Source organism: Pantherophis guttatus, chromosome 1, assembly GCF_059756535.1.
Source record: "Pantherophis guttatus breed Tessera chromosome 1, ASM5975653v1, whole genome shotgun sequence".
NCBI classification, from domain to species: Eukaryota; Metazoa; Chordata; class Lepidosauria; order Squamata; family Colubridae; genus Pantherophis; species Pantherophis guttatus.
Window position 1 is genome coordinate 411,264 of NC_142063.1, and position 127,409 is coordinate 538,672.

Below are 127,409 nucleotides of genomic sequence, written 5' to 3' on the forward strand. Positions count from 1 at the left end.
CTTTGAAGGCATTCAATAGGACGGTGCAGTTGCCCCGCAGCGAGCTGTCCGGGGCGAGTTGGGCGCCGCCAGTTGTCCGATGGGCGCCTTGGGAGGCCGGCCCCTCCCGCCCCTCCCCCGGCGCCTCCCTCCGGGCCGGCGGCCGAGCGCTTCTTAAGGCGCCGCCGAGCCCCGGACGGCCGCAGCCTCCGATCCGGCGCCCCGCTCTCCTCCGCTCGGGCAGCCAACTCTCGCCTTCTGCCCTCGGGAGGCTCCGGAGCCGGGAAGGGGAGAGGAGCGGAGCTTCCCCGGCTCGCCCCTCGCCCTGAAGGGCCGGCCGCGCTTCCTTAGTTCAGGTGATCCACTTGGAGAGCTTTTCTTTAACGGATTCCAGCAAAAGGGAGCCCGCGCCCTGGGCAGATCCACGGGGCACCTCCTGGGAAGCTTCCCCGGGTGCTTCAACTGTTTTATTCTCGTCCGGATCAGCCACCGGGGCTTCCTCGCTATTTGTCTCTCATCTTTATTAACTACCTATGATCGATCGATCTATCTATCTATCTATCTATCTATCTATCTATCTATCTATCTATCTATCTATCTATCTATCTATCTATCTATCTATCTATCTATCTATCTATCTATCATCTTCAGTACAGTATCTATTCTCTCCCGCCCCTCCCCTTCCCCCCTCTCTCTGAATGTCCCCTTCGTTCTGCTAACTCGTCCATTGGTTTTCCTTGTCCTGGCCCAATTCTGGAATGCCTCCCCTCTACGGAGGCTCCCTCCTCCCTGCCCCCAAATCAGCTCCTTTTAGAAGTTTTTACCATTCGGAAGGGAAACCCCCCCCCGCCCCGTTTCTCCCTCTGCCTTAAGAGAGGAGGAGAAGGACCGTCTGGCTGCTCAGAGCTGGGCTGAATTCTGACATCCCCCCCCTCCTTCTGCTGCTTTCTCCCTCCAGGCGAGGCTGCCTTCTCCAGGCAGGTGCAGGATGGATGCCGCCGCAGGTGAGCTGGCCGCCTTCCAGAAGGAGCCGCGGGCCTTCAGCCTCTGGGACTACGGCGTCTTTGGGCTGATGCTGCTGATCTCCACGGGCATCGGGCTCTTCTACGGCCTGTCCAGGGGCGGCCAGAAGACCCCCGAGGACTTCTTCACGGGCAGCCGGGCCATGTCGGCCCTGCCGGTGGGCCTGTCGCTCTCAGCCAGCTTCATGTCGGCCATCCAGGTGCTGGGCGTCCCGGCCGAGGCCTACCGCTACGGCATGAAGTTCCTCTGGATGTGCCTGGGCCAGCTGCTCAACTCACTACTCACCGCCAGCCTCTTCCTGCCCGTCTTCTACCGCCTGGGGCTCACCAGCACCTACGAGGTATGCCCCCCCTCCAGACCCCCTCCCTTGGGGACCTCTTGCCCTGGGGAAAAGCTCTGCCTGGTTTCCTTCAAAGAGCAGGGAATGGTTGGGGGGGGGGGAGAGGGCTTATGTTTCAAATGAGTCCCATCTCTGAATATCTATTTATTTTCCACCTCTGTTGCCATCACACGACTCTGGGGTGCTTACAATCTGATAAAACGATATTGCAAAAAAGATGAAAACAGTAAAATATTAAAATTAACAAATAAGTAGCTAAGATAATGTGTGTCTGTGTGGGGATATACAATAGTGTGAAGGTGGGATCTTTGGTTTTACTAACCTTCTCCAGAATGACAGCCCCGTCTCCAGTTCGGACCCCCGGCCAGTTTCTCTTAGTCTTGTGGAGGGAGATCTTTCTGAAGTCAGCTGGATGCTGACCCCCATATCCTCCCCCTTCCCTTTGGACTTAAGCCTCCCTTTCTTTGGGGTGACCCCTTCCTTCTGGGTCCTGGTACTCCAGACACCCCTTTCTCTTCTCCTTCTCAGTCTGCTTCCCTTCCCCCTCCTCTCCTCCTGGGCAGAGGGACCCAGCCAGGCTGCCTCTGGGTGGGGTCCCCTTCAGCCCTTCCTTAGGGCCCCTCCCTCGGTCCCCAGGCTGTCCAAGTCCCTTCCAAGGGAACCTAAACTGAGAGAAGCTTCTAGCATCACCGATTTATTCAGCTGATGCTTAATCTTCTCGTCTTTCTAGAGAGCCTACAGTAAAGATGACAAGGTGCCAATCCACAGACACACTCGCTCACCAAAGCCTCAGAGCCAGGAAATCCTCTGAATAAAGAGGGCAGCTCTGGCTGCCATCAAGGCCGGCTGGCATCTGACCCCAGAAGAAGGGGCTGGTGCTGCAGGGAATGCTGGGGTGCCCCTCCCCAGGGTCTCCACCCAGAGCATCTTGGGGGGAGGGTGATTGGGGGAACTTTTGTGGAAGGGGGAAGGTCTTTTGGCCCTGGCTCACCTGGGAGGAAGAAAATCACCATCAGAACCTGATTCGATTTGGGGCTGGTTTGTCAGGAAAGCAACCCACGGAGGGCCTCCTCAGGAACTGGGCCAGTCCGCTGGACTCCATAGAGAGCAGCTGCCGAGGGCACCAGGCTTCCTGGAGAAAGGGAGGATGGTGGGCTAGGAGGTGCTGGGGGTGGGTGGGGTGGAATCAAGGCCCTGGAATGGCCTCCCTGCCCAGCCAGGCGGCTCCCTCCCTCCCTCCCTGCTGGGGTTCAGGAAAATGCTGAATGGGGTTATTTCTCCCGGCTTCTTCCTTCTCCCCTTTCTTATGGTGTTGCTCCTGCTTGTTGGCTTTGCTGTTTTCCTCAGGTTGTGTGTGTGATGTTATTGTTTATTGCCAATCACACAGTGGATTTTTTGTATTGTTTGTCAGACGGTTTAAGAAATAAATTAATAGCAAGGCACGAAATCCATCCAGCCAACCCTTTTATCCCAGGAAAGCTCTGGCAAGTCAGAGGCCTCAGCAGAAGAGCTCTGGGACCAGGGAGGGGGCCTCGGAGGAGGGAAGGTCCTCTGCTGGGAGGGGGAATCTGCTCCAGAGGAGGGGGGGGTTCCTGCCATCTTCAGCCACGGGGCTCTGAGAGCGACTGCCCAGAGTAACAGCAGCTCTCTCAGTTGGGCCTGTTAGCAGAGCAGAACAGAACCCCCAAGCCCCCCATAGATGCAGGGGGGGGGCTTCCCCTACCAGGAGCTGTGCACGGTGCCAGCTGTGCAGTTACCTGCAAAGGATCAAATGCAGCCTTTGTGGGAAGGCAACGGGGTCCCCCCTTGGACCCCATCTCTCCTACAGCCTACAGCCAAGGCCCTAATTTCCCCCTCGTGGCCAGGGGACCTCCAGGCCGTGGGGAGGGGAGGGGCGGAGGGGCAGGAGAAATGGGGGAGGCGGGAGGGGCAGCTGTTCTTCGCAGGTGTTTGCTGGGCTTGTGCTGATCTCTGCAGCAAAGGTGCCACTTGGAGGTTAACCGCTCTGACGAATTGTCCCATTGGGCCAGATCTCCTTCCCGACTTTCCCAGGAAGATCCCAAGGGCCCCCAGGGGGTTTTCTGAAGAAACAGCGTCAGAGGAAATTGCACTGATCCCAAATGGGCAAATATGGGTGAAGCCAAAGTCACACATTCCTAAACGCAGCTTCTATTCAGAGGGCCATATTTCATACCCAAGTGTACACAAGTGTCATTCACAATCACAACTCTCGAAGCGGGGGAACAGAGGAAGGGCAGGGAGGTGGAGCTGGCTTATTTATCTTTATTTTCTTTCTTTCTTTCTTTCTATCCCGCCTTTATTATTTTGACCAAATAACTCAAGTCAGTAAATACATCCAACCCGCCTTCCTCCTCCTGTTTTCCTCACAGTAACAGCCCTGAGAGAGCAGGCCTGGCCCAAGCCCCCCCCCCGGCTTTCACACCTACGGCAGGACTAGAACTCCCCGTCTCCTGGTGATTGGCCCAAGTCACCCAGCCAAGATGGGACTAGAACTCACAATTTTCTGATGATTGGCCCACCCAGCTGGCTTTTGTGCCCAAGATGGGGCTAGAACTCCCCGTCTCCTGGTTTCTAGCCTGACGCCGTAACCAGTAGATCCAACTGGCTGGACTGTGTCCCGTTTTCAGCTGGGGCAGGAGGTGACCTCTGGGGTTCTCTGCCTCTGACAAGGGCATCCCTAGCTGAGCAGGCTTAACTCAGGGTGGCACCAAAAGCCCCGCCCACCTTGCAGGATCTCTGCACCAGGGGGCCTCTCCCCATGGGGGCCCTCGGAGGCATCGCCTTTGCTGGTGCTGCCAGCTGAATACCGGGTGATGGAGAGTCACGGCTGGCATATTGGGGGCTGCAGGAAGCTCCCCTCAGGGTGGGTGGCCCAGGATGGAGGGGAGGAAGGGCTGGAGTAGATCCAAGCTTTTTTAAAACTTTTATTTATTTGTAAACTTTACTCGCTGCCATCTTACTTCATGGTAACCCTGGGCTGCCTACGCTACTCTCTTCTCCCTCAAAGTTGCATATTTTGTCTTTGTGCTGACAAAGCAAGAAGTGGAAATTGTTTTCGGAAACTTGAAAGATCAACACTAGAATAAATATTGAGCTGGGGAGCAGGAAATGCCTCCCCTCCCTAGAAGCCTGGTGGGATCCAGGGAGAACCGGGGCTCTTGGCAGGGCCGGCCTGCGTCAGGAGGGATTGTGTGTAGCGGCTGGGCTGGTAAACAGCCCCCCCTTCTTAAGTCCTGGGGGTCAGAGTTCATCATGGGGGAGCTCGGAGGACCCTGGCCTGGGGAGGGGGCTCCTGCCCACCCCCCAACGACTGCCTGCCTTTCACCCACTGGGGCTTCCCCTCCGGGGCTGAGCCGCTGAGAGATAACCCTGGAAGAGCCGAGATGTTTTCCCAGCTTATCTTCCCTCGGAGAGCAAATGGACTCTTGGCATTGAAGGCAGCGTCAGGCCGGCTGCAGACAGACAGCTGCCCTGGCTGGAGCCTTTGTGGGCCTGCGACTGCAGGTCTGGAGCAAGGCAACACGACGCAAAGCACACGACCTGCTTTTCTTTGTCCGGGAAGCTGGGTGGCCTGGCAGCTTTCCTGTAGGAGGCCTGGGCATCTCCCGCCTGCTCAGCATTTGTGGCCCCTGGCATCGGCCCTTCAGCCAAGGCCCAGCTGGGCTGGAAGCCAGAGAGGGTGGGGAGAGGGCTTCTTCTGGCCCCACTCCCCTAACCATCCCTAACCCCACAACCCTTCATCGGCTCGTTTGCCTTTGCTGCTTCCTCTCTCAGCCCCAGGGTGCGGAGGCTGTTTGAGCCAAACACCAGAAAAAGGTTTGGTGCCTTCACTCCACCCCCCACCTCCGGGGTCATCCAGCCCCTTTGTGGCGCTGCTACTTCCCCCAGTGCTTGGGCAGCTCCCCAGAGGTTGGGAGACTCCCTCCTAATTCCAGCCCCAAAGATTTCGGACCAGGAGCTGCGGAGACCGCCAGGAGGCGGCCTGTGGGCCCAGCTGCCCAGGCGTCCTGGGGGCGAGAGGTGGACAAAGGGCTGTGCTCTGCCCCAGCTACGGACCCCAAAGAACGCAGCACACACAAAGTCCGCACAAACCTTAGTTTACTAATTAAGGACTACTAATGAGTTTTTTTAGTAGTTGTTCGAACACAAGCACAGTTTAAATCAGTCTTTTCTGAACAAATAATAACTCAATTCTGAAGCATAATATTTCCGATAACCGCAATCTTACTGTGGTTGGCAGAATGCCCAGAAGCAATTTGCGGGAAAACTGACAAGAAAGGAGCAAGAGCCGATCAGACGTTTCTAGAGTCAAGATGCAAAGGAATATGAACGAAGTTGTTTCCTGCAAATTGCCTCAGTCGTCATCCTTCCTTAAATAGGCTAGGGGAGTGGCCAATTAGCCCCAAGCCTTACTCTTGAGGAGACCTCCTCCTGAGGGGCCACTCCTGCCTTTTGGCAGCTCCTCCTCTTCGTCCTCTTCACTTATGGGAGCTTCTGGAGGTTCTGAAGGCCCTGGCTGAATCCCCGCCTCTGGCACCACATCTTCTCCAGCCTCCTCATTGTCTGACTCGAGTGCCAGCTGCACAGGCTGCTGGCGCATCACCACACCAGCCTCCTCGCTGTCGGAATCAGCTACTAGCTGCACAGGCCGCTGACGGACCAGAACAGGCTGGGTGGGGAGGGGGCGGGAAACTGATCTGAAGAAGGCCTTGGAGTGCTCCCCAAGACAGCAACTGAGAAAGGGTTCCGTCTTGCACCCCCTGAGCAGCAAAGCCTCTCTCCCTCCGGCTGTGGCTGGCCTCCAACTCCCATGGTGCACAAACAGATGGAACGAGGATGATGGGAGCGGAGACCCAGCTCGGGTACTGGGGGTGGGGGGAATATTTGCCATTCGGTTTAACAGGTTTTCCTCCTCCTGCCTGCATTTTTCCTCTTCCATTCAGAAGTGCTCCAGACACCTAAATGAAGGCAGGAAGGATTTTGGCTGCTGTAGTCCCCCATTTCTTCAGGCTGCAGAGCGGGGTGGGGGGGGGTGGGGGGCTTGAGCCAGGAAGACTTGGCCTTGTCTGGGGTCACTTCTTTCCCAAAAGTGACTGGAGGCGGGGAAGACGCTTCCTCAAGGTGGTGGCAGGGATACAAAAGTCCCCCAGAGCTCTCCCATCTCCTCCCCAGGTGGGGCAAGGTGCCCAGAGGGCTCTCAGCTGGGTGCTGGGCCCTGTCTCCAGCAACTTCTCTGCCCACTGGAGCAGCACTGAGGGGCTTTCCAGGGACAGAGGCTGGGGGGGGAGCTGCAAGGGGGGGGAGAGAGAGAGCAACCCTGGAGACAGACCAGCCTGCCAGTCCCCCCCCCCCCATCAGAGCCTCTGAAGATTTCTGCCCAAATGGTTGTTGCTTGCCAGCAGTCTCCCCCCACCCCCAAGCCCATGGGCTTCTCCCTGGCTGGGGTCTGGCTGCCCTTTGGAGGCATGGCAGAGAGAGCACCCCCAAAGCCACCTGGAGAGGGGGGCATCTCTAAAAGAGGAAAGCCCCCCCCTCTAATTGCAGATTCGAGCAGGTCCCGGTTTCCTGGCTCCTCTCCTGGGCTTTAAACATGAGCCCTCCCCCTTGGATGGGATGAAGCAGAACCGCAGGCCCCTTGTGGGGTGGGGTGGGGAGACCCGGTTGAGGAAACAGCTGAAGCCGTTTGTCTTCAGTGACTGAGGCTGGGGGTTGAGGCTGGGGGAGGGGGCTCGTCTGCAACCACCTTTGAGCCTCTGGGGTCAGCAGGGCAGGAGGTCTGCAGGGTCTGATTGAGGCTTATCAAGGAACAAACACCCAGAGGCAGAGATTATGGGGAGGGTGATTCGGGGGGGGGCAACAGGTAGCCTGTCAGGGGTGTGCAACCACCTGCCTGCTTTGCTTTGGTAGCTCCCCCCACCCCCACTGCAGGGTCCCGCTTGTCCGGGAAAGGGCCGCATTGGAGGAGGGGGGCTCGGCCGTGTCCGGTGGCCCCAGCAGTTCCCCGGAGGGCAGCGGGTCGGGGCGTCCCTGCGGCAGGTGGGCTTTTGGAAGCGCAAAGCCCCCGGGGAGCCCGCGCGGGAGGCAGCGTGGCGCTGGGCGGGACGGCGCCGGTGCTGGGAGCGAGCCCGCCGGGGAGGCCTTGGGAAGTGCCGGACGCGGCGTTTTTTGTTTTTTTTTAATTTGATTTATATGCCGCCCTTCTCCGGAGACTCAGGGCGGCTTACAGTGCATTCAGCAATAGCCTTCATACTTTTGTATATTTATACAAAGTCAGCTTATTGCCCCCACAAACTGGGTCCTCATTTCACCTACCTTAGAAAGGATGGAAGGCTGAGTCAACCTTGAGCCTTGGAGAGATTCGAACCAGCAGTAAATTGCAGGCAGCTGTGTTAATAACAGGGTGCTTTAAACCACTGTAGTACCAAGGCTCTTTGGGGGGGGGGGTCCAGCTGTGCAGTTGGGGCGGCCCGTCCTTCTCCGCAGCGCCGGAGCCACGCGCGCCCTGCCAGCTCTGCGCCCCAGGCGGAGCAGGTGGGCGGCGGGAGGCGTGGGACGAGGCGGGCTGTTCCGCCCTCAGCGACTCGGCTCGGGAGGGGAATTTCCCCCAAATACGGCGGGGGGGGCGAGCGGAAGGGTTCGGCCCCCGCTTTGCCCCCATCCGGGTCACGGTTGTCCCAAAGGGGCTTTTTCAAGAGGCAGCTGAACGGAAGAAGCTTCTTAGATGAGAAGCGAAACGTCTTCAAGGGAACACCAAGAAGGTCCAGTTGCCTCTTGAAAAAGCCCCTTTGGGTGAGTCGGGCGTCCCGTCACTGGCAAAGGGAGAAGGAGGCACGGGGATTCCAGCGCCTGTCTGCCCTGGGGTGGGGTGGGGTGGGGTGGGGGGGTTCCGACTTTCCAGAAGGCCAGGCCCCTTTTTTGCATGGGCAGGTATTCTGGGGGTGGAGGCGAGGCTGGTGGCGGTCTTAACTTTTATCCCAGCTACTTGGGATCCAGAAACTCCTGGCTACATGGGCAGCCCAAATTCTTTGAGTAACGTTTGACCAGGATGCACACGCCTGCCTGTGCCTGCATGCACTCACTCTCTCTCTCTCACATACACACACACACACACACCCCTTCCTAGAAGGTTTGGCCTTTGTGGAGACTTCAGCTGCAGCTCTTCCTTCTCCCTCTTGCCTTGGCAGTACCTGGAGCTGCGGTTCTCCAAGAAGGTTCGGCTGTGTGGCACAGTCCAGTACATCATTGCCACGGTAAGTGCTGAGGATTGTGGCAGGCTTGCGGTGGGCATTCTCCTCTCCCACTCCCCAAAAAATCCCTCCCTGCCCTTGAGAGGGTGGTCCTACCTTAAAGAGGCGAGGATCAGGTTGGCTGAAATTGGAAGAGAAGAAAGTGCCTCTCACCCACAAGGACCATCGGTGGCTCCCCTTGGGGCTCCCCCCCCCAATAAAGTAAGTTTCGGGACCTCGAGGTCCTTAGGAACAGAAGAACGGCAGGCCAAGAGCCTTGCCTAGCTTGGACTCACAACTCTGCTGCCCTTGTAGACAAGCCACAAAGTGCGTTTATGCATTTGTTGTGGGGGTGTGGGTGGACCACCTCCCCCCCCATCCGTTCCTTCTGCAGCTTTGCAGGTTTTAAAAGCCTCTTCGCTCCCTGCAGGTGCTGTACACGGGAATCGTCATCTACGCCCCTGCCTTGATCCTCAACCAAGGTACGTCCCACCTGCCCTCCTGCTCCCCCCTCAGGACCAGGGTTGGATTCCCATAGGGCCCCCTCCCCCATCCCTCAGCTGAAGACCCAGGGACCGGCCTGGGCCAGGGACAGGCTCCCCACGTGCTGAGGGGTGTGACACGCGTGTGCGTGCTGGTGCAAGGCCCTGGTTCTCCTGCTTCCCCCTGCAATTAAGCAGCTGTGCGAAGGCAGTTCCTGAGTCCTGGAGGGGCATCGAGGGACCCTCAACTCCATTGGATCCGATCCGCTTTGGATTTCCAGACCAAACCCTGGGACTCAGCCGAAATGATTCGGAAAATGGCTTTGATCCAGGGAAAGGCCTCCGATCGATCGTCTTCAGTGACTTGATCCAGAGATTGAAATGGATCAGGTTTCCGTGTCAGATGCCTTGGTGGCGACCTCATGCTCAGCCCTCAGCAAGACGGCCGACAGTGCCAGCCGTGCCCCCTGCCCTTGTAGGGGAAGCTGTGCCCACCCACACCTCTCCTTTCTCTGCCCCTCTGCTCCAGACGAAGCCAGCGGGCTCCCTGGGAAAAAGGGAAAATCTCTGAATAAGGATTTTATTTCTCTTTCTCTTTTTTCTCAGTGACGGGTCTGGATATTTGGGCCTCACTTCTCTCCACTGGCACCATTTGCACTTTTTACACCACCATAGTGAGTCAAAGGGCCTTGCACACCCCCTCCCCCGATCCCCCCCAAGAGGCTTCGGGGTGTGTGTGTTTCTGGGCCGCTGCGCTCCCTCCCTCACCTTCCCCTCTCCCCCAAAGCCCAGAGGGCTCTCCAGGGAAGCTGGTTGAGCTGGGCCCCCCCTCTTTTCCAGGGGGGCATGAAAGCGGTCATCTGGACGGACGTCTTCCAGGTCTTCGTCATGCTGTCCGGCTTTGTGGCCATCTTGGTCCAGGGGACGCTGCTGGTCGGGGGGCCGGGCCGGGTCCTCTCCATTGCCTACAACCACTCCAGGATCAACTTCGGAGAGTAGGTGGAGCTGCCGCACTTGGGAATTGGGGCGGATGTCTGCCTGCAGCCGGCTCCCCTGGCCCCCCTTTCTGTTCCTCCGCCTGGGAGGGAGGGGGCTTGGGAGTGGGGGACGCCTCTGCCATAATGGCAGCTGGGCAAGTGGGGTCAGCTCGGTTGGAAATGAGGGAAAAGCGGACCCCAAATGCTGAATGGGGCCATTTTCACTGGAGTCACTTAGGTGAGGTGGAGAAATGAATGAAATGATGAATGAATAAATGAGTAAACGACTCAGTGTGAATGAATGAATGAATGCAAGATTATTGTCTTGTTTCTGCCTGAATCTCCCAACGTTAAGGAGATCGGAGGGTTACATTTTAAGGTGGATCCATTAGATTTGCTTTTTCAACTGGGGTGGGGGTGGGGGAGGGAGGGAACCATTCCTATTTCCAAAACGGAAGTCAGACAAATAAGTTTGAGTTCCTTTTTAAGAAATGTCAGGCTGCAGCCCCTTCCCCCAGGAGCCCCCATTTCCCTTTGTATGTGTGTGTCTGTGTGTCCAGAACTTCATGAGGTCTAGCCACATGTTGCTTGGTAGAAACCCCTGGAGATGCACCTTCCTCCTGACACCCCCCCCCTCTCTCTCTGGGCCCCCTCCAGCTTCAACCTGGACCCCCGCAGCCGGTACACGTTCTGGACCTTCCTCTTCGGAGGGACGCTGGTCTGGCTCTCTATGTACGGGGTCAACCAGGCCCAAGTCCAACGTTACGTGGCCTGCAAGACGGAGAAAGAGGCCAAACTGTGAGTTGCCTCAAGGAGCTTCCCTTTTGCCCCACGTCCCGGGAATCCCTTGGGTCAAAGGCCGGGGAAACTGGGGGGGGGGCTGAGGGGCCCAGGGGATCTTTTGAGGGTCTCCACCCACCTGGGGCTGCTCCGGAAGCAGTGTGGACAATGGCAAAGCCAAGCATGGTGCCCCTCCCCCCCGCCTTGCTTTGGCCCACTGGAATGGGGCCAGAGGCTGTGCCAGGGCCAGGGTGGCTTGGCTGGAGGCCACGTCTGCCCAGGGAGGGTGTGACTGCGGCCCTCCTTATCTCCTCCCGCTGCCAATCTTTTCTTCTACTGCTGCGGGTATCAGCAGAGGGTGGCTGGCCCCACCCAGGGCCCCCCTCCCTCCTCCGCCTGAGTGTACAAACACAGGCAGGTGGCCGTGCCCTCCTTGCAAGACCCCTCAGCCACCCCGTCAGTCACAGGGCTATCGGCCTCTGCCCACAAAGCCATGTTTTCCTTCCAGGCCAGGCTCTCTGGGCCGTGGGTCACCAGGCAGGAGGGAGGGGAAGGGCCCTTCAAAGGGCCTCTCTCCCCAGCTGCCCTCCCCGCCCCAGCCTGACCGGACCCTCTGGCCGTGTTCTGGACAACTGCAGAATTTTATTTTTATTTATTTTATTCATTTATGCTGCCCGTCTTGTATCTGACGACCCTTGTAATTGTAGACCTCCTGGCTCTGAAGCAGCTGGCCAGAGGGGTGGGATCCAGGCAGGCTCTCGTGGGTCCTGTTTGGGCAGGTGGGCAGGCGCTGCTGCTGGGGAGGGGGCAGCCCAGAACCTGCCACACCTGGGCTGATGGGAGCAGCATCTGTAGGATTGAGGCAGGGGGCACATCCTATGGCTGGGTCACGGTGGGCAGGGGGCGTGTGATGCCCCCCCGTCTTCTGGTTTCCTGGGACTGGGCGAGGACTGTGCCCAGCGGGCCCTTCCCATGCCAGGGCAGACACTCTGGCCCCTGCTCTCCCCCCCCCCGGTGTTACCGAAGGCGCTTGGAAAGCACTGTGTCAGGTTTCGATGCTATCTCCCTCCCTCCCTCCCTCCCTCCCTCCCTCTGGCCAACTCTGCCCACTGAACGAGGGCAGCGTCTCTCCCGCTTGGGCCTAATCTCTCTTCTTGCCCCCCTCCCCCCAGGGCCCTCCTGGTCAATCAAGTGGGGCTCTTCGTCATTGTCTCCTGCGCAGTGGGCTGTGGCATTGTGATGTTTGCGCTCTACAAGGACTGCGACCCCCTCTTGGCCGGATACATCTCGGCGCCTGACCAGGTACGGCCCCTTCGCTGGGGTGGGGGTGGGGGTGGGGGCAGCAGAGCATGGCAGAGAAGCGTGGTAGGGTCGTGTTGAGCAGGCTGAGGAAAGGCGAGGAGAGTTACGTGAGCCCCCAAAGGGCAGAGCAGGGCTGCCAAGCACATGGGGGGCATCTGGGCAGGTTTCTTTCTTCTGGGGGCGAGGGGGAGGCCTTGAGGGAGGAGCTTGGGGGCCTCCAGAGCAAGCGGATGCCGAGGCCGCTCATTTCCCTATGTGGGGGGACTTGGCTTCCTCCCCAAACGAAACAAAGGCAGACCCAGTTGGGACTTAGACACGAGACCACAAGTGATGCCAGCGCTGAAGGCCAGGCAGGGAGGGCGACCTCTTCCCCCGGCTGCCAACCCCTGCATCCCCCGGCCATTCACAGACCCCACCAGATGCCCCTTCCTCCTCCTCCTCCTGCTGCTCCTGTGCAGAGACCCCTTCCCGAGACCTCCTCCCTGTCTCCTCTGCCCCAGAATTGCACCCCGAAGCCAGGATGAATCCAGGGCAGGGCAGGGCAGCCAGGAATTCAGCTGGTCTCTCATTCGGCTGGCACTTCCTCCCTTCTGTGCCCTGCGGCCGAGGGGGGCTTTGCCCTTCTCCCATTCACGGCTGCTTCTCCTCCTCTTCCATCCCAGTACATGCCCTACCTGGTCCTGGACATCTTCGAGAGCTGCCCGGGGGTGCCCGGCCTCTTCCTGGCCTGTGCTTACAGTGGCACTTTGAGGTCAGTCTCTGGTGTGGAGGGAAGAGGCTTTGCCAGGCCACAGGCTGCCCACCGCCACTGATGCCCTCTTGCCCTCCTCTCCCGCAGCACGGCCTCCACCAGCATCAACGCCATGGCAGCCGTCACCGTGGAGGACCTGATCAAGCCCAACATGCCCGCCCTGTCGCCACGGAAACTCGCCCTGGTCTCCAAGGGGCTCTGTGAGTGGCAGTGGGGCCCCATGGAAAGGGGGAGCCCCACCCTTTCCTTTCTCTGGGAGGAAACCCAGGGGAGGGAGGGGTGCAAGCGTCAAGGCCCAGGGAATTGAAAGACACCCTCTCCAGATTCTGGGGAGGGAGCCGGGGAGCTCATCTGGAAGCACCCTAATTTGGGGATGGAGCCAAGCACAGAATAATAGAGTTGGAAGGGTCCTTAGAGGTCTTCTAGTCCAACCTCTTGCTCAAACAGGAGAACCTATACCATTCTATTCGAGTGGCTGTCCAGTCTCTTCTTAAAAGCTTCCAGTGTTGGAGCATCCATGACTTCTGGTGGCAAGCTGTTCCACTGGTTAATTATTCTCACTGTTAGGAAATTTCTCCTTAATTCTAGGTTGCTTCTCTCCTTGATAAGCTTCCATCTGTTGTTTCTTGTTCTGCCTTCTGGTGCTTTGGAGAATAACTCAATCCCCTCCTCTCTATGGCAGCCCCTCAGATACGGGAAGATGCTCTCATGTCTCCCCTAGTCCTTCTTTTCAGTAGACGAAAAGGTAAAGGCAAAGGCTCCCCTCGCACATATGTGCTAGCCGTTCCCGACTCTAGGGGGCGGTGCTCCTCTCCATTTCAAAGCCGAAGAGCCAGCGCTGTCCGAAGACGTCTCTGTGGTCATGTGGCCGGCATGACTAAATGCCAAAGGCTCACGGAACGCTGTTCCCTTCCCACCAAAGGTGGTCCCTGTTTTTCTACTTGCATTTTTTACCTGCTTTCGAACTGCCAGGTTGGCAGAAGCTGGAACAAGCAATGGGAGCTCACCCCATTATGCCTCACTAGGGATTCAAACCGCTGAACTGCCAACCTTTCGATCAACAAGCTCAGCGTCTTAGCCACTGAGCCACCATGTCCCTTTTTCATTAGACTAGTCATACCCTATTCCTGCAACCATTCATCCTATGTTTTAGCCTTCAGTCCCCCAATAATCTTTGTTGCTCTTCTCTGCACTCTTTCCAGAGACTCAACATCTTTTTTGTATCGTGGGGACCCAAACGGGATGCAGACTTCCAAGTGGGCTCTCACCAAGGCCTTCCAGAGAGGCATTGGCACCTCGTGTCGTATCTTGATTCTCTCCCGTGCCAGGGAAGGAGAGCGGGTGGCACCTTTTGCCTGCAGACAAGAGGTTGTCAGAGGGGAGATAAGATAACAGCCTCCGTGTATGAAGGCAGGACCAGGGCAGTGGGTCAAAAGCAGAGGTTCCCGGGCGTGGGAGCTGGCAGCCAGGGGAGCCGCCTGCCACATGAAGTAGAGAGTTCTCCTTCCCTGGAGGTCTTTAAACAGAAGCAGGGGTGGGGTCAGAGATGCTCTCCTGGGTCCCGCATTAAACAGAGGGGTGACTAGATGACATCTAAGGTGCCTCCCCACTCTGAGATTTGAAAATCTCCAGTGTTTCTGGCTCTTGGGAAGCTCAGAGACCCACAAACTACCAAGAGCCTTGGTAGTACAGTGGTCTAAGGCACCCTGTTATTAAGCTGGTTATTAAGACCAGCTGCCTGCAATTACTGCAGGTTCGAATCTCACCAAGGCTCAAGGTCGACTCAGCCTTCCATCCTTTCTGAGGTAGGTAAATTGAGGACCCAGTTTGTGGGGGCAATAAGCTGACTTTGTATAAATATACAAAAGTATGAAGGCTATTGCTGAGCACATTGTAAGCCGCCCTGAGTCTCCAGAGAAGGGTGGCATATAAATCAAATTAAAAAAAAAAAAAAAAACGGCCTGGGAGTGGACTTGTTCCGAAACAGGCCATCATACACACAACCCCCCCCCACGCACACTCAGTTTTCCTTTGCTTTCAGTTAAAGTGTGTGTGTGTCTGTGTGTCTGCTGTTTCCTTCTAGCGTTAATTTACGGCACTGCCTGCATCACCGTGGCGGCTCTTTCGTCCTTGCTTGGAGGTGGTGTGCTGCAGGTACGCAACTCCAGAAAGTCAGTCTCCCCGCCTCTCCCCGGTGCCCATGATGGGCCTCTCACTGCCTCCCTCCTCCCCTCCCCATTTGCCCCATCCCATCCCCCAACGGTTCCCTCTTCAGCAGAAACCAACTGCCCACCCCCAGAAATGCCCCTTCTCTTCTGTGGGGGAGGGCAGGGGGTGTCAGAGGGAGGGGTTCCATTCTCTGAACAGTGTCCTGGATCTGGGGGCAAATTATGAACACGTGAATGCAAGGATGGGAGCATTGCTAAAGCTTCCTGCCCCTGGCTCTCAGGACCAGACCCCTCCCCATGATGGCTGTTCCTTTTGGAGACCCCCCCTAACTTTTGGCGAATGGACTGGACAAGTGGCTGGAGGCGCTGCAGCCCCTCTCTTTCCTCCCCCCCAAACCTCCTCCTCCCTATCACTGTCCCAGTCCCCAGCCCCTGTGCCCTGGGGAGGTTGCCCAGCTCTCGCATGGACAGAGAGGTTGCTGCTAATTCAGCCCCCCCTCACCCCCCCTTTGCTTCTCCGGCAGGGCTCCTTCACGGTCATGGGGGTCATCAGTGGGCCCCTCCTGGGAGCCTTCATCCTGGGTATGTTCTGTCCAACCTGCAACACCTTGGTGAGTCTCACCCGGGCGGGGGGTGGGGGCAGCTTCTGGCCAGCACCAATGGGGGGAGGGGCAAAGACAGGATCCAGACCTGAGGGGGGCAGTGCTCCGGAGAGTGGGGGGGGCTTTCCATCTGCTCTTTCAGGTGTGGCTCTTGCGCTTGGAGGGGGGAGCCAAGGGAGGGTCCGTTTTGGCCCCTGGGGGCTGCGGGGGGAGGAGGAGCAAGGGGTGGGGGAGGCCAACCTGGCAACCTGCCTCACTTTTCCTGGGCTTGGATGAAGCAGCTTCTGTGAGCCTATTTCTGCCCTTGCTGCAGAAACAGTTGTGGGAATACCTGGGTGTCCCCCTCCTGCCCCCCCCCCGAGTAAGCCAGGACTTGGCCGGGGTTGACCATGGCCGCCTCTTCTCTTCCAGGGTGTTTTCTCCGGCCTGGGCATTGGCTTCCTCCTCTCCTTTTGGGTCGCTGTGGGGGGCACCTTCTATCCACCCAGTGCTGGCACCATGGGCGTCCTGCCCTCCCACGCAGCCCTCTGCCCCCTCTACAACGTCTCCCAGGGGCCCAACAGCACCCTGCTCTACGGGCCGCTGCCCCCCCGGACCTCCTTGGAGCAGCCAGAGAGGTGAGCAGAAAGGCTGAGCTGGCTTCCTTCCGGGGGGGGGGGGGGGAGGGGGGCGCTTCAGACTCCGCCCCCTTGCCCCCCCCAGGATCTCCTTTTGGCTTCCTCCTCACACTCCCTTCCTCTTTCGAAGTCCGACTGGCGCACTCTGAGGGCCACCTCCTCCTCTGCCCCTCCCTTCCAGTTCCTCCACCGTGGGGATTGCAATCCCCAGTATCCCCAGCCTGGGGGGGTAGAGGATCCTGGCTTCCATGGGCTATTATAAGGAGTAAAAATAAGGAGTTTTCAGCACCAGAGCAAAGCAGAATAACAGAACATCAGAGTTGGGAGAGACCTTGGAGGTCTTCTAGTCCAACCCCCTAACTCAGGCAGGAGACCCTCTACCATTTCAGACAAGTGGCTGTCCGGTCTCTTTTTAAAAGCCTCCAGTGATGAAGCACCCACAATTTCTGGTGGCAAGCTGTTCCACTGGTTAATTGTCCTTGCTGTTAGGAAGTTTCTCCTTAATTCTAGGTTGCTTCTCTCCTTGATTAGTTTCCATCTGTTGCTTCTTGTCCTGCCTTCTGGAGTTTTGGAAAACAGGCTGACCCCCCTCTTCTTTGTGGCAGCCCCTCAAATACTGGAAGACTGCTATCATGTCCCCCCCAGGCCTTCTTTTCATTAAACGAGCCATTACCCAGTTCCTGCAACTGTTATGTTGTAGCCTCCAAACCCCTAATCATCTTTGTTGCACTCTAGAAATCTAGTCTACATCTTTTTTTAAATAAATAACTAGATAGATGACTGATAGATAGATCTATTCTTGTAAGCCACCTTGAGTCGCCATGTGAGAATAGGCGGCAATATAAATTTCCTAAAATAAATAAATAAAGAGAGATGGGGGGGGGGGGAGAGACAGGTGGGCAGAGTGCTGCCTGCAGAGGGCCCAGGGGAAGGACGTGTTTGCCGGGAAGAGCCCGGCTGGGCGGGTGGTGGCAGTGCGGAGGTTGACGGTTGGTGGCGTCCGGTCGCTCCCGAGGCAGCTGACCAAGTGGCGTCCCTTGCAGGCCAGCCATCGCAGACGACTTCTATGCCATCTCCTACCTCTACTATGGTGCCCTGGGGACCCTCAGCACGGTGGCTGCCGGGCTCTTGGCCAGCTGCCTGAAAGGTAAGCAGGCGGGCAGGGCGGTGGGCGAGGGCCCCTCTGGGACAGGCCACCCTTTCAGAGGCGGGCTCGGGTGCGACATCTCACCCGCCTTGAGGCCGAATAGAGCCCCCGGGGGGGCCTGCCTCTCTCTGGGGCACCCGAGGCCTCCCCATTTCGTGGCCAAGGACCCTCCGGGGGGAGCAGAAGAGCCGGAGAGAGGCTGCTGCAGCCGTGTTTCCAGGCAGGGGGTGGGGTCTAGATGCTCTCTCAGGCCCTTTCCAGCTCTTACGTTCTATGATAAAGAAGTGGGCATCCTTAGCCCGCAAGAGGTTCGTAGGTCCAGCTCCCCTCAGCTTGAGTGAAAAGGGGTCTCTGGAGGATATTTTTCCATGCTCAGCCGCACGAGGGGACCCAGGCCCTCTCTGCCACCCCTAGAAAGTCCCTGGGAGCAGCCCCTGCCTGCTGGGAGGACCCTGGGCCAGGAGGGACTTTCCCATGTCCTGGAAGCAGCCGGGCGGGCGGCCAGGCCTGGCTTGTGCTGACGATGGGCAAGTCTTTGGTGGGTCAGGGCTGAGCTTGGAGGCCGTGCTGAGGCTGAATCGCTTCCTGACTTCTCTGGGGTTTATTTCAGGGTCTGCTGGCGAGGACAGCAAGCGGCCAGCGGTGCTGTGGTGGGATGTCATGAAGAGGCCATTGGACACGGTAGGGAGGAGGGCCAGAGTGCCCGGGGGCTCAGCAACAGGGGAGGGGGCTCTGGGAGTGGTTGGATCCATAATTCCTCCAAGAAGGTCCCTGAGAACGCAGAAGCAGCCTTCCTGGGGCTCTTTGGGGATCTCCCAATAAGATTCGATTTTGTGGCTTTGACAACGGCCCAGGCAGAGTTTGCTTCTCGTGGAGGTGGGCAAGAACGGGGCTGCCCCATCGTTTCAGGGATCGCCCTTCTGTATTTAGGGGGGGAGGAGGGGGGGCTGGGAAATCAATGAAGGAGAATATCTATAGCTCAGGGTTGGATTAGGGGGTCCTTGGTGCTCTCTGAACTTGGTAGTTTTCTTGCAGACATTTCACGGCCCAACTAGGCAACATCATCAGTCTTAGGAGGGAGGGTTTGCTCTCAGTTGTGCTTAGTGTCTCTCCCTGACCCTGTTGGTGGGGAGGGGAGGTCTTGACGGTTCTTTGGTTGGGCTGTTTACAGATGGGGTTTTTTTGGCAGTCCCCGGACTGGGCTATTGTTTACTTCTTGATTTTTGCTCTGAAGTTAATCCTGGAGTTGATCTATGCTCATCTGGGTCTTGATTATTGGTGGGGAAGCGTTTTGATCTTTTTGTTCCTTTTTTGGCTTGCTGAGTGTCTCTTTTGCACAGGATGTAGGTCTCGTTTATGTGTCCCATTGATGGCCAATTTATCAGGGTGCCGGGCTTCCGGAAATCCCCTGGCGTTTTTGGACTTGGCTTGGTCTACGATGGCCACAGTTTCCCAGTTGAAACTATGGCTGCGTCTGTCCATGTGAAGTCGAAGAGTTTTCACCGTGTCTTCTGGGGAAGGTCCAGTGTCTCAGCCCAGAGACAGAAGCTGCTTTCCTTTGCTCTCCCAAAGATGCTCTTGGCTTCCGGGCAAGCAGAAGGACGGCCTGCCTACTCAGGTGGGGGAAGCCCCAGGGCTGACTCCTGCTCTTCTCCTGTCCCCACACAGACCCCCGAGGACGCTGCTGATCCCCAGAAGAAGGCGCTGGACTCGGCCTCCCTGGCTCTTGGCTTCGAGGGGGAGGAGAAGAACCTGCTGGCCGAGGGGGAGGTGGCCCTGGCCAGGAGCTCTGCCGAGTCCATCTGTACCTGCCACGCTCTCGACCACGGCTGCTTCCACCTCCTCCGAGAGACCTGCGTCTAGGGTCGGAGGATGGTGGGAGAGCAGGAGGACATTGAACTGGCTGCCTCTCCATGGGATGAACGCAAAGACCCCTCCCCAAGCGGGCGGACACATTCCTCACCTGGGGGCCGTTTCTCTCCCGGATCTGCCTTACGCCAGCAGCTCCTGAGGGCCCCTTTCCAAGCAGACGTGGGCGTGGGTGTGTCGTTGTGCAAAACACACACGCAGCAAAGAGGAGAGCCCCTCCTCAACCCAGACAATATTTTTCTCTGCTAGAAAATGGGAAGCCCCTCCGACACTGTCCAAGTCCATAGTTCACCCTTTTCTTAAAAGTAGCAAGTGGTGAAGAAATGCGGAGACCTCCTTTGTGGTCAATTTCTGGAAGTCCACGGGCTTTCCCAAGGAAGGCTGGGAACTGTAGTTTGGAGGCATGTTGGGCTTCCGGAGAGAATTTTGCCCATGTGGTAGTTGGTCCTTGGAGGTTGTCCCAGATGCCTCCTGCCAATCTTCGACCCAGCTCAGCTTCAGGAAGGAAGAGAGAAGGTGCAGAAAAGGTTGAGCCCAAGCATGTCAGGGGCTGCCGTTCTTTCCCCAGGAGGACGCTGGAGACCCTCTTCAAATGCAAGCAGAGGTCAGGCCAAAGGGGACCCTCCCTCAGAGGCTGCAGAGATAAGAGGTGGGATGTCTCTCCCTGAAGTATTGTCCCAGCCATCAATGTGGGGGGCTTTAAAAGAAGGTGTCCCAATGGAGGGAGGGGATTCTTCACAATGACCACAGGGTCTCCAGCCCACTTGATAGAGTTGAAAGCTGCCCCCTGCCCACAGAAGAAGACACTAAGCGAGCCCTGCTGAATCAGGCCAACTTCTGTCTGACACTTGGCTCTCCCAGGAGAGGCCCCTGGGGGCTCACAAACAGCAGTCTGGGGGACCCACCCCCTTCCCTCCTCCTTCCCCTTCAAGGCTCTTTGGGGTCCTACTGCCCTGAGACTCATCAGCCCCTATTTTTTTCAGAGCCATGCAAGTTAGTGGAAGCTTGGCTGCCTGGGGTGGAGATCTCCAGCACATTGGAATGGGATGGCTGGGGGAGTTTTATGCAAGCTGAGAGAGACCCCCTTGGGTGGAAGCACAGGAGCAGCTAGATCCAAGGCAGGGTCTCACTTCAAAAGGGGGGCAGCCCCAGTGCGGGGCCTGTAGTGCTTTGGCCGCCTGCTTTGTGTCAGCTGCTTGGTGGCGGAAGGGTCTTCTCAGGACCCCTGACCACCTTTCAAGGGGATGCTTCAATCATCCTGATTTATCTTGGATCCTGGTCTGGAATCCGGGAACTTTCCTGCTTTCCCATTCAGAGTTTTGGCTGGGTAACACCCCCCCAACCCCCCCCCCGGCTGCCCCAGCCCCAAACTGCAGCGGACGAATGTAGGCCAGTTAGAAACACCCCCCCTCCCCCGAAAGCACAGGGGTGAAGTGGGGTGCTACAAGGAAACTCACCAAAAGTACTTTTAGTGGAAACCACCTACTTCGCGGAAGAGGAATTTATGATATTTAAAATAATGTTTGGAAAATGGCTTGAAACGATGGCTATAAAGTTAGAACTTGGCAAGCCCCATCAGCCAGGTTTCCTCCTGCCAATCTCTCTCTCTCTCTCTCTCTCTCTCTCTCCCTCCCTCCCTCCACACACACACACACACAAACAGCCTCCTCTTTACCAACCCTCAAGGCTCCTTCCTGGTCTTGAGTTTGGTGGGAAGAGCCAGTAGGAAGTGCAATAAATTATAAGCATCTTTAAAAACTAAATTTGATCGTTCTGTGCTTTTTCTGCAGCCTCTGTGCCGTTGCACAGGGGTGTCCTCGGGCAGTTGTTTCTTGCAAATGGGCTCACTTGGTCCTTGGGGGTCTTGAATATTCGGTGCCCCTCCAGATCGGGTGGGGCAGTTCTGCATCCTGTTTCTCACAGCTCTTTGGGCCAGGTAGAATATCCACAGATGAATTCTTGGGGGCATTGGAACCACTAAAAGCTGAGCCCTCCAGTTGGCTTGTCTCTTTCTGGAGATCTGATGGGGACAGATGAGCAGGAGAATGGGAGGTCTTGATTTTTCCGCTCCAACCTGCAAAAGCAGGAAAACGGTAAATGTTGGCCCATTGGATCTCCTGGTGGTCTCCCATCCCGGTCAAGACCGGCCCCTTTATTAAGGCAGCTTGGATTCCGCACGTCTTGCGGGCGTCGAAGCCAAAGACGCCATCTTTGTACAGGTTGTTGCCCTTAACAACTGTTCGGTGGAGCTGTCCAGGGGGCAACCAAGCCGTTACCATGACAACGGGTCCTCGTAAAATATAGAGGATCGGCAGCCATACGTCATCCACTTGGGTTCGCCCACGGATGGGGACAAGACTTCGCAGCGAGAGATGCGCAAGCGCAGAGAAATCCAGTAGAGGAACGCGCCGGCGGCCATCTTGGCTATGGGCAACCCCTTTGTTCCTGATCCATCTTTACAGGGGCAACGCTCAAAAGCCTCCCCAGGCGGGGGCGCGGCCGTCTTGTTTCCTCCCCCCCTTCTTTCCGCGCGGAGAGTCAGGAAAGTGCGAAACAAACGGGACCGGTGGCCAGGTGGGGGAGAGGGGAACGCTGGCCTGAACTCAGATAGGAACCGCCCTCGACAAACATGGCGGCGGAGGGGCGGAATCCGGCCGCCGTTTCCGCCCTCAGGTGCGGGGCGCGGCGTGACGTCCAAAGGCTGCGACTCCCCCCGGCGGCGGCGCGGCGGCGGCAGGTAGGGGCTGCGGCGGGTCGAGCCTGTCCCCGGCCGAGAGGAGCTCGGCCTCCGCTCCGCCGGTGAAGCGGGGCCCGGGAACGAGGGCCTAGGCGCGGCCGGAGGGGCTTCCGGGGGCCCCGCCGACCCTCTTTCCTCCCGGATAAGGAGCCCCGATAAGGGTGGGGGCCTCTCGGGGGCCTCTGCGGCTTTGAGGGCGGGGGGACTACAACTCCCAGCACTCCCAGCCAGCCTAGCCGGGGGATCCTGGGAGCTGTAGTCCCCCCCCCCGCCCTCAAAGCCGCAGAGGCGGAGAAAGACTCGCCCCGAAGATCGGGAGGCGCAGGGGGAAAAGGGGGAAACCACTTCGGATCCCTATTCGGGGCCTGAAGCCAGGAGCCGCTTTGAAGGGGGTGGGGGGGTGGGGTGGAGATGTGTTTCGAACTCAGAACAGGCCACTCCCACTTGGGACGGGGTTGGCTTTGGGGGGGAGGAGGATGGTGTGTGTGGGGGGGAATTAAATAGGGCTGGAGGTGACCCCACAAATGACCCCACCCCACCTTCTGCATCCTACAGGAAAGGTAATTTTGCATCACCACCCCACCCCTCCCCCCCACCCGGCCCCTTCTGGACCCCCCCCAGGGACTCCCCCCTCCCCCCCGGCCTCTTTGAGGGGACTGGCCCACTCTCCTGTGGATCCTGCCTGTACAGGGAGTCCTCGCCTTACGACCACAGCAGAGCCCCAGATTCCCCTTGCTAAGGGAGACATTAGTTAAATTGAGTTTTGCCCCCCATTTTACGACCTTTCTTGCCACAGTTGTCGAGTGAATCGCTGCAGTTAAGTTAGTAACACGGTTCTTAAGTGAATCTGGCTTCCCTGTGGACTTTGCGAAAGGTCAGAAGGTCTCAGAAGCTGATCGCGTGACCCCCCAGGACACGGCAACTGTCGTAAGTATCAGCCAGTTGCTAAGTGCCTGAATTTTGATCACATCACTAGGGGGGGCGGGGGGAAATGCTGGAACGGTCCTCAGTGTGAAAAACGGTCATAAGTCCGTCACTTTTTTTTCAGTGCCGTTGTAACTTTAAATGGTCACTAAGCGAATGATTGTTAAGTCGAGGTTTACCCGTAAGGAGATGTTTCCGTGGGATTGAGGGAGGCGTAAGTAGCTGCAACATGAAGCTATTATTTCTGGCCTCTGTTCCCCTGGAGAAGAGCGGCTGACCCCTGGATGGGCCTGAGCCCAACTGCCCTGCCTCTCCTCGGCCTTTTCCTCCAGGCTGGACGTCCCAAGTTACTCGCTGGGCATTTGGGGGAAAGCCCACAGAAGCTTATAGGGCAGGGGTGTCAAACTCGATTTCATTGAGGGCCGAATCAGGATTGTGTTTGACCTCAGGGGTGGGTGAGGCCAGGGTAGGCGTGACCAGCTCCACACCCACAGGTGTCAAGGGCCCCTGTAGTGGCCAAGTGCTAAGGCAGGACTTCCCTCAGACCCTCCCTCCCTCTCATTATAACCCTTCCACCCTTCCTTCCTCCCTTCCTTCCTTGCTCTCTTTCCTTATTTTTCCTTCCTTGCTCTCTTCCCACCTTCCCCTCTTTTTCTTTCTCTGTCCTCTTTCCCTTCCTCCTTTCCTGTGCCTACTTGCATGCTCAAATGCAAAAGGGGAAACATTTCTCCTTTGGTTTTCTTTTTAGTTTGTTTTGCTAGCCCTTTGCCAGCGAAAATGGAGCGGGGGGGGGGGGACGGGACACCACGCATGGCCTCCCGGGGGGCCGTTTTCGGCTGCAGTGGCCTCCTGCAGCCCTCTGAGACTGAAAACGGAGCCCCACCCGAGTTCTGTTTTTGCTGGCAGAGGCACTGCAGGCCGGTCCTTGGCTGTTTCGAGGGCGGCCGCATGGGCCAGGTCTAAGCACCCAGTGGGCCGGATGAGGCCGCCGGCTTTGAGTTTGACGCCCCTGTTATAGAGGCATCTCTTTTGCCCATAGGATCATAACTGGGAAGAGACCCCCAGGCTTATCCGTACAAGTAGTCCTTGACTTACATTCTTATGTCCGTTTTCCACACTTACGACCATGGCGGCACCCTCACGACCACGGGATAAAAGCTCAGGTGCTTGGCAATCAGCGTGTGTATTTATGGGGGTTGCCGCATCCGCAGGTCATGGGGCCACTCCCTGCATCCTTCCCAGCCAGCTTCTGGCAAAGTCAGTGGGAGAAGCAGGACTCACTCAACAACCCCGGGGCTGCAGAAATTCGCTTAATAACCATGGACATCCCAAAGTGCATATACCGTGTTTCCCTGAAAATGGGACCCTGTCTTATATTATTTTAAACCCTGAAATAAGCGCTTGGCCTTCTTGCCATGCTCTCAAAAGCCCCATTGGGCTTATTATCAGGGGGTGTCTTATTTTGGGGGAAACAGGGTAGCTAAATGTCTTCCAGGTCCTGGTTGTCCCAAAGGTGCTTTTTCAGGAGGCAACTGGTCTTTCTTTGTTATTCCTTGAAGACGTTTCGCTTCTCGTCCAAGAAGCTTCTTCAGCTCTGACTGGATGGTGGGGGATGGAAGGATTTATATTCAGTTCCAAGAAGGTTCCACATCCATTTGCCTCCTGGGGGCTCAGATAAAGCCCCAAGCGGCCTCAAGGTTGCTGACAACCAGATGACAGCAAGGGGTATAAATCCATCCATCCTCCACCATCCAGTCAGAACTGAAGAAGCTTCTTGGAGGAGAAGCGAGACGTCTTCGAGGAAAAACAAAGGAAGTCCAGTTCCCCCTTGGAAAAGCACCTTTGGGTTAACGACTGTAGCAAAAAAAGGTTGTACCGTTGGGCACCACTCACTCAGCAACAGAAATTCTGGTCGTAATAGTAAGTCAAGGACCAGCCGTATTGCATTTGTATTTGTGTATATTTAGGCCACATAGTTTGAGTTAAAATACACCGAAATTGCTACTTATTTATTTTCAAGTTGAATAAAGGAGGAAAAAAATCCAAGATTCCCAGGCATGCTGGCTCAGGATGATGTCACTCCTCCCTCCCAAGACAGCCGGTCAGACCTGCCCCAGCAAAGAAAGACTCCCGGCTCCATTTGTAGGGAAAAGGCTACTTTAACTAAGAGCCAAGCGCTTCCAGTAAGCGAAGCCAGAAGGAAGAGAAAATCCCTGGTTAACTCCCCCCCCTCCCCCATATCTCCCCCTTGTCCAGTCACATCCAGAGAGGAGGTTTTGGTAACTCTCCCTGCAGGGGTTGGCTAGAGGGATAGGGGTTGCAGGCCATCCCAGGTCCGTGGCTTTGGGATGTCTCCAGACTGGAAGTCAGGATTGCCTTCGGTCTCACCTCCTCCTTTCGGTTCCCCCCCCCACAACGCTCCCTCCCCCCCATAGCGAATGGCAGACTGGCCTCTGGCGGAGCACAGGTGTGAGCGAAGGGTGGCAGCTCCCATGCAGCCCATTTAACCGACTTCTGTTTCTGGCCGGCTGCGCAGGCGTGAGCACCCTGCGGGATGCCCAAGAAGTTCCAAGGGGAGAACACCAAGTCAGCCGCTGCCCGGGCAAGGAAGGCCGAGGCCAAGGCGGCGGCTGATGCCAAGCGGCAGAAAGAGCTGGAGGATGCCTTCTGGAAGGACGAGGACAAGCACGTCATGCGCAAGGAGCAGAGAAAGGTAGCCCGGTGGGCTTCCTCGCTCGGTCCGGAGGAGGGAGGGAGGGAGGGAAGGAAGGAAAGGGAGGGAGGAAGGCGAGGGGGTTCTGTGGAGGGGGAAGTCTGGCGGCCAAAGGCAGCCCAAGTGGCTCCTCCCGTGTCCTGCTAGAGGTGTGGGAATGGGAGGATCCTGGGATTTCCTGCTCTGCAATCCTTGGAGCGTGTCTGGGTTGAACCCCAGCCCTGGAATGTGGAAATTCAGGAATCCTCCGGGGCAGAATTGATCCTTGAGTGACGGGCCGAGAGCCCTGGAGAAGAGACCTGGGTTTCAGGCAGCCTGTATCCAGGGCTCCCTTTGCTGGACTGCTTGGCAGGGCCCGTTTCCCGGTCTGCAGGTGGACAAAAAAGGGACGAGGCAGCAGGTGCTCTGCCCACTGAAGCAAGAGCCCTTTGCCAGTCCACCCTGGGCCGCACCAGCTGCTTCGCCCAATGCAGCCCCCCACGGCATGGATCGACAGCGCAAAGCTTGTGCTCAATCCCCCCCCACACACCTTCCAGGGGAGGTTGGCCCCAACCTTTATGGTCTTCTGGAAAGCCCTCAAAACGTGCCCCAAAGGTGCTTTTTCCAAAGGCAACTGGGCTTTCTTTGTTTTTCCTTGAAGACGTTTCGCTTCTCATCCTAGAAGCTTCTCCAGTTCTGACAGAAGCTGCTTCATTCAGAGCTGAAGAAGCTGCTTGGATGAGAAGCGAAACATCTTCAAGGAAAAACCAAGGAAGCCCAGTTGCCTTTGGAAAAAGCACCTTTGGGACAACCATGACCCGGATGACGGAGAATCTCCTCAGACGTCCCTCAGAAGGTCTTTCCATCAGGCCTGGCAGTAGGAAGCCCAGACACTCTGGTTTTATTCTATTTATTTCTGTCCCGCCTTTATTCTGTTGACAAATAACTCCAGGTGGCAAACGCATTCAACACACCTTATTCCTCCTGTTTTCCCACAACAGCACTGTGAGGTAGGCTGGGCTGAGAGAGAACAACTGGCCCAAGGCCACTCAGCTGGCTTTCATGCCTAAGGCAGGACTGGAACTCATCACCTCCTGCTTTCCCTCTCTCTCCCTCTCTCTCTCTCTCTCTCTCACACACACACACACATTGCAGCTTGGCACTTCACAGTCGGCGAGGTTATGCTGGCATCTGTGCCGACAGGCCGAAGAGGGGCAGGGAGGGGAGGGGAGGGGGCATGGCCGGCTGACTCAGCTGGAGCATGGGCAGGTGGAGGGATGAGTTGAGGAGAGGCTGTGCCCAGTTCAGAGCATGGCACAAGGAACAGGCACGCTCCCCACCCCCCACCCCCAGGAGCTCAGAGTCCCTTTGGGGACCGTCCCCCTCGTCTCCCCCCCCAACTGCCAGCTTCCAAAGTAGACTACCTGTCCAGGCACCCTTGAAAAAGGAAACTCGAACCCAGAACCGTGTCTCTGAAAGAGTTGAGAAAGAAATGGGGTGTGTGTGTGTGTGTGTGTGAGAGAGAGAGAGAGAGAAAAGAGATTTGCAACCCTTGGAGAGAAGAGGAGACCTTGGGGGGAAATCTATGCTGCGCCCTGGAGCCCCGCCAGCCGCCTCCAGCCAGTCGAGCAGAACAACAAATGTAGCCCTGGATCTTTCAAGGCCTCGTAATGAGCCACGTCCAGGAGCCACAGACTGAGTGTTGCGTGCCCTTCGTTCGTGTCAGTCAGCAACCACAGAGGGATTTTTCTCCACGATGGCCGCTCCTTGCCCTTGCCCTTGAGGAGAAAAAAGGCCCCCTTTGGCCTCCAGGGCCTGGAGAAAGACATCCGGGAGCCCTGGACTCAAAGAGCACCAGAAGCCTCAGGGCCACCCTTGGAACAGGGAACCCAATTCTGGTCGCCACAATACAGAGACGATGTGGTTGGGTTTTTTTTTGAAAAAAGTTTTTTTATTTTTTTAAAACACAAACATAAAGCACTTCTTTTCCAAAACGAAGCATTGATCCAGTCACAAATTAATACAAATCACTAACAAATCTTAACTTCTAATTAACACAACTTAATATTTTACTCAGTTACTTCCCTAAATTCTATCAATTTAACTATGGCATTATCCCAAAAACCCGTTACTTAAATCTTAAATCCTAACCAAATATCATTCCATTTTTCTCTTCCTTTTTGCTTAGATGGATATATTTTAACAATGTAAATCATTACAGTTATTATAAACATTTAAAAAATATTTAACTATTACTCCCAATATAATCTTCATTACTTTACTACTAATCCCAATACAATCATTTCATTTTTACTGTTCCCAACATAATCATTTTTATTTTTTTGGGCTGTTAATTCCAACATAATCATTTTATTTTACTGTTGAACTCAGCATTATCATCTTTATTTCTGTTATTAAACCCAACTTATACATTTCATTTTTAATGTTAACCTCAGCATACTCTTCATTTTAGCTCTCCTACCCAGCATAATAATTTTTATTTTTGGCTGTTAATCTCAGCATAGTCATTTTATTTTTATTATTAAACTTAACATCTTTATCTCTCTCTATGTTGTTAAACGCAACATAATCATTTCATTTTTGCTGTTACTCCCAGCAAAATCCTCTTTATTTTGTTGTCCTGCCCAACATAATCATTTTTGGTTTTTGGCTGTTAAACACAGCATAATCATAGTTAACTTTGCTATTAATCTCAGCATCCTCCTATTTTTTGCTGTTTCCACCCATCTATACGTTGCTTATTTCAGTTAATCATATTTATCATTATCCTTTTTAATCACAATTTAACATTGAGACATGGTTCTTGCTTGAAACATAACTTTGTATATATTTAATAATCTCTCTTATACATCCATAATTATCTTATAAAAACCTCCTTTTTATTATTACTACCACCTATACATTATTTCATTTTTAATCACATTGTTTTAATCTTTTTCCTTTTTCCAGCCGTGTCTACCTCATTTCTTCACTTTCTCACCTGCTAGCATATATTTCCTTCCATTTTTAAAGTCTTCATATTAAAGTCTTCATGTCATATTAAATCTTTTTCTTGTTTTTAATCTGGATAAAATGCATCAAGTTCCCTTCTCTTGAGCCTGCGCTAGATCCTTCTTCTATTCCTGCGCCAGTTTCTTAAATTGTTATTATTCCAATTATAGGAGTTCCATTATAGTTTCCTTTTCTTTTTCACCAAAGTCAAACTGCCTGCAGACGGGGAAAAAAAACTCCTTCCACGACTGTTATCTGTAAAGTTCAAAATTTTCCATAACAAAGACGAATTACAATGTTCCTTTTTAGACCAGGTGTCCCTCTACAATCCACATTTTCCATTAGTCATGCAAGTATCCATTTTGTTACAATTATATAACAGTCTAATTTAATTACTCTTCTCCTTTGATTTTAAAAATATCAAATCTTTTTTTTAAAGATCCAGTTCCAATTTTAAAATATCCAGTCTTTCCACCATGTCTCGATATTTAGTTCCATTAGTTCTGTTCTAGAGTTAATTGTTTATCGGGTGTTTGTCTCTTTAAAGTTTCATTTTAAACTTTCCATAGCCCCTTTGTTGTTCAGCTGCTGTTTTAAAGCTAGGGGTCTTATAGATAATAATATTGCTCTAAGGGTTGTTGCAAGCCTGGGTTGGTTGTCACTCATCCGGCTTCAAAATGCTCCGTTTCAATCCACTTTCCTCCTGCATATCTCTTAGCCCGCTTGTCCCAGCTTCGTGGGAGCTGCCATGGCTGCCGCCCCCCGCCGCCGACTCACAGTGGGTTCCCTCTGACCTCCGAGGAACTTGCCTATTCAACTTGGTCGTCCGAGGCACCCCTCCTTTTTCCCCGTCCCTGCAGGACGGTTCTGGTCCGAAGACCCATCTGCGGCGGTTCGGCAGCCGGGATTTTCGCGGCGTTCATCAGAGTCTGCTATTTCCCCGACTGTCTCACCGTGATGCCAAACCGGAAGTCCAATACAGAGACAATGTTGAGACTCTGGAAAGAGGGACAGAGGAGGAAGGGGAGCAGAGACCGAGGCCAGCCTCACCAGGCCAGGAAACTCCAGAGGAAGTCTGAAGAAACTTGGACTGAGGTTCATTATCTGCAGTGACCAGATCTTGCAGGCCTCTGCGGGGCCAGAGAAGCAGGCGCCTGCCTGCACCCTGTGGCCTCTGGGGGCCCTTGCAGCCAAGAGCGAGCCCCTCTGTCTTAAGTGGTCCTGCCCCCTCACCTCCAGAGCTCTTGGACTACGGATTCCGAAGGGCCCGAGAGTATTTTTTTCTGACTGCCCTGAATGCCAGCTGTTCTTTTGGGGGGAGGGCTGTGATCTCACACGGGGCTCCCCCCATCTCTCTCCCCCCCCCAGGAGGAGCGGGAGAAGCGCCGCCTGGAGCAGCTGGAGCGGAAGAAGGAGCTGCAGCGGCTGCTGGAGGAGGAGGATGCCAGGATGAAGGGCAAGGCCCCCAAGCCCCCCGGCCCCACCAAGATCACCCGGGCCCAGATCGATGAGGCTCTCCGGAAGGAGCTGAAGGAGAGCACGGACGCTGCTGGCAGTGGTGAGCAGCCCCGTCGGGGATCCCCAAGCACCATGGCGGGGGAAGGGGCGGCTGGACCCTAGTGGGGCGTGGACAGGAGGGAGACCTGCAGGAGGCCCTGAGGGCTGGGCACGGAGGTCTTTCTTGTGGAGGCAGCTTCCCCCCCACCAGAGGGGCCAGGTAGAGTTTAACCCTGCCGTTTCTCTCCTCCCCCCCCCCCCGCAGAGAAGCCGAAGAGCCACCTGGAGGTGCCCTTGGAGGAGAACCTGAACCGGCGGGTGCTGGAAGAGGGCTCGGTGGAAGCCCGCACCATTGAAGAGGCCATCGCGGTGCTCAGGTGTGGCTGGGCGGCACTCCTGGGGGCCAGTGGGCGAGCGCCTCCCTCACAGTCAGGGTGCAGAGGGTCTCTGGGAACCCCTCACCAGTGGAGAGCCTGGCCGGGCAGGGCGCCCTCCTCTTCCGCTAGCCAAGTTGGCATGTGGGGCACCTGGGAGCCTTAGAGGCTGCAGAGTGGGGAGGCTTTGCTCCCAGAGGGCATTGCCCCAGTAGAAGGAGCAGGGGAGGGGCTGCAGCTCCCCTCTTTAAAAAGGGCCCAAGGCTGGGGGTCCGCACTCCTCCTGGGAGGCTGAAGAGAGCCTGTGGGACCCTCAGCAGCCCTTGGGAGGCTCCTCTCCTGGATGCGCTGCAAAGTGGCGTCTGGGCCAGGGAGGGGAGGGATCTTGGGGTTCCTCTGCCGGACGGGAGGAGCCCTGGGGATGGGGGCCTGTGCTGTGGGGGGGGGCAGGTGGGGATGGGCACCCCTCACTCACCCTGCTGCCACCCTTCCCTGCAGCGTGGCCGATGACCCAGACCGGCACCCGGAGCGCCGGATGAAGGCAGCCTTCTCAGCCTTCGAAGAGGAGACGCTGCCCCGCCTGAAGCAGGAGAACCCCAACATGCGCCTGTCCCAGCTGAAGCAGCTCCTGAAGAAGGAGTGGATGAAGTCCCCCGAGAACCCCATGAACCAGCGGCACGCGACCTACAACAGCCAGAAATGAGACCGAGGGGGGAGCTGCTCCCCCGCCCCCTCCAGGCCCTTCCTCCCCCCCCCCCCCGGTCATTTCCCTCTGCTCTCCCCCCACTTGCTCTGGAGGGCTATTAGGGCCCCCTGGGAATGGGGCAGGGAGGGCCTCGAGAGACCGGAGCCCACTCACCCCCTGCACCCCAACCCCATTTCCCGGCTGCCTTCCTGAGCTGGTGGGGAGGGGAGCCCGAATTCATCCCAGAAGGGTCCCCACATTCTTCCTTGTACCGCCTCCACCCCTGAAATGGGCAGCTCTGCTCCCCCCCCGCCCTGCCCCGATATCTAGCCCAGCGCAGGGAGGCTGGGTGAGTTGCAGCTCCGCCCCCTCTGTTCTGCCCTTTCCTGAAGACCCCCAACTCAGGAGGCCCCCTTGACTGCTTCAGCAGCTCCCAGCCCCCCACTTGAGGTGCAGACTTGCCCCCCCCTTTCTGCAAATGGGGTCCGGATTCTGGCCTGGGCCCCTCTTGCCTTCCCCACCCCCGGAGGGGTCGAAGCTGGTCCTCCTTCACTCTCTCCCAAGACCCCCAGTGCTTCGGTTCTCTTTGGGGACCCAGAGGGCCCGCCTTCTGCCCCTTTCTCCCCCAAAGGGCGCCTCACCCCGTGGCGGAGGGGAGGCAGAAGACCCCTGCCTCTTCTGCTGACTTGGGAACCCCCAAGTATCCCCCTCCCTGGGGTTTGGCCTGCCTTGGTCTCTGTGCCTGCCCCTCAATTACTCCAGAAATGGAGGCCCTCTGAGGCTGCCCAGGGATGGGCCGCTCTGGTCACTGGGTCTTGCCTCCCCCCCCCCCCAGAAGGGCAAAACCTGCCCCAAAGAGAGTGGGGGGGGGGATTCCCCAGGGGGCCCTGCTGCTGCCCTGCTGGGTCGGTGCCAGTTTTTGATCTCTAGCTGTGGGCCTGCAGTGCCCCCTCCCCCTCCCTCCCTCTTCCTCAGTTGGGCTTTGCACTCCAGCCCTTCTCCCACCTCTGGCTGCTCCCCCCCAACTGTCAGAGTGCCGTTTGCCTGACTTGAACCCTGAGCCAGCTGGAGCCTTTTGGGCCAGAGCTGGGCTGGGAGGAGCAGCTGGGGTGGGGAGCCACTGCCTCACTCCATGCCAGGCAGCCCCCAACCCTGGCTGGCCTTCGCTGTCCCACCATCCGAACAGGCCCCGCCCATGTGTACACACACACACCACACACACACACACACACACTCTCCCCTCTCTCCATGAAGGGTCTGGCCAGTCTTGGCATCACCGGGCATGTCCTGTGCCAGCAGAGCAGTTCTTCTCCCTCTTGGGCCTTCAAAAGACCACCTGCAGGGAACGGGGGGGCTGTGCTGGCTGGCCCCTCCTACTTTGCCGCTTCTTACGTGTTCAGGGAAAGTTCTGGACTTTTAAACATGGACTGATACCTCAACCCCACGACAAAATAAAGAGAATTGTGCCCGCTCTGCCCTCCGCTGCTCTCTCGCCTAGCCAGGCAGGACTCTCCAAGCTGGTCTTTGACTTCGTGGCTTGAAAGGCAGGCAGCACATCCCCCCCCCCCGCCTGTCCCCACAACATCAACCCCCCCTGTGGTGCGAGAAGAGGGGCTGGGTGGGGGAGCAAAGCCCCAGAACAGCTGCCTTCAATGCAGGATTAAAATGCTATTGGCTGGAGGTGGCACTGAGGAGGGTTGCCCCCCCCCTTTGCCCAACAGCACATTTCTGCAGGGTGGGCTGGGTTTCTAGTGACCCCTCCCCCCACAGCTCCCTGGGGGGGTGTCCCTTCCTGTGGCTCCTGGTCTCCCCTGCTGACTCCTGGGTGGGGTGGAGAGGTTGGGGGGGCTGCACTCTGTCCCACCCCTTCCTGCACCAGGACCTTGGCCCTTCCAACCCCCCCTCCTTCCCCCCCTGGTCCCAGCCGCGGCTGCTGGGGCGATTCCCTCCTCCTCTGCTGTTGGGGTGGGTTGTGATGGGCAGCCTTGCTCCAGGCCTCCTGAGGAAGGCGGAGTGGTCCAGGGCAGCCTTGTTGTCATGGCAACGGGGCATCTCCCTCTGCAGGGCCGCGGGGGGAGGATGGGGGAATCCGGGCGGGGGAGGAGAGTCACGAGGCAGCGGGCGGGATTCCTCCGCAGAGCCGGGCTTCCCCGAGCGGGGAAATGCAGACGGGCGGGGGAGAAGGGGGGGCGGGGGCGCAGGAACCTCCCGCATCGCGGCTATTCTTGGCTGAAAAGGAAGCGCTTTCCCAACCGTCTCCCGACGCCCCCTCCCTCCTTTCCTTCACGACGGCTGTGCGGGGGGGGGTGGAGGATCCCCCTGGGCAGGCTCCTCCCAAGCGCGGGGGAGGGGCGATGCGGCGCTAGCAAGGATCGACCCTTCGGCTTTGCGGCCCAGAAGTAGCCCCGCCCGAAACCGGACTTGGGGGGGGGGGAGGTCCCCACCCACGATGCAAGCCCAACATCCCTTCTCGACGGGTCCCCCGGCAAGCGGGGCTTTGGGGCTCCGGGGGGCGGAAGGTGCTCATCACAGGCGACCCGGTTCGGCCTTCTGCGAATCCTGGCCGGGGGGGGGAGGGGTCCTTGCTTGGCCGGGGCAGATCCCTCACCGGGGGCCGACCGCCCTCGAGAAAACGGAGGCAGCTGCGGCCGAAAAGGCTGAGGGTGGGAAGCCTCGGAGAGGGTCGCGGCCTCCGGGGTTGCAATTCTCGCGCGCAGCGCCCCCCACACACACCCCCCGCGGCCGGCCTGGAGATCTCAAGGAAGCCGCCTCCGGGGGGCCTGCGGAGCCCCGGTGCGACGGGGAGGCTGCAGCTTGGCGTGGAGGCGGCTGGGAGCTCCGGGGGTCTCCGGGCTCCTTTCCTCACACACCCGGGGGGAGAGGAAGGACGTTCGGCCACAGCAGGACTGGCGCTCGGCTTCTCTGCCCCTGGCCCTCCGGCCCCGCCACCAGCTGCTGCTAGACGGCTGCGGGGGCTGAGAGACAGAGAAGGCAGCGCTGCGGCGGCTTCTTGACCCCAAACAGACCCCCCCCCGCCGCTTCTTCTCCCCACCAACCCCCGCGGGGGCCCTCCGGCAGATCCGCGCCGCCTTCCTTGGCTCCCTGCCACCCACTGTCGAGGAAGCCGGGAGGCAGCGGCCTCTGCCCGCCACTGAGCTTGGGCACCCCGGGAGACCCCCAGCCGCGTCCCCCACGCCTGAGCGGCCAGGAAGCCGGCGCTTCTCTCGGCCGCTGAGGCCTGCGGGATCCTCCTGGCGCGGCTCTCCAGGGGGCGGCGGGGAGCCCTTGGCCAGCCCAGCGGCGCCTCTGAGGGGAAGCGGGGGGCGGTGGCGCACGGGCCGTTGCTGTGCGCGGGGCTCCCGGAGGATCCAAGCTGGAGTTGCTGCCTAAAGCCCCCCCGCCCCGGGGCTGAGGACACGGGCTGCCAGGCCGGAGGAGCCCCGTCGCTCGGCTGACCAGCATTTTCTCCCCATCAAAGTCGCGTTTTCGTTTCAGGGCCCACCGTTTCGGTTCCGGCCTCTCTTGGCTTGCACAAAGCGAGGCTGCAGGCGCCGCGCCTTCCCCGCTCCCTCCGGGGGCGGCCTGCGGGGGGGAGGGGGCAGGATTCTGCTCGCTCGTTTTGAGCGCGGCCTGCCGGCCTCCGTTGAGCGGGGAGGGTCAGGCTGGGCTCGGGGGCTTCGCTCGGGCGGAACGCGGTTCTGACGGCGTCGGTTGCGCTTTGCAGTCCGCTCTGCGACGCCCCTCCCGAGCCCCGTCCGCTTTCGCCCCCTTGTCCTCCCGGAGCGGGCAATGGCGGGGCAAGGGGGGCCCTTGGGGGGGCCGATGGCGAGTGGGAGCCCCAGCGGAGCCGCCCCGCCGGCCCTCGCCTTCCGCGGCGGAGACGTCCTCGGGGCTGCAGCGGGGCGCGCGGGAGCTCCCGGGAAGGCGTCTCTTGCCCGGGGCCGCCGCGCTCCTTGCCCGGCCGTGCAGCTCGCTTGCAGCGCGGAGGCTCCTGGGCGGCCCCGACCTGCCCTCGCCTCTCTCCGCCAGCCCCTCCTCGACCCCCACCGCTCGCTGGCTCTCCCTCGTTCCGCGGACGGGACTGCAGGTGCGGCGGCTCGGAAGACCCGCCCGCCCCGAAGGGGACCCGGCTGGCCGGCCTTGCCCTGGCGGGCTGGCTTCTGCGGGGCGAGGGGCTTCCCCGGCGGGGGGGTCTCGGGGAAAGCCCTCTCGGCTTCCTGGCTGGCGCCGCCCTGCCCGGCCAGGCGATCCCGAGGGGCTCCCCGGCAGGGGAGGCGGAGACCCCGCCCCGCCCCCTCCCCGAGCCGGCGGCGGCGGGGCTTCCTCTCCGGCAGGGCGGGATCCCGGCTGCTGGGGCGCGGCGGGGCTTTTGTTCCCGGCTGGCGGGCGGAGCGGGCTGAGTCGCGGCGCTGGAGCTTCGCGGCGGCCGGAGGACGGAGCAGGTATTTGCGCAGGGCGGCCGGCGGGGCGCGGGGGAGCCTCGGCGGCGGCAGAGAAGGGGCGCTCGCGGACTGCGCCTCCTCCCGCCGCGCTCTCGGCCTTTGGCGGGTCCGGTCCGGCCCTGCCCTTGACCGCGGCGACGCCAGCTTTTGTCCCCGGGCGACTCCGGCGCTGCCGGCCGGGACGGCTGCTGGTCTACGCGGCCGCCGGCTGGTGGTCGCGTCCGGACACCCCCCCCCCGCAAAAAAGCTGGCCCGAGCTGTGGCGGGAGGGGCCGGTGTGGGTGTCGCGTTTGTACTTCGGGGCTCTCAAGTTTGCCGAAGTTGGCCTGGCCAGGAAGCAGCCCAGAGGGCCGGGGTCACTGGGCAGGCAGGCTGGGGGCGGAGGGGGGGAGGCGCTTCGGGATGGGCTCCGTCCAGCAGCAGCCCTTCTGTTGTGGCTGGCTGAGCTGCACCCCCCCCCTCCTTGCCAGGGCTGGTCTGGCTCTAGACTCGTGCAATTTGACCGTTTGCAAGTCTTCGTGGATGGATCTAATCCTAACATCCCCTCACGGAAAAAGGATAGGAGCTCGTCTAATATAATATGCAGAAATCTAATATAGTATGTACGAAATATCATGTAAGATAACATGTAAGAAATGAACATCTCCAGGAGAAGCTAATAAGTATTTTAAAAACAATTGCTGTTCTGGAGTGTGAGAAGGGTGGCATATAAATTTAATAAATAAATAAAAACGATCTCCCTGACAAATTCCCCATGCAGGCTGGGGAATTCTGGGAGTTGAGGTCCACAGATCTTAATGTTGCCCAGGTAGGACGCCCCTCCTCTTAAGGCTCCGGATAATCTTTTATTTATCATTTATCCCTCAGGCACAATTTAAGGTCTCTCCTGCCCTGGGTGGCTTGGAAGACCACATACCCCCAATGGGCAGCTGTCCAGAGTTTGCCGGCTTTCCTAAAATTCTGAGAGTGGCCCCTTGTGTTAGGGTGGGCCTCTGCGTCCCTGGCACCATGTTCCTGCCAGTTTTGGGCTTTCTAAAGGGCAGAAGGAGATGGAGGAATCGGAGGCCTTCACAGGGCATGCGAGGCTCCCTGGCCCTGAGGAGGGGCTGACTTTTTAGGATTTAATAAAGGAGAATATTTGTAACTCAAGGTTGAACTGAGGGGTCCTTGGTGCCCTCTGAGCTGGGTTGTTTTCTTGCAGACGTTTCATCATTGCCCAAACTAGGTAACCTCATCAGTGCTAGAGACTACTAATACTAGCTACTACTAGCACTGTTTCCTAGTTTGGGTAATGCAATGTCTGCAAGAAAACAACCGGGGAGCACCAGGGTCCCCTCGTTATTAGAACCTCCTGAGTAGAAGCAGAAAACATGCTAGACGGGTGAAGGCAGAGGGGGACTTCTCCTGAAATCCTCCCTTTCGCCCCCTGGAATCTGGGCTGCGGCTGGTCTGAGAGAGCTCGGACTGAGCTGGAGGCTTCCTGGGACAAGGCTTCACCTAGGCCCGTGGGTGCCTTTGTTCGGCCAGGGGGATCCCAGGCCCAGCTGGGGGAGAGAGGCCTTGGAGGGCCCTGGCCTTGCTCAGCACAAGGAGGTCTCCACAGCGCCCACTTAATCTGGCCCTCCCCCAAAGTCCTGAGGACTGGAAAGAGGTCGAGGAGAGAAGCCATCGTTTGCCAGTTGCGTCACACCCGACCCGACCGGGGCCTGGCTGGCTGGGCCAGATCCTCCCTCTGAATTGGGACGACCGGAATCCGACCTTATTCCGTGGGGAAATAAATGTTTGTGGAGATTCTCAGTCATCCAGGTCATCATTGTCTCAAAAGTGCTTTCTCACAAGGCAGCCGGACTGTTTTTTCCTGGAACAAAACGTTTCGTTTCTCATCCAAGAAACATGAAACTTCACAAAACGTTCTCTTCTTCTTCCTCAAAACACTGTCCAGCTGCCTTTTGAAAAAGCTGTTTTGAGTCCTCCAGTTTGAATGCGCCAGCCGTGAGCCAAGGCCACCTTTCCGGCTTTGCCTGGCACGCTGGCAGCCCCACCCGGCGGCCCCTGGGGGTTTTTTAACTGGGAAAAGGGGGTGGGCTTGCTCCCGCAGCAGAGGAGACCCCTCCCATTCTCTTTCCAGCCAGAGACCGCCCTTAGCGGCCCACCCACCCTGAGGGCCGAGGCCGGTGCCTGCTCTTTTAATCCCTCTGCCCTGGGCAGGTGGGCAGCCAAGGGGGGCTGTTTTCGGCCAGTGTTTGCGTTTCCAGAGGGACCGTGTCCAAGCAGGGCTACAATAGCCCCCCCCTCCGCCTCCATTTCCACTCCAGCCTGTTTATTAATAGCTGCTCCTTTGTTTGGGGAATGAATGGCTGGCAGATGGAGGCTGTGACGGGAATCCCTACAGCCGCCGCTTCTGGAGGGCGAGGATAAAGGAGGAGAGGAGGGGGAGGACGAGGAGGGCAGAAGTGGCCATGCTGGGAAAGACCCGCCCGGGAGGGTTTCCTTGGGGGTCTCCCCTGGCAAAGATTCAAAACTCCTCTGGCTTTCCGACTTTGGACGATGGGCATGACGGCCCCGTGGGGGAGTTTGGGCTGCGGCAGAGGGAGGGAATGGGTGCCCCTCTCGGCCCCTTTGTGCCCCAGCATCCTTGCATTTCTTGCTCGGGGGACCCAAATTCTCCCGACAGAGGATGAGGGCCACCGGCCTTTGGACAGGGGAGAAGATTTAAAGCGTATCCCTTATTGTGGACAGGCAGTCCTCAATTTACAAACATTTGTTGAGCAACCATTTGAAGTTACAACAGTGCTGAAAAAAGTGACTTACGACTGTTTTCCACACTTAACAACCATTGCGTTGCAGCCTCCCCATGGTCATCTGATCAAAATTTGGATGCTTGGCAACTGGCATGTACGTATGCCTGTTGCAGCGTCCCGGGTCACATTTTGTAACCTTCCTAGCTAGTTCTGGCAAGCGAAGTCAGTGGGAAAATCTGGATTCACTTAAGGACTGTGGTTCACTTAACAATTGTGGCCTGAGACATCGTGAAACGGGGGCAAAACTCACTTAACATTGTCTTGCTTAGCAGCAGAAATTTTGGGTTCAATTGTGGTCGTAGGTGGAGGACTGCCTCTGTCTGCTTTTGGGTCCTTTCTTCTTCCTTTTGCCTTTTGTTGATTCAGTTAAAAAGCACAGAAAGTGAACGTGGACACAGGTGGGTTTACACAGCCACAAGCCCCTGACAGATTATTTTCAATTTAAGATGGCAAGTCAGATGCAAACTCAATGAATTTAATCTCAATGAATCTCAGGGAATCTGCTTTTTTTCACGGTAAATGCCAAGGAACTCAGCCGCCCTGGCAAGTTAGCACCTTATCCAAGGGCAGGTGGAATGATTGAATAACAGAATCACAGAATAACAGAGATGGAAGAGACCAATACAATTAAAATAACAGAATAATAGAGTTGGAAGGGACCTTGGAGGTCTTCTAGTCCAGCCCCTTGCTCAAGCAGGAGACCCTAGTATACCATTTCAGACAGCTGACTATCCAGTCTCTTCTTAAAAGCCTCCAGTGATGGAGCACCCACAACTTCTGGTGGCAAAGAGTTCCACTGGTTAATTTTTCTCACTGTCAGGAAATTTCTCCTTAGTTCCTTGAGTAGTTTCCATCCATTGTTTCTTAGTTTGCCTTCTATATTCTGGTGCTTTGGAGAATAGGTTGACCCCCTCTTCTTTGTGGTGGCCCCTCAAATACTGGAAGACTGCTATCATGTCATCACTAGTCCTTCTTTCTGTTAAATTAGCCCTACCCAATTCCTGCAACTGTTCCTCATATGTTTTAGCCTCCAGTCCCCTAATTGTCTTCATTGCTCTTCTCTGCATTCTTTTCAACATCTTTTTTATTTCGTGTCAACCAAAATTTAATTATATGGCTGGCTGCCTGCCTGACTGAATGACAGAAGGCAGCTTATATTAAAGATTCACTAAAGACAGGTCAGAAGAATGTAAAATGTACAATGTCTGGCGATGATATGATATTAGAGGGAAACGCGTGAGAATCAGACTTGGCTAGGGCCGATCAGTTATTGGTGAGATCATGAAAAACTCATTCGTTCCTTCCATGTGCCAGCAGGAAGACCCCACACATGGGGGGGGGCGGTGTCTCAGCCCATAGAGATGTGGCTGATACAGCTTTTCATATCTGCTTCCAGCAATGTTTCTTAACCAGGGCAAGTTTAAGATGTGGACTTCAATTCCCAGAATTCCCCAGCCAGCTTTGCCAGGCTGAGGGTAATCCATCCAGAGCAGATGCCCCAAATTTGTCTGTTTATTAAAACTTGCACCCCACGACGATCTGAATTCTCTTGGCTGCTTACAGAGAATGCAGCATAATAACCATTTCAAACATCCATGGCACCGTTTAAAACCCATCACTCCATCAAGTCTATCGGATAAGAAAAAAGAATTGCAATGGTTAAAAGGGATAAGAGTTAACTACGTTTAGTCTCTGTCTGGCTGTGCTTTCAAGAGTAGCTTCCTGAAAGGAAGACATTTCGCTTCTCATCCAAGAAGCTGCTTCTGAAGAACTGAAGAAGCTTCTTGGGTGAGAAGCAAAACGTCCTCAAAAGAAAAACCAGAAAGTCCAGTTGCCTACCTTGAAAAAGCACCTTTGGGACAACCGTGTCCTGGATGGCTGAGAATCTCCATAGACCTTTCCCGACAGTGAGGACAATTAACCAGAGGAACGGCTTCCCTCCAGAAGTGGTGGGGGCTCCACCACTGGAGGCTTTGCAGGAGAGACTGGACGACCACTTGTCTGGAATGGCATAAGGTCTTCTGCCTGAGGAGCGGCAGAGATTTATGGACAAAGCATCACCTTGACCTGTCCTGTGACTCTGAATTATCACCCCCCTGCTTACCTCTCTCTCTGACTCATCTAGACTGGGGGGGGAGTATTTTTGTGACTTTCCAGCCAGGTGTACGTGGCCTTCCTGGCAGTGGCCTTGGCAGAGCTGCCTAACCCAAGGACTTCCTTATTCTCAGCTGTGAACCATTGACCGCCTGTCTTGTCAAACGTCCTCTTTGCCCTCCCGGTTGTGCAATTCCTTGGCTCAGGGTTGTTGGTGCCCTTGTCAAGCAGGTGTGTGAAAAAGGGAGCTTGAAGGACCGGCAAAGGCTCCGAGAAGGGCAGCCAAGAACCTCCCCTGCCAGCCTCCCCTACATTGCATCCCAGGGCCCAGGGTGGTGGAACAAGATGACCGTCTTCAGATCTGGCAGGAGAGGCTCCGAGATGCCCCTTGGCTGCTTAATCTGCCTGTGGAAGAGCCGCGGAGGCCTCTCCTGGGCTCTTCATGGGGGGAGGTGAGTCAAACGGTTGAAACCTGATGGAACAAGGGGCTGGCCAAGCAGGAAACGTGTGTGTGTGTGTGTGTGTGTGTTCCCACGTGCGTGCATGTGCACACGTGCTCCTAAACGTCCCTCCCCTCTCCTGCCTTGGATTGCTGCAGACGTTCGTTCCCCTTCACACCCTGGTGGTGGGTCCCTTCTCTGAAGCACGCGTGGAAGACTGGCAGGATGAGGAACCATGAGGGGGAGGGGCTTCTGTGAGTGAAGGCGGAACATTTTCCCAGGCCTTGGGGAGGGGGATGCGGAGGGTTTGGGTACAGGGAGTCCTTCACTTAGGGGACCCGAATAACGGAAGGGACCTTGGAGGCCACCTGTGCTCAAGCAGAAAGTCCTCTCCCATTCCAGACAAGGAGTTGTTCAGTCTCTTCTTTTTTTTTTTATTGAAAGTTTTTCAAATACAGATTTTCCCCCCTTTTTTCCCCTCCTCCTCCCTAACTCCCCCTCACCCTCCCCACCCCCCATGGCTTCCCCAAAAGTAAAATCCAAATTGATATCAAATTATATAATACTTTACCATCCTTTTACACCACCCCCCACATGCTAACCATTTCTTTCTAACATTGTTCAGCTATAAAACTATATAATAAATCCTAATTTGACATTTATTCAACTCATAATCTACCCATTTCCTCCACCCCCATACATATATCTCCTAATTCAAATCTTTTACGTATATTTATATCTAAACATAACATCCCTTTTCCTAAACTAAACAATCAGTAGCCTAACCCATCTCCACCCATTTTCCTACAGGTCTACCATAAATAATATTTTTAATATCTTTGTTCAGTCTCTTCTTTGGAAAAGGTCCATTGATGGAGAACCCCCAACTTCTGGAGGGAAGGAAGCGATCTCACCGTTTTAATTGTCCTCGGTGTGAGGAAGTTTCTCCTTCATTCCAGGTTGCATCTCTCCTTGATTCGTTCCCATCCATGGTTTCCTGTCTTGCCTTCTGGTGCTTTGGAGACCAGGTGGAGCCTTTCGAACGCTGAAAGACTGCTATCCTGTCATCCCAAGTCCTTCTTTTCGTTAGACTGGATTAGATTAGAAGGTTTGCGGCTGAGGGTTGGCCTGGAGGGGGGATCTTTGGTACCCTCAGAGCCTGGCTATTTTCCTGCAGGTGATGATCTTTGTAAGAAAACAAGGCAGCTGAGAGAAGGTCCCTAAGCAGAACTGAGCTCCTGCCGTCATCTCTGTTGCTGTCGGCCAGGCAGCTCTTCCAAGACTTGGATTCTCATTTGTAAGCCCCTCCCTCCCTGCACCCCCCCATCCAACACAACCACTGAAAAGTAAAAGCCACCCGGGCCTTGATGCAACCCCCTCCCCTGAGATTCCTGCCCTGAGCCCTGAGCCAGTGAAGGGTCTTGTGAGCAGTCCTGGGACCAGGAGCCCAGCACAAGGGAGGCACCCCATTCTGGGATTTTCTCCCTCGCTTCTCTGAGCTTTGCACGTCAGTGGTGGCCCCAATGCAATGCAGGTAGTCCTTGGATTTCCAATGACTCATTTAATGACCATTCAAAATTATAATGGCAATGAAAAAGAGACTTGTGACTGTTTTTCACACTTACGACCGTGGTAGCACCCCCAAGGTCCCCTGAGCCACCCTTGGACCCTTGGCAACTGGCTCGTATTTATGACGGTTGCTGTGTCTTGGGGGCCACGCGATGACCCCCTCTGCCACCTGACAAGCTCATCAATGGGGAAGCCAGATTCACTTTACAGCTGCATTACTAAACAATTCCAGTGATTCATTTAACAACGGTGGCAAGAAAGGTCATCAAATGGAGCAAAGCTCACTTAACAACTGTCTCGCTTAGCAATATAAATTTGGGGCACAACCGTGTCGTACATTGAAGTCTGCCTCTATACTAGATTTCCAGGAACTCCCATTTCCTGCCCACTGAAGGTTCTCCCCCCCCCCGTCCATTCTCTGGAAGGCTGTGGTGAGGTTTTAACAGCTGCACCACCCAAGTTTTTGTGGTGACGATCCTATTTATACCGCAGCGAGTGTCTCACCCGCTTTTAAGCGCCTGGTCGGTGCCAAAGCAGCCGCGCTGGTGAGACTCCAAAACCAATAACTACAGACCACACGCCTTGAAAACCTATTTCCTTCTGCAAAGCCTCCTTGGCTGCAATTCTGCTCCCAGCAAAGTTAGCAACTTTGCAGGAGGAGAATTTGCTTTGCGCCTTAACACAGTTGCGGGTAGCTTCAAAGTGACATTGCCAACTTTGTTTTGTTTTGTTTTGTTTTCCCCATCTGTTGGAGCCACGAGAGATTTAATCCACTTTTGGAAGGGTTATCTTCTGTCGCCCATCCTGTTCCGGGCACTTGAGGGGGATCTGTCTGAAGAAACCTGGCTGTGGCATTTTCCTGTGGCCCTGTCTCTCCTTTGATCTGGTTGTGGGTCCTTGTGTTGCCTTCAGAGGCAGGTTCTGCAGCATTCATGCCTTTTTTCTTTTCTCCTTTGTACATTTCTGATTCTTTGCACAGCTGGCTGGGGAATTCTGGGAGTTGAAGTCTACACATCTTCACACAGCCAAGATTGAGAAACATGGGTTTGAGTTATCTCTGTAATGCTGCTCATATTCACACTCTGGTTCATACATGCAGTAGAAGCCACTGTGTAATTGCATTGATAAGATTTTCCCATGCACATTGGATGGGGGCCTGTTTCTTTTCATTGTCCCGTTCTTTATATACATCATGTGCTGCCGTGCTCCTTTTAAACAAAACAATTTAAAATGCTTTACCTTAATAGTTTCTACTTAGGCAGGAAAAACCAAGGGTACAAGGACAGATAAGTCAAAGCCTGGCACAAAAACAGGAGCTGTGGCCAGTTTTGCAGAGATGGCGAAGATTTCAGCATATTTAAAAGATTGTTCACAAGAGACTTATGAATGGGAATGGAAAAGGTGGATAGAATATGTTCAGAACAAATACCAAACTAGAAAGTACCAAATAGCTTTTATTTGAAAACAATGTATTAGAAATATTTTAATGTAAAGAGATAAAGAGGGAAAATTATATAGGGGGAGGGATGGGTTCAGGTATATATATCAGTATTATTAGTTATGAGTATATAATAGGGAAGTCTGGGGGGGAGGGTTAGGGAGGGCTAGGGAGGACGGGAAGTTTGGGGAGGGAGGTGGGGGGGTGAAAAAAAGGGGTGAAAATGTAATTGTAAAACTTTTGCAAAAAAAAAAAAAAAAAACAAAAACAGGAGCTGTGAGAGGGACCTTGGAGTCCTAGTAGACGATCACTTAACCGTGAGCCAACCGTGGGCGACAGTAGCCAAAAAGTGAATACAATCCTTGGTTGCATGAACAGAGGCAGAGAATCAAAATCACGGAAACCGCTTGATAAAATCCTCAATAAGGCCACAACTAGAATGCTGCATCTAGTTTTGGTCACCGCACTACAAAAAAGAAGTTGAGACTTTGGAAAAAGTGCAGAGAAGAGCAACTAAAGTAATGAAAGACCTGGAGACCAAAACATAGAAAGAACTATTGCAGGAACTGAGGATGGCTGCTCTAGAGGAAAGAAAGACTAGGGCCGTGATGGCAAACCTATGGCACGCGTGCCACAGATGGCATGTGGAGCCATATCAGTGGCACGCAGAGCCATATTGGTGGGCACATGAGCTCAGCTCCGGCACACTGATTTTCAGGCCTTCTGGGCCCACCAGTCAGCAAGCAGGCCATTTCCAGCCTCCGGAGGGCCTCCGGGGGGGGGGGAATGCTGTTTTTGCCCTCCCCAGGCTCCTAGAAAGTTTCTAGAGCCTGGGGAGAGTGAAAAACGGGTCTACCGGGCCCACTGTGCCATCACATGCCAAAAGCAGGGGGAGCTTGGGGGGGGTCGCGCACACGTGTGTGGGGGGGCACATAGAATCATGGATGTCGGCATGCACGGGCATGTGCCCCCCATGCTCCCCCCGCTTTTGGCACGCGATGGCAAAATGGTTAGCCATCACTGGACTAGGGGGAACATGGGAGCAGGATTCCAGTATGTGTGGGGCTGCCAGAAAGCAAGACAAGAAACAATGGATGGGAACTAATCGAGGAGAGGAGCAACCTGGAATCATGGATAAAGTCTGGAGAGATTCTCAGTCCTCCAGGTCACGGTTGTCCCAAAGGGGCTTTTTCAGGAGGCAACGGGACTTTCTGGTTTTTTCTTTTGAAGACATTTCGTGGGGCAATAGCACCTTTGGGACAACCGTGACCTGAAGGACTGAGAATCTCTCCAGACTTTTAGCCACACTATTTGGGATGAACACTCTTTGCATGGTGTGGGAGGAGGAATGGATTTCCAGAGGAAAAATTACAGACCACAGGAACCATTTGCACCACTCAGGTGATCTCGAGGACACAGGTAAACCTCCAAGTGCTTCAGGGACCCTCTAAAAGGATGCACGCGACCAGCTGTCTGCAAGGAATATAAATCCTTCCGTTCCCCACCATCCTGCCAGAGCTGAAGAAGCTTCTTGGGTGAGAAGCGAAACGTCTTCCAAAGAAAAAACAAGAAAGTCCAGTTGCCTCCTGAAAAAAGGACCTTTGGGACAATTAAGGAGAAACTTCCTAACAGGGAGGACGATTCACCAGAGGAACAGAAGTTGCCTCCAGAGGTTGTGGATGCTCCGTCCCTGGAGGTTTTGAAGAAGAGACTGGGCAGCCATTGGTCTGGGATGCTGTAGTGTAGAGTTTCCTGCTTGAGCAGAAGGCTGGACTAGAAGACCTCCAAGGGCCCTTCCAGCTCTAATCTGAATTGAATTGAATGAGCTTGCACAAACAGTTTGCTGGGGACTCTCTTCTGTATTTCCGGCAGATTCCCCCTTTACCCCTGCACTGAGCAGTCGCTGGTTGACCTCTGGCGCAAGGACAGCACCGGCCGTTTTCCAGTCTTGTGCTCTGCGTGCCACGGAACTGCTTCATTCCGATTGGCTCCCACTCCTAGTGGCAGCTCTGCATTACTTCTGGCAGGCAGAGGAAGCTCTTTCCAAAGCCCTCCTTCAAGGCGAAATCTCTCTCTGTTTCTTCAGTTAGTCCCTGACTTACAACCATTTGTTTAGTGACGGCTCAAGGTTCCAATGATTTATGGCTGTTTTTCCACACTTACAACCATGGTCACCTGATCAAAATCCAGACACTTGGCAACCGGTTCACGTTTGTGACGGTCGCAGCGTCCGGGGGGGTGGGGGGAGTGGGGTGTTCCCATGATCCCCTTTTGCAACCTCCTGACAAACAAAGTCAGAAAGGGTGTCGGGTGTCCTGCTTGGGCAGGGGGTTGGACTAGATGACCTACAGGGTCCCTTCGAAGTCTGTTAATCTGTTAAAAAGTCAGTGGGGGAGCCAGATTCCCCTAATAACAGTGTTACTAACTTACCAATGGCAGTGATTCACTTAACAACAGGGGCAAGGAAGGGCATAAAATGGGGCAAAGCTGTCTTGCTTAGCAAGAGAAATTGTGGGCTCAATTGTGGTCGTAAGTCGAGGACCACCTGTAGACCGGCTGATCCTTGTCTGCTACCAATGTTTTGGGTGCCAACTGTTCTTGCAAAGGTTTTGTGTAGTAAGGGGCTTCGTCAGCTGCCTGCTTTATCTCCCGTAATACTCAGTGAAACAGCCCCCCTTTTTTTCAGCAGCCATCTGTGTCTCCCCTTTGTTTGAAACTCTCTTTCTCTCCAAGATCTGAGGCCCCCAAGTCTCACTGAGCTTCTGGCCCCCTTCGGTGCTTGGATGTTGCTCAAAGCCACCGAGCTGCTCTCTTCCTTCCCGTTCTTTTCTTTACTGCCTTTTCTCTCCTTTCTTCCAGAGCTGAGCTGAGGTTGCAGCCTCTTTCTTACCTGCTGCCCCCTTCGGTCTCCTCCACCCATCAAACCAAAGTCGCCTTTTCTCCTGCAGGAAGTACCTGGGGGGGGGGAGAAGGGGGTTGCAAGAATGAGAGGCAGTGCAAGCCCTTCCCTTACAAGGCAGGGCAAGAAGCAACGGATGGAAACTGAGGAAGGAGAGAAGCAACCTAGAACTAAGGAGAGGTTTTTTTAACAGTGAGAACAATCAACCACTGGAACAGCTTGCCACCAGAAGCTGTGGGGGCTCCACCACTGGAAGAGACTGGACAGCCATTTGTCTCAAATTGTACAGGGGCTCCTGCGGGGTGTTGGTGTTGGACTAAGAATAAGAGAGTTGGAAGGGACCATGGAGGTCTTCTAGTCCAGCCCCCTGCTCAGGCAGGAGATCCTATACCATTTCAGACAGGTGGCTGTCCAATCTCTTCTTAAAAGCCTCCATTGTTGGAGCCCCCACAATTTCTGGAGGCAACTTCAGTTCCACTGGTTAATTGTTCTCACTGGGAAAAAATTTCTCCTTAGTTTTAGGTTGCTTCTCTCCTTGATGAGTTTCCACCCGTTGCTTCTTCTCCTGCCCTCATCAGGTGCTTTGGAGAATGGGTTGACTCTCCCTCTTCTTTGGGGCAGCCCCTGAGATATTGGAAGACTGCTATCCTGTCTCCCCTGGTCCTTCTCTTCATCAGACTAGACTAGACAGACAGTTCCAGCAACCGTTCTTCCTACGTTTTATCCTCCAGTCTCCTAATCCATCTTTGTTGCCCTTCTCTGCACTTTTTCTAGAGTCTCCACATCTTTAATGGCAACTAAAACTGGATGCAGAATTCCAAGTGTGGCCTTTCCGAGGCCTTATAAAGTGGTATTAACCCTTCACGTGCTCTTGCTTCTATCCCTCTGTTTAGGCAGCCTAGGATTGCGTTGGCTTTTTTGGCAACTGCGGCACACGGCTGGCTCCTATTTAAGTGCTTATCCACGATCCAAGATGCCTCTCACAATTGCTCCCATGGGGACAGGTACCACCTATACTGTACCTGTGCATTTGGTTTCTCTTGCCTAAACGTGGAACCTTTGTTTTTTCACCATTGCATTTCATTTTGACTAGAAGGGACCTCTAACGTCCCTTCCAATTCTTTCATTCTGTGATTCTATTTTTCAGCAGATTTTGGCCAGGAAAGGGGTGGGGGTGTCCTTATCATTGTTGGTCCTTCTCTGTGTAATAGAGAGTGCCTTGAAATACATCTCTATGATGTGTCTGATTCCAGTTTGTGGCAATTGGGGGGGGGCATCAGCATTTCCCTGATCTTCCTCTCCTCCTCCACACAGATCGTGAGCTCCCTCATTTTTGGTGACTGACAGGTGCTTTCTTCTCTCCCACCCCCTCCTCCTTCCCTTCCAGGTGGATGCTGAAGCCAATGGCTCCCAGAACCAAGGAAGGCAACGGGCTGGCCCGGCTTCTCTCCACGGTGGGCCAACTGTAGGTTGAGCCCCTCCAGACCGGTCCCCTATGACTGGAGTTGAGCAGGTAAGCCCCCTTGCCCCCCCCCCAGCCAGATAGAAGGAAAGCTAGCCGCTGCTCCCTGAGAACCCCTTTGCTTCAGCTGGGAGGCAGCTATAAAGGGCTACATGGGCACTTATGGACATCAAGAGGTCATCCAGTCCACCCCATTGTCCAAGGCAGGATCTAGCCTCCAAAGCATGGGACATGTCCTGTGCATCTGAATTCCAGTCCCAACTGCTCTTGGAAAGTGTTTTTTAAAAAAAACTTTCAGCTGGAATTGGTTCTTCCATCTCCTGCCAGGAACAGGAAGGGTCAGCTGGTCATCCAGGATGGGGCGTCCTCCCAAGGCTGCCCCTTCCTCCCTTTGACCTCCCTTCCAAAGACTAAACCTCCTTTGGGGCAGGCTGGGCACAGCTGCCTGTTCCCAGGATACTCCTGTGGACACCAAAGGCATTTCCAGTGGCAAGCCCTCAGCTAACCTGCTCTTCTGCTGTTGTGCGGTTCATTTAGAGTTTTACAGCATTGTGGTGGTCATGGCAGACAGCCACACGCCAGTCCCTAGGACTGCCTTTTTTCCGAAGAATGCCAGGGCGTATGTAGAAATTGTTAACATCAAGAGACACAATTCAAAACTGGGATGGTTGGGGGCGTAGACTGGCATTCAGACGTGTCTCTTTTTTTTATTAGCTCGTCTTCTTGAGGGTGCATGCAGGCCAAGTCACACCCTGGTTTTGTTTGAGGTTTTGTCACTAACATTATTGGCTTTATCTGGTATTTGGGGGTACATGGGCTTCCTTGTGAATTGCGTTAAGCCACTACTGTTTGCCTTCGGTGAAATTCATGCAAATATTGAAAGAGGGTTTCGCTTCCTATTCCTGCCCTGGGCTTCAGGTGTTGGCACTATTATCTGTTGCTGAGCGTGGGGATGGGAGGCTGTAGCCAAAAGGAGGAATTCCGTTTGTGGGAGGGAGGCCCACAGGCTGAGGCTTTGGGGCAATCTTAGCTGGAGTGGCCCTCCTGGGTGGTTCCCAAGCTCAAAAGAAGGAGCAGAGGGGAACAACAGGGGGCGCCACCAGAGGCAGGCAAAGGGGGTCTCCAAGGAGAGCAGCAGGGGAAGGGGCAGCCCTGCGTTTCAGCCTCCCTGAGCGACCCCCAGGGAGGGCCGAGCAGCGGGGCACCCGCGTTTGCAGAGGAAGCCCCACTGTCCAGGGCCAAAGTCGGAAGGAATCAGAACAGATCCCAGTGGATCCCTGCCCAGGGAGAAAGGGCTTCAAATGGGTAAATGCAGCTCAGGGTTGGGAAGCCTAAATGACAGACAACTTGACCTGCTGCAGCCTGGACTGCTACTCCAGGTGGGTCCTGCCCCTCCCTAGCTCTGGTTGGGCTCTGGACCTTACAAGGGGGGGGGCAACAGGGCCACCCCAAGGGAGCAGCAAAGGGAGGGGACGACCAGGGGGCCCCACCCTCCAAGAGCATCTGAGTGGGGGAAGCTCCACTCCCTCCCTCCACACCAGAGTGGAAGGGGAGCCGCTGAAAGCCAACACTGGGCGATTCAGGCCGAGGGGGGGAGGGTCCCGAGGGTCTTTGTCCCTCTTCTGCAGTGTCCTGCCAGAGCTTCCCTGGGGGGGAAGGAAAAGGCCAGAAGCCCCCTGAGGCCAAGGGAGAAGAACAGCTGTCGGGGGGGGTCCTTTAGGCATTCCTGCCCCTGCAGACCCCCCTCCTGGCCAGCTCCTCCTTGCAACGGGGCCGCTCTCAGCGGGGGGGGGTCTCGGGCTCCCTCCTTCGCACCGCTGGCGCCCCCCCCCCTCCCCCAGAGCCGCCGCCTGAGAGCCCCGGGCCGGCCCAGCCCTTCGCGGGACTCGCTCGGGGGGGGGGCTGCGGCGGGCGCGGGTCCCGTGGCGGGAGGGGGCGGGGCGGGAGGCGTCGCCAATCCGAAGCGCTGCCGCCGACCGACCGACCGGCCGGACTCCAGCGGCGCCTCCGGAGCGACGGGCCGGGCGGGCGGGCGGGCGGGGCGCAGCGAGGCCGGGGATGCCGTGGCGAGCGCCCGCCGTCGCCCTCCTCCCGCCGCCGCCGCCCGCGCGTCCCCGCGCCCGCAGCGCCCAGCCCGCCGCGCCGGACCAGAAGCCCCCCGGCGGGCTCCGGCTGGCCGCCCGCCCCCGGCCCGCCCCGGCCCGCCCCGCGCCCGGCCACCTGGTCTACCTGTCGCTGCAGGCGCTCTGCGGAGGGCCCCTCCCGCTCGGACCGCCCCCCGCCAGCTGGCCCCCCGGCCCCCGCCCGCCCCGCCGCGCCCAGCAGGTGAGCTCCTGGGGGGAGGCCCGCCCGGGGCAGCCTCCGCAGCCGCCGCAGAGCCCGGAGAGCTGCTTGGCGGGGGGGGCGGGGGGGAGACTGCGGGCCCGGGGCTGCGTCGTCCGGACCTCGGCAGACAAGGTGGGAGCCGCTGGGCCGCCCCCGCCCCCCTCCCCCCGCGCTGGACCCGGGGCTGCCGAGGCTGCGGGGCTCAGGGGCCGATGGGAAGCTTTGGGAATGCGTGCCGCCGCCGCCGCCGAGCCCCGAGGTAGACTGCCCTTGGACAAGGAGGCCCCCCCCGACTAAGGCGGCTGATGGGAAGAGCCCCGAAGGCGGATCAAAGTGGGCCTGAAGGGCCCCCTCCCTTTCCACCCCCCCATAGCTGATTGATGGCTGCTGGGTGTGAAAGCTCCCCAGGCCTTGCCTCCATCGGCTTCCCTGCTGGACCAGCTGAATGCCCTCCTGGGGACCCACAGCTCAGGGAGCCCTGAGCCAGCCTGGAGCTCCCTTCCCTGGCACAGTCCGACCCTGAGGCAGAGAAGAGCCTGTTTCCCTTGAGTGCCCGGAGTGAATTCCGCTGCTGCTGGGGAGGGGGAGGTCAAGATGCCCTTGGAAGTGGAAAAGTGAGGAGGGGGGTCGGCCTGCCTTGTCTCCCCCTCAGGCTGCCCAGGGACCCTCTTCTCTGCCTTCCAGGCTCCTCTGCCCCACCGGTGCCCGATCCAAACTTTGCACGGGGGCTGGGTCAGCTGTGGGGGGGGCTGCATTTTGAGTATTCTGCCTGAAGGACCCTGGAGCTGAATTGTGCCACTGCTTGGCTATTGCAGATTTTTTGCAGGGCTGCCCTGTTGCAATTGGGGGGGAACAGCTTGTCCCCAGTCAGGACTCCCAAGTGCAATAGTTATGACCCCATCATCCCCAACCAGTTGTGGTCATAGCTCTGGATGGTGGGAATTGTAGTCCCCAGGTTTGGGTTGCTAACCAGCCCAAAGGGGGCTTCTCCCGTGCCCCCAAATTGGCGGTTGGGTTTGGCCTCTTCAAAGCCCCCCCTGAGCTGGGCACAAGGATAGCCGGACCCTCTGCCCAGCATGACCCCTGGTCTCCCCCTTTGCCCTGCTTTGCCCAGGTCTCCAGGGCGGTGGAATATGGGGGGCGGGGGTGAGGGTCAGGCCGGGGGCCGCTTCCTCTCCTCCAGGAGATTCAGGGCACAGAGACGCTTCTGGCATTCTGGCTGCAGAAGAGGCAGCCTTGAGGCCTCACTGGCGCATTTTAGGAAGTGATCATCCTCCCTGGCCTGGCAGACTACAATGTCCAGCATTCCCAGCCATCGTGGTGTGTGGAGAGCCGGTTGAAGCCAGTGGTGGCCAGAGTGAGCTGCCCCCTTTCACAGCCCTTGCCAAGAGGGGGGTGCCCAGGACTGCCCCTGGGATGGGCAGGTGGGGGGCAGAGACCCCCTTGGTCCCAAAGAGGGCGCCTTCTCATCAGCGCTGCCCCCCTCCCCAGCTAGGACTGTCCTGGGACCTCCCCTCTGAGGGGAGGGAGGGGGAATCCTTTCTGGTCTTTAGATTCAATTCTCCCCCTCCCCCTTTAAGTCAAAGAAGGCCTTTGCCCTGGGGGGGGGGTCTACCCTCCCAATTTCCTCTGCTCCATTAGCGCCACACCTGCCCGCTTCTTTGGCACAGCCATCGCCAATTGAAGAATCCACCCCAAGACCCTCCTCAACATCTGTAGCAGCAGCCAGGTGGGGTGGGAGGTCAAGGCAAGTTCTCCCCTCCCCCCCTCCCCTACAAGCTCCAGTGTTGTGGAGGGAAAGGTCAGAAGTTTTGGGGGCTGTGTATGTGGGGCACCCTCAGCCCCTCCCCCTTCCTTTCCAATGCGGGGGACTGGCACCAGCTGAATGCCTACTTGGATTCCCTGGTGCCCAGACTAGGTGCCCCCCCCTGCAGCCCCCTTCCCACGGGCCTGGCTGGCACGGCGGGCCCTTTGCTGGTAGAGGGGGGGTTCTTCTTCCATTCCTCCCGGTTACCATCCTTTCCACCCCAGTGTCCTGGAGCAGCCCCTGGCAAGAAGAGAAGAACAGACTTGGAGGGGACCTTGGAAGTCTCCTGGCCCAACCCCTCCTCACACAGAAAACCATTTCAGACCATGGCCGGGAGAGGTGGGGGTTTCCCTGGCTGATCATTGCCCTGTCTGGAGGCCCATATTTTTCCACTCTCTGACAGCCCAGTTTTAACTTTCTCCTTCCTTCCTTCCTTCCTTCCTTCCTTCCTTCCTTCCTTCCTTCCTTCCTTCCTTCCTTCCTTCCTATCTATCTATCTATCTATCTATCTATCTATCTATCTATCTATCTATCTATCTATCTATCTATCTTCGCTGGTCACCCATCCAGTGGGGACAAGTATATGCAAAGTCTCAGGTGGGCACCCCCCCACCTCCCCCCCCCACCGTAATCCACAGGCACATAAGAAGGGGAGGGGCAGAGCACAGCCAGGGGTGCCGGGTGGGTGTCTGTCCCATGAGGGAGACAAGGAAGTCGACACCAGAAGACGAAGCTACCTGTATTAAGGGGCTGCAGTGGCAAAATCTCCCCTGTCTGACCATCCTTCCCCCCCCCCCATCCTGTGAGTTAGGAAGATCTCTGCCCGGGATGCCTTTTCCGTACCTTCTGCATAAGCCTCAGTTACATGTTGTGCTTCTCCCTTTGGTAGCTGATCTTCCCCATCTCCTTCGAGGCCACCCCTTCGGAGGGTGGAGGAGGTGTGGGGCAATTGTGGGGAGCCTTAATCTGCTTCCTGGTTTGAGCAACCTGATTGCATTAGGAGCCATGATGGCACAGTGGTCAGAATGCAGCACTGCAGGCTAACTCACTGCTCACTGCCAGCAGTTCGATCCTGAGCAGCTCAAGGTTGACTCAGTGAGGACCCAGATTGTTGGGGGCAACAGGCTGACTCTGTAAACCGCTTAGAGAGGGCTGTAAAGCACTGTGAAGCGGTATATAAGTCTAAGCGCTGTTGCTATTGCATGAAGACGATCCCTGTGCATTATTCACCTGGAGTCTGTGTGACCCCCGCTAAAGTGAGACGGAGAGAGGGGCCTTTGTTCTTTGGCTGCCATTGTTTGCTCACAGGAGGCTCTGGGTTCAGGTTTTGCCAGTAAGTCTGCATGGGCCCCTCCGGAGATTTTTAGACCTTCAAAGGGTCTTCATGAATCTGGGACACCTTTTTGCAAAAGAAGGGAAAGGCTAATTAAATGGGTGGGGGTGGGTGGGAGGGCAGGGTCGTTATAGCATCTTGGTTTGTTTTGCATTCCAGCTGAATTCCGGCTGTCTCCTGCCCCCCCCCCTCTGCCTTTTGGGCAGCCCAAACACCTTCAAAGCCAGCGGTGGAGTTGGGTTCCCTGGCAGGACAGCCTGGGTGCCAAAGCGTTGAGCCTTCTGGAGGCACAACCAGGGAAACATTGCCAGGAGGGCAAATGGAACAAGGCCCCCAATTGTGGGGGTGGGCAGGGAGGTGCTGCCTGGCACAACGGGTGCCAGGCTCAGGTGGCACATAGATCCCACCCAGGAGGGCCAAGGGAGATTTGTGGAACAGGAGGGGGGAAAGGGGGTGCCATGTTGGGCTCACTGGCAGTTTTGGGGAGCTGGGTACAATGCGGGCAAGGCAAAGGGCAGACTGGGTTTGGTGGGCAAAGTCGCCTGGAGCTCAGATATATCCTTGGGGGGGGTGGGGGTGGGGGTGTTCTGGCAGTTTCCAGGAGTGACTGGCCCCGCCTTCCTCCGAGAGGGAGCTTTTCTCCATGCGGTTCTCCGTACCACTGGCTGGTGACAGACATACCTGCTGAAATGTAGAATAAATGTAGACATGCAGGCTAAGAACCAACAAAATCAACTTGGTGCCAAGTTATCTGCACCCAGAACAGCCTGGATCCCACCAGCATGGCTGCCACCTTCTCTTTTTTGGACCAGGTCCTGCTGGCACCCAGGTAGCGAATCTGTGCAGCTCGGGGCTGGCACATTGGCTGGTAGCAGTTCTGTGGGTCAGTTGGGGCATTTGGAAGCCCTGTGGGCCACCTCTCAGAGGTGGGAGGCCCCTGGCATGGCTTCCTCCTGTGCCAGGAGGGGGAGGCTCCTGCAGTCGGCTGTTGTGCCCGGGGTGGGGGGAACCTTGGCAGAGAGAGTGGCCCTGTGGGCTGGTTGGCAGCCACGGCTTCGATTGCTAGGCTGGTAAGGAGAGGAGGCTGTTTAGTGGCCAAAGTTGCAACGGCACTGAAAAAAGTGACTTACGTCCGTTTTTCTCACTCACGACCTTTGCAGGATCCCTCTGGTCACATGATCAACATTTGGGTGCTTGGCAACCGGTATGAATTTATGACGGTCTCCGTGTCTCAGGGGGTCACATGATCCAAATTCAACTGCTTGGCCACTGACTCGTATTTATGACAGTCACAGACTCCCGGGGGGGGGTCACATGATCCCCATTTGCGACCTCCTGACAAGCAATGGGGAAACCAGATTCACTTAACAACCGTGTTGCTAAGTTAACAACGAGGGGCGAGAAAGGTCATGAAATTAGCAACAGAAATTTTGTGCTTGGCTGTGTTGTAAGTCAAGGACTGCCTGTATTTGGTTGGGCTCTCTCTGCGTCCAGCTGGCGGCTGAAATGTTTCAGGGGTCTCCTTCGCTGCTGACATGGGGCGCTGATGAGGTCTTTCTCCTCCTGCCTCCCCCTCCCCAGGTAAACGCGAATTGCCTCCCCCTGAGCCATGCGGGGTCCAGGCACACGGCCGGCGAGTGCAGCCCCTTCACCGAGATAGCCATGAACAGCTGCAGGCACAACGGGGGGGCCATCGGGCCACTGGGCCGCTTGGGCATCTCTCCCCGCCACCTCCGCGAGCTGGACACCGAGACGCAGCCCCTGCAGACCTTCCCTGACTCCGACCTGGAGGTGGTCGTCTCCAAGGCCGAGCGTGGCAAGGGCTCGGACCCCCAGCTGGACGGAAGGGTGGAGGAGGGAGCCGGGGGGTCCGCCCAGCCCCAGAAGAGGAACCAGAACGTCGGGCACCGGCTGGGGCATCGGCGGGCACTCTTTGAGAAGCGCAAGCGGCTGAGCGACTACGCCCTCATCTTCGGCATGTTCGGCATCGTGGTGATGGTGACGGAAACCGAGCTGTCCTGGGGCATTTACTCCAAGGTAAGGCCTGGAGTCCGAATTCTGGTGCCCACCCTCTCACCTCGCTGAGCTTTCCGCGAGAGGGTTGCTGAGGTCCAGAAGGACAGCGTTGGAGGGGCCTCCCCAAATCGCCTCCCCCCAGAACGCCATTTCCCCCAGATTCGTGCCTGCCATTCCCATCGGTCTCTGGTGACAAAACCCACAATGATCCCCCCAGCCTGGGGGCTCCAATCTCTATTTGAAGCTCCCCCCACACACCCCTTCCTGCCCCTTGGCGCAGGTTCTACCCTTTCGCCCATAACTGAACTGGCACTTTTCCTGCTGGAGGGATTCCTCACTGCCTCTTTCTGTAGCTCCCAGCCATCCTCACTCAAACCCATGGCCTCCCCACACCCCCCCCCTCCCTCCCTCATGCTTTCTCCTCCGAAGGTCCTCCCCACAAGGCCTCCAGGCCCATCCTGGCTTTGCTAATCCACGTTTTAACATAACCCAGCAGCCTTGATTGACAGCACCCGTCGGTTTGGCATGTCTTGGTCAAAATATGCCCCCCCACCCATGAGTGACTGCACTGAATTCTCTCCCACCCATGGACCTTAAGCAGTGGGGGAGGGGAGGCCAATTTGTATTCAACCCTGGGAGACAGACCAAGAGTGAGCCAGGAACGTAATCCTTAGTTAAGTCATCCCCATCTCTGAAGGCGTATAAATTTAGCAATAAAACAATAATTAAAAAAAAAGATTTGAAAGAGAGGACGGTTGAATTGGCTTGCTTGCACTCTGTTTGGGGTTGGACTAGATGATCTTTGGATTCCGTTCCAATTTCATGGTTCTATACTCCCCACTTCCTCTTAGTGGAGAGGGTCTGTCAGGCTTGTCCCAGCTTGGGCATTTAGGAAAGAAAGACCCTCGACTCCATTGGCAGCAAAAAGTATACTTGAACTAATGCCAAGTGGTTAAGCAAAGCCAGATCAGAATATTTCTCTCTAAACCCAGTGATTTCCCCTTCTCCCGAGTCCCCCCCACCCACCCTGGTCCCTTAGCAAATATCCAATGGTATTCGATGGCTGGATCTGCCAGGCTCTGTTCTGGGCTGGCATCTCTGGTCCCTCTGCCCCTGTCATCTCCCCTCCCTCTACCCCCTTGCTGCTTCCTCCTTCCTTTTAGGGCAGGATGCCATTGGGGGCTGCCACCCACCAGAATGGCTCAACTCAACCCGACTGCCAGGATATTGGCTTGGCTTCATCCCACCCACCCACCCACAAATTTGTGGCAGTCCACAGGATGGGGAGGATGCGTGGCAGGTTTGCCTCTTTCCTGCCTGACTCCCTCCCTCCCTCCCTCCCCCCTCCGTCTCATTCTCTCTCTCTCTCTCTCTCCTGCCAGGACTCGTCCTACTCCTTTGCCCTGAAATGCCTCATCAGCCTCTCCACCGCCATCCTGCTGGGGCTCATCATCATGTACCACGCCCGGGAGATCCAGGTGAGGCGCCGAGGGGCTGCCGTCCCCAATGCCCTTGCGGGAGGAGGAGGAGGAGGAGGAGAGAGGCGTTGCCAGCAGGCCCCCTGGGGTCGGTCCCAAGGACGGCCAGAGGGCTGTGCTCCAGGGCCTGCCCGGCTATGGGGTGGCGGGAAGGGATGGCGGGAGGCTGGCCCAGGAAGAGGCGGAGGGTCCAGCAGGGCTGCCCAGGGGCCTCCTTCAAAGCTCTTGGCCCGCATGGCTGCCAGGCGGGCACTGAAGCACCGCTGGGCTCTGTGGTGGGCCGATGCCCGGGGAGGCTGCTGCGGGTGGATTTCCTGGCACCGTAAGCAGGAGAGGCGGCCTCGCCTCTTAAAACAAAGCAGGTTCTCCCGTTGGGCTCCCTCGGGGCAACCGAGAGGCTGCAGGGGGTCATTCGGTCAGCGTGTCGTCCTGGCTCAGCCTGCCCCCTCTGGCCCTGGCCGGCTTTGCAGGGATTGCATTGGTCACTTCTGCTCCTCGGCTTGCAACCACAACGTTTCTGCTTCGAAGAGAGACGGTTGTTCCGTGAGCTTTGTCCCATTTTACCACCTTTCTCACCACATTTGTTAAGGAATCACTGCCGTTGTTAAATTAGTCACAGGGTCGTTAAGTGAATCCGGCTCCCCCCTTGACTTGGCTCCTCAGAAGGTCGCAAAAGGGGATCACATAACCCAGGGATGCTGCGACTGTCATAAATGCAAGCCAGTTGCTAAAAGTCCGAATTTGGATCGTGTGAGAAGAGCCGTCGTAAGAGTGAAGAACTCTCATAAGTCACTTTTTCCAGCGCCAATGTAGCTTCCAGTGGTCACTGAGTGAAGTGTTGTAAGTCGAGGACTATTTGTACAGCCCTTGTGAGTCAGAGCAGGGTCAGAGTTGGGGGCATATGACAGAGGCTGCTGACCCCAGAGCCGGGCAGAGCCCCCGCTGACCGCCCTCTGTGCCCCGTCCAGCTCTTCATGGTGGACAACGGGGCGGACGACTGGCGCATCGCCATGACCTACGAGCGCATCTTCTTCATCGCCCTGGAGCTGCTGGTCTGCGCCATCCACCCCATCCCCGGCCAGTACTTCTTCACCTGGACCACCCGGCTGGCCTTCACCTACGCCACCTCGGAGGCCAGCACGGACGTGGACATCACGCTCTCCATCCCCATGTTCCTGCGCCTCTACCTGATCGGGCGGGTGATGCTGCTGCACAGCAAGCTCTTCACCGACGCCTCTTCGCGCAGCATCGGCGCCCTGAACAAGATCAACTTCAACACCCGCTTCGTCATGAAGACCCTCATGACCATCTGCCCCGGCACCGTCCTGCTGGTCTTCAGCATCTCCTCCTGGATCATCGCCGCCTGGACGGTGCGCGTCTGCGAGAGGTAGGAGCCCTCCCCCTCGCCCTGCAGGGGAGGCCGGGGGGAGCCCCCCTGCCCGCAAAGGTGCGCCGGGGGTGCCAGCAGGCTGGGCGAAGGCCAGGAAGCTCCTCCAGAAGGTTCCTTGTCTCTCAATGTCCCCTGAAGGGTTAGTGGCGCTTCGTATTGCGTGGATGACACCAGAGGCGGAACGGGGCGTCCTGGTTTGGTCGCCACGATGTAAAAAAAAGACCTTGAGACTCTAGAACTCAGGGATCCTGCCTGCGGGGTGCTTAGATCTGGAAAGAGCCCGCGGTGCCCCTGCCGGTGAAAACGGAGCTCGGGAAAGTCGCGTGCAGCCTTCCCGAGCTCCGTTTTCGGTGGCAGATGGTTGCAGGAGGCCGTTGCAGCTGAAAACGGATCTCGGGAGCCGGTTTTCTCTGGCAGAGGGCTCAGCCCACCACCTGCGCCCCTGACATGAGTGGTGAGCTGGCCACGCCCACCCTGGCCCCCCAAAGCTCAAACGCAACCCTGGTGTGGCCCCCAAGGAAATGGAGTTTGACATCCCTGCTCTAGAAACGGTGTAGAGGACCCAGATTGTGGGGGCAATAAGCTGACTTTGTATAAAAAAGAACACCACTTTTGGGGGGGGGGCGAAAGCCCTACTAAGCAGGTATATACAAAAAGTATGAAGTTTGTTGCTTAACGCATTGTAAGCCGCCCTGAATCTCCAGAGAAGGGCGGCATATAAATCGAACCAATCAATCAATCAATCAATCAATAGAGAAGAGCAGCAGAGATGATTGGGGGGGGCTGGAGGTTACAAAGAACCGTTGCTGGAACTGGGTATGTCTAGTGAAGAGAAGGACTAGGGGAGACATGATTGCAATCTTCCAATATCTCAGGGGCTGCCCCAAAGAAGAGGGGGTCAGTCTATTCTCCAAGGCACCAGGAGGCAGGACAAGAAGCAATGGGTGGAAACTAGTCAAGGAGAGAAGCAACCTAGAACTAAGGAGAAATTTCTTGACAGTGAGAACAATTTATCAGTGGAACTGCTTGCCACCAGAAGTTGTGGGTGCTCCAACACTGGAGGCTTTTAAGAAGAGGCTGGACAGCCGCTTGTCTGAAATGGCAGAGGGTCCCCCAGCCGAGCAGGGAGTTGGACTAGAAGACCTCCAAGGTCCCTTCCAACTCTGTCACTTGAAGATCTGGGCCTGCGACTGGGTTGGACTCCAGCACCCATGATGCCCGGCCAGCGTGGCCAGATGATAGGCTGAGGCGAAGACTTGCACCCAGGGGGCGACCTACAGCAGGCAGGGGCAGCAGTGGGGTCCTGTCTGCTGAGGCCGGACCACTTCCCCCCCCCTTTCCCTCCCGCAGGTACCACGACAAGCAGGACGTGACCAGCAACTTCCTGGGCGCCATGTGGCTGATCTCCATCACCTTCCTCTCCATCGGCTACGGGGACATGGTCCCCCACACCTACTGCGGGAAAGGGGTCTGCTTGCTCACCGGGATCATGGTAAGGAGGTCCTGGATCGGATGGGTCCCTAAAAGGCCATCTAGGCCAACCCAGACTTCCCAGCTGGGACCGGTTTTTAAAAAGGCTCCTTTTTACAAGACGCCTCCTGACCCTGAGAAAGACACCAAGGCCGGTTCTGCAAAGAGCAGTAAATTTTGGTACACAAGTGTGTGTGTGTGTGTGTGAGAGAGAGAGAGAGAGAGAGAGAGAAATAAGAGGATCATCATCATCTGGACAGCCAAAGTTTGTTTCTCAGGTGTTTTTCAGAACTCTTGATTGTTCCACCTGCGCTTTGAAATGGGGCATTCGGCACTCTGCAGCCCCTCATCCCCAGCCTGTTTCCCCCCTAAGAATTTCACCCCAAAGAGGCTCGGAGGGTCCTGTAAAGAGGGGGGGAAGGGAGGGCACTAGATTTCCTCCAATAGATATTTTTTTGGCTGCCCCCCTCTCCCCCCGGCAGATGGACCTTGACTTACGGCCATTCATTTAGTGACCGTTCGAAGTTACATCACTGAAAGAAGCGACTTATGGTCATTTTTCACACTTACAACCGTTGCAATGTCATGTGATCAAAATTCAGGCATTTGACAACTGACTCCTATTTATGACGGTCGCAGATTCCCGGGGGTCACGTGATCCCCTTTTGTAAACCTGAGCCGAGTCAATGGGGAGGCCAGATTCACTTAACCACTGTGTGGCTCACTTAACAACTGCAGTGATTCATTTAACATCTGTGGCAAGAAAGGTTGTAAAACAGGGCAAAACTCATTGAATGACGGTCTCGCTTAGCAGCCGAAATGTTGGGCTCAAATGTGGTCGTACGTGGAGGACTTCTTGGGCTAAGAGAGCTTTCCAAACGCCTCTCACCTCGGCTGGATTCTGCTTTATGTCCCTGACCTGCTGGATTTTTCCCTGCAAGGAATTTTAGAAATTCTTGAAACTTCTGAGATGGAGAAGCCGAAAGGAGAGGGCAGGTGGCTCAACCCACCCGGCCCTCCAGGGAACCAGAAAGCCAGGAGGGGGGTGGGGGGTGGGCCTGCCTCTCTCCGTGGGGAGGGTGACTCTACTCTCCCCCTCGGTTGTCTTTCAGGGCGCAGGGTGCACAGCGCTTGTGGTTGCCGTGGTGGCCCGGAAACTAGAACTCACCAAAGCTGAGAAACACGTACACAACTTCATGATGGACACACAATTAACAAAGCGGGTGAGACCCTGAGGAGGGGGAGGGGGGGTCTCCTCCTCTGTCCAGCTGCAGAGATTTTCCCTCGCCCAGCCCGAGCTGCATTTACCCCTCTGAAGTCCTTTCTCCCCTGGGAGAGATCCACTGGGATCTTCTTCATCCCTCCCAACTTTGGGACAGTGGGGCCCGTCTGCAAACGTGGGCGCCCCACTGCTCGGCCTTTCCTTGGGGTCACTCAAAGCTCAAAAGCCGGACTTCCCTCCCCACTGCTCCTGGGAGACCCCTTTGGCCTGTCTCTTGGGGGGGAGAGTGTTGGCCCCCATTGCCACTCCCTGCTTCTGCTTTTAAGGGGGGTCTCCAAAAAGATCCCCTCCTGGGATCCCATGGGAAGGGAGCCCCCCCCCAAGACTTTGGAGCCCCCTCCCTGGGGAAGACATGCATGGGTGGGGGTCCTTTTTATTCTCTTCCCTTGCTCATCGGGGGGGAGGGGGGCTTTCCCTTCTCACCTGTTGCCCCCCCCACCCTCCCCAGGTGAAAAACTCAGCAGCCAACGTGCTCAGGGAAACGTGGCTCATCTACAAACACACCAAGCTGGTGAAAAAGCTCGACCACGCCAAGGTGCGGAAACACCAGCGTAAGTTCCTCCAAGCCATCCATCAGTAAGTCCACCTGTTTACCTGCTTCCTGCGCCTCCCCCTGCCTCCCCCCTTCTCTGCCACCCCCCCATTGATCCGGGAGGGGCCCCCACATCACCCCCTGTATGCTCCAGGCCTCTAAAGGGCGGGTGGGATTTGGTGTATCCGATGCCCATTCCCCCCCCCCCCAAGTTCAAGGCAGGTGTTGGGAGCCCCGCCCTGCCTGGCCTGGTCCAGAAATGGGGGGCGGTTCCCCCAAATTGGGAGCTGCTGCCTGTATGGCTTCTGGAGGGCTGAGTCCGAGCCTTTGCGTCCATCTTGCTTCCCTCCAGAAGTTGTGGGGGCTCCATCACGGGAGGTTTCCAAGAAGAGGCTGGACAACCACTTGCCTGGAGTGGTAGAGGGTTTCCTGCTTGAGCAGGGGGTTGGACTAGAAGACCTCCAAGGTCCCTTCCAGCTCTATTCTGATTGACTTTAAGTGGAAACGTGCCCAGCAGAGGAGTAGACCCTCATGCTAAGTTTCCAGTCCTCATGGCTGTGAAGGAAAGGCTGCTTTCGGGAGAAGCCTTTTGGTGCCAGTGGGAGGGCAGGGCCAGCTGGGTGGTGAGGCTCAACTTGGCTGGAGGGGCGGAGGAGTGGGCAGGGAATCCCTCCGGGGCTCAGGGCTGTGGCCTTGGCAGACCTTGACCTCACCAGGAGCGCCAGGCTCTGCCACCCAGCACAGCGCTCGGCCTCAGGACTGCCGACCCTGCACCAAATGGGCATGGATGGCAGGGCCGAGCGGCTCCTTTCCCCTTGGCACTTTCTGCCACGTGACCTAATCCCCCTGGGTGAACCTCTGATGGGCCTGGGGACCTGGGAGGGGCGAGGGTGTTTCTGAGTGGTCAGCTGGGGTCACGGTGGACACCGCTACCCCTGTGGCTGTCCTCCAGAGGCGGAAGCTGCAGTGGGCGATTCTGCCCCTTAAAGGTGGGCTCGTGGGCAGCGTGGTGGGCACTCTGTGGCAGAGCCCTTTTCCTAACCCAGCGATGCTTCCGTCGTCTGCCTGCACGACCCAGAAGTTCGGGCTGCGTAGGTAGAAACTCCACAGGTTCTGTGGCCTGGGAAGGGGATTGGGGGAAGGACCCCAAGGGGGACGGAAATGTTGGAGAATTGAAGGAAAGCAGAAAGACAGCTGGGGGGAGGGGCCTCTCCCCACTGCCCTCCCCAGAGAGAAGAGAGGGGGCCTCCCCTCCCAGGGCAGCTTCTGAACCTGAGGACTGGGTGGGTTGGTCTGCTGCTCCTCCCTCCCTCCCTCCCTCCCTCCCTCCCCCCACCTGGTTTTCTGCTAAGTCCTGGTGACGAGGAAGAGGAGGGTGAGCCCGAATTTTGCATTCCAGGTTAAGAAGCGTGAAGATGGAGCAAAGGAAGCTGAGCGACCAGGCCAACATGCTGGTGGATCTATCCAAGGTTTGTGAGGCAGCCAGAAAGGCAGGAGGAGGTTTCTGCCCCCCATTCCCCCGAGTTCTGATGTTGGGGAGGCCTCCCCCAGGCTCCCATGTCTAAGTCACTGGGTCGCCACAGAGGGATTCTCCCACAGGGGTTGATGTGAGCTGCTCCTGCCCCTCTTCCCCCCGTCCCCTGAGATTCTGTATGCTCATAAGGGGAGCCCCACAAAGAAAGCAATGCAGTAGTCTAGCCGTAGTCCATCTGTGTCCAGGTAACCTTGTTTCTCTTCCTCAGCAGACCCAGAACATCATGTATGACATGGTGTCCGAACTGCAGGAGCGCAATGAAGACCTGGAGAAGCGCATCAGTGCGTTGGAGGGCAAAATTGACACGCTGGGGTTCACCCTGCATGCACTGCCCGGCCTCGTGAGCCAAGCCATCTGGCAGCAGCACCAGCACCGGGCCCTGCCCCGGGTCTATGGCACCTCCCAGGGCTCAGAGCGCTCTCTGTGGACCCCTACGCAGCGGCGGAAGTCTCCCTCCACTGCCCCCCACACGTCCTCCAACAGCGGGTGACGCACACCGGAGCCCCAGAGCAGCTCTGCTACCTATGGCCATCGTGTGGCCGGATTCCCTCTGAGCTTTTTTCTGGAAAGCCCCTGAAGCACAGCCGCCTCCCCCCGTGCGCCGGGTGGAGAGGGAGGGCCCGGCAGTCTTTGGCTCAGCCTGGAGAAGAGGCCACCGTGCCAGGCCAGTTCCAGGGCAACATTTGGCAAAGCTTTGGGGCAGGGAGGGGTGGTCTTGGTAGAAATAATGCATGTTCATGGGAAGGAAGGAAGGAAAGGAAGGAAGGAAGGAAGATAGGTGGTGGGCAGCTTCAGAGTTTCAGTTTAAAGAAGGAAAAATCTGAGCACTCTCAGGACGTGGGGGGCTGCCCCTTTCCCCGGGGGCACTGCAGGGAACGGGTCACAGCCTGTAGGGATGGCATCACGGTGTGTGTCACGTGACTTGGCTTGAACCAGACCCCTCGGCTTCCAGGGAGCCCAGGAGAACTTTACTTTTTATAATAAAATGGAAGGAAGGAATACCTTTTGGGTCAGCCTCAAAGTGCATCGCATCACTTGGCACGATTGATATTCTAATTTGTTGCGCAAAACGTACCCCACAAACGTGTCTTTTAACAGCATGAAAAGAGGTGGCAGCCCTGACCTGATTGGGTGTTTCATGGAATAGCGAAGTGGAGAGGAACTGATGGGAGAAACTCCGCGTGGTGGTGGTGGTTTGTCCATCGTTGTTGATATAGATCTCAACACTACTAGACATGTAAAAACAATGGGAGGGGGAGTTTGTTTCCAGGCTGCCAGGAATGTCTTGGCACAGCGTTCCCCAACATTTCTGGCTTGGCAGACTGGCGGAAGTGGCTGGGGGTGGGGAGAGGGGATGGTTACACAGGCGTGTACCACACTTTCACAAATGCAGCTTCATGCACGTGCACTCGCCCACCACTTCCATGGCCTGGTTCCGAACAGACTGTGGTCCGGCACTGGGCCACAGACCCTTGCCCTGGCACACGTTAGACAAGGGGAAAATGTAGGCACCACAGCTGTTTCATTGCTGGCTCTGGACAGCTCACACGTTGTGCTTCCGCAGCGCGCTTTACTTTGTAGGCTTGACAGGCCTTGTGGATGAGGCCATGCTGGGTAGGGTGGTTTTGTGCCAGCGCTTCCCAGATGGTTGTGTCTATGTCCCAACAACTTCAGGGAGGCCTTTAAATGTCCTTGTGGAGTTTCTTCTCCCCTCCGTGTGAATGTTTTCCAAGAAGATTCTGCCTGGGTGTGTGCTCTCCTGGCACATGGGTGGCATGAGCTGTCCACCAGTCTCTCTTCAGCCACATGTGGGCAGATGATAGACATGGTCTCTGGTACTTCATCTCACCATTTGATGCCCAGTATTCTGCGAAGACCAGTCACACGGAAGTGGTTGAGCTGTCTTGCGTGCCTGATACACAATCCGCGTTCCACGGGCACACAGAAAGGAAATGGCTCCCACAGCTCCGCAGACCTTCAGTTTTGTAGCTGGATGGTTTCTTCGACCTTCCCCCACACCGGGGCACAGTCTACCAAAAGCACATGGCTCTGAGGCAGCATTTGGGGTACAATCATTGGCAGAGAGGAAGCTGCCTAGTACAGTTCCCTTCACTTTGGTGATAGTTTGAAGTCTCCTACGTTGAATGCCATCAAAGCTGACACCAACCAGAGCATAGAAGAACTCAGCGAAGTAGTGAAATATCAGAAGACGGGGAGAGACCTGGCCATAAATGGAATGAATCCTATCACATCATCATGAACTTCCTCAGGTTGACCAGCTTCCCATCCACTCCGTAGTGGAGGCTGATTCTGGTACAGCTGTCCTGAAGAGCAAAGACAGACGTGGAAGTAAACATCATGCTGAACGGTGTGGGTGTCAGCACAGCCCAGGTAACACCACGGGGGACTGGGAGTGCCTGGGAGGATTCTCCACCATCCCGCACCGGTTGGCCATGAAGAAATTGGCACATCATCTGGATGAATATGTTGGGTAGCCGAGTTCTGACATGAGCTTTCATGCGCCTTGTGGGGTGACCCACTGAAGGCTTTTGTGAGGTCATCAAAGATGGTGCGGAGTTGACAATTCTGCTTCTGACGGTACTCCTGAAGTTGGCACTTGGCAAAATTCATGCCAGTGGTCCCACAATATTTGTGGGGGCCAGACTGTGACTCTGGCAGCAGCTCCAGCTCCAGATGTACGACCAGAAAAAAACCTGCAATGACTTTTCCTAGGCTGGAGAGCAGCGAGAGTCCTTGGTGGTCGTCGCATGCATGTTGTTTGGCTTTCCTCCTGTAGAGGTGGACAATGGACGCATCTTTAGGTTCCCGAGGAATGGATCCCTGCTTTTAAAAAACCAGGAAAAGCTCAGGTACGTTTCTCTACAAATATACTACTATCGACTTTGTAGATCTGTGCAGATGTGGCGCCTGCCCCTCAGGCTTTGCCACTGGAGAGCTGGCTGGCAGTTTTCATGACTGCTGCGAGTGATCATCCTTGGCACTGGTGGGGCCAGCCTGGGCAACCCTGTCTGTCGCCTGATTGTTAATGTCAAATTAGTTAAGGATGGCTTTAAAGGGCCCAGCCCACCTCTGCAGGATCTCAGCCTTGTCTGTCACGAGAGTCGTACCATCTATACCAGATCTGGGCATTTTATGGCCTGCGAACCACATCCAGCCTGCAGGCGGTCCCAGTCTGGCCTGCAGCATTGGCATCAGTGCGTCAGTAGCAACGGTTGGGGTTTTGGGGGGGGCGTGAGGTCTAAGCAGAAAGCAGGGCAGTGGTCCTGCAGAATAGGAGTGTGTGGCATGGGTGGAAGTGGGCTGTTGGCTGTGGGGTAGCAGTGGGCAGCAGGGTGGTGCCAGCATGGGGGGAAGAGGTCCTCCACAACAGTTCTGGTTCTTCATGTGGCCCCTTGGGAAAATTAACTGCCCAACCCTCATCTCTGCTCAGGAGGGGGCAATTCCTGAGAGAGTGTTAAAAGTGGGTCTCCACACTTGGCAAGGCAACATTTTATTATTAATAGGTCACCCACACCGCAAAAGAAACAGTTGAACTCAACCCCTTCCTCCCCTCAGAAGTCCCCCTTCTAAGGCGATTTACTCTGCTGCTAGAAAGCCATGTCAGAGTCTCTGGTTGCATCTGCATTACATTTGCATAGCACCAGAGGCTGCTGGGAAGAGCTGCTCACTGTGAGTTCAGGAGGACTGAGACAAAGTCCAGTTAGCGGCCAACACACCTAATGGCGTACGAATCATATAAGTGAAAATCTAAAACACAGTAGTTCATCTCTGGTAAGCGCTTCTGTGATTGCAATTTTATTTTGGAATATCTGGTTTAGTTCAATGCAACACTTAACAGAATAACAGAGTTGGAAAGAACCTTAGAGGTCTTCTAGTCCAACCCCCTGCTTAGGCGAGAAACCCTACACCACTTCAGACAAATCCAACATCTTCTTACAAACTTCCAGTGTTGGAGCATTCACAACTTCTGGAGGCAAGTTGTTCCACTGATTAATTGTTCTCACTGTCAGGAAATTTCTCCTTAGTTCTAAGTTGCTTCTCTCCTTGATGAGTTTTCATCTGTTGCTTCTTGTCCTGCCCTCAGGGGCTTTGGAGAATAACTTGTTTTCCAGCTGTCTTTTGTGGTGCTCTTTTTTTTTTTTTAATTTAGATACTGTCCTATTTGTAATCAAATTGCTACTCTACACGGACTGCCTGTTTGTGTAGAGTCTCTAGTCTGCACACCCCAGGCAGAAATTAAGTGGCCAAGACAGCCGGTGTGTTTTACTGAGCTGCCCCACTATCAGCCCCCTCTTGCACCAAGACCCCACAGGAGAAGGGCAGTGAAGGCCATGGTGGGGTCTGGCAGGGTGAGAGATGTTGGTCTCTGCCAGCAGCTCATGTTATGTCACAGGTGGATTCTTACAGTTCAGGAACACCCAGCCTTGGTTCAACGCAAGTGCAGGTTGTAGCATTTGAGCAAGCTGCCAGTGGTGAGTAAACACAGGTCCATAATGTCCCTGCACCTCAAGCCCAAAGCTCCAAGTCCACCGGCCGATGAGCCACAGAACAATCCCCGGTTGGAGATTATGACATGCAGATGGTGTACCGGAATGGGAGCGGAAGCTTTAGCCCAATGACGAAGGTTGGCGATATGTCCGTATTTTGCGATTTTGAAGTCCCAGGCCTCTCTCACCCAGTAGCCGGTGACCACGGAGATTGCTGGTTCCTTCTGTGCACAATCAGGTCTGGTTTGATGAAAGTTGAACTGGATGGGAAGATGGGTTCGACCCAGGAACGGACGCTTTCCCTGCACAGGAGCTCTTCAAGGCACTGAAGTACAAGGTTGTGTCGTGCACATATCGCGTCGTGGGTGAGTTTGTGGACATGCAGGATGTGGTTGAGGGTTTCGGGGGCATGGCAGGCTCCTCTGCAGCCCTTGGTGACTTGGCAGCAAGTGCATCACATGCTCCTTGACCTGGTGTAGAGTAGGCGGCCCCTCAGGCTGGCTTTCCCATAAGTACAGGTGGGGGAACACCCAGGAGGGGCACAACAGCCACTCATGACTGGCTGCGTGACGTTCGGGATACTCCACTCTTGGCCACCGATGGATTTGAAGAGCAGCTTCCTCCCCTCAACTCACACTTCTGCGTTGGTGAATGACGACTGTAGAGTTTGGCTTGCATGGCTTGTTATGCCTCCCTTCCATGGAGCAAAAGGCATCGTGGCGCTGCAGGATGTCACACAGCGTGGCGGGGTTCAATGCAGTCTTTCAAACTGGGCCTTCTGCCAAACAGGATTGAGGTCGAGAAGCAGGGGACCCCCAAACCTTCGTCTTTGACCCTGGGGTAGAAGGAAGCTCAGGGTAGACTCCCTTAGTAGTCGCAGCCGGCATCTCACCGTGGAGCAAACCAGGCAATCCAGTTCCTTCAGGGTGTTGTGAAGCGTGTGACCTGGTATGACCTTGTGTGTGAATTTAAGCGCCAGATACATCTTTGGCGGCTTACGCCATGGGCGTGGCTTCAGCGGTGCCTTTAAGAGCTCTTGCAGCAGAGTGTTCGCCTGGAGACAAACGCGAAGACGTGTTTGTGGAGCCGTCTGTGTTGAAGGCTTTGTGGCAGCATTTTAGGCTGTTTCTATCGGCTCAGCCCTTTCTGTCTATGGTGGGGCAAAGAGAAAGACAAAGTCTGAAGGCACAACTAATATTTACATGGAATTATTTACAGATTCAGAATAAGAAAACCACCTGAAATCTAATCTGATGGCTAAACAAAGTCGACAAATCACTGCAAAGAACCAGCGGGAAGTTGGTTGCTGCTCCTGGAGTTGTTGTCTCCTGGCCCACAGCGCAGCTGTTGCTTATCCAACAGTTGCCGGGGACCGTTGTCAAAAAGAAATCCATTCCTCTACCTTTGCCCAAGGGAAGCCTGGATGAGCCTGAAATACTTTGGAACAAGGAGCCAAAACTGCTCCGTTGCAAAGGAGCAAGTCCTTTGGGGAGGGGGAGGGGTGGCCAAGGGATGAGGTATGTGAAAAAAGGAGCACCCCTGCCAACGTTTTAAGAAGAGGGGGGGGCTTGTGTGCAGCCCATGGCCCAGGAATTTTTTTAAAATTGTTTTTATTCAACATTTACATCTTTTAAATCTTAGTTACACTTTTACAGCTTTCCAATACCGGCATTTTTAGTAATATCCAATTTATCTTTCAGCCAACTATATACATACACATTTTGTTTGTTACCTACTTATTCATATAATCAATACATTTTATATACATACCTACTACACATTAAGTATAACATTCCATTATAGTATCTTCTCTTTTGCTATACACTATCCATTCATTTTAGATTCCTTTTCCAGCCCATCATACCGTCTGTTCCATGTTTCACAATAAATCCTTTCCTCTCTGTCCTTAAGTTCCATTGTTAACTTATCTGCTTCTGCACACCCAAGCACCTTTTTTATAATCATCCTGTTTGTTGGAATATGTTGTTGTTTCCAGTTTGGGGCAAATGAGATTCTGGCGGCTGTAATTATGTGGAGTATGAGGCATTGAATTTCTTTACTCATGTTTTCTTTTATAATCCCTAACAAAAATAATTCAGGATTCATATCAATTTCCCCCCCAGTCATTTCCTCCAACCGTTTTTTAATTTTAAGCCCATATTCTCTTGCTTTGGGACATGTCCACCACATGTGGTAGTATGTCCCTTGTGAATAATTACATTTCCAACAGTGCGGCCCAAGAAACATCGTGCAGGTGGAAGGGAGAACAGATTCCACTAAATGTCGACATAACCTGAAAGTCAATGATGAAATTGAAGCCAAAAAGAGATTTGATAGTTCATAAGATGACTCTCCGAAACGCTTCCAAATCAACCACAAGACGCTTGCAAGAAAGGACAGGAGGCTCGGCATGGCTTTCACACCCCACGTATCATGGAAACTCTGTGGGAAGAACTCAAGCATGGAAAGAGACCTAAGAATATTTCTGAGCTAGGAAAGTTCTGCAAGGAAGGCTGTGGGGGAGGCCCAAGCCTAGAAGAGCCTGACCTTCCATTGCGCCAGGAAATGTTTGGATGCCGTTATTCCTCCCTTCGGGGGCTGAAGCTGCTTCCCTGGTGATGCTCAGCAGTGGTGGGTTCCGCCCGGTTTGGCCCAATTCCGCCTAGCCGGTAGCGGTGACGATATGTCACTGAACCAGTTCTGCCCCCCCGCCCCCCGCGTTATTCTTACCTTTTATTTGGCCCCGCCCAATCTATTGCTGCCTCCTGAGTCCCAGCTGATGGCTAGCGGGAGAAAACCTGTTTAAATTTTTTTGGGGGGGGGGGCTTCCAAGGGCTGCCCTACAGCTGGTCAGTATTAAAACAAATGAGTAGATCAGGGCTTGCAAAAATAAATGGCTGGATCGGTACAGCTCTGCAAGCAGTTAAAAGCCTGGTAGACCAGTACCTCTGCTAAATCCTAAATAATTGTCACATGACCATCAAGCCATGCCCACAAAATAAGCCACGCCCACAGAACCGGTAGTAAAAAAATTTAGAACCCACCCCTGATGCTCGGGGCTTAGTTTCTCATTTCTTATCCGGGGTTCAGCTTTGCTGAAAGACGCTGTGTTTGTCTTTTATGCACAGTGGTTGTGTCAACTTCTGTTCGCTTTGGCTTCGTTTGAAACGGGGTGCCTAAAGCTTTGGAGGCCACCAGACACCCCTGAGGGTGAGGAAGCCTCCAGGTTGCCAGGTGAGATTTAAGGTTCCAAGTGCAGGTGTGTTGAGTCCACACACACACACACACCCCATGTGCACACAGGGCCTATCCGAGGGCCCAGCGGTTGTTCACCAGCTGGTGCCAAAGGATGCCATCCTCACCCTCCGTCTCTCTCCCAGGGGTTCCTCCTCATGTTCAGCCACCACCGGCTGTCCTCTCTGGGGACCTGGAGGGGCTCCTCCTGACCCCGAAGCCCCCTTTGCTGGCTGTCCTCTGCCGTTTTCCCTCAGGGACCCCCCTTGGCCGTCTCCATTTGGCCAATCAAACCGGCCTCCGTCCTTTTCACAGCGCTTAATCCCAAACACATCATTCCAGGTGAGGCTGGATGATGCTGCAAACGTCTAAACCACACTTGGCTTTTTTAGCAGCCTCGTCACCCGCCGATGCATGCACAACTTTTGGTCTGCAACAGTCTGAAAATCCAGAGCGCTTTTACTGCCGCCGTGTCCAAATTACCGATCCTTTCCTGTGTAGAAGTTGGCCTGTGAACAGGGAGGGGAGGGGGATCCTCCTGCGTTTTGCACAGCACGGGAGGTCCCTTCATTACGTTTTCCACAAGCTAATACGTGGGGTGGCACCACCTGCTCACTTAACGGATGCTTCAAGCTGCTTCTCAGCCCCAGAAAATGGCTTGGTGGCTGCCGCCCCATCTTCCTGCAGGCTGATCGACCTGCCTTGGCTCTTCTCTGCCCCAAGGGAATATGGGGTGGGAGGAAGGAGACCCAGGGAAGGATCTTCCAGACTCCCCCCAGGGTTTTCTGGATTCAAAAGCCCCCCCCCAGGTTGCATGTGGGAGGCAAAGGAGCCGGGCAAAGCAAAGGCCTCTTCTGGGTTGCCCCTAAGAGGCTGGGAAGTGGGGAGGCGGCCCCTCCCTGGGCTTTGCGTGGCAAATGTTGCATTGAAGCTGGCTGTGTGGCTGGAGAGAAATTGGGAGGAGGGGGCTCTCTGCCAGAGGGGCTCTAGCTGGACGTGACTCTCAGCCGGACTCCAGAGGCAGATTATTTTTCCCTTGTCATTTTTTAAAATGATGCAATACCCCCCAAGCCCCCTCCCTGTTGGACTCCCTCCCTCTGTGTCGTTCCCCCCCCCCACACACACACATCCAACCCAGATCCTGATCTGTGTAACTTGTCCTTGTTCCTCACTTGGGAGGCTTCCCCACCTGCAGTTTTCTTAAACCCCACACACACACACTTTGCTCCATAGAACACAGAATAACAGAGTTGGAAAGGAGCCTGGAGGTCATCTAGTTCAACTCCCTGCACAAGCAAGCAGGAGAGTCTATATGCCATTTCAGACAAGTGGCTGCCCAGGCTCTTCTTGGAAGCCTCCGGCGCTGGGCCTCCCTCCTTCGCACAACTGACCAGGCTGAAAGGTGATGGGGCAGTTGGGGGGGGGGGCTCTGTGGGTTTGTCTGTGTATGTGAACCAAACAATCAAGGGAAGCCAAAAGGGGGTTGATTCCTGGGGTAGGGCAGGGCACGGGAGGGGAAGGCAGCAATTCAGGCTTGATCGCCCGGGTTCAGGTGGTGAATGTATTGTGAGAATCTGCCTCAAATGTTTTGTGGAGATGAAACGAATATTCAAACAATCTAGTCAAAGTTAAACCTTTTTTTAAAATGGGAAATTATTGTCTCTTGCCCCAGCTGAGCTAGTGGATCTTCCTGCTTCTGAGACGGGATGGGCACCTCTGGTCCCCCCAGTCCTCCAGTCCTCCCCCTTTCATTCAATTCCAATTCAATTCAGGGCCCCCAACCCTGGCCAAAACCCAGGTGAGGCATGGTGGCTGCAGGCTATGCTAATTCCTCCCTTTATTTCTCCCATCAAGGGGCAGTCAGATACAGACTCTTGGCAAAAGGAAGCTCTGCTGAAGCCGGATCAAGGGAGACCTTCCAGCTTTCTGGGCCTCTGGAGCCCAAGGCCAAAGCTGCATCCATCCCATCCAAGATGCCAAATCCAGACAAAATCCACAAAAGGCAGCCACGCTCCACTCCCTAGGAGAGGAACTGGGGAGCTCGGGGTCTCCCTCAGGGGTTTTTTTCTTTTCCCTGCAAACATCAGCAGGAACCCAATAGGGGGTGAAAAAAGACTAAATTCAAATTGTAGCCCTTTGCTGCCCTCTAGTGGGTGATCCATTACAAGCCCTAATCACAATTGACTAGCATCTGTTAAGGTCTCTGTATGGATCTTAGCGACTTGAGAGACGTGCGGACTTCAATTCCCAGAATCCCCCAACCTGGGAATCGAAGTCCACATGACTTCACGTTGCTACGGTCAAGAAACGCTGGTCTAGATTGTCATTTGCAGCGCTGGAGTTGGGCTTCTGACTCACTTTTTAAAGAGATGGACTGTGGGGTTTCTGAGTGGACATGTGGGGCTCAGACCTTCGTGTCCGAGGCCTCACTTTAATGACGTTAAGACTTGGGGTCGTTGCAACACAAACAGCCTGAAATGGTCCCTTTTCCAGAAAAGCTGCCCCAAGTCGGGTGGCATGTATGGTTTTGAGAAAGACGCCATTCAAGTGACGCTTGAAGGGGGTCTTTGGGGGGAAGGAGACCCCCAAATTCTGGCTGCATTTTGGCTCAGGGATAGAAACCTTCAGGAAGTATTTCCACTGGCGGAATGAGAATCTGCTGTCTCAAAATCACAGGTTTTGATGGTTGTTTCTTTTCAGCTGTGCTTCCTCCAAGGTCCGTGGATGGATCTCACTTGCCAGGATGGTCCCTCCAGGCCAGGTTGTCTGAATGGGGCTCCTGTTCCAGGGTGCAAACGTGCAGCCCTTGCATATCTCAGTTAACACCTCATCAAATATTGTGAAATGTGATCTGGGGCTTGCCGTTGTGTGGCTTCTAGGCTGCAATTCTAACCCTGGTCCAAGGCCAGCTGAGATGAAGGGAGCTGCCTTCTCAGTTGCTGTTTCTCGAGGGAGCTGCCAGCCTCCCTGGCCTGGAGGGGTCCTACGATTGGGCAAAACCAGGAGGGGGTTGCATTCCTCTTTGCTTATGGGAGAAATCTTTCCAAAGGTTAGAAGTCGGATAATTCACTACAGTTCTATGAAAATAAAAGTCTCGGCCACCTCAAATGGTTGAAGACAAATAACATTTTCTTTATTTCACTTAGAATATTTATTTTATGCTTTTCCATTCCGCTCTCCAGAGGGCAGCGGAGATGGACAGGAGCAGCTGTGTGTTAGCAGGAAATGAGCCCTTTTCATTATCCGAGGGCTTCTGAGTGGGGGGAGGGGTGGGGAAGGGGCTGCTGCTGAAGACTTTGGCTGAGACCTTTGGAGAGGGCTGGGCACGGGATTGGGAATGGCTGGGGGGATGAATGGGGGTCTAGCCTCGGGGTGGTGTGTTGGGGCCGGAGGATCCCAGCACAAGCCAGCAAGGCAGAGAGCAAGAGGGAATTGGCTTGCCCAGGTGTCCAGAATAACAGTGTCCATTGTGTGTGTTGTGTGTTGTGTTGTTATTGTTTAAGCCGAATAGGTTACAGGAATCAAGGGTCCAGTTCTGTAGGCTCTGTGAAAAGGGAGCGAGGCTTGGCAATCAAACCTTTTTGAGGCCACCAGGGAAGGACATTTTGTCAGGTGGGTTTGTCTGGGCTAAGGCAGGGTGAGGAGACGTGTCCTTGGTCTGGCTGGGTTGGTGGGTCCTCTGGAGGGTCTCCCTGCTCTGGGCACCCTGCACCCCAAAGCCAACCCTGGATCCTTCTTTTGTTGCTGATTGGACTTAGAAAAACTGCACGTTGACAATCCCTCTGGGAGACCCACAAAGATACAGTCGGACTCTCCCGGCAGAGAATCCCCTTCACAAATGCGCTGGCATCCCTGACTCCTCCCAGGGGACACAATTTTAACCCTTTTTGCTTGTTTCACATAGAAAACTCTCCCCCACTCCCAGGTTTGGGGACCTGCCTTGTTTGGGGAACTTCCTATCATTGCCAGTTGCCTACAGCAGAGGCGGGTCTGATGCTGAAGGGGTGGCACGGTCAGCTGTCCACAGGATGGAGGGCAACCAGGAACTCCTTCGCAGCAGCCTCCGTCCACCAGCTGGACTTGGACTAGGATTGTGAGGGCCAATTCCAAGAGTGGAGGTTCAGGGATGCGGGCAGAGGTCCCAGAGGGGAGATGAAACACCTGGGTAGTTTTGCTCCCGGAAGAGAAATGCAGGTGGGAGGGCAGCTGAGAGGATCCACAGGTTCCTTCGGGCTCCTTCCTGTATCCCAATTTTCCGAAATGGAATGAGCTGGTCGTGTCTTTCCAGTCTGAGCCATTGGCTGCATTAACCTCCCCCCCCCTGCCTTGGGAAGGATGTAACTTGTTTGGATGTAACTCCCGTTTTGTCCCATCCCTGCCGGGAAATTCAGCCGATACAATTCCTGACCCCTCTCACTGTTTTCCTCTGGTCCTTTCATGTTTCTGTTTTGCCTTCCTTCCACCTCGTTTTATAAAATCACACCGAAATATTTTTAGAGGCTTATTTTAAATGTATTTTCTCACGAATACTCCAATTTTATATGCATTTGATTCTGACAAATACTTTTCTATGCATTTTGATACTTTTTGAGCCAAGGATGGCTTTGTGTAAATGGGAAGCGTGCGGCTGGAAATTCGGCAGCCGGGTTCCGTCTACACCCCAGTCTGGAAAATGTGGATTGGGATGAAACCCATTTGAGATCGTGGCTAAGCCAAGCCGGCTCCTTCAGCATCCTGGCCAACCGCAGGTTTAAGGAATGGCGAGGAGGGCTTCTCTTCGCTTGAATGCTGCTTCTGGTGTATCGGTGTCTTTTTTTCCTCCCTTCTGATATGCTGAGACTCCCCCAGAGTGTGGTGCTAGTTACGCAACACCCAAAGGATCTCAGCGAAATCAATTGTAACCGTTACCCCCCCCCATGATGTTGGCAATTTTTTTTAGCCTCGTGTGAAATAGAAACGCACTAAGCTAACACCACCACACCCTTAACTCTGACGCTTTCTGTAATCAATGCAAATACTTTCCTGCAGTGTTTTGTATTTTCTTCCTAGGTAGAACTTGATTATAGTAAGAAATAATTATGATATGGAAATGATTGAGGTTGATTCATACACAGGCAGTCCTCAACCTACAACCTTCGTTCAGCAACCATTCAAAGTTAATATTGGCATTGAAAAAAAGCACTGACTTACGACTGGTTCTCACTCAACGACCGTCACCCTCTTGGTCAAAACCTGGCAAAGCCCTTGGCAACCGGCCTGTATCTGTGACGGTTGCGGGTCAAGTAATCGCCGCTTACGACCTTCCCAGCCGGCTTCTGACAAGCAGAGGTCACGGGAGAAGCCGTATCCGCTTAATGACTGTGTCATTCGCTTAATAACCGCAGGGATTGGCAAAAAGGTCGTAAAATCAAATTGATCATTTTTGGTGTTTTTAACAGTTTATAAGTTTTCCCTTATTACGTACATAAGTACTTAGTGAACAGTTATTGTCTGGGTCAATTAATTTATATACCATAATACTTTTCCCACTCCTAATTTCTACCTCTGCTGTCCAAGCATTTATACATGTCCAAGTCCCATGTTTGAAAATATTTTGTATCTTCCTTTTCTTTTACTTTTCATGCCGATCTGTCCATTTCTGCGCAATGTAAATTTTTACATCATCCTCTGTGGGTGTTTCCTCATTTTCCCAGAACTCCACAAATACAATTCTTGCTGCTGTCAAGACATGTAATATTAAGTATAAGTTCCCTTTATCATACTTTTCAGGTATTATGCCTAGCAAAAATATTTCTGGTTTATAATCTATATGTTGTTTTAACATTTTCTCCAATTTTTCTTTGCTTTTACACATGGCCACCACATGTGATAAGACTACCTTGTTTAGCAACAGAAATGCTAGTCCCAATAACAGTCATAACTCGAGGACTACCTTAGGAGCCTACCATATGAATCATTCTGAATGTATTGATTTCCAGTGGCGTCCCAGAGGAGGTCTCCCTCTGTGAGTCACGGCTGAAGGGTGAATCCTCCCCCCCCCCCGGTTGAGCCCCCCAAGCATTCATAAACCGTCTTAAAGCAAGCCACAGTGTCTCTCTCCACGAAAACGACGGGCAGTAAGCAAAGCCGCCTCCCTTCTTGGACTTTATGATTTAGACCCGGAGCACCGAAAAGGACTCCCCATTTTATTTTGCACTTTGATCTATGATTTGGGAGTCTCTTTCGGTTTTTAATTTTTTTAGGCCAGAACAGGAAATCCTTTCTAAATAAACACCTGAAAGGCAGTGCGGTTTTCCGTTTCCTTACTCTGAGCGCCGAATTTCATTTCTTTTAATTGTGGAGTTCTACTTACAACGGCGATTTACTCCAAACACAGGAAGAATGATTTTTAAAGTAGTATCAATATTCTGCCGGTTCTTAGGGGTCAGGCCTTTCCAGCTGCTGGGTTTTCTCTGTGAGGCTGCCCAGCCATTTGGAAAGATTTCCATGCCGACTGTTTGGATGAAATGGCAGGCAAAGAAACTGCCCGCTGGACCGGCCAGGAAGCGTGGTCAGGGCTGCCGCTGTGCGGGTGTTGGGCCTCCCTTTCTGTCCCATTCATAAAACGGGGAAGCTTTCCATACAATTGTAGCTTTCCGTACAATTCAAATCTGACGGGTGAGGTGGGTGGCCTTGTGTCCTTGCCAGCTCCTGTGAGGAGGTTACAGGGCAGCGCTGCTGCTTGGCCAGGGACCCCAGGCGAAGTGTGTGTGCGCGGAAGCTCCGGGCCCAGCTAAGGGCCAGTCGCAGCAGGAGAACGCGGGAGCCAAGAAGAGCTGGGATCCGGAAAGCCCTTCCAAGGAGCCAGCGAAGCGACCCGCAGAGACTCCGCTGTCCCAGTGAGGTGAAGCCGCGGGCCTTGGAGCTCGCAGGTAGAGCAGCCACCGCCGGGAAGGCTCCCTCCGGCACCTGCTACCGCGCCCGATTCAGCCGGCGGCCCCACTTCCCTGAGCCCCGCGAGGCTGCGGGAGGCTGGGCCGCGTCTTGCCTGCCTGGGCCCTGTAAGAGGGTCACCTGTCCGCCCCAGCCCTCCCCTCCCCTCCCTCCCCTCCCCCTGCGCCGCTGCTGCCCGGGGCTGCTCCTGGCCGGTGGGCTCCCTGCAAGGACGCTCCGCGCTGCCCCGGCCCGGCTTCCCTCCCTGTTGCCCGGAGCCATCGGCCCCCGAGACCGCGGAGCCCGGAGGCCGCGCGTGACTGCGGCGCCGCTTCTCCCTCCGGCCCGAACTCGGTCCGTGGGCCAGCGCGGGGGCGGGGGGGAAGGCGGCGTCCCCTTAGCATTTCTTTTTAGGATAGGAAATAAATGTCTCCATTCTTTTAATTGCACCCTGTGGTTTGTCTTGCTCTCTTGCAATCCTCCCTCCCTCTTCTTTCTCTCTCGCTCTCTCTCTCCTTCCTTCCTTCCTTCCCTCTCTTTCTTTCTTTTCCATGGGCCATTAGGAAGGAGGGGCAGGGGGCGATCCCCCAAAGGAAAGGATCTTCTGTCGATTAATTGGAGTGACATCTGCTGTCCTGAAAGGAAAGTTTACCTGATCTGGCTGCTCTCAACCTCTTCCTGTCTGTGGAGGAGGGGATTTCTTAGGATTTGATTGAGTTGCTGATATATTTGCCAATTTCCTATCGTTTTCACCCAAAGGGTCAGTGGTGGTCAAGCATTCAAGCACCCAGATTAAAAGACAGCATGAAGAGAAGAGAAAAGGAGGGAAAGAAGCCTTCAACCCCTTCACTGAATTGAAAGAGAATTGAAAGTTGAAGCCTTCCAGAGGGGGGAAATCCCCCCCAGGGTCTCCAGAAGCTCTTTGGGGTTGGGGGGGCTGCAGGGAGGGTCTGATCCTGGCAGGATGATCTGCATCTGCAAAAGCCCCCCCAGTCTTAAAAGCTGCAGGTGAGAAGGACTCTGCAGGCAATCCACACAGACACACCTGGGAGCGCAGGGCAGCTGTCCACCCGGGAAGGCCGCCTCCCTCTTTGTCCTGCCCATTTTCCCTGGTGGTCAAGGCCGCGGGATTCAACCTGAAGGCCGAGCTGGACCCACACAAAGGCTGGCCCCGATTCACCCAGGGCCTTTCCATGGCTGGGGGGGGGGGAGAGGGGGACTTTGGATTTCAGATACCCCTAAGAGTTTCCAGGCACCCAGTTCAGCCCCTGGAAAATGGGTTCTGGGGCAGGGAGAAAACTGTTGGCAGGAGCTTCTGAAGGGGCCTCAGCCCCCTCTGGACACAGAGCCCATCTTGCCCCATGGGACTGAGAAGAGGTGGTCAGAGATTGAGAGGAGACCCGTCCTCCTCCTCCTCTTCCTCCTCGCCTTCCAGAACATGGATCCATGGGTCCCTGCAAAGTGGCTGTTGCAATCGAGACCACTTGGGCAGTGCCACATGGGCATCTTGGTCCTGAAGTAAAATTAAGGAATTCAGGGCTGGGAAGCCTCTTTCAGGGGCTCCTGCCTGGCGCTTGCCCTCTGCCACTCTGGGCCTGGCACTTTTCTCCAGGGCAGCCTCCTGTTAATCATTAACCTATGTGAAGCCCGATAAGATGCCCGCTTGGAGCCCAAATCTTTTGCTGCGCCAGAGCCGGCAGAGCCCCACCAGCTCAGAGCCCTCCCCCCCCCCCGGCCAAAGGGAGGAGGAAGTTGCGCGCTTCCTCACTGGCCTTTGAAGTAGGCTCAGCTGGGCCCTGATCCCACCACCCTCTTCCTCTCTGGAGTGGGAACTACAAGCAGGCGGAAGGTATGGGGGCCATCGGGGGGGGAGGCTCCAAGCGTGGGGCCCTCCAGCCGTGTGGTGGGATGAAAGTAAACATCTGGACGTGGACTGAGAAGGGGCAGCCAGAGGTGGTCTTGCTAGGAGGGTTTCTTCCTCCTCCTCCTCTTCCTTTTTGTCTTCCTTTTCTTTGTCTTCCTCATTCTCCTCTTCTCGGTCTTCCTCCTCTTCCTCTGCCTCCTCCTTCTCCCCCTCCTCTTCCTCTTCCTCTTCCTCTTTGTTTCCCTCTCTTTGTCCTCCTCCTTCTCCTCTCTGTCTTCCTCCTTGGAGAGCTTCCAGTGGGCAGTGGGTCTGGCAGAGGGATCAAAGGTCAGGTGGAGAGGGTCAGAGCAGATGGACCAAGGCAGGGGCTGGGATTCTTCCCTGAGGGGAGGCACAGGCTGACTGGACCCCGCCCTGGGCCGGCTGGGAGGCCAGGAGAGGCGGAAGCCCTTGAATGCACCTTTGTTTCACCTGTTCTCCCTCTACCTGGAGCTCTTCTGAGATCCTTTCTCAGCCCCCCCCCCAGCAAACGAACAGACTCCAGGCAGCCAGCAGAGCCAGCGGAGTTGGCCTTTGCCTGATGTCCATCGGGAGATGCCGGAGGCAGAGCTAGGCGAGAGCCATCTTATAATTGGCACGATTGGCACTGCCAGCTGCCCTTCCCTCTCTGGGCCTTTGGGCAGGGCTGGGTCTGGGAAGGAGAGGGAGGTGTCCCGTGGTCACCCCAGAAAGGGGGCTTGGAGGTCCAGTGCTGGCTGCCCTTGGCCTCCTCCCCAGTGGCAGGGAGGGGGAGGCTACCAAAAGGGCATCAATACCCGCTCTGCTCCTGCCTTGGCTGCCCTCTGCTGCCCTGAAGAGGTGGGAGGGTGGGGGGGGGGTCCCTCTTGGGACAGTAACCATCATATAATTGAGCGTCATAATTCCATTGTTTAGCTCCAAGTCCAACTGGTAAAAGCCACATTTAAAAACACACATTAAAAGTTAAAAGTTGATACAGGAAGTCTTTAGCCTTTTCTTAATGGACGCTTTCACCAAAAAGGCTAATTTCTTTTTTTCTTTCTTTTTGTTGTTAATTTGATTGGGCTTAAGAAAAGATCTCCCAGCTAGGATCACCATTTCTATTTCTTTATCTTTTCCAAATCAGCTGCTCCCGGCCCTGAAGACAAGGCTCGGCCAAGCTGTGAGGGAGGAGGGGAGGGGGAGAGAGACCCCTCCCAGGAGAGACTCCAGGGGATCAGATGCTGGGCTCAACCATTGAGAAGCCCTTTTCAGCTGGGGCAGAGAGGCAGCCTCTGGGGGGCCTGGGGGCAGACCCATGGCTTCCCTCCAGCGCTCTCCATCCAGGGCCACCAAGGACGCCTAGTTCTGGATGGAGCTCTTGGTCCGGCTCTCCAGCTGCTTCCCCCCAGGGTCCCCCCCACCGGTCAGCCCAGCCAGCCCTCCCTGATGGCCCTTGGGACCCAGAAGTGCCCTCTCTGAAGCCCATCCGACGTTTCTTTCCTCCGTCCTGGAAGAACACTTTCGGGAGACGGTCCCGAGAAGAACCTTCTCCCTTGGCCCCCTCCTCAGCGCTCCCAAACTCCCCACCCGCAAATCCAGGTCTGGAGGGTCCCGAGAGAACCAGCTTGGCTGGGGAGGATGGTTCCACCAGTAGCGAGAAGAAGACTGAGGAAGATGGTAAGGAACCCCCCTCAGATGCCACCACCTCTTCCAAGTCTGGAAAGTCCATGACAGTCACTAGCCACGGAGGGGCCTCCGCAGCTCCACCGGGATATGAGGAGAAGCTGGGGGCTTACGACCGCAAATACAGCTACCTGAAATCCTGGCCTGGCCTCCTGAGGCTTCTTGGGGGGCTGGAACTCATTTTGGGTGGGATGGCCTTTGCTTGCACCGCGGCTTACATCCAGAAGGACTATCAGTGGTCCCAACTTTATGGCAACAGCTTCACCGGAACGGACTACGGCTACTACGTCCCAATGACCCCATTTGTGCTGGTGGTGGCCAGCCTGGTGTGGCTGCTGACGGTCATCCTGCTGGCCCTGGGGGTGACCATGCACTACCGGGCCATCCTCCTCAACTCCCACTGGTGGCCGCTGGCCGAGTTTGCCCTCAACCTCTCCATGTTCCTGCTCTACCTGGCGGCCGCCATCGCCTACGTCCACGACATCAACCGGGGCGGCCTCTGCTACTCGGCCTTTGCCTACGGCCCCCTCATCACGGCTCTGTGCCAGGTCGAAGGGGGGCAAGTGGCCGCCCTGACCTTCCTCTTCCTCGCCCCCTTGCTGTACCTGACGGGCTCCCTGGTGTGCCTCAAGATGTGGCGGCACGAAGCGGCCCGGAGGATGCTGCTCCGGGTAAGACCCCCATGGGGGGGCTGGGAGGTCAGTGAAAGGGTTGCTGGAGGGCATGCATGGAGCTGGGGGGGAAACCTCCGCCTTGTGGGGGAGCCTCTGCCTCATTTGCAGGGGTCCCAGGTTGCAATCCTCAGGAAGGTGGAAGAGACCTAAGTGGGCAGCAGCCCTTCCCCCTCCCCCTCCCCCAGGACACAGACTGTGCATTCAGAGGGAGAGGGGGGCATATTGCGGGGGTCAGGAGGAGGGCCGAGAAGACGCCTGCAGGCCCCTCACATCCTGGACATACATTGTTCCAACTCTTTACCTCGGGATTCAATTTAAAAAAATTCCCAGGGTACTCAGTGCAATGGGGGGGGGGCAGGAACTGGGGACGTCTCCTCCCCCCTTTCCTCCTGAGCAAACGTGACCCTTGGGGAGAAAAGGCCTGGGGGCTACAGCAGGCCTTGTTCTCCTCCTGACGGGGGTGTCCTGGTCTCTTGGCCCCCCCACAGCTGAAGCCGATTCTGCTGCCAGGTGCTTCTCCTCAGCACCTGAGGACCCCTCGGGCCCAGGGACGTCCAGCCGGCCGGGGCTCCAGGCGCGTCGTGTTCTACGAGGAAGGAGGCCCAGAAGTCCTCAACAGCGCCATCCCGGTGGGGCATAACCCCAGACCACTTATCGTCCCCGATTACATTGTGTAAGTACCGGAGAGGGAACGTTTTAGAATAGAATAGAATTCAGAATAGGACAGGACAGGACAAGATTACAGAGTTGGAAAGGACCTTGGAGGTCTTCTAGTCCAACCCCCTGCTTAGACAGGAAACCCTGTACTGCTTCAGACAAATGGGTATCCAATCTCTTCTTAAAAAGCTTTGAGGGTTTGCCCTTCCTTTTGTTCATTTCAGCAGCTTTTCACTAGCTGGCTGGGGAATTCTGGGAGTTGAAGTCCACAAGCCTTAAAGTTGCCAAGGCTGGAGACCCCTGGATGCTACGGCCAAAGGCGTCCACGGCAAGGTTTCCAAAATCAAGATGTGCTATTCAAGTCCTTAATTTTTCAAACCCTCCCTGCATCCGGGGTCTGCCGGGGGGAATGTTCCGGGGTGCCCTGGAAGGAAGGAGTCTACGTGGGCGAGGATGGGCACCTCCAGAACCGATGCCAGCCAGGCTGGCTCTCTGCCCAAACCCCAATTCCAGCCTTTTCTTCAGCTCCCGATTTCTGCTGAGCTGCCCTCAATACTCCTGCCTGCAACCAGCTGCGGTGTCAAGCTCTTTGGGGGATCTCAGATGGTCCCCCCTTCCCTGACACTCAGACAGGGACAATTGCAGAACTGCCGTTAAGTCTCTCCAAGTCAGGGGCTGTTTTCCTGTTGACCCTTCCGGTTCTCTCCTCTGGACAGGAGGTACCCGGCCATCGGGAGTCCGGCCGAGCGTGAGAAGTACACGGCCATCTTCAAGGATCAATATCCGGAGTACCAGGCTCTCGTCCGCGAAATCCACGCCACGAGGCAGAGATTTAAAGAGCTGGATGCCCTGATGTCCAGATTGCCAGCCCATCCGCAGAATAAAGAGGTTGCCTGCATCCCCAAGACAATCCTTGTCTCCCCTCCTGAGTCTGCAGTTGTGGGGGAGGGTCTCTCTCTGGGCTAAACCTCTTTTTCCCCCTGCAGGAGCAAAGCCGCGTCTCGGCTGTCTGGAGGGCCTACAGAGGCAAGAAGAAGGTAAGGGGGGGGGGATTTCTCAGTTACTCAGCAGCTGAGGTTTCATGGGGTGGGGGTCTCTTTGGTGGTGTGGGAGCTGCCTGCCCCACTGAGTTCGTCTCCTCCTGCAGGGGCCAAGCGGAGCCCTCCTTCCCCTCGCTCTCCCCATGGCAGGTTGTGGCAGGGCCAAAGGCCGTCGTTCCTGGCCTGTTTGGGTCTGGGGGGAGGGGCTGCAGACCCCGAATGTGTGGAAACACAAGCCCCCCGAACAACAGTTGCACGTTTGAAAAGCGATCACAGGTCACCTTTTTCAATGTTGCTGCAACTCTGAACGGTTGCTAAACGAATGCTTGTTAGTCGAGAGCTGCCTGTACATGAGACGGGGGGGGGGGCCCACGCCAGCCCTGTAAACAAACAAACCCCTCCATGCAGGCCTCTAAAAGGGGTGGGGGGCAGCTGTGGCTGGGGGGAGGGGGAGATAAGTTTACAAGACCACCCCAAAGAAAGGAAACAAACAGGGTGCAAGGGAAGCCGCCCAAGAGTTGTCCTCCTGGGAGGTGAGGGGGGGTTTGCTATGTGCCCCCCCTCCCCTTCAGGGCAGTCCTCATCGTGCAAGGCTCAGTTTCAAAAACACTTTTATTTTGTTTATTAAATGTATATTAAATGAGTTAAATTTTAAATTGATTTTAAATTGGGTTGTTTTAATTTACGGCCAAAATATTTAATTATTTTAAATTGCTTTTAAATTTTGTATGTTCTGTTTTTTACTCTGGTTGTTCACCGCCCTGAGTCCTATTGGAGAAGGGCGGTATAGAAATGGAAACAAACAAACAAATAAATAAATAAAATAAGTATATGCCTCCCATCTCACAGCAACCGGGCAGCCTACAAGAGTAATAAAAATGATTTATTAAAAATAATAAAAAATAAAACGATACAGGCAATCCTTACAAACATTTGTTTAGTGATCATTCAAAATTACAGCAGTGTTGAAAAAAGGCAGTTATGACCGTTTTTCGCACTTACAACCACTGCAGCCTCCCTGTGGTCACGTGATCCAAATTCAGACACTCGGCAATTGATTCACATTTATGACGGTGGCAACGTTCCCGGGGTCACCTGATCCCCTTTTGTGACCACCTGACTAGCAATGGAGAAGCCAGATTCACTCAACAACCATGTTGCTAACTGAACAACTGCAGGCAGCCATGGCAAGAAAGGTCGTAAAATGGGGCAAAACTCACTTAATGACACTCTTGCTGAGCAACATAAATTTTGGGATGAATTGGGGTCGTAGGTCAAGGACTACCTGCAGTAGATTAAAATGAGGAAGGTTAAATGCTTTTGGTGCCAGCCTGAAGATCCCTCCTCCTCCCTCTGCCGCCCCCCCCCAGGACCCCTCCTTCCTGGAAAAACAGGAGCGCTGTGACTACCTGAGGAGGAAGCTCTCCCACCTCAAGGCTCAGATCCAGACCTTTGACGCTGACCGGAGCCAGTCGTCCGTGGCCCTTTGACGAGGGGCCTGAAGACCAGCCCGGCGTGGAGAATGGGCTTCGGACATCGGATGGCAGACCCAGCAGCCCTTTGGGGAAGGGGGAGGAAGGAAGAGGAGGAGGAGGAGGAGCAGCCGAGGGGGGGGGAGGGGGCTCCTTCACAGGGGTGACAGCTGCCCTATGGGGAGCGCTGGGGCCCTCCTGGAGGAAGCTCTCTATGGGGTGGAGGCCCTCCTGGTGGGGTGGGAGCAACCTGCATGTAGCCCCCATGGGCAGCTGCCCCATCCGTCCTGAGGCTCCTTCCCCAGGTTGAAGGTGGCTCTTTGGGGGACTTTATGCCTTCGCCCACCCCTGTCTGCTTGCTCTGCCCCCAACAGGAAAAGGGGGGTAGATGGGGGCTCTTCCCCGGAGCCTCGGGGCACAGAACCGGCCCCGTTTCCACCTTGTGCAGCGCCTCGCACCAATTTTCGAGAATAAAGAGTGGGCTGAGGAGACCAAAATGACTTTTGCGCGATTTCATCTTTGCTGAAAGAAAAACGGCCCCCCCAGAGACAGACTGGACTGGTGGGGGGGGGAGGGAGAGGGGGAGGGGGGACCAGGCAGTGGGGCAGTTTTGGGGGCTTCTGGCGACTCACAGGTGCTCCAAATGAGAGGCCTCTTCCGAATAAAATCCGGGGCAGGCAGGAGGTGGGGTGAGGACGGAGGGTCCCTGCTGTCTGGCCCTTCCCACTTTTTATGGGGCAGCTGCTGGGTTTCCCCTGGCCGAGCCTGAAGCGGAGCCAGCGGGGGATTTCAACCCTTGGCAACCAAGGGGGGGGGGAGAAGTGTGTGTGTGTGTGGAGGGTTGGGAGCCTGATTGCAGCTGCTGCGCCTCTGGCTTTGCGGGCGGGAGGGGAGGGGCCGGCTGGGGGCCCTGCCGCCTTCCAGACCTCCCGGGGCCCAAGCAGGGAACGAGGGAAGCCGGCAGACCGCCTGGTTCCTGGTCGCTCGACAAACCCTCCGCCAGCAAAGCTGCCCGGAGACGCTCGCCGCGCCCCCGCCCGCCTTTGGCCGCTGAGCCCGGAGGAGCCGAGCCCCGCGGCGCCCTTGGAAACGGCCCCGGGAGGCCCCGCCGCTGCCCGACCGCCTCTGCAGCGGCCGCTCCCGGCCCGGAGCTCTTGGACTGCGGCGCCCATCACGCCCAGGCGGCCTTTCGGGGGGCCGCAGAGGCCCAGCCTTCCGGGAGCGCTGCTTGGGGGCAGTCCTGGGGGCCCCCCGGGAGAGGCTCCGCCGCCTCAGGCCCCTCCTGGCCCCCACCGGCCGGGCCCGCGGCGCCCAGCGCTCGGGCTGCCTGCGGGGGCTCCTCCCCTCCCCCGGCTCCAAGCCCACTGAGGGGCGTCCCGGGGCGGGGCGGGGCGGCAGGCAGGCAGGTGGAAGGGCGGGGCGGGGCGGGGGGCGTGGGTAGGAGGAGGGCCGCGGAGCCGCCCCTTCGCCCTCAGTCCGCCGCCGGCGCCGAGGCCTCCAGTCCTGCGCGAAGGAAGGGCCCGCAGGCCGCGGGCGCAGCCAGGTGAGGCCGGCGGGGCGGCAGGTGCGCGGCGGTGGGGAGCGGCCGGGACGGGGCGAGGCCGAGAGGGGCGCGGGGGGCTCCTGCCCAGCGGGCTCTCCCTCGGCGACGGAGGCGGCGGGGCTCCGCAAGTTCGGACGGGCTTTGGAGGCGCCCAGGACTCCCCCGCCCGCTCCATCCTTCCCTTCCCTTCCTTCTCGGGCAAGCTCCTCGGCGGAGGGAACCCAGCCGCCGCCTCCCGTCCTGGGCCCGGAGAAGGGGGAGGAGGGCAGCGGGGAGGGCCAAGGCCGGCAGGAGGCGAGGGACGCGGGCCGGCCTCCCCTTCCCGGCGTTTCCAGGGGGCGGAGGACGGGCGTGGGGGAAGCGGCTCCTCTCCGCCGCCGCCGCTGGAGCCCAGGTGGCCTTGGGGGGGCCGGGGGGGCTGAGAGTAAGGGAAGGAAGCCCCCCTCCGAGGCGAGGCGCCCGTCTTCTCTTTCCTCCCCGCCCCGCATTCTTTCCTTTCGGCCCCGGCCGGCCGTCGCAGCCGGGGCGGAGCAGAAGCTCCCGGCCCCGCCAGGCATTGTGCACCGGAGCGGCGGGGGGCTCCCAAAGACAGCCGGCCGCGCACGTCCACAGCGCCGGTGTGGCTCGCAGGAATTTGGCCGGGCCCCAAGCGAGGCAGCCAGGCAGCGGCCAGAAAAGTTCCCTCGCTTTGCCAGCCTCCCCGCCGGAGACTCCGGGCTTAGCGATGCCAGCAGGTGGCAGCCGCCGTTCTGTAGCCTGGAGGCTCCGCCAAAGGGTGTGTGTGTGGGGGGGGGGGAGAGTCTACAAGTCAGGGAAGTTTCCCTCTTTCCCACGGCGGAGGGGAGGGGGGGCCTTGGCTCCCTCAGCGAGGGAATCCCGTTGCCGCCCCCTCCCCGATTTTCTGGTTGCCTTGCACAGTCCTTTAAGCTCCTCCAGGCCGGATTTGGGGTGCAGCTTCTCGGTGGCTCTGCCGCTTTTCTGGGCTGGGAGCGCTTGGCATTTCCTTTCCGGTTTTTATTGTGTGCCCAACCCAAAAGACACGGCACAAATTAAGATTATAAATACAAATCCAGGTATAAAACCGAATAATAAATCTCTCCTGCTTGTGTCCATGAAAACAACATTCAATTTTATAGCTAAAACAGGGAGAATAAAATATAAATGGGCTTTTCCTCATCCTGAAAGCTCAGTTTTGTAGGCGTTGGCAGGATGTTGCCCTCCTTTCCCCTCCCCCCCTGGCTTCTGCTCACTCACCTGTCGCCTCTGAATGGGCCCTTTCTCCACGCAAGGCTTCCTTCAGCCCTGCTCACAGCCTCTGCTCTCAGGCCAGCCTTGGGCGCCCCACAGTTTGGGGGGAGGTCTTTTCCTTCTGGCCTCCTTCAGAGAGACTTTCCCAGGTACCCACCACTCAGTCAGTCCTCCCTTTATGCAAAAAAGAAAACCTGGATTGATCCTGGGCTGTATAATATAACAATCCTGGATTGTATAAACAGAGGCATAGAATCAAAACCACTTGATAAAGCCCTTAGTAAGGCCGCACCTGGAATAACTGCCTCCAGTTTTGGTCACCATGTTACATAAAAGGTGTTGAGACTTTGGAAAAAGTGCAGAGAAGAGCAACTAAGGTGATTAAGGGCCGGGAGACTAAAACATATGAAGAACGGCTGCAGGATTTGGATTTGGCCAGTCTAGACAAAAGAAGGACTAGGGGGGACGTGATAGTCTTCCAGTATTTGAGGGGCTGCCCCAAAGAAGATGGGTGGGAGGTGTCAAGCTATTCTCAAAAGCCCCTGAAGGCAGGACAGAAAGCAACAGATGGAAACCAATCAAGGAGAGAAACAACTTGGAATTGAGGAGAAACTTCCCCACAGTGAGGACAATTTACCAGTGGAACAGCTTGCCACAAGAAGTTGGTGTCCCACCACTGGAGATTTTTAAGAAGAGATTGGAGAGCCACCTGTCTGAAATGGTATACTAGGGCCTCCTGCTTGAGCGGGGGCTGGACTAGAAGACCTCCAAGGTCCCTTCCAGCTCTATTCTGATGATTGATCAGAATCAAAAGGACCCCCATTTATGGGTTAAAGTGCAACCTTGCTTGTATTTACTCGCTTGTAACCTTGGTGCTTCCTGGTGTCCCTGCAAGAGGCACCCAGAGATGGAGACACTTGGGGAGAATCTGCAAAAAGGGTGATAAGTGGAAACAATAAATGCTCCCTCCCTTGGATGGGGGCGGTTGCCCAGCCTCTGGGCCTTGGGGCTCGGGGCAGAGACCCAGACAGAGGAAGGGAGCCCTTTACTCTGGAGAAACTGCCCAGGATTGGGTCTGGCAGGAAGAGATGATTTGGGGGCTCAGACAGGAGGCTCCAGTATAAATCTCGAGGCTGGGCCCCACAGAGCCCCAGAGGAGCCCGATGACCGCGGGTGGAATTGGCAAAGCCCTGCAGTGGGTCCCTTCCCTTCAGGGCTCTGTGGGGCCGTCTCGTCCTGATGGAAGGACCCGCTTGGCTGCGGTTATTTGTGGCTGGCACCAACATTTCTTTATTGGCTGCCCATCTTGCCACAGAATAACTCTGCCCTTCAGACTTGCCTCTTGCCTTAAAATTCAACCCATAGAGCTGGGGGAAGGTCTGTGGTTAGGCAGGGGGCGGGGGCAGAGGAAGCCCACCTCGCAGGCACGTTGGCTGCAGGGAAGGAAGCGCTGAGGGGCTCCTGGGCAGCTGCCTGGCTGAAAAAAACCCTCCCTGGTTTTGAGCCAGCGAGAGGCAGGACCTTTGTCTTCCTTTTCTGGCTTCCAGGAACAACCTTGAAAGCCGGAGACAGAGTTGCAAAGCGGACCAGAGGGATTTGGCAGGCAGGCCGGCCGGCCTTCTGGTGTGAGGCAGCTGGATCCCCTGGGAACCGCCGGGTTGGCCAGGAAGTGGAGGTGGGGCGACAGGTGGGGAAAGCGGCCCCCCCTCCCCTCCAGCCCTGGGAAAGTGAGCAAAGTGTGTCCAGAGCTCCTGCAGTAGAAAGGAGGGATTGGGGGGGGGGGATGGGCCCTGCTCAGTCTCATGGGACTGGCACTGGAGGGGACGAGGCCACTATGCAGGGTGAATCTCTGCCCCTCTGCCAAGCAGGGCAGCAGCACTCGGCACACCCCTCCTCCTTCCCCTCACCCACCCAAATCAATCAGTCAATCAGAAGCTGGAAGGGACCTTGGAGGTCTTCTAGTCCAACCCTCTGCTTAGGCAGGAAACCCTACACCCAGGGGTGAAATGCTCCCGGTTCGGAAAAATCCCTGCCCCCCCCACCAAATGCCCAGCTGAGCCGCGCAATCATCGGGCTTTTTTTTAGTTTTTAAAAGCATTTTTTCTACAACCTCTTATGGCAAAAAAATGCTTTTAAAATTAAAAAAAAAAGCCTCTGATGATCGCGCGGCTCAGCTGGGATCGTAAAATGCTTTTAAAAGCATTTTTTAAAAAAATGCTTTTAAGAGCCTCTGATGATCCAAGCTGAGTTGCCTGATCATCAAAGGCTTTTAAAAGAAATGAAGCCTCTGACGATCAGGCAACACAGCTGGGATCGTCAGAGCCTTTTGAAAGCATTTTTTTACAACCTCTTCGCTGAAGAGGTGGTAGAAAAAATGATTTTAAAAGTAAAAAAAAAATAAAGGCCATGCCCACCCAGTCACATTACCCCCCCCCACTAAGCCACGCCCACAGAACCAGTAGTAATAAATTTTAGATTTCACCACTGCCTACACCACTTCAGACAAATGGTTATCCAACCTCTTCTTAAAAACTTCCCGTGTTGGAGCATTCACAACTTCTGGAGGCAAGTGGTTCCACCGATTAATTGTTCTCACTGTCAGGAAATTTCTCCTTGGTTCTAAGTTGCTTCTCTCCTGGATTAGTTTCCACCCGTTGCTGCTTCTCCTGCCTTCAGGTCCTTTGGAGGATAGTTTGACTCCCTCTTCTCTGTGGCAACCCTTCAGATACTGGAATTCTGCCATCATGTCCTCCCAATCCAAACCCCATCCTTCCCCCTCCCCCGAGTCTTGTGTTCCCCAAAATATGAGGGGGCATAATCTGGGCAGCCTCCCAGTAGGAGCCTCTGGGTGTCCCCCCCCCATCGTAGTTAGGACTTCCTGGTGGGCGCACAGGCCTCGGATGGAGAGATGCAGCTGCGTTTTGTAAGACGGCCCCTCCCCCAGTGCCATGGTGGGAATGGGCAGCAGAGAGACCCCAGGCTCGGAGGCTGTGCTTGCTGGGCATTTCAGCCACATCTAAGGAGAAATTGCCTGCCAGTGAGAACAATCAACCAGTGGAACAGCTTGCCACCAGAGGTTGTGGGTGCTCCATCACTGGAGGCTTTCGAGAAGAGATTGGACAGCCGTTTATCTGAAATGGTCTGGGGTCTCCTGCTTGAGTGAGGGGGGCTGGACTAGAAGACCTCCAAGGTCCCTTCCAATTCTGGTGTTCTCTGTTCTGGAAGTGATCTCAGAGATCATCTACTCTGGCCCCTGCCAGTACACAATCTCTTCCCACGTCATGAAGCAGCCAATTCCGCTGATTGACAGCTGTCCCTGCCAGGAATTTCCTCCTCCTGGAGGTTCACCTCACTGGATTTCGTGATGGGGAACAAGTTGGCTGGAGACTCGGGGACCAACCCTTCTGCAGGCTCTCGTGGCCCCCCAAAAGAGCAGCTGCCCCCACTGCTGCCTCCCGTGCTTATCTGTGGCCAACCAGGATCTGAGGTGGATGACTGGGGAATTCTGGGAGTTGAAGTCCCCACATCTTAAAGTGGCCAAGAAACACCAATCTAAAAAAACTGGCACCCCCAATTTGTCTGAACTGCAAATTTAATACATTCCCCCTTTCTCGGTTCAGGGAGACGAAGGTGGCAGGCAGAGCCCAGAGTCTGGGGCAGCCCAGGACGCCCTCGGCCCTCCAAGTGACAGCATCAAATGACAACATTACAAATTGGCCTTTGCCAGCAGTGCGACAAATAGATGGCAGCCAGCGAGACGGTTTGCCAGGAAGGGTGTTCAGGCGGGGTTTATAAAAACTAGGCAAGCAGCCACCGGCAGGAGGTCAGTGGTAGATCTAATAGACTCGAATGAAGATCACTTTGTAATGTTATCATCGGACGCTGAATTTGGATGGCTGGATTTTCTCTGCTGTGTAAACACTTCTGGCAGCATTAGAGGGAAGCAGTTTTTCGGCAGCAGGGAAGAGCAGCTGGGCCCCACCCAGGGGTGAAATGCTCCCGGTTCAGACCAGATCGGGCCATCCGGTAGCGATGGTGGCAGGTACTTCGGAGAACTGCAAGGCTCCGCCCACCCGCCCGGGGGTCATTACTTCCTGCTTTTAAAAGGTTAAAAAAAGGCTCTGAGGATCGTGCGCCACAGCTGTGATCGTCAGAGCCTTTTTTTTTTTTACTTTTAAAAGCATTTTTTTACAACCTATTCGGCCGAATAGGTGCACTTCCGAACCGGTAAGGAAGGTAAGTATGTTTCACCCCTGGCTGCGGGAAATTTCGGCGTCCCTGCCTCCTGTTTTTGGGATCAAATATTGGTGATTCTCTCTACCTCCTCACTTTTGGAGCCTGGCTGAGAGCCGCCCTGGGGCTTTAGACTCAGCCAGGAAGTCCAGCAAACCCATCGAGAGAGGCCGGGAACAGCCCATCAGTCGGCCAAGTCACTGGAGCCAAGGTCAACTCGGAGAGTCAGCCTGTCTTACCTGGCAGCCTAAGGTGGGGGGGGGTGTATTTGTGCCCCCTTCTTTGGGACACAGGGAAGGGAATAACCCCACAGTCACCAAGGGATGAGTGGCTCCCTCCACTTCCTCCTCTTTTTCACAACCACTAGATGTGCCAACAACGTAAGGAAGAACAGATCTTTTTAATGATCCCAACACACCATGCCTGATATGTGCCAGTTGAGGTTTCTGGTGCCCGGGTGGTCCTCAAATCCTTGGCTGCCTTTGACCTTTGGGGGCGAGGTCTAGGTTGAATCTCTTCCCCTCCCCCGTGACTTCTGCTGCTGTCGGCCTGGGAGACGGCCGCTTTCGTTCAGCCAACATTGGGTGGGTGCAAGAATTGCCCAACGCTGACCTTCCCTGTCCTCTTCCTTTGGCAGTGCCAGCCAGACACGGTCCAGGAGCCTGTGGGCAGCTCCAGGAATATTGACGGGGCTCCATTGGGACTCCCCCCACGGCCGTAGCATCTGGGGCTCCTCCGCCGGTCCTGCCCCGATTCTGCGCAAAGGATGTTCAGTCCGAAGAAGTCCTATGACAGCCCCCCTGCCGGCTACGGCCCGCCTGGGGACGACTACGGGTACCCCATCAAGTCGCCCCCCCCGGGGTCCTACTACATCGAGGATGAGCCCCAGTATTTCTACAAGTGGACCTCCCCCCCCAGCGTGGTGAGGATCCTGGAGGGGCTGGGCATCCTGCTCTGCGTGGCCATCTTCGCCTGCGTGGCCTCCACTCTGGTCTGGGAGTACGGCTATGGGGGGTTCTATGGCAACACCATGGGGGGCTACTACGGCGGGGGCTACGGCGGAGGCTATGGCGGCAGCCTGGGCGGCTACGGCGGAGGCCTGGGTGGCTACTACGGCGGGTACGGCATGGGGGGCTACTACGGGGGCATGACCAACCCCCGGGCGGCCAACGGCTTCATGATCGCCATGTCGGTGCTGTGTTTCATCGCCCTGCTGGCCCTGGCCATCACCAGCCTCACCAAGTCCGCCGGGGCCCGGTCCAGGAGGTTCTATCTGGTGACCCTCGTGGTCTGCGCCCTGATGGCCTTCGTCATGCTGATCGCCTCCATCGTCTACATCATGGGGGTCAATCCCCAGGCCCAGATGGGGGGCAGCTACTACTCCACCAACCCGATGCTGGCCATGTGCAACCAGGTCTACGCCGGGGGAGCCTACTACAACCAGTACCTCTACCACTACTGCATGGTGGACCCCCAGGAGGTAAGAGTCCGGCTGGGGGATGGGATGGGGGAGTGAGATAGGGGGGGCTGCCTGGCCCTTGTGGTCCTGCTTTCTCTTGGGGCCACGGCTGGTGGGTGGGGAAGCCGTGCTGGCCCAGGCTAAGAATAGGGTAGAACGGAACAGAACAGAATTTAGAATAGAATTATAGAATTATAGAATAGAATGGCTGTCCAGTCGCTCCTAGTGTTGGGGCGCCCACAACTTCTGAAGGCAAGCCCCTCTTTATTGTTCTCACCGTCAGGAAATTTTTATTCTGAAATATAGAATACAGAACAGAATAGAATAGGAAAGAATAGCTTCATTTGGCCAAGTGGAGTTAGACACACAAGGACTCCGGGTGCTTGCAAAATAATGGAGGCGATAATGCTAATGAAAATGATCATAAGGATAATCAGTGAGGAATAACAATGACAACAATAAAAATACCCAAAGTAGAAGCGGAAGAAAAAGGTGATAAAAGGATAAATAATACTAGAGCCACTCTCTATGGGTTAATGTACACCTACATGCTAGATAGAATTTAGCAGTGCCCGGATTTGGCCAACTTAATCTAAGCCATTGCCCCCTCCCCACCCCAGGGTCTGCCTCCCTCCCTCCCTCCCTGCCTCTGGCTGAACCGGCCCAGCCAGGGGGCAGGAGCCCTTGAACCTCGGGCAGGACAGGGCCCGCTCTGGGTGAGGCTGGCCTTTCACTGCCCCACTGCCTGCCGGACACGGCCTCTCACCACCTCTCTTTTTATCACCTGCTTGTCCCGAATAGCCAACCCCGGAAGCCACCAAGGGCTGTGTGTGTGTGTGTGTGTGTGTGTGTGTGTGTGTGTGTAAACAAGCAGGGGCGACTCTTATTCCCGAGCGAGGGAGCGGAAGGACTTATCGGGAAATCGGTTTCGGGCTCAGGCGAGAACAATCGGGAGGCTTATCAGTGGGCCGGGCACGGCGGTGGCACTCTCGGACCTGCCCACTTGAGCAAACAAGATACGCCCCGGGGGCCTCCAGCCCAGCCACCTGGCCTGCCCGGCCTGAGGAAGTGGCTGCTGGGCTCGTGAATCACCTGGGTGGACGGGCGCAAGGCTGCTCCTTCCTCAAGAGCCGGGAGTGGGTGGGTGGGCGGGCGGGCAACGGGCCAACTTTTAGGACCAGTGGGCTGAGGAATTCTGGGAGTTGAAGTCCTAAAGTTGCCCTCCTGGCCCAGCCCTGCTGAAGACCCCTCCTCAGGACCCCTCGTAGAGCTGGAAGACGAATAACAGTCCAGCCTCGGTTTGGAGACCTCGGGGGGGCTTCTGGGGAAGGAAACGTATCTGCCAACTTTATAGCAGCAACAGATTAGTCTTTGCTTAATAACACAGCAATTGGGACCAGGCACGTGGTCATTAAGCGAGACATCACGTAACCAAAATGTGCAGCTTTACTGCTGGCTTCCTCATTGACTCCTAGCTTAATTTAAACTCCCTGGGTTTCCTGGTGGTGTCCCATCCCAGGACTGACCGGCTCAGACTATGTTTGGGGTGACGGGAGGCCTCTTGGCCTGGGCGGGAAGAAGGTTTGGGGGGGCCCCCGGGGGGCTGACCTGCATCTGGCCATGGAGGGCTGGGTGATTTTGGGAATGCTCCAGGCCGGGTGGAAAAATCATCTTCAGGTTTAGGCAAGGAAGCTTTGCTTTCAGGTGTGTGGGGGGGTGTCAATCCCCTCCCCCATTCCTGCCTCTTCCTATCTGCTTCAGCTATCCCCCTCGGGGAATTCTTGGTGCCCGGCACCCTGATCCCCCCCCCAATTCTCACATTCCCATAGCAAGTGCAGCTTTCAACCTGGCTTAGGGTTTTTTTTGTGCCCTGAAATCCCAAAAGGCTTCGTGGGGGGGATGCACAGGGAAGGGTGCCAACCCCCCAAAACAGGTCCCCAGAGGAAAGCGGGGGCATATTGAGGACTGTGGGGCTGAGGGCACAGCTGTGGGACGACCTGCAAGGAGGCAACGAAAGGCCTGTGAGCTCACGTGTGCCATCGTGCCGTGGACTGCCTGCTTTGTCCTCTGTGGCTTCCTTTGGAGGCCTGGCCGGGCGGTGTTTTGGGGGGGGGGTCTCTCCTTGCTCTGTGGAGAGGTTCTTCAGCAGAGAAAGACCCTCACTCCTCTGTGGAGACCCTGGTGTGGAACACCAGCCTTCGGATGGGGGGGAGGGAGCCATGCTTTGCTCTCAGGAATTTGGGGGAGGGGAGGGAGACCTGGAAGGGGTTTAACTCTCTCCCTCTGTTCCCCCCCCCAGGCCGTCGCCATCGTCTGCGGCTTCCTCCTGGTGATCCTGCTTTGCGTCATCTGCTTCTTCGCCCACAAGACGCGGCAGAAGATCTGGCGGTTTGGGAAGCAAAACATTTACTGGGACCGGCCCCCGGCGCAGGAGGAGGGTCCCAACGTGGAGGAATGGGTGAGAGGAGCAGGGGCAAAGTCCCCCACCCAGCCCTGGTGAGGGGTGGCCGCCCTTGGCCCCCTGGTTGCTCTGGCGGTGCCGGCCATCCTCCGGGCTGGGAATTTGAGCTGGGCCAGGCTCGGAAGGGATCAAGGGGGCCTCTCCTCGCACAAGCAGTGCAATCATTTTGGGGAGGGGGGCTTCCTCTGGGACCCGTGACTGGTACTTATCCTGCCTAGGCAGGGAGGAAAATGCCCATTGCAAACTCTGCCTCTAAGTTGGAAACTAAGCAAGCTGGGACTAAGGAGGAATTTCTTGACCATTAGAACAATTAACCGGTGGAACAGCTTGCCACTAGACGTTGTGAATGCTCCATCCCTGGAGGTCTTTGAGAAGCGACTGGAGAGCCATCTGTCCGAAATGGACATAGAGTCTCCTGCTTGGTCAGAGGATGGGACTAGATGACCTCCAAGGACCCTTCCGGCACTGCTATTCTGTTCCCCAGAGTTTAGCTTTTTGGTGACATTTGGTGACATTGCAGGGCCCACTTGGCAGCCCCCCGACTAGGAAGGGAGCCCCCCCCCCAGAGACCCTCCCTCGCTTGCTCCTGGTCTGCCTAACTGAGCTCAGGAGAAAATGCCCGGCCTTTTTTTCCTTATTCCGGCCATTTTTCTTCCTGTTCCTGGTTTTAGGAATCTTCCGCTTCCATTTTCCCCACTATGAATTTCCCTCCATTCCTCCATAATCCCCCCCCCCCCGCCCTTCTCATTCTCATCTCCAGCGACACGTTCACAGGCCTGCCCCCTGCACCGGAGGGGTGCGTGTGTGTGTGTGTGTGTGTGTGTGTGATCGAGAGTGCACAGGGTTGTTTTTAGCTTCTCTGGTTTCGGTTGTATCAATGATTAACCGCTGAGGCCGAAGGAGCCCTTGCTGTGGCCCAGAGTGTCAGGTGGCCGGACTGGTGGCTGTGGGGCCTGGCAGGACCTCCCCCTCCCCAGACGAAAGCCTTCCACCCGGTGGACGTTTGCCCCTCATTGCAGGAGCTGCCTCTGTCCGGGGGGCTGAACTCTGAGGGTGGCTTCGGCTGCGGACTTTGGCCTCCGGCTGGGCCTTCCGGAAGGGAGGAGGACCGTGTGTGTGTGTGTGTGTGTGTGTGTGTGCGTGTGTGTGCGTGTGTGTGCGTGTGCGTGCACGTGAGCAGTAGGGAGCTGTTTGTAAGCCTGGAGCACAGGAAGCCGTGCCATTTCTCCCTCTGGCAAAGGGTCAGCTGGTGGGGGTTGGGTGGGCAGAATACCAGAGGTGGAAGGGACCTGGGAGGTCGTCTAGTCCAACCCCCTGCTCAGGTGGGCAGGGAAGGGCTGAACCACAAAAGGTGGCATTGTGGCATGTGCCACGCTGGCTCCAAGCACAACCCCCGGCTGGCACATCCTTCCTAGGGGTGGGATTGCAGGCATGGGCACGGGGGGCTGGAGGCAGCCAGGGGGGTGGAGCTGTGGGGTGGCCGCAACAGCCAAGGGGTGGTAAGGAAGGAGAGGCCAGCTTGGTCAGGAAGGCACCAGCCGAATCTTGGGGGTGGGGGCTGGGCAGGGGGGACATCTTCCGCAGTGGGCATCTGGAAGGCCCGGGTGGGTGGCTGAGTCCGGCCTGCCAGATGTTGCTCCCGTGAGCTCTGGCCCCCATCCCGGGCCCCCCTCCTCCCTGCCTCCGTTTTCCAGCTGTTGCTGCGTCTTCTCTGGGGTTGGGCTGCCCTCTTAGTGGTGGGGAATCATTTTTTGGGGAGGGGGCCTGCTAAGCCCTGGGCCTCCAACGGAGGGAGCTCCATGTGGGGACACCGGACATCCCGAATGACTCTGCTACAGCCAGCTGAGCTGGGGATTCTGGGCGCCGGAGTTTCACCGGGAGGTCGGGAGAGATGGAGGTCAGAAGGTCGCATTCTGGAGCCCGACCTCAGGGGTGCTGAGAAGTGCCCGTTGCCCCCCTGCAGGTGAAGAACGTGGATGGCCGAGCCAGCCCCACCGACACGGCCACCCTGGTCTACTCGGAGAAGCCCACCAGCCCTCTCCACGCTCCCGCCAGCCCCCCCGGCTACACCGAGGCCGACTACTCCATGGCTGTCCGGAGCAGGTGAGGGTCTCCCAGCACCTGGGCCAAGGGGACCCCCGGAGGAGGAAGGGGCGGCAGGGCTTGGCCCCCCTCCTGGCAAGGCCGTCTTTAGTGCCAGAGGAAGACTGCAGCTGCCTGTGGAGGTTCCACTGAATGTCCCAGCCTTGGAACCCAATTGGACCCCCCCCCCTTGTCCCCCTAAACTCACCCAAGGCAGAGAGACATTACAGGCTGCCAGGACTGGGGACGATGGACCGAGGAGGAGCCCTCGAGCCCATCAGGCGGAGCCACGAGCAGATCTTCTCTTACTTTGTCTCGTGTTGTCTAATGTTAAGAAGTGGTAGACTGCTCCTGGAGAAGGGGGCTCCATTGAGCTGTACCGGCTGGTGGCTGTGGAGGGAGGTTCCCCCAGTTGGCCTGATTCCCTCTTGGCCGGTCTTGAGACTCAGCCCAGATCTTCCCGTGGGTCTACAGGGAATGACGGAGAGGGCATTGTGTGCAAGAGCCATCGCAAGTGGTCCTCGGTTTACGACAGGTCACTTTGGGTCCGTTTCACACTTCTGGCGCTCATCAACCGGCCTCCACTTATGGCCGTTTGCAGCGTCCCTCAGTCACATGACTGCGATTTATGACGGTTTAGCCAAACCCCAGCCTTCTCTTTCGGTTTCTGGCCCATAGGCCCCCCCCCATGGGTTCGCTTAATGACCACTAGGCTTGCTTAATGACCACGGTAGCAGCTTTATGACCACCGTCTTCCCTGAACAACGGCTGCAAAAAAGGCAGTAAAATTGGCTCTGTCCCATGACCTGCTTTACGACCGTCGCGAGTTACGGCGGTAGTGGCAGGCTCCATTATGAGAATGCTTGGACTCAGATCAGGCAGACACGCCCTCCCAAAGGCAAAGCATGGCTGGACTAGAAGACCTCCAGGGTCCCCTCAGCTCATTCTAGGTTTCCATTCCATCCCATTGCTTATGTTCTACGTTCCATGGTCTAATGCGGAACTAAGGAGAAAGTTCCTCAGGGGGGGCAATCGGCAGTTTCCTTCCCACAGTTGTGGGGGCTCCATCACTGGAGGCTTTTGAGAAGAGACTGGACAGCCTCCAGGGACTCCTGCTTGAGCAGGGGGCTGGACTAGAAGACCTCCAAGGTCCCTTCCAACTAGGATGCTCTATGATTCACTGGGGCATAAGTGGGGGGAGGGGGGGTCAGTGCAGTCAGAGGTCCTCCGAATAATTCCCCCCCCCCCGGGTGCCCTCTCCTTTGGTGGAGCTGATTTTCCTGCCTGTCTTTGCCTCCCCCCAGCTCTCCCTTCCAGCCCCCCCTGGACAAGCGCATCCGGACGCTGAGCTCCAGCACCTGGGAGGAGACTCCCCGGAAGCCCCCCACCCAGAGGGGCCGGAGGGGGCGCCAGAGGAACCCCGACCTGGAGGAGCCCCAGTACGAGACCGATTATACCACGGCTGTGGACTCCAGTGACGAGCAGGAGCCGGATGAGTGGGGCAGGTGAGGGGCCCTGCGGGGAGGGGGCTGGAATGGGTGGGGGGGCTGGAGAGACTGAAGCCGGACCCCTCCCCAAACGCTCTGCAAAAATGCGAGCCCCCTCATCTTAACAATAGCAGTAGCCCTTTAGACTTATATGCCGCTTCCTAGGGCTTTTACAGCCCTCCCTGAGCGGTTGCCGCATTAACAGTAGCCCTCCAATTACGACCATTCGTTTAGTGACCGTTCCGCCCTGAAAAAAGTGACTTATGACCGTTGTTCACACTTAACGACCGTCACAGCGTCCCCGTGGTCATGGGATCAAAATTCAGAGGCTTGGCACTTAGGGTGGTCGCAGCCTCCCTGGATCATGCAATCCCCTTTGGCAACCTCCTGACAAGCAGAGTCAGCGGGGGATTCGCTTAACGACCTTGTGACTAACTTAGCAATGGCTATGATTCACTTAAGAACTGTGGCAACGAAGGTCAAAAATGGGACAAATCTCACAAATGTCTCACATTAACAGAATTTTTGGGTTCAATTGTGGTCGTAAATCAGGGACCACCTTTATAATGAAACATTTGGAGGAATCGGCCGAGCATCTGGTTTCCTCTGGCATCTTCCTCCGAGGGAGTCCCATCCTGATAGATGGGATGGGACGGGACGGGACGGGACAGAAAACAGAACAGAACAGAAAACAGAACAGAACAGAAAACAGAACAGGGATGGGATGGGATGGGAGCAATTTCTCTCGCAAAGATGCGATATCCATATAACAGTGATGGATTTTCCTTTTTTAATCATTAAGTGAAGCCCAAACCCTCCGATTAAACATCCAGGGGTGAGAAATTCGGGGGCTTACAGGGCGGGACACCCACCCCCCCATGTGGATCTCCTGCCTGAGCAGCTGCCAGCCCAGCCTTTGGGGGTTACAGAGCCACGTTCAACCCCCGAGTGAAGGAAGGTCTCTCCTTAAGGGAGAGGAGTCGTGGGGGGGGTCCCCCTATACCCCCACTGAGCTGGGCAGGGGCCTTTAGGGAGCAAAGGCCCAGAGGGCGGGAGGGAGGGAGGGAGGGGGTGGGGTGGGGATCCAGGAGGGCAGCCCAGGCTGATGGAGGATTTCAGGGGGCAACTGGGGCTGGGCGAGAGAGGTTGGCACCAAAAGAGGGCAGGGAATTGGACAGGTCACCGTTTGTGGGCGATCTAAATTTTGGGGTGCCTGTTAAATCTCCCTGTGGAAGGAAGCCCCTTGGGGAAACAGACCCTTAGTCTTACTGGGATGTCCTCCGACTCGGGACTGGCAGACTGGGCCCTGCAGGGAGCCCCCCTCTGTCCTGGCCCTCCCCCAGGCCCCTTGCCAGTCTTGCCAGCGTAGACTAAGGGGTGGGTGGGTGTGTCTTGGGTGCCCTGGTGCCCCCCGGCCTATGGCTGAGCGTCTCCCGCCATCTCCCTGCAGCCATTACCCGCCCATCACGTCCGACGATGCTCGCCAGAGATACAAGCAAGATTTTGACACCGACCTCAAGCGCTACAAGAGGCTCTGTGGCGAGATGGATGGCATCAACGACCAGATCAACCAGCTCAGCAGGCAGCTGGACCAGCTGCCAGAGGACACACTCCAGTACCAGGTGGGCACCCAGCCGAAGGGAACCCCGGGGAGCAGGGCCGGCCCTGCCGTGGCGAAAGGGAGGGGCCCCTATCCAAGACTCCCAGGGACCCCAACAGTACCAGGGAGGGTTGGCTCGTTGCCTGCGGAATTGAGCTGCCAGAGGTGCCCGTTTTTTCACCGGCATGGAGGAAAAGCTTGTTCCATTGCATGGCAGCTTCCTGGTAACTCCGTGGATGCCCTGCAGCTGCTGTTATGCCAGCTGCAAGCTGGGGTGTGGGGGGAGCGTTTGAGGGCCATGTCTGGGGCAGGCTGCCTTTGCCCTCCTGCTCCTCCAGCCTCCCCCACTCCGGCAGCCCCTTCTCCCCCAGTGGGTGCTTCAACAGCCCCACAGCTCCTGGAGTGGACCACAGCTCCCACGGAGGTTCCTGCCTGGCTCTGAGTTGTACTGCTCCTGAACTTGGAAGCTCCATTTTGTGTCCCCTGGTCTGTTCCTTTCCCAATGACGGTGTTTCTCTGGCAGGGCGTGGCCGAGGAGTACAACCGGCTGAAGGAGCTGAAGCGGGTGAGTCCCTTTGCCCGGCTGCCCCATCAGCCCCAGCCACACTGCCTGGGTTGGGGACGATGGGAGGCCCAGCCCTGTGAGAAGCAGGCCGGCCTTCTGGGCTCTGAAGGGCTGCCATTATGGGTGGTCTAATTTCAATAGAAAGGCAGTGGGGGAGGGAAGAGACATAGCTCCTCCCCCTTAGCCCCCCCCCCCCGGGCCTCTTCCCTTCCCCCAACCCACCTCCAGAATTGGGACCCAGAGGGGGGAGCAGTAGGGCGGGGCCTTTGCAGGGCTCAAAAGAGACCCCCCCCTTCTCATTTCTTCAAAGGAAGCCTAAGGAGACCTGTGTTCGGATTCTGCGTTTTTTCAGGTGTGGGGGGGTCCCAGCTGACATTTCTCAGGAGAATCTGCCCCTCCCACACTGGCAGCCCACAGAGGTTCTGCCCTTGAGGGAGGGGCCCAGATCCGTTACCAAGGCGACCGTATTTATTCATTTTATTGACTTATCAAACGCCTCAGTGACTCTGGGCGTCATAAAATCGTACAAAAACAGAGCAGCGGAAAACGTTTGGTGAAGTGACTCACCTCAGTTGATAAGTGAGTCACACAGTCGTTAAGCGAATCCCCAGGGCCTTTGCTGGTCAGAAGGTCGCAGAAGGGGATCACGTGACCTTGGACTCAGCAACGGTCATAAGTATGAGTCAGTTGCCAAGAGTTTGAATTTTGATCACGTGACCAGAGGGGTGCTGCAAAGGCCGTAAGTGTGTAAAATGGTCCTGTGTGCCGTTGTAACTTTGAACGGTCACTAAACGAACTGAGGACTTCTATGAGTTGGAGGGGGGGCTCTCTCTGGGATGGCATTGCTAAGCTCCTTCAAGGCTTGGGCTGCTCTCCCCACAGCAGAATACAGAGACTAACAGAGTGGGAAGGGACCTTGTGGGTCATCTAGTCCAACCCCCCCCACCGCCCCCCCAAGCAGGAGACCTGACGGATGGCAGCCCGGGGTCTCCTGAAGGTCCAGTCGCAGCCGGAGGAGGCCCTCTCTGGCCCCACCTTCGGTGCCCAGAAGCTGCCACTTGTCTGCGGTTAGAGGCACAGCAGCGTCTGCCAAGTCTCCACTCCGCATGGCTCCGGATTGGGGATGGCACAAATCGGTGGTGGAATGCAAAATTTGTTACTACCGGTTCTGTGGGCGTGGCTCGGTGTGTGTGTGGTGTAATACGACTGAGTGGGCGTGGCCAACTTTTTTTTTTAACTTTTAAAACCATTTTTCCTACAAACTCTTCGGCTTTAAAAAAAAATGCTTTTAAAAGCCTCTGATGATCCCAGCTGAAACCACGTGATCATCGGAGGCTTTTTTTTTTTTTTTTACTTTTAAAAGCATTTTTTCGGCCAAAGAGGTTGTAGAAAAAATGCTTTTAAATTTTTTTAAAAAAAGCCTCTGATGATTGTGCGGCTCAGCTGGGCAATGGGGGGGGGCAGGGATTTTTGCTACTGGTTCTCTGAACCACCTGCCAGCATTGCTACTGGATCGGGCGATCTGGTCCGAACCGGGAGCACTTCACCCCTGGCACGAATGCCCCCTGAACCAAGGCTGGGGATGATGTAGGCTGTAGAGGGGGTGATCTTTGCCAGCCTCTCGGGGGGGGGGGGCTGCAGGCTGGCACCAGTTCTGATTACACAAGGTTTCCTCTCCCCCCACCCCATGCCAGACGCCGGACTACCAGAGCAAGAAAATGGAGACCAAGTCCCTGAGGAAGAAGCTTTTCCACATCAAGAAGATGGTGAGCGAATACGACAAGCACCGCGGCTGAGGGCCCCCCCACCCCCCCATGAGAGGGGCTGAGGCCCAGCTTCCTCCTGGGGCCCAGAAGGACGGACTCTGATCTGCCAAGCAGCCCCCCCTCCTTTCGATTGGGCCTGGGGACGTTTGGCGAAGCCCTTCAGAGACTCTGGGGGTGCCCGAGTGCTGGTGCCCCCCTCCAACAGACGAGGATGCCAGTCTGTGTGTTTGTGTGTTTTTGTAGATTTCCTTATTTTTTATGCTGATGCCTTTTTCTCCCGTTTCGTGCCAAAAAGCTGGCCTCCAGTTCTTGGGCCAGCAGAGGAGAGTGGGCACCGACCCCAAACTCTGTTTCTGTGGCCTCTGGGGGGTTTTTTGGGGGACTCAGTGGCCAGGAACCGGATTGCCCTGGGGGCTTCTCTTTGGGGCAAATCACGTTGGGGAAACAACCCCCCCCTCCCCAGAAGTGTGCAGTGAGGCCAAAGCCCCCACAATGGAGAGAGTCCCTTCTGGCCCCTTGAAGAAGAGGAAAGCTTTTGCGCTGAAGGTCTTGGAATCAAATCCTGCTTGTTGGATTGGGGGGGAGGGGTTGCACCCCCAACTGCTCAAAAGTGGCATCTGAAAAAGGAAGGAAGCAGGAGGGCAGAGCCACACGCTTGGCTGTCGCCTGCCCTCCTCCCTTGTGCCAACCTGTGTCTGCTTGGCAAACGCTGCTGCCCCAAAGGCTCTGCAGTAGGAAACTTGCTCCAGCTTGGCAGTGCCACCCTAGATGGCATTTCTGCCTCGTTGCTGCCAAAAGGCAGCTGACGGTCCAGAGCGCCCTCCTGGGGTGGGAGGACCCCGGGAGTTCTGCTTTCGGAGAAATCCTCCCCCCCCCCCCGCACCCAAAAAGTCCCAGCCCAGCAGGATCTGTCCATTGAGGGGGAGGGGTGTATATATTGTGAAAATGGGGAGGGGGCAGACCTTTAAAGAAACTCAGAGTGAAGCTATTCCTTTAATAAACATGGGGAAAATTCTCTTCTTTTGACTGTTAGCAATGTCTGAGGTGTGAAAGTGTTCCCCAGAATCTCTGCGTTCTCTGCCTGGGACCCTCAAGGACACCCGGGCACTGCTACCACTACCTCCCTCCGGGCTTCCCCTCAAGGCAGCTGCCCCATCACAGCCGCTTAGAACTGGTCTCTGGGCCCTGAGCTTCCGAGGGGCCCCCCTGCTTAGCCCCCAAGGCACCAGCTGTGGCAAAGGCCCCCGACAGCCTCTGGGCTTAGCTGGGAGAACAGGGCAAGGAATAACAGGATGGCAGAGTTGGGCCCTTGGAGCTCTTCTAGCCCAACCCCCTCCCCAAGCAGGAGACCCCAGACCATTTCAGACAAGCGACTGCCCCGGCTCCCTCTGCTGCTGGTGGGGCTGGGCCACCGAGACCCCCAAAGCGGCAGATGGGGGGGTTGGGGGGGCGGAGCCCTCGGCTGATGGGAGCAGGGAGTTCACGAGGCAAGAAAGTATTTCACTGGGCACAAGATGGTGAGGAAGCCTGGCAGCCTTTCAAGGTTTGGGCTGTAAACAGCCTTCCTGCCAGGCCAGGCCCCTCCTGAAGAGCAAAGCCGGCTCAGGGGCACCAAAGGGGGCCTCTGGCACAGAATTCAAACCGGCAGGATCAGGCCTTGCCAGGCTGGCATGCTGCAGGGAAGGGAGCCTCGCTGGCAAAGCCGAGGAGGGAGCAGTGGCAGGCACGGCTGCTCTGAAGGGCAACTCCCGAGCCCAGCCCAGAGTTCGTTCCGACGGGGGCTGCAGGGCAGGTCTGGCGGTGGGCCCCATAGGGTGGGAGGCAGGGGCCCTCACACCCCCCCCCCACGGATAAAAGAAATATAGAACATTCTTCTCTTTTTGTAATTGGGGCCATCAGATCCAGACTGGCATCCTTCCAACAGGAACATAAAAAACACCCCCCCCCCATTTCTTGATGCAGCCGGGGAGCCTCCAGAACCTGGCTTGAGAGAGAAGGCCATGCCACCCCCCCCCCCAAGGATCCAACAGACCGGTTTGACATTTGGCCCCATTGCCCACTGGCTAAAGGGGGGAGCAGAAAAACCATCTTCCACGGAGCTGATGGGCCCTGGAATCCCACAGAAGATGAACCTTGGGTTGGGGAAGGGCTGAGGGAGGGGACTTCCAGCAGGATTTACAGCAACTGGCAGCCCTTATAGCCTCCCTGCCCCCTTCTCGCCACTCGACTGGCCCCCCTCGCCCAACCAGGCTAAAATAAATCACATCCGATACCCAAATATTTTTATTCCAAGCACAGAAGTGGCGCTTCCTTGATCCGGAATTTGGAGAGAGAAGTGGGGAGGGAGAGAAAGAGAGAGAGAGAGAAAGTTTGCATAGATTACAATCGGTACTTTAGACTTCCGAGACCTGAGATCGAGTCCCACCACACTCGGCAACTGAAGAAAAGCCGGCCTTGTGGCCTCAGTTTCCTCTGTCTGCAAAACGGGTTTAATGGCGAATTTCCATCACACGCTTTTTGAAGAGACCGTCATATACACACACACAGAGAGGGGAAAGCAGAAGGGAAGAGAAAAAAAAGAGGGGAAAAAAGGCCACAAAGTGATCAAACAGATGTTAGCTGAACTGATATCCGGCGATGGTCACCGGAACACCAAGGCGGGCGAGGAGGGAGGCCACGCGTGGCTGGCAGGGGCATGCAGGCCAATGTTTTGCATAGCATCTTCACAAATGTGGGAGCTGGCACAGCCTGGTGTTTGGGGAGGGGGGAGTGTCCACTGCGGGTTTTGAAAAGAGGGAGGAAGAAATTAAAAGGTGGGCAGGGGGGAGGCGAGGAAGAGGAGCAACAGCGTCTAATTGGCAGGACCAATTTTCCACCAGGGCTTCTTCAGGGGGATTTCCCCAGCAGGGGCAACCGACCTGCCCAGGCAGAGGCTGTCCCTGACCAAAGGGGCATGGGGGGGGGGCGTGGCCCTCGGGAGAGGGAGGAGTATCACTGGGGAAGGCCAGGATCCAGGCCGGGGCACATGCCAGGGCACTCCCCGCCTCTCTGCAGCCCACTTCACAAGGGCCCCAAATTCTGCAATGCAGGGGCCACAATTCAGCTGATGCCCCCGGCTGCCCAGGGCCAAATGCCAGGCCCAACACAGAAGGGCATCCCCTTCCCCCGCATTTGCCCGGGGAGCATTCAGACAGTGCCCGTTCTCTTTGGTGCTTCCTCGGGAGGGCAATCTTTGATGAGGGTCCGAGGGGGGGGGAGAAACTGCATGAGGAAACCATGCAAATGGGGGGCCAGGACCAGTTTGCCAGTCGAAACCTGGCAGGACAGGGCCCCTCCTTAAAAGGGCCCTTTGCAGCTGCAAAAGGGGAGCTGCAAGCCAGCTGCCCCCCTCCCCCCACCACCAAGGGGCCTTTTCAAGCACTCTCGACTTGCCCTCTGTTTGGGGACCCTCCTCGTCCCCCCACCCCCCCTGAGGGCAGAAATGAGGGGGGGTAGAAACGTGGCAGATCTTCTCCAGGCCCTTGGAGAGCTGCCCAGACAGCCGGGGAGCCATTCCTCACCCCTTTCAAGGTGCTGATGCGAATGCTGGGAAGAACCAAACAGGTGGGGGAGGGGTCCAGAGCCCCCCCCGACCCCCCCCAGGCCTCCTTCTTCCTCTTCCTCCTCCGGCTACGTGTGGCACAGAAACGGCTGGCGTGCAACCCGGGAGAAACAGACGAAGCCAAGCAGCCCCACCTCGGGTCTCTCTTGGCATTGGGGGTGGGCTTTTTTCTCAGCCGCGGGGGGGGGGGGGGCTCTCCAGCCTCGCCCCTCCCAAGGGGGTCCCACAAAAGCCAAACTGGCCCTCCTCCAAAGTCTCGGTGGGGCCGGAGGGAGGGGTGGCTGCAAGGAGGCCCGCGGGCACAGCGTCCATCCGCCTGTCCGGGCTCACTGCCCCGTCCCGTAGGGCCAGTTGAAGGAGCTGCCGGAGAGCAACATGTCCCGAATGAGGGTCTCGATGGGCGTCTTCCCCACCAGGCGCATGAAGAACAGCTGCGAGATGAGGGAGGCCGGGACGGCCCGCAGTGCAGGGAGCCGCAGCAGCAGCCGGCCGAAGCGCTGGGGCTGGGAGGGGTACTGAGAGCGGACGTACTCCGTCAGCGCCACCTGCGCCTTCTCCTGGAGGCTCTCCACGTGGGCCGGGTCTGAGAGGCCACAGGCGTCTGCAGGAAAGAGGAAGAAGTGAGCCGGCAGCCGCAGGGGTTCCCACGTGCCCCCAGCCCCAGTTGCTCCCTCTGCAGTGGGCTCCCGGCTCTCTGTGAAGCATTCTAGTCCTCATGGTCTCTTTGCAAAAGATTGAGTACTCAGGGGTCCTGGGTGCTCTCGGATATTGGCAGTTTTGCTGCAGACGTTTCATGGCCCAACTCGGTAACATCATCAGTGCTACTAAGGAGTGGTGGTTTGTTCATGTAAACCCACTCCCTTCTAGCATTGATGCAACGTTACCTAGTTGGATAATGAAATGTCTGCAAGAAAACCACCAAGCTCAGGGAGCACCAGGGACCCCACAGTTCCACCCGGAGCTATAAATATTCTCCTTCATTGCTTGAATTCCCAATGGAGAGATCGGCCTTGATTGCCTTTCTGGATCTAGCGGGTGGCTTCTGACTCGACCTGGGCACCTGTTGGGGTCCGCCAGCAGCCTGCGGAGCTGGCAGCGGAGTCAGACAGTGAGGAGGCTGAGGAGGAACATGGGCCAGTCCTGGAGGCTGAGGAAGGCCCAGATGAGGGCAGAGATGGGGCCGGGGCCATCGGGGAGTGATGTGCGGACTCCGGAGCCTCCAGAGGCTGACAGCAGAGAGGCAGAGGAACGGGAGGAGCCTGTTCCTAGTGCACGCATGAGAAGAGCTGCCAGAAGGCAGGAGCAGCTAAAGCAGAGAGGACGACTCGGGAGTAAGGCCAAGAGATGATTGGCCCCTCCCATAAGGCTTAAAAGACCAGCAACGGCTCTTGTGCTCTTTGTCGGAAAACAACAGTTGAGAGAATCTGCTTCTTGTTTCACTGTATTTATTTCTTGTCGGGCGTTTTCTGCTTCTGAACTTCTTTTGTCAAGAAAAGCCTTTGGCAGGTTGCCTAATTATCCCAAGGTCAGAGATAAACTGAGGAATGGTGTTTTGAAGAATTTGCTTTCACTTCATTTAGAATACGCTGAGAATGAGTTAATTCTCAGCTGTTCTAATAAAATCTGTTTGTTTTTTGGAACTGTTTGCATTTAATATCAACCACCTGGGCCTGGGTCACAACAGTGCCCCCTTGTCTCCCGATCGTGCCAGAGAGCCAGGCCGGATCAGGCCGGCCGTAGGCGCTGGCACTACTGGGAGTTATACACACAATAACCTACCAGAGAAAAACGGCAATCCAAGCAGCTCGGCCACCGGGACTTTTGGAGTGGTGTAGGCAGCCCAGGGGCACAAAGGCCTTGCCTGCCACAGCTGCCTCCTTGGGCTGGGAAGGGCCAAGCAGGGTGGGGGCCAGGGGGGGCCAGTGCCACTCACAAAGTGCCAGCTGCCTCTGCCAATGAGGCTGCCCAGCAAAGCGGCTGGAGGAGGGCTGGTCACTCTTGTGGTTGCCAGGGAAGGCAGCCCCCCTTCGCTCCAGCCCCCCAAAAGCCTCCCAGGCAGCAGGAAAACAGCTTTTAGGAAGGGCTGATCAAAGGGGCAGAAGGCAGCCAAGGCAGGGCGCCCCCCCAGGGCTGCCTTTGCTTCCCCCCTCCCCCAATACTCTGCACCCTGCTGGCAAGTGACAGTGAGAGAACCAGAATTGGCAGGAAGATGCCAAGACAAAGCCAGGAATCCTCCCTGGGGCTGCCCCTCTCTTTGCCTGAAGAGCAGTTGGTGGGGGGGGGGCTGGAAAAGACGTTTGAGAAGCCCCCAAACCTTCTCAGCGACAGGGCCTTTGCAGAAAGCCTGGGAGCATCACCTCTCTTTGGCCACAGGATGTCACTGTTGAACACCCCATTCCCCTCCCCCCAATCCAAGGCTGGGAGTGGGGGGATGAGGAAGCCCCAAAGAAGCCCCCCCCCCGCCCCAGAATGAACATCCTTCTTTAGTTTCAGCTAAACCAAAATGCAAAATTGAAAAATGAAGCTGCAGGGCCAGATTGAGGCTTCTCTTTCTTAGAACCGGACTCAACTTGATTTTGGCCTCTTCTATCTATCTATCTATCTATCTATCTATCTATCTATCTATCTATCTATCTATCTATCTATCTATCTATCTATCTATCTATCTATCAGAACAGAGCTGGGAGGGACCTTGGAGGTCTTCTCGTTTAATTCCCTGCTCAGGCAGGAGCCATTCCTGACAAGTGGCTGTCCAGTCTCTTCTTAAAACCTCCAGTGTTGGAGCATTCACAACTTCTGGTGGCCAGCTGTTCCACTGGTTAATTGTCCCGTTAGGAAACTTCTCCTTCATTGCAGGTTGCTTCTCTCTTTGATTAGTTTCCCTCCGTTGCTTCTTCTCCTGCCTTCAGGGGCTTTGGAAAAGAGGTTGACGGCGTCTTCTTTGGGGCAGCCCCTTAAATACTGGAAAGCTGCTATCCGTCCCCCCCCCCCAGGTCCTTCTTTTCTCTAGAGTGGCCAAACTTAATTCTTGCAACCGTCCTTCACGTGTTTTTGTCTCCAGCCTTTGATCATCCTAGTTCGAATCATCCCCATCTCAAATCTGCCCTGCCCAGGCTCCTGCTGACTCATAGTGACCTGCTTTATGACCATCATTGTGGTCATAATTCGAGGAATACCGACACTCCTCCTGGGGCAGACCCTGCCCAGACCCTCCCCGGACAGCACAAGGGGGCCCTGCCCAGCCTCTGCCCTCCAGTGCCCAGGTGAGGGGGCCAAGAGGGAGGGGGCTGCGACCCCACCAGGCCCTGCAGCAGGGGCTGCTCTGGACAGGCAGCCTTGGGCTAGGGAGAGAAGACAGGACAGTCCTCGGCTTATGACGGACACGATGACTTCTCCCAAAAGGTGCCAATGACCCAATTCCAAACCTCCACTGCCCCCCCCCTCGTGGGATCACATTTTGGGGGCCGGCAATCGTCTGACATCGATGGATGTTGGCTGCGTCCCACTCACATGGCCGCAATTCAGTTTTTGCTGAAAAACTGCATTTTTTCCCAGGTTTAGCAATCCATGGGTTTGCTTAATGACCGTTGCAAAATGGACGTCGTAAAATCCAAAAAGTCACGGGATGCTCTGCTTTACGGGTGTCATGACTTCACAGCGTTACTGGGTGCACTTTGTTAGGGTCGCAAGTCAAGGACTTTCAATACTGACCTGCCCCAAAGGACGGGGTGGGAGCAGGTGATTTACCCCAGGCTGAATCTGGGTCAGGGCCAGCCATCCCAAGCCACGCTGGCTCTCAGGGAGTCCTCGACTCACAACAGGGACCGTTCAATGGCACTGAAAAATGCGACTTATGACCGTGATTCACACTTTATGACCGTTGCAGCATCCCCCGTGGCCAGGTGGTCAAAATTCAGACCCTTGGCAACTGACTCATCGTTATGACGGTCGCAGCCTTCCGGGGTCCTGCGATCCCCTTTTGCGACCTTCCAAAAAGCGAAAGGTCGTAAAATGAGGCCAAACCCCAACTTAACAATCGTCTTGCTTAGCCACAGGAATTTTGGGCACAATGGCGGTCGTAAGTCGAGGCCTAGCGGCGCTGGGAGAGCGCAGAGTCCGGCAAGGGAGGCAGAGTCTCTCTCTCTCACACACACACACGCACACGCCTGCCCAGACCCGCCCACAGAGTGCCCTCCCGGTGCCCCGGGGCTGACCTGGCGTGAAGAGGGCGATGGCCTTGAGGCAGCTGAACTCGGCCGAGTCCACCTGCAGCCGGCTGAGCTTCTCCACCTGGTCCTGGAAGATGCGGATCTGGTCCATGAAGGAGACCACCCGGTCGGCGGACATGGGGGCGGCGTGGAAACCGGCGGCGGCCAGCAGGGGCGCCATGTGGAGGGGCAGCGCGGACTGGGCGGCGTTGAGCACGAAGAGCTCGCTCCAGCTCAGCCGCAGCAGCGCCACCTGGTCCGAGACGGGCAGCTCCGGGAAGAAGGGGATGTTGCGCGCCCACTCCACCGTGCTGAAGAGCAGCCGGGCGGCCAGCTCACAGATGTTGTCGATGCCCATCACGCTGCCCTGCTGGGCGTACTGGGAGCTGAAGCGGGCGCTGGGGTAGGGCTCGGCCCGCAGCAGCTGCGAGATCAGCTCCGAGACCGGCTGCCCGTTGTAGTAGTCCCCGCTCTGCACCGCGTTGGGGCTGGCGCTGGCGTGGCTGGGGGGGATACGGCCCCTCTGGACGGCTGTGCGGAGGAAGCGAGGGAGAGGGCGGGTCAGGGGTGGGGTGGGCAGTGCTGGGACCCCCCCCCCATTCCCATCAAGGTGGCTTCGGCAAGCGGTAAGGCGCCCTTTGGCCCCAATTTGGCATCCGAAGGAGAGAGCTTGCTGCTGCTTGCCCGGGAAAGGTGCCAGGGCCCGAGGCCACCTGGCGCCTTTCCCCACCTCTGGCCTCGTTTTCCAGCTGTGACCTCTGCCCCAGCTGGGTCACGTGAGCCCCTCCCCGCCCCAGCCCCACAGGTGCCGTGCCCTCCTGGCAGGCCTGCTCAACCGGTCCTTCCCTGGCAGAGCCGGGCACTTCCCTGCCCCCACTCTGAACCGTGCCCTAGTGCCGCCCCCCTCCTGCCCCTTGGCCTCTCCTCGGCAGCTGGTCCTCAAAGGTATTGTGCTCCTAAGCAAGGAGGCTCTACGAGGAGAGGTTCCCCCTCTCTGCTTTGGAATTCTCTTCTGCAACCTGGTGGCCCCCGGGTGTGGGGGGGCTGTGGGCAAACTCAGGGGCAGCAACGAAAGGAATGACCCGGGCACTGATGGGACCTCAACCACTTCATTGGCACTTCCCAGTCCATGCTGGGGGTCAAATCCAGGGCTCCAAAACATCTCTTAGGGGCCACATTGTCCCACCTGAGCTGCAACTGCCCCCTAGTTAACCCAGACTCCCATCCAATCCCTCACCAGCAGCGGTGGGAGGGGGTCAGCCTGTAGACTCCCCCCCCCCATCATCACCATCATGCTGAATTTCAGGCAGAGGGCAGCTGCCCCCCGAGATCTGGGGCGGATTGCAGGGCAATCAGGGTGCGGTGAGGGGGGCCACGGGGAAGGGGGCACTGTCCTCTAGGCAGCTTCTGGCCGGAGCAGAGGCCTGTCCTGGCGAGGGCATCTGTCCGGGCACCATCTCTCTCTCTCTCGTCATGGGACAACTGATCCGGCAGCCGCTCTCTTCCAGCAAAGAGGGGAGGGTCTCCTCCGGCCCCCACCCCCCAGCAGAAGAGGCTGCCTGGGAACTTCTCAGCCAGTCTGACTTCATTCCCGGAGGGCAGTGGGGGGAGGCCTGCCCCGGCTTGTCCAAGGAGCAAGGCGGGAGGTTGGGCTGCCCGATTGGCGCCGGCTTCCCTTGCGCTCAGCGGCTGGTGCTCCTGTGCGATGTTGGGGTGGGGGTGGGGACGGTTTGGGGGGAAGGCGGTTCAGCTGGGCAGGGACCCAAGGATGGACCTCTGCAGTCCTCGTTCCCCCACCCAGATCCCACCCTGAGCTGGAGAACCAGAAAGGGCCCACGAAGCGGTTGGAAGCCCAAGCAGTGCCCGAGACCCCTCCCCACTTGACAGCAACTCTGCAGATACCCATGGGGGCACCTCCCCAGAGGCCATCCCTCTGCTGGCAGGGGCTGGAACTGCAGCTTCAGCAGGGAGTCCCCTCTGGGTGGGGGGGTTATTCCAATTGGGAGTCCTTGTGGGGGAGGGTGACACGAGGGGGGGGTGTCTCCAGCATCCAGCGTGGCTCTGCCTGGCGCCAGACGGCCTTTGATCTTAACCCCCCCCCCCCACAATCCTCCTTCTGGCTTCAGTTCCCTGGGGAGTAGCCAGTCCCCCCCCCTCTTTCAGCCCCCCCGAGCGCCGCCCACCGGCTGGCCTCACCTTCTTTCCTCATACCGACACGGAAGCACTTCTTCAGCCGGCAATATTGGCATTGGTTGCGGTGATGTTGGTCGATCTGGCAGTCCCGGTTGGACCTGCGGAGGGACAGAAGAGAAGCGGCTTCAACACCCCTTCAAAGGAGAGGCTCCCCCCTTGAAAGGGTGGGGGCTCCATCACTGAGACGAGTTTCAAGAAGAGGCTGGACAGAACGGTCGAGGGTCTCCTGGCTGAGCAGAGGCTGGACTAGAAGACCTCCAAGGCCCCTTCCAAACACAGCAGAACCATCGAGTGCAGGCAGGACAGGAATGGAAGGATGGGAGGAATGAAGGAAAGAAAGGAGGGAGAGAAGCAGAGGGAGGGAGGGAGGGAGGGAGGAGGGGAGGCCCTGCTCCTTTCCCAGGAGAAGCCCTGGGAGCTAAGCCTCTCCTGGGGGCTGCCTCTCCTTCCAACAGTGCACCATGGGGCCTGGAGTTTCAAGGCCAGGAAGGATCCCCCCCCCCATCCTTCCCTAAACCCTCACACTTTCCCTGGGGAGCTGCTTAGACTGGTGATGCCCAAGCTGGACAACTTTAAGACTGCTGGACTTCAACTCCCAGAATGCCCCAGTCAGTGAGTCGAAGTCCCCCAGCCTTAAAATCGCCCACTTTGGAGGAGGCCCGGCTGAGACAGTGAGGGGTGGGCCCTGCTGGCCAGGGTTGGGGGAAGGGCAGCCGGACCTCGTCTGACCCAAAGCCCTTCCGCCTCGTTGTGGTCAGTCCTGCATCTCCCCCAAAACTATCAAAATGGGGACTTTTGTTGCAAGCCCCCCCCACACGCCCCCCAAACTTCCACTGGGGATGGGCCTTGACCCCAAAGGGGCTGATTTGGATGGGGGTTGTTTGGAGCAGGCCAGACCGTTGACCCGGCTGAGCAGGATTTGGGCAGGGGATTCCTAGAGAGCATCCAGCCGGATGGATCTTCAATGCTGAAAAAGGTCTGGAGGGGGCAAAGGGAGCAACCCCCCCCCCACACAAATGCCATTGCTGGCGATGCTTGGTGGTCGGCTAAGGGACTACAATGCCCATCGCTGGGAAAGAAAGAGAGGCAGCCAATTCCTGCCCATGGAGGAAGCCTCGGCCAGAGCAACCGCCAGGCAGGAGACCCCACAACGGTCAACGTCTCATCTGCATCGGCCGGGCTCCCAAGGGTGCAAAGGGGGCCAGCTGACCCCTCCACTTAGGGGGCAGGGATGTGGGATGCAGCCTAAGCTAAGCGTCTCCTGGTTGCCATCAAGAGACGGAGGCCGTGACCGCTGGCTTGGGGGGAGGGTGGGGGGATTAGCATCTGCCCCCAGACGCCCCTCCCAAACCGGTGACCTCCCTGCTCCAAAGCCATGCCCCCCTCCCGCCCCACAAGGAGGAATTCCAGCAATTTCCTCCCTTTGCCCAGGCAGGAGCAGTGGGGGAAGGGCTATGGGGCAGGAGGAGCCTTCTCCAGCCGTGGTGGAGGGGAGGGGGAAGAAAGGTGGAGGGGGGGTCCCCGGCGGGGAGGGTTCTGCACTCAGGCCAGACTCCTGTCTCTGCTCCAGATCTCTCAGCCCACTTGCAAAGCTCATTGGAGGGGGGGTCCCACCCAGGAAGCTGCTGCTGACCCCAGGTGGACCCACCTGCCCCCCCTCCCAGGAGGGGCAACCAAGCAGAGGCATCCTTCCCCCACTGTGCACAAACTCTGGGCTGGCAGGCAGAGAGAGAGACCAGTTCAGCCCCTGTCAAGACCCCCATGGGGGTCTTCTCCCCATGTTTCCTTCGGCTGCCCCTCATTGGGACACCACCCCCCCATGCAAAGTTGGCCTTTGGCCCCTCCCTTCCCTTCCCTCGAGGGACCCCGTCTGTGGCAGAGGGGCTCCGTGGGGGCTGCAAGGCCGACCACCCACAGAGGAGGGGCTACCTGGGAGCAAGTCCAGTACCACGAGACCCTCCCCCCAAAAGCCCCCCAAGGGGGGCATCAGACAGAAATGGAGAGGACCAGCGGAGCTTCAAGCCAGGATCGTCTCCCGCCTGGTGACCCTAAAGGTGTCTCCCTTTTACATCCCCCCCCGGGGGCTTCCTCTGCCTATAGTTCTTCCCTACCACTGTGGGATCACCCGGTGGCCTCCCATCCAAATACTAAAAATAGGCCTAATCTTAAATTCCAACCCTCATCCCTGCTGGGCCAAATACAGGCAGTCCTCATCTTATGACCGCAGCTGAGCGCAAAATTTATGTTGCTAAGCGAGACAGTCGTTAAGTGAGTTTCAAATCCATTTTACAATCTTTTTCCACCATCGTTAAGTAAGTCACTGCAGTTGTTGAGTTAGTAACACAGTTTTAAGTGAATCGGGCTCCCCCCCCCCCGGTTGACTCGTCAGAAGGCCACAAAAGGGGATCATGTGACCCCAGGATGCTGCGGCCGTCATAAGTATGAGTCAGCTGCCGAGCATCTGAGCTTTGATCATGTGACCCTGGGGATGCTGCAACGGTCGTAAGCGTGAAAAATGGTCTTAAGTCACTGCTGTAAATCTGAATGGTCACTAAATGAACGGTTGTCAATCAAGGACTAAATGCCTGAGAAAGAAGAGCTGTGCACAGGGGCAGAGACGGGGAGGGGAGCTAGGAGGGCAGGACCCGCACTCTGGACCCTAAACCCCCCAGCCAAGCCCCAGCTTGAATCCGCCCCCTCCTTAAACTCCTTCCACACAAAGAATGTTATACCCAGGTGGCTCCCTCTTTCATGCCAGTTGAAATGTTGGTATTATTAAAAATTATTAAAAAAAAAAAAGTCTTTTCCACCCAGCTCCACTGTTTTGAGGACCGCGAGGGCATTAAAGGGGCTGGACCAGGTTGAGCACGGAGGAGGTCTCAGGGGTGGGGGAGGCCTTGGGGAGTCTCCTGGGGCCTGCCCCACCAGAGGTACCCCATATGTTCTGCTTAATGACCCACGTGCTCATTTAAGGGGTGCAAGAGGAGGGGGGCAGAGGTGGGTTTCAGCAGGTTCTGACCAGTTCTGGAGAACCGGCAGCGGAAATTTTGAGTAGTTCGGAGAACCGGTAAATACCACCTCTGGCTGGCCCCGCCCCCATCTATTCTCCGCCTCCGGAGTCCCAGCAGATCAGGAGGGAATGGGGATTTTGCAGTATCCTTCCCCTGCCACGCCCAACAAGCCACACCCACAGAACCGGTAGTAAAAAAATTTGAATCCCACCACTGGAGGGGTGGTGAGAAACAGGGGGGGCCCACAGAAGAGCCGGCTAAGATGCTCCCCAAATGAAAGCCCACAATGGGGAGGGGTGTGAAGGGAGGGACTCCACACCACGTAACCACCTCCAGTCCCATCCCCCAAAACCCCGACCCCCCCCAGCAGCCATTCCTGGCAAGCAAACAAGGTGCCCCCCACTTTACAGCTAACCCCCTACCTGGGCATTCATACATCACAACAACAACGCCTCCCAAGAAGAGTCTGGACTCTAGACAGCCACTTGTCTGAAAGGTTCTCCTGCTTGAGCAGGGGGCTGGACTAGAGGACCTCTAAGGTCCCTTCCAGCTTCTCTTCCTCTTCCTCTTCTGCTGTCCTGTCTTATTCTGCTCTACTTGATTCCTATTTTCTATTCTATTCTACCCCTCCCTCTGGGGAACTGCGGCGTTCCTGGCCTCTCCCGGCACCCCAGAAGGTCTGGCAAGGCCTGAGCGGGCAGAGCACCAGGGGCTTCGGAGTGCCAGGAATGCTGACCCAGCACCTGCATATTGCTCCCCCCACCCCCCGCAGAACTCCTGCAGCTCTGGAAAGTGCCGGAGGACGACCTGTGTGGGCCCAGCTGCAAGGGGGGGAAGGAAGATCCAGTGCCCCCCCCATGGGCATGTCTGCCTGCGGGCGATTCCACGCTCTGAGACCACCCCCCCAAAGAGGGTCAAGGGCCAGGGGTGCCCTCCCTTTCAAACAGGAGGACCTTGAGCCCGGGTTCAGGGGGAGGAGCTGCTTGGCCAGCTATTATGGCCCCAGACAGAGAAAGATGGGGTGGCACAATCCTCGGGGGAACCAAATCAAGGGGGACAATTTAAAAGACCGGCAGCATCTCCAACGACAGGTAAGTTATAAAAGTTCATTTTGCAACCACTCAAGGTTAGAGCAGCATGGAAAAAGGTGAATTAAGCTAAAAAGGTGAACTAACTTAACAACTGTGGTGATTCACTTAATTTGGTGATTTGGTGGCAAAAATGTCATAAAAACTCACCTAGGGACCGTCTGGCTTAAATTTTGGGCTCAGTTGTGGTCGTAAGTTGTTACCTACATCGATGGGGAAGTGGATGGTGGGGAAGCCCAGGGGGAGGCTTGGCCCTTTGCCAGCACTTATGTGGGGGTCTCTCTCCTTCCATCCCCCCCCCAAGAGGCTCTCCTCTGTGGACAGTACAATAAAGGGGGCGGAGAGACTCCGTTGGGGGGCAAATGAGCTAAGCAGGTCTAAAAGGAGGCTGAGGGGGGGGCTTCCTTCCTTCGGGTGGGGTGGGGGGAGCCCTGGAGCTCCACGGTGCCCCTCCTTCCTCCGCGTGGGGCTAATGAGCTCATTAGGGCAGCCAATTAAACGCCCCACTTGCAAGCCGATGGGTTTTAAATAGGCAAATCAGCCCTGCCCAGAATCCCAGCGCCAGGCAGGCTCCAGCTGGGCAGGAGAAAAGCTTCTAAGCTTCCTTGCTTGGGCTGGAAAAGGTAGCAACCCTCTCGCCTCACCCCCCCCCCGGTTTATTGGGGGGTGGGTTGGGGGCACGGAAGAGGGCAAGGGCCGCTCTGCTTGGAAGGAGCCACCCAGAGAAGGGAGGCCGGAAAAGTCTGGCTCCCTCCCAGCGCATGCGGGCGAAGGCCGTGGCCGGCTTTGCTGGTTAAGCATGTGTGAAAGTCATAAAATTTAAAGCCAGGAGAGAGAGAAAGAGGGAGGGAGGGAGAGAAAGAGAAAGAAAGATGCATTTGCTAAATTAAGCCGAGGGAGGAGAGAAACAACTTTGGGGCCAGCGGGGGGGAAAAATGGCATTTCAGAGCCCTTGAAGAGAGCTGGGCGTGGATGGCCACTCCTGGGCTGCCCAGCCAAGCTGCCCTGCATTGTTCCTGCTTGCCAGCCTCAAGGGTGCCCCTTCCGGGTAACTGGGGACTCTTCCAAGTGGCTTCTGGCCAACAGCCACCTGATTTGGGGCAGAGGAAAGGGGGGCCGTGCCGATCACGGGGAGACCCAGTGCCAAGGGCAGGGCAAATTCGTTCTCTGGGTGCTGATTTTTCTGGCAATAAAAGGCCTCTTTTCAGTGGAGGGGCAGAGTGGGAAAGTTTGTGCCTCCCTGCCCGCTCCTGAGCTCAGCAGATGGGGAGGCTTCTTCCCCCCCCCCCGCATCCCTGCCCTGTCCAAAGACCCCCTCCCCAAACGGAGAAACCCCCAGGAGACACAACCTCCACTGGGGCCCTGCAAGCAGCCTCTCTGCTGGCCTCCAAGTGCCAACGTAGCCCATAAACGCCCGGGAGCTCCTTCACGCCCTTCGTGGCTCTGGCCAGCCGGACGGGGGTCCCAGGGCTGCCCTTCCCCCGGCCCCGAAAGAGGGGCTGCCTATGGCAGGAAGGACCTGGGGGGGCACTCTGACTCCAACCCAGGTGGGCTTCCAGGCTGGCACTGTCTCCAAGCGCCACGACGCATCGGCCTCCCTTGTGGGACCAAGTCAGCCACATTTCATGGATTTATATTTCCTATTTCTGACCCGTCCGTCTTCCTCAGAGCGGCAGGTACCTTCTCAAGTGTTTTTAAAAATGCAAAGTCCTACAAATACAATGAACGTCATAGGTACCTAGGCAGTCCTCGACTTACAGCAGTTCATTTAGTGACCGTTCGAAGTTACAACAGCACTGAAAAAAAAGCAACATGACCGTTTTTCACACTTACGACCATTGCAACCTCCCCGAGGTCACGTGATCAAAATTTATGACGGTCCCAGGATCACACGATCCCCTTTTATGACCTCCTTGACAAGCAAAGTCCATGGGGGAAAGCAGATTTGCTTAAGGACCATGTGCCTACTGCTAACAACAGCAGCGGTTCACTTAACAACGGTGTCCAGGAAGGTTGTAAAATGGAGCGAAACTCACTTAACAACTGTTTCGCTTAGCATCATAAATTTTGGGCATAATTGTAAGTTGAGGGTTACCTGTTGGTCCCCAGAAAAATTTGAATAAAATGCAAATAAAAGCTCCTCCCCCCCCAAAAGGCACGAAGGGAAACGTTCAACCTTCTCCACTAAAAACACCTAAAATCACCTAGAGCTGCCTTGACAGGAAGAGCCCCCCCCGTCTGTCTGTCTGCCTGTCTGCGTGTGCGTGCGTGAAAGGCGCTTCTGGGTGAGGCTTTCTGGATCCCGTGGGTGGGGACCCACCTGCCACCTTCCCTGACTGGCCAAAAGACCCAACCACATCAACAAGCGTCCAAGAAGAGGCCAGACTGCCGTTTGCCAGAAATGGGGTAGGGTCCTCTGCTTGGGGGGGGGGTTGGGGGTTGGACTAGATGACCTACAAACTCCCTTCCAACTCTGTTAATCTGTAATCTGACGCGCCCCAAACAGCCCCTCCAGGGCGCCTCAATAATTTGCCCAGCAAGCCCCCTCCCCCCCACGGGAATCGGAGACAGCTCTATTTTAAGAAACTCACAACACATCACTTAACTTCACACACACACAGACACACACACACACACACACTCTTTGCAAGTTCCAGGTGATTCATCCGCAGGTTGGGAGGAAGTCAAAAGTCCCCCCAGGCCCCCCCATGCAAAGACCCAGGCCCAGATGGAGAGGGCCAAAAAAGCCAGAGAAGCTGCCTTTGGGAATCTGGCTGATTCTCACACCTTTGGGGAGGGAAGAGGCCTAAAGCCCCCCTCCCCGACCTCCCTTTCCCATCTATGTGCCCCCCCCCACTGTTTCCATCTGGAGGGGTGGGTTGTTCATGAAAACGAGATGCAGAAGATGCTGGCTGGCTTGGGAAGCCCAGTCCGGATGGCACTCAGACAGGATAGCAGGAGGGGGGAATTAGCACAGATACCCCCCACCCAAGTCTGGAAGTCCCATCCTTCTGCAATGCCCTCCCCCAAAGGATATGGGGGGGGGGAGAAGCTGTTCTTCTGCATCCCTTTTTCTTCAAACCTTCCTTCTCCAGGCAGAGATTGGGCCAAAGGGGCGTCCGCTTGGCTGCTTTGCGTTTTGTAACTGCAACCCAGGCTGGGCATCAGCTGGTCAGGCCCAGACTGCGCACAAGGAGGCACAAGAGACTGGCAAATTCTGGGTGGGCCAAGCATGGCCAGGAGGGCCCTCCAGAGCCCCCCCCCAGAAAGCAAGTTGAGAGAGAGAAGTGGGGGTTCCCAGAGGGCCAGGGGTGCCCCCTGCCCTGGAAACAGCCCAGCTGGAGAAATGTGCCAATTGCCTTCTATTGGGGGGGGGGGCATAAGTGCCCCTGAGGAAAGCTGCCAAGCTGAGAGGCATCTGGAGGACTTTGACCCTGGAACTATTCTCCTTCTCCCCCCTTCCTTGGGCCCCGACCTGCCCCCCCCCCACAGGAGGAAAACAGGCCATTCGCCCTGAGACTGACCAGGCCTTAGCAAAGGAGGGAGGGGGCAAGACCAAGGCAAAGCAGCAGCCCCCTTGGAAAGGCCAGGCAGACAGGCCAACCATTCAGGTTGATCCCTGTCTCATGAGGACTAGCATCTTACAGGCAGGGAAGGGAAGCCACCCAGCGGAGGCACAGGGTTCGGGGTTTCTGAGCAGGAGGCAAGGGGGGCTCTGGAGGGGCAGGGGCACGGCGGAAGCTGAAAGCAGCCACCGGACAGACGGGCCTCTGTGCCACAAGTTCCCTCTTGGGTGTCACATAACCCACTCAAGAGGAGCCATGAATTGACCAGGTGGGTCAGTGGCCCTTCCCTGTGGCAGGACACAGCACCGAGGCCGAGAGGGTAGGACAGGCAGGGGGCCCGTGGCCCTGATGCCTTCCAGGGAGGGACCTCCTATTAGTTCACCCACAAAGGTCCAGCCCATCAGAGCCCATGGGCAGAAGTGGGGGAGGGGGCTCCCTGCTGACCACTGGGGCATCCAGTTTGGCCCCCACCATCTCCAAGTAAGGAAAGTCCCCCTCCTACTTGGTGCGGAGTGTGCGCACAACTGCTTTGGAGGCTGCTGCTTCTCTCTTGAGACTCACACCATGAGGTCTGGAAACTTGGGAGGAGGTAGACAGCAATTGGCACTCCAGTGGCAATCATCTGGTGTTGGCCATGCCAACACACACACATGCCCTCCTTGTCAGGGAGCATGAAAGGACTGTTGGGAAAACAAAGGAGAAAACTGTTTCCCGTGCACAATGAGAACTAGCGCCTTAGCTTCACCACAAGAGTTTGATCTGCAATTACACTGTGGAAACCTCTGAGGACCACAGCTTTGGGAAAGGGGCCTCTTTTGCGTGATCCTGGGCAGGGGGTGTGATGTCTCTACCTGCCTCCAGAATCCCACTCAGACGGGACATCCCCCCCCCTTTGTCTCTTTCTCAACCTGGGGAGAAGATTGAGAGGGGAGATTCCAGCTGAGAACCCTCCCACCTCCCCAGGAATCCTTGGCAGGGGGGGGCTGGAATTTTGGCCATCTAAGACAGAAGCCCCTGAACTGCCCCACTCGCTGCTCCCCAAAACCGCAGGTCCCGTTTGCCATCCAGAGTTCTGCCCCAGTCAATCCCCACAGCTGGGCTTCTCCCTTCTTCCAGGGTGGGTTGGCAAAGGAAGCCAGCTGGAGCCCCTCCCCCTGCGCCCCACACCTGGGCTGCTCATCCCTTTACTCCCCCCCCAGACGGTCTAGTCAAGGCCCCTCCCGAGCCCCGCAGGGACCCTCCCCACGCCCGCCAAGCCAGCCCGGTCCGCACGCCCCGAGCCCCGCGTGGCATCCGGTGGGCCCGGGCCCGGGGGTGCCAAGGAGGCAGCCGGGACCCCCACGCAACCTGCCGCACCAGCAGCTCCACGTGGCCCAGCCGGGCGGCAGGTGCGGGCGGGCGAAGCACCTGCAGCTCCCGGCAGAGCCGACCCAGTGCCGGGGAGACGGAGGGGGCGTCGCGGGGCCCCGGGGGTCGCCGGCGCCGGGATCTCAGCTCCGGAGCCCCCGCCGCGCAATTGCCGCCCCCGCCGCTCGCGAAGCCCCCCGGGCCTCCCCCGTTGGAGAGCGGGCATGCCTGAGGGGCTGCCCCCCCCGTCGGCCCAGCCCTCCATCCGCGAGAAAGGGGGGCCGCCCCGCCGGGCAAAACTCCCGCAGCAGCCCAGCCAAGGGAGCCTCCGCCGCAGCCCCCCCCCGTTCCTCTCCAGGCCGGCCGGGGAGGCGGCCTTTCCCGCAACCGCCGCAGAGCCCGTCGCCCCTCCGGCCCCCTCCCCAGCGGCGCGGCCTGGGCGGAAGGCGGCGGGGGCAGCAGGCCGACCCCCTCCCCCCTCCCTCCCCCCCCGCGCACCTGCAGGTGTAGCTGAGGTTGCGGCGGATGCTGCGCTTGAAGAAGCTCTTGCAGCCCTCGCAGGTGAAGACGCCGTAGTGCTTCCCGCTCGACTTGTCCCCGCAGACCACGCAGTCCACGGGCGCCGCCCCCGCCTTCTCCTCCTCCAGGCCCCCGCCGCGCTCCGGGTCGCCGGGCGGGGAGGCCGAGTCGTCCTCGGCGGGCCGCGGGTAGCCCTTCTCCAGGCCGTTGCTCTCCCCGCCGCCGCCGCCGCCGCCGCCGCCCGCCGCCTCGCCCCAGCCCCCGGTCACCATGGCCATAGCGGCCGGGGCGGGGCCGGGCGGGCGCGGGGGACTCTCCGGCCGCCCCGCTCCTCCTGCTGCTCCCGCGCCGGGCGGGCTCTCCCGGGGCCGGGCGGCGAGGGGTCCCGGCCGGGGCGGCGAGGCAAAGTTGGGCCGGGGCGGCTGCGGGGGCTGGCGGGCGCGGCCCCTGCCGAAGTTGGCCGGGCGAGCCCCGGCGCCGCCCCCGCCGCTTCCCCCGCCGACGGCCGGCCGAGTGGGGCGCCTAGCAGCGCGGCGGGTCGGGGGGCGCCGGGCGGGGAGGCGGCGGCGGCTCGTCCCGGGCGCCCATGGCGGGACGGGCGGGCGGCGATGGGGCTCCCGGCCGGCCGCTCTCAGCGCATCGCGGCGGCGGCGGCAGCGGCGCAAAGTTCAGGGCCGCGCGGGCTCCGGCTGCAGCCCCGCCGCGCACAGCTCTCCTCCTCCTCCTCCGCCGCCGCCTGCCTGCCTGGCTGCTGGCTCGCTCCTCCCTCGCCGGCCCTCCCCTTCCGCCTGCCCGCCAGCCCGCTCGCCGGGGCCGCCTCCCGCTCCGGCCGCCGCTTCCTGCCCGCGCCCCGCGCCGCTGCCCTGGCCGGAGGCCGCCTCTGAGCGCGTGCAGAGCGCCCGGCGCCCGCCCGCCGACGAGCCCAACCCGGGACTCCAAGCGGTCCGCGCGCCTCCGCCCGGCTGGGGATGATGGAGCCCACGAGCCCCGTCTGACCCGGGAAGCGGGGGGAGGCGCTGCGGCCCCTTCCCACCTTTGCGGGACCCTCCCGCGGCCGCCCCACCTCTGCCCTCCGGTCGGCCTGGGGCTTCCGTCCCCCCGGGGCCGCGCTCAGCGGGAGGCGTCCCGAAGCGAGGGAGGCCCTGAGCAGCGCGGCGAGGCACCCCGAAAGCCCCGCCGGGGGGAGGAAGCTGCGATTCCATTTGCGGGACCGTTGCGGCTTCTCCTTCCCCAGGGAGGCGGACTGGATGGCCAATCTCGGGCTGGGGTCCCAGCCAGGCGGGCAAAGCTCCTTTCCGTGCCTGAGTGAGGCTGTGCAACGCCCCCCCCCCGGAGTTTGTGTGCCCTCTCCAGTTAATGTGGGACAAGAGGGAGGCGCCCCCCCCCCTTTGGAGGAGAGGCCCACTAAGGCTGGGCAAGGGGACTGGGGGCTCTTTCCTGGGAGCTGCTGGTCTCCAGCTGGCTGAGTGAAAGTGATGCCAGGTGGGGCGCCAGGGCCTCTTTGCAAGGCCTTTTGGGACAACCCCCCTCCCCCCCCTCCAGAAGCACTCCTGACACCCCCCTCAACTTGTGGGCATTGAAAACATTTCTGCTCAGAGCTCCAGGGCCTGGAATAGAACCGGTCCCTGCCCACCCGATGCTTCAGGCAGTCCAGCCAAGAGAAGGCACCCCTCCCCGCTGCCTGATCCCCAGGCTCCCTTGGGCCATCCTCAGGTCTGCCCAGGGCGGACCCCATTTGTGGGGGCAGTGGGATGGGCCCCCATCCAGCACTTATGGCAGCTGAAAGCAGGGAGCACTGGGGCAGCCCCAGGCTTCTGTGAAGCAGGCTGGGCCCGAGGTCAACATCGGGGCCTTGTAGGGGCTCCCACATCACAGGACCACAGCTGTTGGGTACAGGGATCAGTGGGTCACAGAGCGTTGGGGGGCCGGTTTAGCGCTCTGGGACTCTTCACCGCTCATCAGGGTATTTTGGGGAACTTCTGCTGATCTTGTCTTGGGCTATTCACACATTGGAATCCACCTAAGAAGCTGCACCGCACCCAGCTGGGAAGGGTGCTCGGCCCCTCTTCTCCTACTGGCCTCTTGGGCCTTACAATGCTGACCCACAACCAGAGACTCCTTCCTTCCTCCCTCCCTCCTCCTTCTTTCCTTCCTTCCTTCCTCCCTCTTTCCTTCCTTCCTTCCTCCCTCTTTCCTTCCTTCCTCCCTCCCTCCCCCCTCCCTCCCCCTCCTTTCCTTCCTTCCTTCCCTGCAAGGCTGGCTGGGGAATTCTGGGAGTTGAAGTCCACACACCTCAAACTTACCAAGGTTGAAAACCATGTTGTAGGTAGCCATATCTTCAAAGGAGCCTGCAAGCACCTTTAATGACTCATAAACATTATTAAAAATCTTTTCCTCAGAGGCCAGGAGTGGCTGGAATGAGACAGGATTGAAATTGGGGTGTAGGGAGGGGAGGAGACAGGCTGCTGGTGCACATGCAGGTTATATGTAACTCACATCTGCACAACCAACCTGTCCTCCCCCTTTCTCCCCCCTTCCCTCCCCCCCAAGTTGAATCCTGCCTCAGTCCAGCCTCTTCTGGCCTCTGTACAGAAGGGCCTCTGGTTTTGAATTCAGAGGGTGACCATTCAGAAAAGGTGATCTCAGACAGGCCACATGCAACATTTTTGTTGCCACAAATTAGTCTTCCTATTTGTCTGTCTGTCTATCCATCTCTCTTCCTCACTGCTATCTATTGCATCTATCTTTGGTCTATCTCTTTATATCTCTATCACCTACCTATCTGCAGTACATTTATCATCTATCATCTATCCATCTTACCAGAATCTAACAGAGTTGGAGGTCGTCTGCCTACCCCGAAGACCCTGTTCAGGCAGGAGACCCTGGCCTATACCATTTCAGGCAGCTGGCTGCCCAGTTAAAAGCCTCCAGTGACGGAGCCCCCATCACCAGTTCCACTGGTTTATTGTCCTCACTGTTTGGAAGTTTCTCCTTAGTTCCAGGTTGTTTCTTTCTTTTTTTTTTTTATTGCAAAAGTTTTACAATTACATTTTCACCCCTTTTCCCCCCCACCTCCCCCCCAGACTTCCCAACCTCCCTAACCCTCTCTAACCCTCCCCTCCCCCCAGACTTCCCTATAATATACTCATACTCATAAAAAACCCTTAATATAACACTTATATATAAACTTAAACCCCTCCCTCCCCTGAATAATTTTTCTCTTTACCTCATTACATTAAAATATTTCCAATACATTATTTTCAAATAAAAGCTATTTGATACTTTCTAGTTTGATATTTGTTCTGAACATATTCTATCCACCTTTTCCATTCCCATTCATAAGTCTCTTGTGAACAATCTTTTAAATATGCTGCAATCTTCGCCATCTCTGCAAAACTGGCCATCTTCAAAGTCCATTCCTCAATAGTGGGCAAGTTCCAGGTTGTTTCTTGTCCTGCCTTCAGGGGCTTTGGAGAATAGCTGACCCCCTTTTTTGTGGCAGCCCCTCAAATATTGGAATTCTGCTATCATGTTGCCCTTAGTCCTTCTTTTCATTAAGTTGCAATTCCTGCAACTGTTCTTCATCTATTTTAGCCTCCAAGCACCCATAATCTTTGTTGCTGTTCTCTGCACTCTTTCCAGAGTCTCAACATCTTTTTTAGGTTGTGCGGACCAAAACACACACAAACACTCTCTCTCTCTCTCTCCCTCCCTCCCCATCATCTCTACCTATCATCTAGCTACCTTCCTCTCTCTCTGTCTTTCTTCCTACTTAAAACCCGGCTTCAGCCACTGGTGACCTCCGGTGGGCCGGTGGTCCTATCAAAATCAAAAGCAACTGGATCTTTTCCTCCAGGTCCTTGAGTGTTAA

General features: G+C 56.7%; 6 protein-coding genes across 14 annotated transcripts; 5 read left to right on the forward strand and 1 right to left on the reverse strand.

The window, feature by feature from the left end:
- Nucleotides 1–1,008: 1,008 nt before the first annotated feature.
- Nucleotides 1,009–21,042, forward strand: SLC5A5 (solute carrier family 5 member 5). The gene is made up of 15 exons (XM_060681630.2): nucleotides 1,009–1,342; nucleotides 8,548–8,613; nucleotides 9,020–9,071; nucleotides 9,678–9,745; nucleotides 9,912–10,066; nucleotides 10,706–10,846; nucleotides 12,001–12,130; nucleotides 12,793–12,881; nucleotides 12,969–13,081; nucleotides 14,965–15,035; nucleotides 15,574–15,660; nucleotides 16,063–16,268; nucleotides 17,312–17,415; nucleotides 18,026–18,096; nucleotides 19,084–21,042. The coding sequence occupies exons 1-15, from the start codon at nucleotides 1,052–1,054 to the stop codon at nucleotides 19,276–19,278; spliced, it is 1,839 nt and encodes a 612-aa protein (XP_060537613.2). The 5' UTR covers nucleotides 1,009–1,051; the 3' UTR covers nucleotides 19,279–21,042.
- Nucleotides 21,043–21,946: 904 nt separating this feature from the next.
- Nucleotides 21,947–32,678, forward strand: CCDC124 (coiled-coil domain containing 124). 5 transcript variants are annotated; one of them, XM_034425869.3, is made up of 5 exons: nucleotides 21,947–22,021; nucleotides 25,482–25,658; nucleotides 30,018–30,207; nucleotides 30,412–30,523; nucleotides 31,019–32,678. In XM_034425869.3, the coding sequence occupies exons 2-5, from the start codon at nucleotides 25,500–25,502 to the stop codon at nucleotides 31,221–31,223; spliced, it is 666 nt and encodes a 221-aa protein (XP_034281760.1). In that variant the 5' UTR covers nucleotides 21,947–22,021; nucleotides 25,482–25,499; the 3' UTR covers nucleotides 31,224–32,678. The 5 variants fall into 5 exon arrangements, with proteins under 5 accessions (XP_034281760.1, XP_087749136.1, XP_087749138.1 ...); XM_087893010.1 differs by having other exon boundaries at nucleotides 22,009–22,182; XM_087893012.1 differs by having other exon boundaries at nucleotides 22,011–22,083.
- Nucleotides 32,679–35,271: 2,593 nt separating this feature from the next.
- Nucleotides 35,272–64,517, forward strand: KCNN1 (potassium calcium-activated channel subfamily N member 1). 5 transcript variants are annotated; one of them, XM_034425864.2, is made up of 10 exons: nucleotides 35,272–35,647; nucleotides 48,276–48,401; nucleotides 55,397–55,852; nucleotides 57,214–57,309; nucleotides 58,278–58,696; nucleotides 60,050–60,191; nucleotides 61,282–61,392; nucleotides 61,900–62,027; nucleotides 63,383–63,452; nucleotides 63,726–64,517. In XM_034425864.2, the coding sequence occupies exons 2-10, from the start codon at nucleotides 48,384–48,386 to the stop codon at nucleotides 64,005–64,007; spliced, it is 1,722 nt and encodes a 573-aa protein (XP_034281755.1). In that variant the 5' UTR covers nucleotides 35,272–35,647; nucleotides 48,276–48,383; the 3' UTR covers nucleotides 64,008–64,517. The 5 variants fall into 5 exon arrangements, 3 of the variants coding, with proteins under 3 accessions (XP_034281755.1, XP_034281756.1, XP_087749161.1); XM_034425865.2 differs by having other exon boundaries at nucleotides 35,331–35,647; nucleotides 63,729–64,517; XR_004592661.3 differs by having other exon boundaries at nucleotides 35,442–35,647; nucleotides 61,900–62,002.
- Nucleotides 64,518–81,011: 16,494 nt separating this feature from the next.
- OCEL1 (occludin/ELL domain containing 1) lies at nucleotides 81,012–86,052 on the forward strand. The gene is made up of 5 exons (XM_034425866.2): nucleotides 81,012–82,389; nucleotides 82,881–83,065; nucleotides 83,766–83,937; nucleotides 84,036–84,086; nucleotides 85,460–86,052. The coding sequence occupies exons 1-5, from the start codon at nucleotides 81,274–81,276 to the stop codon at nucleotides 85,577–85,579; spliced, it is 1,644 nt and encodes a 547-aa protein (XP_034281757.2). The 5' UTR covers nucleotides 81,012–81,273; the 3' UTR covers nucleotides 85,580–86,052.
- Nucleotides 86,053–86,957: 905 nt separating this feature from the next.
- LOC117670590 (occludin-like) lies at nucleotides 86,958–105,020 on the forward strand. Its single transcript, XM_087893049.1, has 8 exons — nucleotides 86,958–87,104; nucleotides 93,223–94,065; nucleotides 96,344–96,502; nucleotides 98,469–98,608; nucleotides 99,892–100,092; nucleotides 101,525–101,696; nucleotides 102,198–102,239; nucleotides 103,934–105,020. The coding sequence occupies exons 2-8, from the start codon at nucleotides 93,352–93,354 to the stop codon at nucleotides 104,033–104,035; spliced, it is 1,530 nt and encodes a 509-aa protein (XP_087749175.1). The 5' UTR covers nucleotides 86,958–87,104; nucleotides 93,223–93,351; the 3' UTR covers nucleotides 104,036–105,020.
- A 1,255-nt stretch (nucleotides 105,021–106,275) lies between these two features.
- Nucleotides 106,276–123,890, reverse strand: NR2F6 (nuclear receptor subfamily 2 group F member 6). The gene is made up of 4 exons (XM_034425867.3): nucleotides 123,518–123,890; nucleotides 114,011–114,105; nucleotides 111,821–112,345; nucleotides 106,276–108,207 (listed from the first exon to the last, which is right to left on the reverse strand). The coding sequence occupies exons 1-4, from the start codon at nucleotides 123,814–123,816 to the stop codon at nucleotides 107,933–107,935; spliced, it is 1,194 nt and encodes a 397-aa protein (XP_034281758.1). The 5' UTR covers nucleotides 123,817–123,890; the 3' UTR covers nucleotides 106,276–107,932.
- Between the last annotated feature and the right edge of the window lie 3,519 nt (nucleotides 123,891–127,409).

Bases quoted from the DNA above. Each gene is read 5' to 3' on its own strand.
- SLC5A5 (XM_060681630.2), top strand. From the start codon at position 1,052: ATGCTGCTGATCTCCACGGGCATCGGGCTCTTCTACGGCCTGTCCAGG. The intron at 10,067-10,705 runs GTAGGTGGAGCT...GGCCCCCTCCAG, and splicing joins TCCAGGATCAACTTCGGAGA to CTTCAACCTGGACCCCCGCA. The intron at 16,269-17,311 runs GTGAGCAGAAAG...CGTCCCTTGCAG, and splicing joins TCCTTGGAGCAGCCAGAGAG to GCCAGCCATCGCAGACGACT.
- OCEL1 (XM_034425866.2), top strand. From the start codon at position 81,274: ATGCTGGGCTCAACCATTGAGAAGCCCTTTTCAGCTGGGGCAGAGAGG. The intron at 82,390-82,880 runs GTAAGACCCCCA...GCCCCCCCACAG, and splicing joins CCCGGAGGATGCTGCTCCGG to CTGAAGCCGATTCTGCTGCC. The intron at 83,066-83,765 runs GTAAGTACCGGA...TCCTCTGGACAG, and splicing joins ATCGTCCCCGATTACATTGT to GAGGTACCCGGCCATCGGGA.
- KCNN1 (XM_034425864.2), top strand. The intron at 58,697-60,049 runs GTAGGAGCCCTC...TCCCTCCCGCAG, and splicing joins ACGGTGCGCGTCTGCGAGAG to GTACCACGACAAGCAGGACG. The intron at 61,393-61,899 runs GTGAGACCCTGA...CACCCTCCCCAG, and splicing joins ACACACAATTAACAAAGCGG to GTGAAAAACTCAGCAGCCAA.
- CCDC124 (XM_034425869.3), top strand. From the start codon at position 25,500: ATGCCCAAGAAGTTCCAAGGGGAGAACACCAAGTCAGCCGCTGCCCGG. The intron at 25,659-30,017 runs GTAGCCCGGTGG...TCCCCCCCCCAG, and splicing joins TGCGCAAGGAGCAGAGAAAG to GAGGAGCGGGAGAAGCGCCG. The intron at 30,208-30,411 runs GTGAGCAGCCCC...CCCCCCCCGCAG, and splicing joins CACGGACGCTGCTGGCAGTG to AGAAGCCGAAGAGCCACCTG.
- NR2F6 (XM_034425867.3), bottom strand. From the start codon at position 123,816: ATGGCCATGGTGACCGGGGGCTGGGGCGAGGCGGCGGGCGGCGGCGGC. The intron at 114,106-123,517 runs GTGCGCGGGGGG...GTCCCTCCGCAG, and splicing joins AACCTCAGCTACACCTGCAG to GTCCAACCGGGACTGCCAGA. The intron at 112,346-114,010 runs GTGAGGCCAGCC...TCCTCCGCACAG, and splicing joins TGTCGGTATGAGGAAAGAAG to CCGTCCAGAGGGGCCGTATC.
- LOC117670590 (XM_087893049.1), top strand. From the start codon at position 93,352: ATGTTCAGTCCGAAGAAGTCCTATGACAGCCCCCCTGCCGGCTACGGC. The intron at 96,503-98,468 runs GTGAGAGGAGCA...GCCCCCCTGCAG, and splicing joins GTCCCAACGTGGAGGAATGG to GTGAAGAACGTGGATGGCCG. The intron at 100,093-101,524 runs GTGAGGGGCCCT...ATCTCCCTGCAG, and splicing joins GAGCCGGATGAGTGGGGCAG to CCATTACCCGCCCATCACGT.